The 140,318-nt window shown below is 40.2% G+C and overlaps 9 protein-coding genes and 11 non-coding genes across 38 annotated transcripts; 14 read left to right on the top strand and 6 right to left on the bottom strand.

The window, feature by feature from the left end:
- The first annotated feature begins 6,046 nt into the window (after positions 1-6,046).
- trnaq-cug (transfer RNA glutamine (anticodon CUG)) lies at positions 6,047-6,118 on the top strand. Its single transcript has one exon. It is a non-coding gene; the product is annotated as a tRNA-Gln (tRNA).
- Positions 6,119-6,543: 425 nt separating this feature from the next.
- trnal-cag (transfer RNA leucine (anticodon CAG)) lies at positions 6,544-6,626 on the top strand. The gene has a single exon. It is a non-coding gene; the product is annotated as a tRNA-Leu (tRNA).
- A 1,655-nt stretch (positions 6,627-8,281) lies between these two features.
- trnaq-cug (transfer RNA glutamine (anticodon CUG)) lies at positions 8,282-8,353 on the top strand. The gene has a single exon. It is a non-coding gene; the product is annotated as a tRNA-Gln (tRNA).
- Positions 8,354-10,410: 2,057 nt separating this feature from the next.
- On the top strand, positions 10,411-10,482 carry trnaq-cug (transfer RNA glutamine (anticodon CUG)). Its single transcript has one exon. It is a non-coding gene; the product is annotated as a tRNA-Gln (tRNA).
- A 425-nt stretch (positions 10,483-10,907) lies between these two features.
- trnal-cag (transfer RNA leucine (anticodon CAG)) lies at positions 10,908-10,990 on the top strand. The gene has a single exon. It is a non-coding gene; the product is annotated as a tRNA-Leu (tRNA).
- Positions 10,991-12,777: 1,787 nt separating this feature from the next.
- On the top strand, positions 12,778-12,849 carry trnaq-cug (transfer RNA glutamine (anticodon CUG)). Its single transcript has one exon. It is a non-coding gene; the product is annotated as a tRNA-Gln (tRNA).
- Positions 12,850-13,274: 425 nt separating this feature from the next.
- trnal-cag (transfer RNA leucine (anticodon CAG)) lies at positions 13,275-13,357 on the top strand. The gene has a single exon. It is a non-coding gene; the product is annotated as a tRNA-Leu (tRNA).
- A 1,578-nt stretch (positions 13,358-14,935) lies between these two features.
- On the top strand, positions 14,936-15,007 carry trnaq-cug (transfer RNA glutamine (anticodon CUG)). The gene has a single exon. It is a non-coding gene; the product is annotated as a tRNA-Gln (tRNA).
- Positions 15,008-15,432: 425 nt separating this feature from the next.
- trnal-cag (transfer RNA leucine (anticodon CAG)) lies at positions 15,433-15,515 on the top strand. The gene has a single exon. It is a non-coding gene; the product is annotated as a tRNA-Leu (tRNA).
- A 1,999-nt stretch (positions 15,516-17,514) lies between these two features.
- Positions 17,515-17,586, bottom strand: trnaq-cug (transfer RNA glutamine (anticodon CUG)). Its single transcript has one exon. It is a non-coding gene; the product is annotated as a tRNA-Gln (tRNA).
- Positions 17,587-17,719: 133 nt separating this feature from the next.
- Positions 17,720-17,802, top strand: trnal-cag (transfer RNA leucine (anticodon CAG)). The gene has a single exon. It is a non-coding gene; the product is annotated as a tRNA-Leu (tRNA).
- A 624-nt stretch (positions 17,803-18,426) lies between these two features.
- On the bottom strand, positions 18,427-22,241 carry eif2b2 (eukaryotic translation initiation factor 2B, subunit 2 beta). Its single transcript, XM_004541849.5, has 8 exons — positions 21,974-22,241; positions 21,584-21,704; positions 19,558-19,706; positions 19,312-19,475; positions 19,122-19,217; positions 18,906-19,043; positions 18,746-18,812; positions 18,427-18,619 (listed from the first exon to the last, which is right to left on the bottom strand). Exons 1-8 carry the CDS (start codon positions 22,143-22,145, stop codon positions 18,462-18,464), a joined length of 1,065 nt encoding a protein of 354 aa, XP_004541906.1. The 5' UTR covers positions 22,146-22,241; the 3' UTR covers positions 18,427-18,461.
- Positions 22,242-28,011: 5,770 nt separating this feature from the next.
- Positions 28,012-33,483, bottom strand: tmed10 (transmembrane p24 trafficking protein 10). Its single transcript, XM_004541850.6, has 5 exons — positions 33,241-33,483; positions 32,178-32,298; positions 31,183-31,256; positions 29,778-29,904; positions 28,012-29,381 (listed from the first exon to the last, which is right to left on the bottom strand). Exons 1-5 carry the CDS (start codon positions 33,424-33,426, stop codon positions 29,260-29,262), a joined length of 630 nt encoding a protein of 209 aa, XP_004541907.1. The 5' UTR covers positions 33,427-33,483; the 3' UTR covers positions 28,012-29,259.
- Positions 33,484-43,878: 10,395 nt separating this feature from the next.
- On the bottom strand, positions 43,879-46,406 carry fosab (v-fos FBJ murine osteosarcoma viral oncogene homolog Ab). The gene is made up of 4 exons (XM_004541851.5): positions 46,092-46,406; positions 45,438-45,659; positions 45,236-45,343; positions 43,879-45,120 (listed from the first exon to the last, which is right to left on the bottom strand). Exons 1-4 carry the CDS (start codon positions 46,221-46,223, stop codon positions 44,446-44,448), a joined length of 1,137 nt encoding a protein of 378 aa, XP_004541908.1. The 5' UTR covers positions 46,224-46,406; the 3' UTR covers positions 43,879-44,445.
- Positions 46,407-50,194: 3,788 nt separating this feature from the next.
- On the top strand, positions 50,195-53,835 carry si:ch211-153j24.3 (protein c-Fos). Its single transcript, XM_004541852.4, has 4 exons — positions 50,195-50,645; positions 51,189-51,404; positions 51,996-52,103; positions 52,303-53,835. Exons 1-4 carry the CDS (start codon positions 50,517-50,519, stop codon positions 53,023-53,025), a joined length of 1,176 nt encoding a protein of 391 aa, XP_004541909.1. The 5' UTR covers positions 50,195-50,516; the 3' UTR covers positions 53,026-53,835.
- A 9,865-nt stretch (positions 53,836-63,700) lies between these two features.
- Positions 63,701-73,115, top strand: jdp2b (Jun dimerization protein 2b). The gene is made up of 4 exons (XM_004541854.3): positions 63,701-63,848; positions 71,381-71,598; positions 71,914-72,018; positions 72,213-73,115. Exons 2-4 carry the CDS (start codon positions 71,404-71,406, stop codon positions 72,402-72,404), a joined length of 492 nt encoding a protein of 163 aa, XP_004541911.1. The 5' UTR covers positions 63,701-63,848; positions 71,381-71,403; the 3' UTR covers positions 72,405-73,115.
- A 2,814-nt stretch (positions 73,116-75,929) lies between these two features.
- On the top strand, positions 75,930-87,308 carry LOC101464085 (leucine-rich repeat-containing protein 74A). Of its 13 annotated transcripts, none has more exons than XM_076873834.1 (14): positions 75,930-76,296; positions 77,150-77,343; positions 77,425-77,603; positions 77,770-77,877; positions 78,008-78,101; positions 78,208-78,257; positions 78,365-78,446; positions 80,354-80,439; positions 80,525-80,719; positions 80,822-80,917; positions 81,133-81,261; positions 81,424-81,528; positions 81,711-81,769; positions 84,752-87,308. In XM_076873834.1, exons 2-14 carry the CDS (start codon positions 77,172-77,174, stop codon positions 84,771-84,773), a joined length of 1,377 nt encoding a protein of 458 aa, XP_076729949.1. In that variant the 5' UTR covers positions 75,930-76,296; positions 77,150-77,171; the 3' UTR covers positions 84,774-87,308. The 13 variants fall into 13 exon arrangements, with proteins under 13 accessions (XP_076729949.1, XP_004541913.2, XP_012772118.2 ...); XM_004541856.5 differs by having other exon boundaries at positions 81,684-81,769; XM_012916664.4 differs by lacking the exon at positions 84,752-87,308 and adding an exon at positions 82,316-84,531 and having other exon boundaries at positions 75,930-76,229; positions 81,684-81,769.
- On the bottom strand, positions 85,356-93,729 carry LOC101463781 (dihydrolipoyllysine-residue succinyltransferase component of 2-oxoglutarate dehydrogenase complex, mitochondrial). Its single transcript, XM_004541855.6, has 15 exons — positions 93,578-93,729; positions 90,526-90,559; positions 90,202-90,244; positions 89,880-89,944; positions 89,695-89,769; positions 89,517-89,572; positions 89,319-89,427; positions 88,944-89,075; positions 87,756-87,826; positions 87,545-87,642; positions 87,335-87,465; positions 87,166-87,239; positions 86,980-87,063; positions 86,667-86,834; positions 85,356-86,542 (listed from the first exon to the last, which is right to left on the bottom strand). The coding sequence occupies exons 1-15, from the start codon at positions 93,638-93,640 to the stop codon at positions 86,408-86,410; spliced, it is 1,338 nt and encodes a 445-aa protein (XP_004541912.1). The 5' UTR covers positions 93,641-93,729; the 3' UTR covers positions 85,356-86,407.
- A 19-nt stretch (positions 93,730-93,748) lies between these two features.
- On the top strand, positions 93,749-100,518 carry LOC111501237 (uncharacterized). 2 transcript variants are annotated; one of them, XM_023154361.2, is made up of 6 exons: positions 93,749-94,218; positions 94,487-94,638; positions 94,733-95,783; positions 96,309-96,410; positions 96,835-97,029; positions 99,885-100,518. In XM_023154361.2, the coding sequence occupies exons 3-6, from the start codon at positions 94,758-94,760 to the stop codon at positions 100,050-100,052; spliced, it is 1,491 nt and encodes a 496-aa protein (XP_023010129.1). In that variant the 5' UTR covers positions 93,749-94,218; positions 94,487-94,638; positions 94,733-94,757; the 3' UTR covers positions 100,053-100,518. The 2 variants fall into 2 exon arrangements, with proteins under 2 accessions (XP_023010129.1, XP_076729946.1); XM_076873831.1 differs by having other exon boundaries at positions 94,487-95,783.
- ylpm1 (YLP motif containing 1) lies at positions 96,711-126,499 on the bottom strand. Of its 6 annotated transcripts, XM_012916565.2 has the most exons (24): positions 125,645-126,499; positions 124,979-125,206; positions 124,171-124,209; positions 122,876-123,064; positions 121,472-121,796; positions 121,285-121,375; positions 118,436-121,090; positions 118,107-118,230; positions 117,729-117,870; positions 117,559-117,648; positions 116,373-116,541; positions 116,237-116,260; positions 115,930-116,120; positions 115,688-115,839; positions 115,537-115,599; positions 115,216-115,335; positions 114,956-115,132; positions 114,792-114,875; positions 114,587-114,670; positions 114,417-114,491; positions 105,340-105,391; positions 104,023-104,150; positions 103,409-103,592; positions 102,637-102,949 (listed from the first exon to the last, which is right to left on the bottom strand). In XM_012916565.2, exons 1-23 carry the CDS (start codon positions 126,209-126,211, stop codon positions 103,446-103,448), a joined length of 5,916 nt encoding a protein of 1,971 aa, XP_012772019.2. In that variant the 5' UTR covers positions 126,212-126,499; the 3' UTR covers positions 102,637-102,949; positions 103,409-103,445. The 6 variants fall into 6 exon arrangements, with proteins under 6 accessions (XP_004541927.2, XP_012772019.2, XP_004541923.2 ...); XM_004541866.2 differs by having other exon boundaries at positions 121,285-121,796; XM_012916562.2 differs by lacking the exon at positions 116,237-116,260 and having other exon boundaries at positions 121,285-121,796.
- Between the last annotated feature and the right edge of the window lie 13,819 nt (positions 126,500-140,318).

Raw genomic sequence — 140,318 nt, 5'->3', positions numbered from 1 at the left:
AAATACTGGCAACACCATTAACCGAATCCAAGTTCAGACATTGTGTGCTTACAAGTGAGTTCAGAGGTCACTGAATTAAATAAGCTATAAGGCTGCAGAGCCATAGGTGCGCTTGCATCATTATCATTTATTTTGGCACTTTGTAATACAGCTGCCAACTTGTGGTTTGATTTCTCTCCATTTACCATTAAATTAATTTGAATTCAGGATGCGCAGAAGACAAATCATACTTTAAGATCCTTTCATTTAATGAGGACCTTTGAGGCACTTTGGAGGAAAGAACAAACAATAATTCCCTTTCTTACATCATAAATATTTAGCATTTTAAGTGCTACAAGCTATATCATAGAGTATCTTTCATTCATTATGTCATTATCCGTTACTTATCCAGGTGAAAAGACTGATTGAGATTTAAATCTCATTTCCAAGAGAGAGCCGGCCAACCTAACATACCCTCTTGCATAATGATTATAGGAGGAGATATCTTCCCAAGGTGTGAGCTGTAGCATGTTTAGACTTGAAGTGTTCCTTTTTTCCATTTAAAAGATCACAAGGTCACAAGCATTACCTGTATTAAATACACTAAATCAAACACAGTGATAAATACTTAAATGTCATCTACACGTGTGTATATAAGTGCAGAGCATTTATGCATCCCCTTAAGGTTATAAAACACCCCAGAAATCACCTTAGTGTTAAAACAAGACACATGTATTAACTTGAGAGCATTACAGAGAATCTATGCACATGTTATTAGTCTTACATCTTCATTTTGTCTGCACGTGTATGCCGATAATCGCATTTAATGGATGCACGCTGTTTAGAGGCTTGTGAACAGTCCAGCTATGTTTCCTCTCTCCCTTCTTCCACCAGCCTCTCTGGACCATTACAGGCTGTAATTGTTATTTAATGGATTAAACATTCATCCTCTCTGCGCAAAGTCCGCAGAGAGCATCACCATGTTCACACAGCTAAACATGCCTCATCAGACACACACACACGCACACACACGCACACGCACACACACACACACACACACCACCACCACCACCACAGCAACACTCATTTGACAGCAGTGTTTGTGCTTAAAATTCAATTACCCACTTATTGATAGCTCTCTGGGGTGCAAAGGAAGTGGACAACATGGTGCTGGTGGAAGTGTGGATGATTTCCCAGGAGGCCTCAAGCTCCTCTGCACATCTCCAGCTGGATCTATTTCATGGCTTTACTCATCAGCGGCAGAAGCAGATGGAGCATAAGCAGCAGTCATACACCTGCACACACCAGCGCACGCAGACACAGAGACTGGGGCTGTAACACTCACACACACATACATACACACACACACAGTGGAAACACAAGTCATTTATTACAGTCCATTCTAACAGTGAAAACATGATAAGACATTTGCTGAATTTTCAGGAGAGAACAAAACAAAACAAATTCTTCATAAAGATTAATTAAGTATATAAACAGTCATTTCATGTCTTTGACACCATATAAATCCACACAATTTTAATCTGGATTAAATTAGTGTTAGTTTATGTGTTAGTTCATTTAGTTTATCCTCGTCCTGTGTAAAAGAAATAATTTATTTCCCTAAATTTATGATTTTGCATGAGGACACTCATCCATTCCTTTTTGCTTCTGGTCTTGCACACTGATTGTCTTTCTTTTTTTTCTGCTGGCAATATTCTTGTAATTCTTTTTAACATAGTCTTTGTGACAGCATACAGGTAAAACACAAATATTTTTCAGCATTACTAGTAGCTCCCATCAACTGTGTCTGAAGCCATGCCAGTATTTGACATGCTGATTTTATTTTTTCCACCTCTGCTTTTCCAACTGGGACAAATTAAAAAAGCGTTGTTTTTACAGTACTATTCCAAATTCTTGAATCCCTCCTCATGTCCAAAATTGAAAAGTTGCCTTTTGCCCTGTTCTCTGTCAAGATGATCCACACTGCTCCAATGGCGTTGAGGCTGAGAGACTGTGGAGCCAAATCCATGAGTAAAGTGCTCAGTTGTGTGTTTTTTCTATCCAGGTATGCTTTTACTACAATCAATGTGTGTTTGGGATCATTGCCATCCTGAAAAATGACATGGAAATCAGACACTTTCCAGATGGCATTACGTGGTCAATCAAACTCTGACAGTACTTTTCTGCATTTATAATTCCATCAGTTGTGGAGATCCCCAACACCAGTGGCTCAAACTGTCACTTTGCATGGTATTTACAGAAATACACAGGCAGTGTGTAGTCTAACAGCACAAAACCTAAAATAAGGATAAATAACAATCAAACAGTTATTTAACAGACCTGACGCCACTCATTTTCAGTTCAGTTCTTGTATAATTTAGCATACCTCATCCTTTCACCCTTATTTCCTTTCCTTAAGAATGGCTTCTTGACAGCCACCCTTCCACTGAGGCCATTGCTGATGAGACTTCAGTGAACAGTAGATGATCAACTGAAGGTCCAGATGTGGTTCTCAAGTCTTGTGTCAGGTTAGGTGGATTTTGTGTGTGCAGAACACTGGTTCTTCTCTTGAGTTATGGACCTTTTTTTGTACCTTAATGATTCATAGATGAGAGCTAACAAATAAAAAAAAACATATATCTGACATGCATTGAAAATAAGTAAAAAAGCAGCCAATGGCCAAACAAAGACCTTCACAAGTCCTGTAGAACTACTACTCAAAACAACTTTTTAAAAAAATACGAGAAAATCCGGCTCCTTGGAAGAAAAATTCAAATAAAGGCACTTTACTGTGTGTCTAACACATCAGCCCTCAGTGCCACAGGTAGTGCACCACAGGTTAGCCACGCGTCTCAGAGTCCCCAGAGGCCAGAGGGGGCCCCACACAGACGCTCTTGTTGCTGCTGGCCTCATTCCCCGCTAATTACAGCACTCATCTCTGCTCTCCCATGAGACGCCACAACACTGATGACAACACAGGGAAGGTTCTGCATCACCAGCAGCTGAGGCTGCCGACTGCACATCAATACCCAAGGGGGCAAAAGGAGTAACGATGGTGTGATTGCATGTTGGGGGGTTTGTGGTTAGAGTTATGCAGGGCCAGTTTTGCTGCTACTATCAGTCTGGCACATCCTAAACTGATTTATTAACTGCAACTTTATTGTGTTAATCTGTTGCAATTCAGCTCTGATTTAGAAAAACACATGAAACCTAAAACTACAAACTTACAACATGTGGTGTTCCGTCAGAGACACTACACCACATGATCTAGCATGAGTACAAGTCTGAGTAGAAAACAAAGATGAATCTTGTTGTCCTTTGGTGCCACCTTGTCAGACTACAGCTTGCACGTCCCTGAAGATGACTCTTGATCGATGAGCTCCAAAGATACTGTACCTCTCAGTGTGATTGTTCATTAGCAGGACACAGGGATCTAATGGCCAGCACACTTCTGGCAGTCATAAATCTTCAGACTCCACCCAGGTTTGCTCCCCTGTCTCATCAAGGCCCGTGAAGAATGGAGTCAGTGTGATAAAAAGGAGTGTGGGATTTATATTTTCCCTCTACCGCCTCCTCCACGCACCGAGATGAGCTAACAGGCACAGAGAAATGACAAGTGGGGCTTGACAAGACACCCCCGTGAATGTGATGATGCCGCTAGATGTGTTTTAGATGCTGATGAGCCTGCTGGACAAAAAGAGCATTTTAATGTCTCTTTTCTGTTTATTATACATTATACTTAAGAGTGTTTTGAACCCAAGCAGAACAGCTGAGATGAAAGTGGGGTTTACAGGGCCCTAAAACCAAAGCAACTAAATGGGGTTTGACCGTCAAAGTGACACATTTGTTTTTCTTACTGTGACTTGCCAAACGTCTTACAAGAAAACACTTATGTGTGGTAGACAGAAATACATTCCGAGTGGCTGGTTTGTAGTGGAATGAGAGCAGGTGTATTGACAGGTGAAAGTCAAGTGAATGGAAAACTGGGTACTGCCGAACAGGTGAGGAAATACGGGGCTTGAAATTGTTTAAACTTAGAAAGATTTCCTTGTAGTCTTTCTAATGTGTGGCCTTAATGTGACCTTGACTGTGCCTCTGAAAGCATGTTGCCTCATTTATTACATCCTTGTCCTAGTATGCTGTGTATACAGTGATTGCTCTGAAATACAGCTTCACATTTGTGAGTACAAGAGGTTCTGGTGTTCCTTGGCCTTTTCCTTTATCATAACATTTATCATTAACTAATCAGTGAATGCATATTTTGGAAAAGTTGCTCCAAAGCTGCAAAAATGAGGAAAATGAGATCAGATATGCTCATTGGTTAACATCTTTCCTAAAATGCACTTTCCTAATTAGTCTTAAAATACTTTTTGACAGTTGGATGATGTCATAGTCTGACCAATTTGTGTGGGGCGGTGGAGAGTGAATACATTGCTGCTGCGTCCAATTCACTCTGACCTTTTTTTATTCTGCAGTTCCATGTCATGAAATTTAGGTCAGAGAACAATGCACGCTCTCTGTTAGAACTAGTGGGGTGCCAAAACCCTAGCTACTCCCCTCTGACCCTCATCCCAAGCTTTCACATTCATCCACTTTCCACACAACGTTTCACTTCACAGACTGGAAGATGTATAAAAAAAAACAAAGGTATTTTTATCTGGAAAGATGTTCTATCTAGATCTATCTATCTATCTATCTATCTATCTATCTATCTACCTGTCTACCTATCTATCTATTTATTTATCTCATCAAATACTGTGTTACAGATTGGCTGATGATGGGCACAGCTCCACAAATGTAACAATTTGTGATTATTATCTAACAGTATTACAAACACTTGTCAATCACTATGTGGTATTAAAGAGCTGTCTGAAATTCAGTTGTACACCACACAAAGTTACAGAGTGGGGTGTCTGAGTGCTGATGTCACCTCAGACATAGTTAAAATCCTTGTTAACGTAGCTGCTTCTCGCCGGGTGCGGTGGCGCGTGCCTGTAATCCAAGCTACCGGAAGGCTGAGGTTGGAGGATCGTTTAAGGTCAGGAGCTCTGAGCTGCAGCAGGCTGTGTCGATTGGGTATCCACACTAAGTTCGGCATCGATATGGTGATCCTGGGGGAGCCCGGGACCACCAGGTCGTCTAAAGAGGGGTGCACCGGCCCAGGTCGGAGACGGAGCAGGTCAAAGCCCCCGTGCTGCTCAGTAGTGGGATGGCGCCTGTGAATAGATGCTGTAGCGCAGCCTGAGCAATACAGCGAGACCCAATCTTTATACACACCATTATACCTGTCTCTACCTCACACAGCAGCCGCGTCAGCCCTTATTTATATTTTTAATTGACGTCAAAAACACTCACAAACCTGCTGCTCTGCTTGTCCTGCACCACCTCCACCTGCAACTAAATCTTCCACCCTAAACACTCCTGCCGCCCAGCAGGTGAAGACAAACTAAATCAATCAATCAATCAATCAATCAATCAATCTCTCTATCTCTCTATCTAATAACTTATTGCATTACAACTTGGCTAATGATGGGCAGGAAGTTTATGTGATGATGTCACACTCACAAACCTGCTGCTCTGCTTGTCCTACACCACCTCCACCTGCAGGACAGCTGCAAATACATCCTCCATCCTAAACACTTCTGATGCCCAGCAGGTGGAGACAAACTCAAACTAGGAAATTCATTCAGGTAACCTTTGGGTTTAATATTTGCATCTTATGATCACAGCTTTGACTGTCATGTAAAAAGGGGTTTTTTTGTTTTAGAAGTGAACTGTGCACAACTTCAGTACAGGCATGAGTCAGGATTTCAGGGTAAAGTAAATGTTTTCTTTACATCATTTCTTTGAGTGTATGGTGAAAGATTGCCAGGGAAGGGACTGTGTTGCATTTTACTGGGATAATTTCTCTATTTTTTTAAATAGATTTTTCATCTTATAATCAACAGTATATAAAACTATATATATATATATATATATATATATATATATATACATATATATTACATATTGGCTGAATACTTTTTGGCAGGTTGCCATGATCAGGCAGTTCACACACTCTCACAGGGGTTCCATGGTGTAATGGTTAGCACTCTGGACTCTGAATCCAGCGATCCGAGTTCAAATCTCGGTGGGACCTGAGTTTTTTTATCCGCTGATTGGGATGTGAAACATTTGAGCGTCTTCTCTGGGACACCAAAACTGTGCTATAATTGTGTTTCCAGTGAGAGGTGTATAAAATCAAGCAGCAAACCTTGACCTCTCCCTTTACAAACACTTGTCAATCACTATGTGGTATTAAAGAGCTGTCTGAAATTCAGTTGTACACCACACAAAGTTACAGAGTGGGGTGTCTGAGTGCTGAGGTGCGCTTGTGCGTAAAAGTCACAGACACTCCCCTGACTCACTAACTGCACAGCTGACTTCAAAGTCAGCACAGAAAGTGGGCGCCACGAGTATGTGTTTCCATGGCTGAACAGCTGCTATATGTGTTATGTGGAGTATAACGTTTGTGTCGTCCCAACTATCTAAAGTTGTAACCTCCACGAAAGTCCCATGTAGTACGTCAGGATGGCCGAGCGGTCTAAGGCGCTGCGTTCAGGTCGCAGTCTCCTCTGGAGGCGTGGGTTCGAATCCCACTTCTGACATTCAAGCTTTGCTCTTCTTCATATTGTCACAACATACACTTGAAATTTGGTTGAACCACGAGGTTTCTCACAACTTGCTTATCACAGTTGTGCACCGTTCATCCCTGAACTGTAGTGGATTTTATAATGATGTACACTGTAAAAACATTCTACATAATTCTAATAAAATTCACTACAGGAAGCTGATTACTGGTGCATCTTTGAATGTGCTCACATTGACACTGATGTGCTAAAAACCTGATTTTGTGAAGTCAAAACTTTCAGCAAGTTGAAACAATCTTTCTTATTGACTCCAATTAGCCTAAAATAAGGACTGGTCCCATCCCATGTCATGGCATGAAAATATGACAGGCTGTCATCAATTCAATCAGATACTTGCGAAAATGGTAAACACTGAGTAAAAATCCTTCAACATTTTTATTGTATTTCTGACAGTGTACACACAAAACAATAATATACAAACACACACGTACACATACGCTGTCCTTCGGCTTATTAAAAAGGCTGTCATGTTTTTGCTTGGTCAAAAAAAAAAAACCCAACAAAAAACAACAACCTGTTATTACTGTGCTGACTTCCTCATTTTGAAATGATTAGGTTTTTTACTTTTACAGCATTTCATCTTGGCTGATGATGGCCACTAACCTGATGAGCTCACATGAATGAAAGTAAAACTTCCTGTGAACGTAGCTGCTTCTCGCTGGGTGCGGTGGCGCGTGCCTGTCATCCAAGTTACTGGGAGGCTGAGGTTGGAGGATCGTTTGAGCACAGGAGCTCTGAGCTGCAGCAGGCTGTGTCGATCGGGTGTCCGCGCTAAGTTCGGCATCGATATGGTGATCCTGGGGGAGCCCGGGACCACCAGGTCGTCTAAAGAGGGGTGCACCGGCCCAGGTCGGAGACGGAGCAGGTCAAAGCCCCCGTGCTGCTCAGTAGTGGGATCGCGCCTGTGAATAGATGCTGTAGCGCAGACTGAGCAATACAGCGAGACCCAATCTTTATATACACCCTTATACCTGTCTCTACCTCACACAGCAACCTCATCAGTCCTTCTTTGTCTTTTTAATTGACGTTAAACACACTCACAAACCTGCTGTTCTGCTTGTCCTACACCACCTCCACCTGCAGGACAGCTGCAAATACATCCTCCATCCTAAACACTTCTGATGCCCAGCAGGTGGAGACAAACTCAAACTAGGAAATTCATTCAGGTAACCTTTGGGTTTAATATTTGCATCTTATGATCACAGCTTTGACTGTCATGTAAAAAGGGGTTTTTTTGTTTTAGAAGTGAACTGTGCACAACTTCAGTACAGGCATGAGTCAGGATTTCAGGGTAAAGTAAATGTTTTCTTTACATCATTTCTTTGAGTGTATGGTGAAAGATTGCCAGGGAAGGGACTGTGTTGCATTTTACTGGGATAATTTCTCTATTTTTTTAAATAGATTTTTCATCTTATAATCAACAGTATATAAAACTATATATATATATATATATATATATATATATATATATATATATATATATACATATATACATATACATATATATATATATATATATATACATATATATATATATATACATATATATTACATATTGGCTGAATACTTTTTGGCAGGTTGCCATGATCAGGCAGTTCACACACTCTCACAGGGGTTCCATGGTGTAATGGTTAGCACTCTGGACTCTGAATCCAGCGATCCGAGTTCAAATCTCGGTGGGACCTGAGTTTTTTTATCCGCTGATTGGGATGTGAAACATTTGAGCGTCTTCTCTGGGACACCAAAACTGTGCTATAATTGTGTTTCCAGTGAGAGGTGTATAAAATCAAGCAGCAAACCTTGACCTCTCCCTTTACAAACACTTGTCAATCACTATGTGGTATTAAAGAGCTGTCTGAAATTCAGTTGTACACCACACAAAGTTACAGAGTGGGGTGTCTGAGTGCTGAGGTGCGCTTGTGCGTAAAAGTCACAGACACTCCCCTGACTCACTAACTGCACAGCTGACTTCAAAGTCAGCACAGAAAGTGGGCGCCACGAGTATGTGTTTCCATGGCTGAACAGCTGCTATATGTGTTATGTGGAGTATAACGTTTGTGTCGTCCCAACTATCTAAAGTTGTAACCTCCACGAAAGTCCCATGTAGTACGTCAGGATGGCCGAGCGGTCTAAGGCCGCAGTCTCCTCTGGAGGCGTGGGTTCGAATCCCACTTCTGACATTCAAGCTTTGCTCTTCTTCATATTGTCACAACATACACTTGAAATTTGGTTGAACCACGAGGTTTCTCACAACTTGCTTATCACAGTTGTGCACCGTTCATCCCTGAACTGTAGTGGATTTTATAATGATGTACACTGTAAAAACATTCTACATAATTCTAATAAAATTCACTACAGGAAGCTGATTACTGGTGCATCTTTGAATGTGCTCACATTGACACTGATGTGCTAAAAACCTGATTTTGTGAAGTCAAAACTTTCAGCAAGTTGAAACAATCTTTCTTATTGACTCCAATTAGCCTAAAATAAGGACTGGTCCCATCCCATGTCATGGCATGAAAATATGACAGGCTGTCATCAATTCAATCAGATACTTGCGAAAATGGTAAACACTGAGTAAAAATCCTTCAACATTTTTATTGTATTTCTGACAGTGTACACACAAAACAATAATATACAAACACACACGTACACATACGCTGTCCTTCGGCTTATTAAAAAGGCTGTCATGTTTTTGCTTGGTCAAAAAAAAAAACCCAACAAAAAACAACAACCTGTTATTACTGTGCTGACTTCCTCATTTTGAAATGATTAGGTTTTTTACTTTTACAGCATTTCATCTTGGCTGATGATGGCCACTAACCTGATGAGCTCACATGAATGAAAGTAAAACTTCCTGTGAACGTAGCTGCTTCTCGCCGGGTGCGGTGGCGCGTGCCTGTCATCCAAGTTACTGGGAGGCTGAGGTTGGAGGATCGTTTGAGCACAGGAGCTCTGAGCTGCAGCAGGCTGTGTCGATCGGGTGTCCGCGCTAAGTTCGGCATCGATATGGTGATCCTGGGGGAGCCCGGGACCACCAGGTCGTCTAAAGAGGGGTGCACCGGCCCAGGTCGGAGACGGAGCAGGTCAAAGCCCCCGTGCTGCTCAGTAGTGGGATCGCGCCTGTGAATAGATGCTGTAGCGCAGACTGAGCAATACAGCGAGACCCAATCTTTATATACACCCTTATACCTGTCTCTACCTCACACAGCAACCTCATCAGTCCTTCTTTGTCTTTTTAATTGACGTTAAACACACTCACAAACCTGCTGCTCTGCTTGTCCTACACCACCTCCACCTGCAGGACAGCTGCAAATACATCCTCCATCCTAAACACTTCTGATGCCCAGCAGGTGGAGACAAACTCAAACTAGGAAATTCATTCAGGTAACCTTTGGGTTTAATATTTGCATCTTATGATCACAGCTTTGACTGTCATGTAAAAAAGGGTTTTTTTGTTTTAGAAGTGAACTGTGCACAACTTCAGTACAGGCATGAGTCAGGATTTCAGGGTAAAGTAAATGTTTTCTTTACATCATTTCTTTGAGTGTATGGTGAAAGATTGCCAGGGAAGGGACTGTGTTGCATTTTACTGGGATAATTTCTCTATTTTTTTAAATAGATTTTTCATCTTATAATCAACAGTATATAAAACTATATATATATATACATATATATTACATATTGGCTGAATACTTTTTGGCAGGTTGCCATGATCAGGCAGTTCACACACTCTCACAGGGGTTCCATGGTGTAATGGTTAGCACTCTGGACTCTGAATCCAGCGATCCGAGTTCAAATCTCGGTGGGACCTGAGTTTTTTTATCCGCTGATTGGGATGTGAAACATTTGAGCGTCTTCTCTGGGACACCAAAACTGTGCTATAATTGTGTTTCCAGTGAGAGGTGTATAAAATCAAGCAGCAAACCTTGACCTCTCCCTTTACAAACACTTGTCAATCACTATGTGGTATTAAAGAGCTGTCTGAAATTCAGTTGTACACCACACAAAGTTACAGAGTGGGGTGTCTGAGTGCTGAGGTGCGCTTGTGCGTAAAAGTCACAGACACTCCCCTGACTCACTAACTGCACAGCTGACTTCAAAGTCAGCACAGAAAGTGGGCGCCACGAGTATGTGTTTCCATGGCTGAACAGCTGCTATATGTGTTATGTGGAGTATAACGTTTGTGTCGTCCCAACTATCTAAAGTTGTAACCTCCACGAAAGTCCCATGTAGTACGTCAGGATGGCCGAGCGGTCTAAGGCGCTGAGTTCAGGTCGCAGTCTCCTCTGGAGGCGTGGGTTCGAATCCCACTTCTGACATTCAAGCTTTGCTCTTCTTCATATTGTCACAACATACACTTGAAATTTGGTTGAACCACGAGGTTTCTCACAACTTGCTTATCACAGTTGTGCACCGTTCATCCCTGAACTGTAGTGGATTTTATAATGATGTACACTGTAAAAACATTCTACATAATTCTAATAAAATTCACTACAGGAAGCTGATTACTGGTGCATCTTTGAATGTGCTCACATTGACACTGATGTGCTAAAAACCTGATTTTGTGAAGTCAAAACTTTCAGCAAGTTGAAACAATCTTTCTTATTGACTCCAATTAGCCTAAAATAAGGACTGGTCCCATCCCATGTCATGGCATGAAAATATGACAGGCTGTCATCAATTCAATCAGATACTTGCGAAAATGGTAAACACTGAGTAAAAATCCTTCAACATTTTTATTGTATTTCTGACAGTGTACACACAAAACAATAATATACAAACACACACGTACACATACGCTGTCCTTCGGCTTATTAAAAAGGCTGTCATGTTTTTGCTTGGTCAAAAAAAAAAAACCCAACAAAAAACAACAACCTGTTATTACTGTGCTGACTTCCTCATTTTGAAATGATTAGGTTTTTTACTTTTACAGCATTTCATCTTGGCTGATGATGGCCACTAACCTGATGAGCTCACATGAATGAAAGTAAAACTTCCTGTGAACGTAGCTGCTTCTCGCCGGGTGCGGTGGCGCGTGCCTGTCATCCAAGTTACTGGGAGGCTGAGGTTGGAGGATCGTTTGAGCACAGGAGCTCTGAGCTGCAGCAGGCTATGTCGATCGGGTGTCCGCGCTAAGTTCGGCATCGATATGGTGATCCTGGGGGAGCCCGGGACCACCAGGTCGTCTAAAGAGGGGTGCCCAGGTCGGAGACGGAGCAGGTCAAAGCCCCCGTGCTGCTCAGTAGTGGGATGGCGCCTGTGAATAGATGCTGTAGCGCAGCCTGAGCAATACAGCGAGACCCAATCTTTATACACACCATTATACCTGTCTCTACCTCACACAGCAGCCTCGTCAGCCCTTATTTATATTTTTAATTGACGTCAAAAACACTCACAAACCTGCTGCTCTGCTTGTCCTGCACCACCTCCACCTGCAACTAAATCTTCCACCCTAAACACTCCTGCCGCCCAGCAGGTGAAGACAAACTAAATCAATCAATCAATCAATCAATCAATCAATCTCTCTATCTCTCTATCTAATAACTTATTGCATTACAACTTGGCTAATGATGGGCAGGAAGTTTATGTGATGATGTCACACTCACAAACCTGCTGCTCTGCTTGTCCTACACCACCTCCACCTGCAGGACAGCTGCAAATACATCCTCCATCCTAAACACTTCTGATGCCCAGCAGGTGGAGACAAACTCAAACTAGGAAATTCATTCAGGTAACCTTTGGGTTTAATATTTGCATCTTATGATCACAGCTTTGACTGTCATGTAAAAAGGGGTTTTTTTGTTTTAGAAGTGAACTGTGCACAACTTCAGTACAGGCATGAGTCAGGATTTCAGGGTAAAGTAAATGTTTTCTTTACATCATTTCTTTGAGTGTATGGTGAAAGATTGCCAGGGAAGGGACTGTGTTGCATTTTACTGGGATAATTTCTCTATTTTTTTAAATAGATTTTTCATCTTATAATCAACAGTATATAAAACTATATATATATATATATATATATATATATATATACATATATATTACATATTGGCTGAATACTTTTTGGCAGGTTGCCATGATCAGGCAGTTCACACACTCTCACAGGGGTTCCATGGTGTAATGGTTAGCACTCTGGACTCTGAATCCAGCGATCCGAGTTCAAATCTCGGTGGGACCTGAGTTTTTTTATCCGCTGATTGGGATGTGAAACATTTGAGCGTCTTCTCTGGGACACCAAAACTGTGCTATAATTGTGTTTCCAGTGAGAGGTGTATAAAATCAAGCAGCAAACCTTGACCTCTCCCTTTACAAACACTTGTCAATCACTATGTGGTATTAAAGAGCTGTCTGAAATTCAGTTGTACACCACACAAAGTTACAGAGTGGGGTGTCTGAGTGCTGAGGTGCGCTTGTGCGTAAAAGTCACAGACACTCCCCTGACTCACTAACTGCACAGCTGACTTCAAAGTCAGCACAGAAAGTGGGCGCCACGAGTATGTGTTTCCATGGCTGAACAGCTGCTATATGTGTTATGTGGAGTATAACGTTTGTGTCGTCCCAACTATCTAAAGTTGTAACCTCCACGAAAGTCCCATGTAGTACGTCAGGATGGCCGAGCGGTCTAAGGCGCTGCGTTCAGGTCGCAGTCTCCTCTGGAGGCGTGGGTTCGAATCCCACTTCTGACATTCAAGCTTTGCTCTTCTTCATATTGTCACAACATACACTTGAAATTTGGTTGAACCACGAGGTTTCTCACAACTTGCTTATCACAGTTGTGCACCGTTCATCCCTGAACTGTAGTGGATTTTATAATGATGTACACTGTAAAAACATTCTACATAATTCTAATAAAATTCACTACAGGAAGCTGATTACTGGTGCACAACTAAATGTGTGCATCTTTGAATGTGCTCACATTGACACTGATGTGCTAAAAACCTGATTTTGTGAAGTCAAAACTTTCAGCAAGTTGAAACAATCTTTCTTATTGACTCCAATTAGCCTAAAATAAGGACTGGTCCCATCCCATGTCATGGCATGAAAATATGACAGGCTGTCATCAATTCAATCAGATACTTGCGAAAATGGTAAACACTGAGTAAAAATCCTTCAACATTTTTATTGTATTTCTGACAGTGTACACACAAAACAATAATATACAAACACACACGTACACATACGCTGTCCTTCGGCTTATTAAAAAGGCTGTCATGTTTTTGCTTGGTCAAAAAAAAAAACCCAACAAAAAACAACAACCTGTTATTACTGTGCTGACTTCCTCATTTTGAAATGATTAGGTTTTTTACTTTTACAGCATTTCATCTTGGCTGATGATGGCCACTAACCTGATGAGCTCACATGAATGAAAGTAAAACTTCCTGTGAACGTAGCTGCTTCTCGCCAGGTGCGGTGGCGCGTGCCTGTCATCCAAGTTACTGGGAGGCTGAGGTTGGAGGATCGTTTGAGCACAGGAGCTCTGAGCTGCAGCAGGCTGTGTCAATCGGGTGTCCGCGCTAAGTTCGGCATCGATATGGTGATCCTGGGGGAGCCCGGGACCACCAGGTCGTCTAAAGAGGGGTGCACCGGCCCAGGTCGGAGACGGAGCAGGTCAAAGCCCCCGTGCTGCTCAGTAGTGGGATCGCGCCTGTGAATAGATGCTGTAGCGCAGACTGAGCAATACAGCGAGACCCAATCTTTATATACACCCTTATACCTGTCTCTACCTCACACAGCAACCTCATCAGTCCTTCTTTGTCTTTTTAATTGACGTTAAACACACTCACAAACCTGCTGATCTGCTTGTCCTACACCACCTCCACCTGCAGGACAGCTGCAAATACATCCTCCATCCTAAACACTTCTGATGCCCAGCAGGTGGAGACAAACTCAAACTAGGAAATTCATTCAGGTAACCTTTGGGTTTAATATTTGCATCTTATGATCACAGCTTTGACTGTCATGTAAAAAAGGGTTTTTTTGTTTTAGAAGTGAACTGTGCACAACTTCAGTACAGGCATGAGTCAGGATTTCAGGGTAAAGTAAATGTTTTCTTTACATCATTTCTTTGAGTGTATGGTGAAAGATTGCCAGGGAAGGGACTGTGTTGCATTTTACTGGGATAATTTCTCTATTTTTTTAAATAGATTTTTCATCTTATAATCAACAGTATATAAAACTATATATATATATACATATATATTACATATTGGCTGAATACTTTTTGGCAGGTTGCCATGATCAGGCAGTTCACACACTCTCACAGGGGTTCCATGGTGTAATGGTTAGCACTCTGGACTCTGAATCCAGCCATCCGAGTTCAAATCTCGGTGGGACCTGAGTTTTTTTATCCGCTGATTGGGATGTGAAACATTTGAGCGTCTTCTCTGGGACACCAAAACTGTGCTATAATTGTGTTTCCAGTGAGAGGTGTATAAAATCAAGCAGCAAACCTTGACCTCTCCCTTTACAAACACTTGTCAATCACTATGTGGTATTAAAGAGCTGTCTGAAATTCAGTTGTACACCACACAAAGTTACAGAGTGGGGTGTCTGAGTGCTGAGGTGCGCTTGTGCGTAAAAGTCACAGACACTCCCCTGACTCACTAACTGCACAGCTGACTTCAAAGTCAGCACAGAAAGTGGGCGCCACGAGTATGTGTTTCCATGGCTGAACAGCTGCTATATGTGTTATGTGGAGTATAACGTTTGTGTCGTCCCAACTATCTAAAGTTGTAACCTCCACGAAAGTCCCATGTAGTACGTCAGGATGGCCGAGCGGTCTAAGGCGCTGCGTTCAGGTCGCAGTCTCCTCTGGAGGCGTGGGTTCGAATCCCACTTCTGACATTCAAGCTTTGCTCTTCTTCATATTGTCACAACATACACTTGAAATTTGGTTGAACCACGAGGTTTCTCACAACTTGCTTATCACAGTTGTGCACCGTTCATCCCTGAACTGTAGTGGATTTTATAATGATGTACACTGTAAAAACATTCTACATAATTCTAATAAAATTCACTACAGGAAGCTGATTACTGGTGCATCTTTGAATGTGCTCACATTGACACTGATGTGCTAAAAACCTGATTTTGTGAAGTCAAAACTTTCAGCAAGTTGAAACAATCTTTCTTATTGACTCCAATTAGCCTAAAATAAGGACTGGTCCCATCCCATGTCATGGCATGAAAATATGACAGGCTGTCATCAATTCAATCAGATACTTGCGAAAATGGTAAACACTGAGTAAAAATCCTTCAACATTTTTATTGTATTTCTGACAGTGTACACACAAAACAATAATATACAAACACACACGTACACATACGCTGTCCTTCGGCTTATTAAAAAGGCTGTCATGTTTTTGCTTGGTCAAAAAAGCAAAGCAAAGCAGTTTTTGTGCTTTTAGTTTTGCAAACTCAGTGAGTGGTTTTGCTATAAGTCTGAATAGTTTTAGAGATTGTGCTACAGGAATCACAGTTAGGGTTTAAGCATTCAGAAAAAACTGTAAAAAGACAAAGAAGGACTGATGAGGTTGCTGTGTGAGGTAGAGACAGGTATAAGGATGTGTATAAAGATTGGGTCTCGCTGTATTGCTCAGGCTGCGCTACAGCATCTATTCACAGGTGCGATCCCACTACTGAGCGACACGGGGGCTTTGACCTGCTCCGTCTCCGACCTGGGCCGGTGAACCCCTCCTTAGGTGACCTGGTGGTCCCGGGCTCCCCCAGGATCACCATATCGATGCCGAACTTAGTGCGGACACCCGATCGACATAGCCTGCTGCAGCTCAGAGCTCCTGTGCTCAAACGATCCTCCAACCTCAGCCTCCCGGTAGCTTGGATTACAGGTATGCGCCACCGCACCCGGCGACAAGCAGCTACGTTAACAGGGCTTTTAACCATGTCTGAGGTGACATCATGACACTAACCTGCTGCCCATCATTAGCAAAGTTGTAATGATGGGCAGCAAAGATGAGGAATGAATGGTGCACAATTGTTATATGCAAGTTTTTAGAAAGCTCGTGGTTAACCCAAGAGCATTTTGTCACAATATCAAGAAGAGTAAAGCGTCAATGTCGGAAGTGGGATTCAAAACCACACCTCCAAAGGAGACTGCAACCTGAACGCAGCACCTTAGACCGCTCGGCCATTCTGCCATTGCAGTGTCAGTTTGGTGGAGGTTACCACTGATACTTTGGAAGAAACAAACATTATCCTTCTCATAACACATATAGCAGCTGTTCAGCCATGGAAACGTAGTGCCAATAATCTACAATGTCATCCATACTGATCATTTGGCTGAATACTTTTATGCAGGTTGCCATGACCTGACAGTTCGCAAGATTTTGCATAGGTTCCATGGTGTAATGGTTAGCACTCTAGACTTTGAATCCAGCGATCAGAGTTCAAGTCTCGGTGGGACTGTTTTTTTGAGAGGTGAAACCATACTGCATGTCAGGTAATGATAACTTGTGCAGGTTTTTGGTCGCCAAGCGTTCAGGTCGCAGTCTCCTCTGGAGGCTTTTGTTCGAATATAGCAGCTGTTCAGCCATGTAAACACATACTACGAAGCTCGTGGCGCCCACTTTCTGTGCTGACTTTGAGGTCGGAAGAGGTTTGGAGCTGTGCGGTTAGAGAGTCAGCAGCGTGTTTGTGACTTTTACTCTGTAACTTTGTGTGGTGTGCAACTGAATTTCAGACAGCTCTTTAGTACTACTCTTTAGTGATTGACAAGTGTTTTGTAAAGGCAGACGTCATAGTTAGCTGCTTGATTTTATACGGCGTTCACTGAAAACACAATTCATACAGAAATTCAAAGTGCCGGAGAAGACACCTCCCAAATATCAGGTCCCACCGAGATTTGAACTCGGATGGCTGGATTCAGAGTCCAGAGTGCTAACCATTACACCATGGAACCCCTGTTGCAGCAATCATACTGTCAGGTCGTGACAACCTTCCAAAAAGTATTCAATCATACTTTTTGCCAGGTTGTAATGCCATCTATTACTGAATGAAATTGTATATTGTATTTTAAAATAATTACTTAGTATGTCAGGATGGCCGAGCGGTCTAAGGCGCTGCGTTCAGGTCGCAGTCTCCCCTGGAGGCGTGGGTTCGAATCCCACTTCTGACAGCGAAATTTTTCCATGATCTGTCAGACCTTCAGGTTGCTGTTTGTAGTCTCCCCCCCCCCCCCCCCCCCCCCACACACACAAAAAGAAATCACTTTACTACTGAAATTATGAACATGTGTTAATTCCAAATATACCTTAGTTGTGTGCTTGTAATCTCTCTACACTTTTGTAATCATCAACACTGTGAAGTCCTGAATAATTTGAAAAAAATTCACCAGAGGGAGAGGATTACCATTGTTCCACTCTCACCTCTCTTTGGAGACGTTCACACTGAGACTATTGTGATGAAATCTGACTTTCTCCAAGTCTTATTCTTCTTATCACCATCAGAAATACTCACAAACCTGCTGCTCTGCATGTCCTACACCACCTCCACCTGGACAACAGTTGCAACTACAGTCTGCTGTTCATCAGGATCATGTGACTCTGTTTCCACATCTTAGTTTGAATCCATTGTTCCATTAAAGGGAAGTCAGTGTTATTCATTATGATATGATGAGCGTTTATCTGTACTGGTGTTACACAATAACCTCAGCTGTTCTTAACAGCTCTCTCTTTATTGTAAGGGACTTCAGGTACAAAAAATGAAACCACATCAAAAGAGACACAAACTACACTGCAAAATCATTCATTTCTATTTATTTGTTAAATACACCGATTAAAGTTCATGGTCCTCTGGGTGGTAAAGTTCACTCATCAGTCTGTAGATGTATGACGGTGCGTGTCCTCCGATGTTGGAGATGAACAGTGTGATGAGCTCGGGCGGGACATAGTCAAACACAGGACAGTGCACATTCACCTTTGAGAGAATCTCACCTGAAATATAAACAGAAAAATGTGAGTTATTTTAAAAAAAACCTGACAAAGAGGATATGTCCAAATCTGAAAAGGATTTTCCAAAGGTGGGCACGTGGTTGAGGTCAGTTTTGTTGCAAATGTTACCTTCAGTGAATGGGAGCACCTCATGTGGGGAGACAAACTTATGGAAGGTATCCTCTTCATTTGGAAACTGAAATATGACATATCATGTTCACAGAAGTATGAGTTTAATCATTTATGGGGGTTGAAAGGAGATAACTTGGACTTTGGAGTAATCTCTTACCTGAGGTGAGAGCTTGAACATGGGAGCACAAACAATCAGAGGTGTGGAGTGATGCTTAGCTGCAAGGGCCAGTGTGTGTGTCCCGTTGATGGCCCTCAGGCCTCCATTTGCTAGAACTGTCTGTGTTCCAATGATGACCTGCAAAAAGATCATGACACAAGTTCACCTGCATGCTCTAACATGACTGCGCTAACGTCTCCTTAAAACGTTAAGTACCTTATTAACTCGAGACATGACTGCAAATATGGCAGCATCTGTGATCACAGTTGTTTCGATGCCAGCCTTTGAGAGGTTTGTAGCCATTTCGTGCCCCTGTAGAGAGGTGAAAAAATAAGATTAGGAACTGTGTTTTCTATCTAAAGTTAGACATTTAATATTTCCTTTATGACTGATGTAGATGAGCTACCTGGCAGAAAGGAGCACACTCTGCCACAATGACGTGAAACTTGCGTTTGCGTGCAGCATCTTTGAGGAAAGCCTCCACGGTGCGCGAGCGGCCGATCGTCATGATGACCTCATTAGAGTGGATGTGCTCCAGGGCCTGCATGGCAATGTTGTCGGTCGTTCCCTCTGAAAAACAGAATGATGGGCACCAAGAATTGGAGTGATTTAAAATACAAACTGACGCTATCTTGGTAATAACGCAACTTACCCAGTTCAGTGAGTAGCTCATTGATGGCCTCAATGACGTTGGATTTGAGGAGAGCAAAAGGTTGCCTGAAGTTCTCCTCGCTGAGTCCCCCAGAGGTCAGCAACTTGTGGAGGGATTCCTGGTCTGCTTCTTCACTGCTGCCCCGAGATCTGAAAGAAAAACACAGTTAAGCACAAATCTCACCAAAAACACAAAGTATTTCAGCCGTCTGTAGCTTAAGTATTTCTAAGCAACATACTCTCATCCTTTAATATATGGTACGATTGTACTTGCTTTTCATGGCTGCCTATTGATTCAACTTCAACTGTTAGGTCAAATGGTTTTCTGGGACAGAAGAAAAAACTTGAAACTGCAGCTCATTAGTTTGTTTTCAATTTGAGGGCAGCAACACATCTCAAATAGGTTGGGACAGCGACATGTTTGTAAATAGTTTGTAAACATCTGGGAAATGAAGAGAAAAGCTGCTGGAGGATGCTGGAGGATTCTAGCTGTTCGATAGTCCTGGGTTTTCTTTGTCACATTTACTTTACTTCAACACGCATAAAATGTTTCCAGATAGTCAAAGGTCTGGACTGCAGGAAGGGAAGCTCAGAGCTGAAGCACCTCTACTTAGGGCTGTTCGATATAACGATATATATCGGATGACGATATAAAAACATTTATCGTTTCATTTTATGCTATCGTTTGTTTCGTGGTGTCGCAAAATAAACTCTTTACAGCAATATTTTTTCATAGTTTTGATGGTCACTGTAGTGGCTATATTAATTTCTTAAAGTTCTCTCTTTCTCTTATATTTTATATAACCACACTACAGACGGACAAGCGCCTGCTTTTATGCGTTGTGGTTAGCAACAACGACGGTAACAGCATCGCGTGTCCGCTTGTTTATGTTCCACATAAACCTTTCACAATAAAGCTCAAGATCCTGTTGAGACTTTTCAAAATAAACAGAATCACGTGAAAGAGCAGATTATTTACGGATGAGAAGTAAAAAAGAGCCGCCTGGTGCTAAAAAATAAACCTTAGACTCAAACGTTAGAACAGGCTGTTTCCCGTGGCACACTGTGTAATAAATACTCACAAAGAAAACGGCAGCCGTTACAACTTATGTCTAAAAATGTATAGTTTCATACATCGGTTAAAACACTCGACTCCAGCTACATGACGCGCAGCTGGAAACACTTGCCGCAAGTCGAGCTGCCCGAGATTCACAGAATTTACAAAAATGTTACATTTTTGTGATTTATATCGTTATCGGGATGATAGAATTCTTATATCGGGATATGAGATTTTGGTCATATCGCACAGCCCTACCTCTACTACAGAGCCATGCTGCTGTACAAGATGCAGTTTACCAATATCTGAATGGGAACATATGTTACTCTAAAACCTGTAAATAGTTTTCAGCACTGATGATGCATAGAAGAGTTTTCCACTTTGACTCACTTCATTTGGTTTCTTCTTTACATGGTATAGCTTTAACATACACTTGTGGATGAACACAGGTGAACACAAACAATAATTTCTTTAAGTGCTCTTGATCCCATGCAGTGAATTTCCATGACAGAATCATGTCTGTTTTAAATGCAGTGCCATATGAGGGCCTGAATATAACAGGCATCCAGTCCTGTTTTTCAGTCTGGTCCCTTGCGCACAGAGTCTTCTCGAGTTTCTCAAAATCTTTTCATGATGCGATATTCAAAGTGTTCACATTTTTACGTTGAGGAACATTATTCTGAAATTCATCAACAATTTATGGAGGGCTTTTGCAGACTGGTGAACCTCTGCTGATCTTTACTTTACTTTGCCTCTTTAAGATGCTCTTTTATACCCAGTCATGTTAATTCCCTGTTCCCAGTTCACCTAATTGGTTTTAAAATGTTCCTCCAGCTGTTTACTTTTAGTACTGCTTACTTTTCCAGCTTTTTGTTCTCCTCATCCGAACTTTTTTGGGACACGTTGCTATCAAATTAAAAAGGACCAAATGGTTTTTTTTTTTGAAAATGGTAGGTTTTGGCGTCCTCACCTGGCATATTCCTCTCTGATGATCTTCAGCACCCGTCTGATCATGTTACCCACTGTGGTCTCTGAGGGCTGAGCTGCTGTCATCCTCCTCCCGTCTTTGCGGATTATTTCCATCAGATCACCTGAAATCGAGAAGATGTTTGCAAAAGACCAAAATCTTGGGATAGAATATTTTTTGTGTATGATTTTACATCAGCAACCATTTTTTCTACATGTTCAACATTTTACATATGTATATTCTGTATTGTTTAGATGTAAGGAAAGCTAAAGAAAGCTTATTTGTCATGTACTACAGCGTTATACCAGATTTAAAAACAAAGCCTGTTTGACTACAATGGCAGCTGTCGCTGCAGTTAACTTCACTGTGTCGACAACAAACAGCATTCAGCACCTGCACTGCTCCACCGAGCCTGGGCTGTAATTTTGCGGAGCAGGGCTGTCGTTTCTCGGGCTGTCTCCGCAGAGCCCCGGAGAGGTCCTGCCCCGGTCCCCCCGCGCTTCAGGTCGGACAGGAACGCCTCGACCCTCTCGGTTAGGTCTGTTTCTTTGTATGGGCCCGGCATAGCTGTTTTAAAAAGCTGTCACTGTAACACTTGAGTCACTCAATAGTTCCACCATGCCAGTGTTTTGACGAGGAAGCACTTCAGGAGTACATCCGGGTGGCTGTGGGCTCGCCGTCATCTGATTGGTCTGCCGCTTCACGTGCGTTACAGTAGAGTGGGTCGAAATTACAACAATTTCCCATTTCTACAGTAAAATGACAGTCTGAAAGTGAAATGTAAAACAACGATATATTATTATTATTATTATTATTATTATTATTATTATTATTATATCGTAAAAAATATCGGGTTATTATCTCAAAACCCGGACTTAATAACTTGAACATATATGCTATTTGATCAATTTTTAGTTATTTTCTCAGAAGATTGAGTACATAAGCTGAAATTTTGAGACAATAACTCCAACTTTGGACTTATAGACGAAAAGTTTTTAATTTTAGTTTTCCTAGTGGCAGAAATTAGATTCCATAATAAAAGTCTTGCTTGCTATTTATGAAAATATGCTCTGTATACATTGGAGATAAAACAAGCTTCAGCTAAAGCATACACCTTTCTGGTCAATGCTTTGTGCTATTTCCATTTAATTTAATTCTTTGTTGACAAATATTCCTTTTTATGGCCATTTTGGGCCGTAGATGCTGGATGAAAACCAAGAGAGGCTGAAAGAAGTGTATTTTTAAGAGAAATGGAAAACAGCGCAAGAAAGATTAATTATAGTAATATTAATAGTTACTATCATAGCAATAAAAAATAGTAGATATTTATCGTCTATGTATCGTTAAAACATTTAAATTGAGAAATTAGTGAACGGGCTGGCTGCTCGTTTGGTTTCAAATTTTATAGAAAACATATGTATATTTACACAAAGTTGACAGTTTATTAGATCTAGTCCACTCCTGGTTAATTTATACATACTGTAAAAAATGCAACAAAATAATTTTAATAAATTATATACAATTAAATAAAATATAAATAAGACACAAACACAAAGACACAAACACATCACAAGAGGCTTTTCTTCTTCCTGTCATTGTCAGACTCATTGAAAGTGATCACGCTGCACTGTTGAAAACATATATTTCCTAAAGAAGTGTTTCCCAACCTTTTGGAGCCATGGCACATATTTAACATTAGAAAAATCACGCGGCACACCACCAAACAAAAATGTCACAAAAGGCATATTGATCATTTCCCCCCGCGCACCAGGCATAGAGGAACTGGCTCGGTTTGTCCCCAGTATACCTTTTTTTGCTTTTTCTGATCACTACTCATGCTACGGCCTTCGTCTGGGTCGCAATTTTCTCCAGGACCCAGGTCAGATTTACCACTTTTTCTTTTCAAATATTTATCTATTGCTATTACGCGCTGCGTTGTCTCACTGACAATGTAATTTCCTCCACGTCATATTCTATTTTACTGGCAGTTGGCAACCCATTAAATTAGAGCAGATAGTTGTACTGCCCTCTAGTGGAAGAGAATGTAATTGTTCTGCTAGTTACTCACGTCGATCGCTTAGTGCACTAATCTGGTGGAACCAGATAATCTTCCACGGTACTCCTGATCATTTCTCGGTCACAGTGGTTGGAAAACACAGTCCTAAAGAGTAGGATTTTACATGTGTTTCAGTATGATGCTTGAAGCCAAAAGAAATCATCTCCCTTTAAAAAAAAACAACTTTTTGTATCCTTGTCAGCTGTTTAATAGGGGGTTATATTCTCAAGCAGCCCTTGGTTACTTGAGGCTGAGGCTGAGTGGAAGTTTGGCCTTGATATTACAGTTTTTTCTGAATGCTTAAACCCTAACTGTGATTCCTGTAGCACAATCTCTAAAACTATTCAGACTTATAGCAAAACCACTCACTGAGTTTGCAAAACTAAAAGCACAAAAACTGCTTTGCACTCAGTTTGCAATTTTGTAACACACACTTTGCAAAACTGTAGGCACAATTCACTGCACAACACTCAATTACCAAATTTCCAACACACTTCTAGCAAAAGTATACACATGTATGGCTATCATTAACACTAATTTGCCAACTGTCTGGCACACTTTCACATGTGAAAACTTTTTTAGATAATTAGTTCACTTTGCAATCAGCCTAAGCACTATAATACAGGTAAGCTGTGTGTGCAGAGTACAATGGAGGGAGCAGAAAGAGTGAGAAGTAGAGGAGGCCGAGGAAGAGGACGTGGAGGTGAAGAAGTAGGATGAAGAGGACGACAAGGACAAGGAGGAGCAAGAGGAAGATGAGGAGGGAGGAGAGGAAGATGAGGAGGGGGGAGAGGAAGGGTAGGAAGAGTAAGAAATAGAATTGCTGATGACATCAGAGCTACAATAGTGGACCATGTAATCAACCGTGGAATGACCCTGAGGGTAGCTGGCCAACAGGTCCACCCTATCTCGAGCCGCTACACTGTAGCAAGTACCATAAGGACATCTTGAAATGAGAATCGGTTAGTACAGTCACTTCACACAAAGATTTGTAGCACTGCCATATGCCAATGAGAAACACACCAATACCATTGATGTAAAAATACTGAAATTGTTACTTTACAGAATTGCTAGATGACCAGATGCTGGGGGCAGAGGAAGCATGTTCACTGCAGACCAAGTAACCCATATAGTCATTATGGCGATTGCAAATAATCCTATACTTGGAAATAAACACTTGTGTTTGTTTTGATGTGTTTGAATAAACACCAGTACTTATGGATCTATGACAGAAGTATGAGCTCAAACTGACATAGCCTACCTTGTGCACAGAGAAAGCAAAAGCCAGATGTGTTTTGTATTCATACCATCAGTGTGCAGTTGGCGCATTGTGTGCTTAGTAGATGATGGCTTGTGTGTACTGTTTGATACGGAAACACCATTTTTACGAAGGTGTGAAGAGTTAATCTAGCTGTGTTTGCTTTTGCAAGAGAACTACAATGTTTTGATTATTGGGTGACAGGTTTTCTTATTTGTGTGAAGAGTTTTGCAAAATTAGCCAATAGTTACAAAAAATGTGCTTAAGCAATCAGAAAAAACTGTAAGCCATTGAAATACTGCTGACTTTTCTTGGATTTCTACTAACTATAAGTTTCTGAGAATATGTCGGGACTGTTGCTTTATGCAGGGGGATTATTAACAGACTTAAAAACTCCTTTGTCCCACACGCCATCAAACTGTTTAACTCCTCTCTGGAGGGGAGAGGGAGGGGAAACAGGAGGACAAAGGAGGGGGGAACAACTAAGCTGTAGTGCCTCTTCACCTCACTGTACAATACCTTGTGCAATACTTTTTGTAAATAGTCAACAGTGCAATAGACTCAATACTTGAAATGTGCAATTCACTTGTATTTTTATTTTTTATTCCTATTTATTCTATTTATCCCCTTTGCATATTTTATTTATATTTGTTTCTGTATTTATATATGTGTGTGTGTGTGTGTGTGTGTGTGTGTGTGTGTGTGTGTGTGTGTGTGTGTGTGTGTATATATATATATATAACAATTCTGTAACTGTAACTTCGGTCGTTGCTGTGCTTTTTTTGGAAATCGAATTTCCCAGAGGAACCCACCCGAGGGATTAATAAAGTTCTATCTTATAACAAAGCAATAATAGAGCGCAGTCCCATGATATTCCATCACCTTGAAATTAATGTTGAGGTTATTGTCTGTCACAATCATATGATTTTGTATTGAGCCTGGTGGATTGTGATTATGGTGCAGGTATCCTGTGGCACTGATCTGGGAGTCTGAATAATTGATAGCAACTATAAGTGGAATCTCTAACTAAAGTACACCCTGGCGTCTCTGTATTATCCTCCAGTAACAGTCGTGACTGTCAGCCTTCCTCTTTCAGACACAAGTATTTTATTTGGATGCATATAAGACATTATAAAGTATTGCCTCACAAAACACAAAGATAAGAACACAGTTGCTCACTTTTCATCTTTTGATGGCATCTGCCTCTTCTCACTGCAGAGGTTCAATCTATTGGAAATTGTTTGGATCGAAGCATCTTCCACATGAGGTTAATGGCTCCATCATCTCTTCAGATACGCTGTGTTGCATGCATCCTAGCTGTGTTTAGATGGTTATCATCTTCTGGACAGTTTGATCACTCGCCTCTGTCAGTGCGCCCCAGGGCAGCTGTGGCTACAATGTAGCTTGCCATCGCCAGTGTGTGAATGTGTGTGTGAATGGGTGAATGACTGAATGTAGTGTGAAGCGCTTTGGGGGTCCTTAGTGACTAGAAAAGCGCTATACAAATGCAGGCCATTTACCATTTAATTGGTCATTAGTGATCATTATTCACGTGCTTTAAGGCATGCAAAAAGAAAATTTATTGGTCGTTACTGTGATCAACAGAAAGAGTTGTTCTAAAAAGTAAGATTAATAGGTTAGTGAGGCAGGTTCTCTAGCCAACCTAGATAACTGCTGTTATGGTGATGGGATGTTTGGATTTCTGGTTTAAAATCATTAGTGTGACAGGAAATTTGAATGTCATCAGGCTGTGACACAGAGGACACCTGTTTTTCTGCTTGGTTTTAATTTGTTAGCAACACTGTTTTTCCACTAGATTTTAGTCTATTTCTAGATTGTTTGTTACTAAAATTATTTCATTGATTTTTTTCCACTTTGATCTGGCAAAAAATACATTTAAAAGGTGACTTCCACATCTAAATATTAGGCTACTGGAAAGCATCAAGTCACTTTAACATGATGGCTTCATGTTAGAAACTGTAGCACTCAGCAGATTCAATAACAGTCATAAACAAACATAAACACACTTCACTAGCACACCCTTTTGCCTTCAGAACTGCTTTAATTCTTTGTGGCAAAGATTCAACAAGATGCTGCCAAAGAAACATCCCCAACTTCATTACATCATCACTACCATCCTGAACCAGTGATACGAGGCATCCGGAATCCAAGTTTTCATGTTCCTTAGTCCAAATCTTCTTTTGTCCAATTCTGGTGAGCCTGCGTGAACTTTAGCCTCAGTTTCCTGTTGTTAGCAGACAGGAAATACACCTGGTGTGGTCTTCTCCTGCTGCAGCCCATCTTCCCAAACTTCTGTATGTTGTCCATTCATAGACGCTGTTCTGAATACCTTGGGTGTGACAAGTGTTTTTGAGCTATTATTTGCTTTCAATCAACCAACAGTAACAGAAGAATGACAGTCTAACTGAAGTGACAGTTGCCATTGTAGTCAAACAGGCTTTGTTTTTAAAACCGCTATAAAGCATTAGTACATGTGAAATACGAGCAGAAATTGCTCTTTAGCCTTCTTTACAGCTAAACAATACAGAACATGCATATGTAACATGTTGGAAACGTGGAAAGGCAAAAATAAATAAATGGAGGTTTCCGATGTATTTAAAACGGTAAAAACACAATAAAAACATGACTAAAAATGATTAAAACAATCTGGTCATTCTCTGACCTCTTGCATCAATGATGGAGTTTCACCCAACTTGCGAGAACTGCTGCTCACTGGATATTTTCCTTTTTTTTTTTAACCCATACTCTGGAAACCCCAGAGATGGTTGTGTGGAGAAAATTCAAGTGGACAAGCAGTTTCTGATATACTCAGACGAGCCCATCTGGCACCAGCAAACAGGCCACATTCAAAGCCACGCAAATCACCTTTCTTCGCCATTCTGATGCTCAGCTTGACCTTGAGCAGGTTGTCTTGACCATGTCTACATGTCTAAATGCACTGAGCTGCTGCCATGTGATTGATTAGATGCATGCACTACTTGGCAGTTGGGCAGGGGTACATAACAAATCAGCCAATGAGAGCACATGCACTCTACATGCGTCTCCTACTTTTCAAAAATGCCTAAATAGGCAATTCAAAGGACAAAACAAAAATAATGTAAATCCATCCAATAGTTTATTGAATAAAAGCCCAACACAAATTTACAAAATTTAATCAGTCAACATAAAAATCAGTGACTGCGCACAACGTTCACTGTTAAAAATGTACCCCATGACAGATGCTTTAAATTATCCCCATCAAAAACAATCTGCAACCACCCCGAGCCAAAACAATTCTGCTGGAAAGAAGCATGTTGGATGGATCTGCACATACTGTAGTTGGGAACTGATATTTGTGAAATTTCAGAAGAATAATTAGCTCTACCAGTGTCAAGAAGAAGGGCCTGTGACTGAAAATGCTTGGACAGCTTTACATTTCAACACCTCTGTCCATTGCACTCTGACAGGAGAAGCTTTCACAAATATATATATGTAGATATATATAAACTGTATAATAGAAATCAGGAGGGTGTTTTTACTCATAACCATATACATAGGATGTTACAAATTCCTTCCTAGGAACAAGGTTTTTGGTTCCTTGCTTCATTTGATAGGTGATGTTAATGTTCCGAAACAAAAATCTATGCAAGAGCCCATAGAAATGACCTAATTTACAACTAAGAATATTACTGACAACTCACAACCCCCAAAAAGAAAAAGAAAATTACCAGTTGAAAGAACTAAGTGGTAATTACAATATGAAAAAAAAAAAAACAGTTAAATTTAGCTACCAGACATGTATGCAAATTAAGTGACAAAACACAGAAGTTCAGTGGTTGCCAATTGTCTCATCAAAGTAACAACAAACTGTGTTTTCAAAGAACCTTCACTCAATAAAAGGGCACCAAGGATCTAGTTTACTTGGCATGGCAAAGAATGAGTGTATAAACAGGAGGGCAAAAGACATTCGCTCATGGCACATCCATTCAAACTGAGCTCAAAATCAAACATTGCTGTTCAACGAACGCTCGAAGTTCTTATTCAGTGAGCTGCAACATTCGAAACAGTGCAGACAGAAATGTCAACCACAGAGACGGACATCTCCCATGTCTTACAGTGCATTTCTCCCTACAGCGCTTTTCATGTTTCCAACCACTAAATAAGCAGGTGATATTTTTTTTATTTTTACTTTTATTTTTCCCCAGAAGAAAACCTTGGTACTCTCTCTCTCAGCCTTGAAAACTAGATTTTGAGCCCCCACTTGCTGTTGTTTGCTGAAGCTAGTCCAAGGAGGGTGGATGTTTGGATGTGTTGGCTGACCGTCAGGCAGCGTCCCGCGAGGTAAGGAGCTGGGAGCGGGTCGCTCTACTCAATCAGCTTCTTAGCCTTGAAGAAACGCCTCAAGTAGAAGACCTGCCATGTGGCCAGCCCAATCAGACAGCACATGGAGAATATGCTGAAGTACAGCACGCGTGTGTTGGTGGATTCTGTAGACAGATGACCGAAAAAAGGGTAGCCGTGTTATAGGACAGTGATGCAATACTCCTTGTTCATCACTGAAGTAACCACTACAAGCAGACAACTTTACTCTGACGTCTTTAGCTACTTCCTAAGAAAACAATAACAAAGGAACATTTGCAGCAGATGGCTGCTCCAGCCCGACAATGCTTCTGCTAGAGGTTTCTTTATGCTAAATCTGAGTTTTCCCTTCCCACAGTCACCAAGTCCAAGTTTATAAGGAGTTGTGTGACTTTTGGGATTGTTGGATTTTTAACTTAAAATACACTCCTTGAGGTGACAGCTGCAATTTGCCACTATATAAATAAAATTAAACTGAATTCAGTGAGAGAGCTACTGAATAGCTATGTGCTGGGTTGTATTACCATTGGTGTCCCGCATCTCCTCTTCTCTTTTTTTCATGTAAGCAAAGTCGTTCACGATGGACTCCGAGAGGTCTTCCAGGCGCCTGAGCTCAACCTCAAGAGGCTTCAATTTCTCCACCTTGGCAATCTGGACAAAAGAAAATGATCAGAGGGAAATGGCAGAGAAGGTTGTACAACAGCTTGAGAAGAAGGGTTATTAAATAATTTGTCCAGCAGGTGTCAGTCTAGTGTCGTGTGTATGCCAAAGCATTCCTGTTTACACAGGTTCATGAGAATCTGCCATTCGAACTCTGGTGTGAACAATTGCACCTGAGAAAAGCCTGGGTGTGGTTGGCCTTGTTCCGCAACCACAACCAACCACAGCGTGTTATGATATCAATGCACGACGTGTACCAACTCAACTAGCGTCAGAAAGTTTCTTGGTTATGTGGTAGCTCCTGGTTTGTTTTTTTTGTGCATGACTTGATGTAAGCCACTAGAACAAATTCTCATCAGTCCAAGAAAGGCCTGGAAAACTGCCCGAAACAGGTTTGAATGTTTCTACTTAATTTCTCTATGCATCCTTTAGTCGTGTGAAACAAAAATAAATAAAGTAAAATATATATTTATTTATTTTTCAGGCCCACTCAGCCATTAGGACCTTGGATGTAAAAAACCCGTGAGCTGCCAAATGATCAAAAACACAGCACACTACAGCCGGCTCTACCAAGCACACATTCTCAAGTATTCTGCAACAGTGAGGAATTCTTCCAGTGTTTTTAACTACACCCCCCACTGAACAGCTTGCAAATTTGTTCAATAAGTAACATGTCCATCTATGTAGGTGAATACATGGTGGGTGGAGCTGAAATTGCAGCTACCCACAAACAGGAATGCCCACTTGGAAGTCTCGGCGAACATCCATCAACACGCAAAGAACAGCATGTAATGTTTGTGCGCTGCGTGTGGGTGGGGAGGGAGGACTGATCATCAGCTCACAGCTCTTTATCACGCCTAAATTTCTAAAGTGTTGCCTAAGGCAGTCACAGTTAGTGGTAATACATTTTCGGGAAAGGAACCCAAGTACTGTGACGATACACACGTCCCTATACAAGAAAAATTGAATGATGTGAAGCCAGAGAACCTCCCGCACACATTACCAAAGCACCCTGAGGTCAACACTGTCCTTCAACAAAAGACAACTACAGCAGTACTTCCAGGAAAAAAGACAAGTTTTAAAAAAGGAGGCTCTGAGGTCACAACTGCCAGATTATGCTTCCGTAACATTTGATTAACATGAGACTAAACCTATATGTAACAGTGAAGATATTGTAGGCTGCTTCAAGAAAACCTACTGACCTGATCTCCAAGACACCATGTGCATCATCTATATGAAAACAAACAAACATTTCAGACTGATTCTGACCTCTTCGTAGTTTTTGGCCTCAACACCGTGCTTCATGTCCAGATTGACCAGCTGGTCAGGCACTCTTCCAGTTCCTGATTAAAAGAGCAAAAAACTTTAATCATCATATTCAATTTCACTGAAACATTTAAAATGAGCATCATTTATATAATTTATCCTTTCTAGCACTTTTTTTTTTTTTTTTTACCAAGCTTCACAAAGTGCTGTAAAAGAATACTCTTTTACAGCACTTTGTGAAGCTTGAACTAAAAATCACTAACTTACACACCAGGAAAGACAAGCATTGTAAAACTTTAACAGTCACAGTGCAAATAGGAATCAATACATAAAACGTATAGATAATTGATGTATTTGTAGCGATGCCCTGATTTTGAAACATTGGCTTGATGTGATGATGATAATTTTGGCCTTTCTTATTTCTTCCCCCTATCTGAAATGTAGAAATCCCCATACAGGGCTCGCAAAATCGCTAGCCCGACATCCCGGAGCTAGCGATATCTCCGGTCGGGCGACCAAAATCTATCTCAACCCGCCCGTCGGGTTATCATATAGCCCGACGGGCGGGGCTGAGATAGATTTTGGTCGCCCGACCAGAGATATCGCTAGCTCCGGGATGTCGGGCTAGCGATTTTGCGAGCCCTGCCATATAGTAAAGAATCAATAAATGTAGTCTTTCAGTTGTACATTATGTCATGTTGAACATTTAGCACTAGTTGTTGTCACCAGCCACCTTATAGGCCAACAGTGGCTGGAATATCACTTGCATTCATTTATTTTATTAATCATTTTCATTAATTACACTTTTCAGTTTCATGACCATCTATCGATATAACCCAAAATCACTGCAAAATCTACTAAAACTAATAAGTAATAGCGGATGAAGACAGCGGGTTAAATGGTTAATCAGAAGATTTGACAGTGACTAAGGCATAAAACCAAGTGTGTGTGAACAGCAGCAGCTGTCCATAACACACATGGGGGGTTGGCATGCTTACCCATGGGTGATTTGCTCTCGAAGCAAACCTCAAACATGTCATAGTCCTCTGTGGTGAATGCAAACTTTCCTTTTGAAGCATCTTCCTTGGAGTAAAGAGTGTGGCCAGAGGAGTCTGTGATCTGCAAAGATACACAAAAGCAATAAACAACAGTCAAGAGCCAAAGAAACAGCAGAATATTAACTGAAATATTTAAATCAATACTGAATTACTTTGCTCTTTAATGTGGGAATTTTAAATCATTGACCAGTATTATCACTAATAATGGTATTTTTATGACACCAACATGAGGATTTCAGACACTTCAACTATGTCGTTTTCTAGATAGTTATAGGCTGAGATTGTGATGATGGTTGCTTGTCATCCTTACATGTGTCTGAAAATGCAAGGCTGCAACACCCCACGCAAGCCATTAAACTGCCAGCTGTTAGAACATGAGGGGAGTAAAAAAAACAAAATAACTTCGTGAGGACGCAGTGCAATCTGTAACAGTATAAATATCGGTCATTTTCTTTGATGTGAGGAAAATCTTTTAAGATCTTCATTTAAATAATACACAAACCATCACTGACGTGTTGGAAGCTAATGTGCTAATATGGCTAAGCTGTGCTTGGCAGCTGAATGGACCCTAAGACTGACGTGTAACAGCAGCAGAGCCCAGACGAAGTCACCGGCAGGGTCGTTTCTCCAATGTTTTAATATAAATACGTGCACTGTGTGTTACAGCGAGTGCTCACTAGTGTCAAGGTATCTTAACTAATTTTTTTAAAAGTAAATTACCCCTCAAATTAACCTGAACGGGAGTGTTAGCGAGCACTGACTGTAGCCAGCTGGCTAATTAGCTTCTAAAACCAGGAAGCCGAGGTTTTCTGGGCCTGGGCTAGCTACAATGCTAACAACAGTAGACATTTTCGCAGCAGAAATTACTCGATTTAACATATATAGCCACGAGAGTCACTTGTAAGCGATGCATCGGGTCATTAAAAACCAGATTGAAGCCATTTCGGCCCCGACAACAAACTTGGTAATGGTGAGGGTAGCTAGCCAGCAGGTCTGCGCTCACCTTCAGATTAGTTTTCGTGTTCGCCTGCTCGCTTATGTCATACTCCCCCGTGACTAGCACGTCTTTGTGGATCTCCTCCCGTAAACACTTTCTGGTGTTGACCGGTAAAAAGAAGGAAATTGATAATACCGATTCAATAAGAACCGGTAAGAGCAGTAGCGCAGCGACTCGAGCCATGGCTACCATCAACCGACCAACCAGACCGTGCCAGCCAACCAGCTTAACACCGACTTCCAACTCACACTACCGGCCTCCCTTAGCACTCCAGCGCCGCCGCTGGCCTGGACGTGGAACTCCAACTGCAGATCCTGTGTCCATGAAGTTCGGGTGAGGTCCAAGTGTTTTATTTTTTGTTCATTTTAGTTTATCTTAGTCCCTTTACAGTCATTTTATTATATTATATCCAGGCTTGCCAACTGGTTAAGAGCAATATTCATGGAATTAAGAATAAAGCATATAAAAATATAAACACTTTGTCCAGGCAATTGTCTTCTCTGTGTACTTCCTCTTTTCGTCCTGCCTCGCAGCAGCGCATGTTTAAAACCTTTTGTCCAGCATATCTATTATATCTAAAACTAAAGATATTTGTATAGAACCTGGTATTTGCCAATCACAAACCCTGTTTTTTTTTCTTCTTTTTTCATAATTTGGGGTTATTATCAGAATCAGAATCAGAATGGGTTTATTGCCAGATGTTGAGGTTTACAACATTAGGAAATTGCTGCGGTGCTTCAGTGCAAACAATAAGAATTAAAGTGCTATGTAGAAAGAAAGATATGTGCATGAGATATACATGAGATATATACATGAGAGTAAGAATTATGAGTGCTACGTAGAAAGATATATACATGAGTGCAGGTGGTGATCAGTGCCAGACATGAAATGATGCAGTGACACAGCGTAGGGTCATGTGTTAGTGGCGGGGACAGTCATGTGGTTATTGTTCATGTGTCCAACAGCAGAGGGGAAGAAACTGTTCTTGTGGCGAGAGGTTCTGGTGCGAATGGACCGGAGCCTCCTGCCTGAGGGGAGCAGGTCAAACAGACTGTGTCCAGGGTGAGAAGGGTCAGCTGAGATCTGGGCTGCACGCCGCAGTGTCCTGGAGGTGTACAGGTCCTGCAGAGATGGGAGTCTGCAGCCAATCACCTTCTCAGCAGAGCGCACAACACGCTGCAGTCTCTGTTTGTCCCTGATAGTGGCTCCAGCGTACCACACGGTGATGGAGGAGGTGAGGATGGACTCGATGATTGCAGTGTAGAATTGCATCATCGTCCGTGTTGGCAGGTTGAATTTCTTCAGCTGCCTCAGGAAGTACATCCTCTGCTGGGCTTTCTTAATGACGGAGGTGATGGTGGGCTCCCACTTCAGGTCCTGGGTGATGGTGGTACCCAGGAAGCGGAATGAGTCCACTGAGGTGATGGGGGTGTCAGTCAGGATGATGGGGGGGAGTGGGGCTGTGTGCTTCCTGAAGTCCACAATAATCTCCACTGTCTTCTGGGCATTCAGCACCAGGTTGTTGTGGCTGCACCAAGACACCAGACGTTCAACCTCCCTCCTGTAGGCAGACTCGTCCCCGTCCGAGATGAGCCCAATGACGGTGGTGTCATCTGCGAACTTGATTAGCTTGACAGACTGGTGGGTGGAGGTGCAGCAGTTGGTGTACAGGGAGAAGAGCAGAGGAGAAAGAACACAGCCCTGAGGGGAGCCGGTGCTGATGGTCCGGGAGTCCAAGACATTCTTTCCCAGCCTCACATGCTGCTTCCTGTCCGTCAGGAAGTCAGTGATCCACCGGCAGATGGGATCAGGCACATTCATCTGGGAAAGCTTGCCTCGGAGATGGTCTGGAAGGATGGTGTTGAAGGCAGAGCTGAAGTCCACAAACAGGATCCTGGCGTAGGTTCCTGGGGAGTCCAGATGCTGCAGGATGAAGTGTAGGGCCATGTTGATGGCGTCGTCTACAGACCTGTTGGCTCTATATGCAAACTGCAGGGGGTCCAGGAGGGGGGCCGTGAGGGTCTTGAGATGGGAGAGAACTAGGCGCTCAAATGACTTCATGACCACAGATGTCAGAGCCACGGGTCTGTAGTCATTTAGTCCAGTGATCCTAGGTTTCTTGGGGACAGGGATTATGGTAGAGGACTTGAAGCAGGCAGGCACATGACATGCCTGCAGTGAGGAGTTGAAGATGCCAGAAAACACTGGGGCCAGCTCGTTTGCACAGTGTCTGAGGGTGGCAGGAGACACATCGTCTGGGCCGGGAGCTTTCCGAGCATTCAGATTCTTAAACTGCTTCCTCACATCTGCTTCATGAATATGAAGAGTTGTGGTGGGAGGAGGTGGTGTGAAATCCTCTTTTGTGTGGGGTGAGGGGGCGGGTGTTGCAGGTGAACAGTTTGAAGGTGGTGATGGCTCTATGGAGGGGGGAGAGGTGGGGGAATGAGTGTCCAAAGTGCCTCTATTGTTGGGGTCGTTGGAGGTGTGAAGGCTGCCTGATGGCTCGTCAAAACGACAGTAGAAGTCGTTGAGGGTGTTGGCCAAGAGCAAGTCGTCAGTGGAGTGGGGGGTTTTAGGCTTGTAGTTTGTAATATTCCTAAAACCTTTCCACACAGAGGCCGAGTCATTCTCTGAGATCTGCTGCTGCATCTTCTCAGAGTGCTGATGTTTGGCAATGTCCACTTCCTTAGTGAACCTGTACTTGGCCTCTCTGTAGCAGTCCCTGTCTCCGCTTCTGAACGCCTTACTCTTTTCCAGCCACAGCTTTTTGAGTTTAGGGGTAAACCAGGGTTTGTCATTGTTATAACTCACCCTGGTGCGTGATGGACCAGTATCTGAACATACTGAACTTTATAACTTGACATTTTAAGTTTTATGTTAATTTTCTTGATGTTTTGAGTTAGTGAGTTGAAATTTTGATTTATGGGTGGCAAAAAATGTTTTTCTAAGAAATATTTTTTGTTTTGTTTTGATTGGAGTGGCGGAGTAAGCTTTAAATTACATTTTTAAAGTAGCTGAAACAGTTTTGCACCTATTTTTAGTCTTTTGTTAAGTTATGGTTTACTTTTATAACTTTGGTGCAAAGAGAAGGATGCATTTGCAGTAGGCATGACATTGCAGATCTGGTTTGCACTCAGGCAATTAAAATACTTACAAGGACTCTACCTTGACAGAAACTACCAGAAGAATCACAGCAAGACTTTTCTATGACTAAACTGTTGTAAAAATAACTGCTCAGGTCACAAAGAGCCCTTACCACAAAGCAATTAACACCTAAGAAATCTGCTAGTGTATCATCTACAAAGGGAGGGACTGGTACATGCATATGTGAAAAACTCCAAATTGGTGTAAAGGCAGCGATCAATGACAGGTGGCATGGACACCAAACAGACAGCAGCTGCAACAGAAGAGGAATCAAAATTTTGGCCAGTGAAAGCTGAAGGAGGATTTCTTCATCCTTTGATCATGTGTAAGCTAATCCTGACTGCCTTCTGTACCACTCACTGGGCAGGCAGGGGAGCACTTTCTATATTCTATTTAGTGAAGCCCTCAACTACAGAATCTTTTCTACTTCATATAATAACGCTCCACATCGTCATTACATGAAGTAGAAAAGTAGATTCTCCAGCAGAGAGTCAACTGTTCTCCATTTCCACCCTGTACTGTCACAATATTCAACTCTCTGCACACAATAAGCCACTTTGTTGCATTGTCCAGTACATTTTACACACAGTTACGCTGAAACATCAGATATTTGCATTTCACAAACCAAATATAATCAACCCCACAGATAAAGAAGAGGGAAAGATAAGGAAACACTTGGAGGGGGGGAATTAATGATAAGCATGGGGAAATTTACAAGATATACTCAAAATGGTAAATGAGCTTTAGTGCTTTGGTGTGACAAGCACATATTGTATGTTAAAGGACTAAATCATACTGTATATAAGTGTGTCACAATGTGTCAGAGGAATGACTACAACTCTTGAGTTATTTGCTAAATGTTTTCCTAAATTAATCACAACTCCAACTGCTCAGAGCTTTACTTTTTGTGTATATTGGTCATAAACGGAGCATTTAAGTGAAGTGCGTAATTTCTTCTTGGAGCATACTGTATCAGGTTGCAGGGGTTTTCCTGGCTAAAACCAGTTCTTTCTCACTAAAACTGGAGCTCAGACTTTTGTACTGTTTGTCAAGTTCACGCAGATCAATTGAAAAAAAGAAAGAGAAAAAAAAAACTAACCACGTAGCAAACCATGTTATTTGCTAGATATTGTCATTTAAAATTTTCATGTAGGCACCAACAGAGTTCAGTTCAGTTACTGACGACAGTTACAGAGACGTGAGAGGTTCAAAGCAGACAGCAACCTAGTCAGCGTTCACCTTTCAGTCAAACTTTACTGTGCGCCTGCTGTGAAAACATAAAAAATTGTAAAGAAAAAAAAGGGAACTTATTATTTACTTGTTATTTAGTGGAATACTAACAATAAAAACATGTACATGTCGAATATTTATTGGTTTATTTTCTTCGTATTTTTGTGTCTAACAGGTTAAGGCTGTTGTTAGTAAAACGATGAAATTTATACCCTTCTTCTTTCCACTTGTCACATTTTGCAGAGCCATTCAGTGGGTTACAACAGAACCTTTGGTGGTCTGGTTCTGGTCTTCAGGACCTGCCTTAACATGATGATTATATAAATTGTATAAAGCAACCACACAGGCAGGGGCAGATCTACTGTGGTGGCATGTGCCATCCTAAAATAATCCCTTGCCATCCCTAGTGCAACCATAGTTTTGCATATGACAGTGTTGTTTATAGCATGAACACTTTTACCCTAGCTACAGTTAACATTGAATATAAATTCTAAAACTTAATATATTGCAAAATGTTACCCTTGCATTAAAAATGTGTTACCCATAGTGTTGAGCTGGCTTTATTTCCTGTTGTCAGTAGTGTTTGACAGTACAGATTTCTGACCTTATGTGTAAATTCAAGCATGTAACAAAAAAGTGCCAAAGAGAAGTTAGACTTGCATTTCTAACTGATCCACCTAATGTTGTGTAGCTTTCAGGAGTTTATACTTATTGAGCTACATGCTTATTTATTATGTTGGCTGTACAGTACATAAGATCGAACTGAAATGTTTAATGATTTGGGATAAAGCCAATAAGAAAGTTATAGACTTTGTTATTGTTATTGTTTATATGAAACGTGTATACTTATTGCATTTGATGTATTTTCACCATTTATATATAATGCATATTACAGAATGTAACTACTGTATGTGTCTAAAGAAATGGCTTTGCTTTTGCCACCCCCTCTGATTTCCATGCCACCCTCATGCCACCCTAAGAAAATTTCTCTAGCTCTGCCCCAGCCACACAGGTCTTGTTAAAAGAGATACCTTAGCTTGAAAAACCAAAACAATTTCTGTACCGGGCTGTTAACATGTTTACTGTAATAGCAGAACAGCTTACTCCTACTTATGACAGGAAAATCTACCTGGTTTCTTTTCTTTTCTTTTTAAGCCTTTTGGAAGGATCTGTAGGAAATGTTCTTCAAGCTTTCCAGTGTGTTTTAACTAAAGACTGCATATGAGACGGAAATGACCGCTGTGACACAGGCGTGTTTCCAAGATTGTTTAAGAACCGTGGCACAGAGGTACAAATAAGTCAGAATATTTCATCAGAAGTAAAAGCATTGTAGAAAACTGGTGTAGAAAACATGATTTTTAGGCTCTCACGAATGCCTGTATCCAATTTATTAACTTAAACATAATCTTGCACTGGATAAAATTGTTTCAAAGTGGAAAAAAGTATTTAGACTTTTCATTTAAGTAAAAGCAAACTAAACGTTAAAATCCTAATCAAGTAGCTTAATAGTTCACAGGTTCATTGTTTAAATTTGAAAGCTTTAAGCTAGTTACTTAAAGCTTTAAAGTAACTAAAGTAAGTGTACTCATTATGTGGAATGGCACCTTTAGAATTATATATCTACTGATTTGGGGGATTATAAAATTAACAGTAATGTTATCTAATGCCCTCATTTTAGGGGGCACAAATCATTTGTAGGGGGGCATCAGTTGGAGCTGGTGCCATCCGATGCCCCCCCGGAGAACACACCCCTGCTCTGACATTAGTATCATCACTATGCTATCATCTAGTGAGATAGCTAGCTAAATATACATATATTTTTTAAAGGTTTATTCTTATTCATCTTTATAACAGGTATTCTTAATGTATCATCAGATTTTTACACATTGCTTTTTCATTTCTGCTTATTTATTTATTTATTTATTTATTTATTTTTTAGGCCCCTTTATTTATTTAAATTCCATTTTTCTGCTTAACTGAGCTATTCTCCTTTACTGAAGTCATTTTTACACATTCTTTTTAATTCCTTGGCTGCTGTACCACTGGCATTTCCCTAGTTTTGGGATGAATCAACTATATTTTATCTGGCCATTAAGTTTAAATTACTTTGCTGAACAAAGTGCAATTTTTTACCCCTGCCCCGGTAGTGGTCTTGTGTGGGATGGAGTGTTTACATCAGGTGTATTGTTCGCTCTGTAGAGTGCTCCAACTCCAAAAAAGGAGTTTCCTGGGTACGGAGACAAGGTGACCTTGCACAATAAGCTAAATATATCATTATAAAGATCATCACTATTCACACTATTCATTTATTCAAGCATCCTATCACAATATAAGATATGCAGAGCCCAGAGCTGTAGCTGCAGTTCACAGAGCAATGAATAACAGTCATTAGGACAAAAATTGTTCTGGACTTTTATGATTCTCAAAAGGATGTGACCTGAATGGCTGCCTCTGTCTCCCTGTTAGCCCTCTGTTCAACTAACACCACTTAGTAGACTGGTGGTCAGTTTCCTATTAAGACTGGAAATATGGGATGTGCAGTAAACAACAAGAACCCCGCACTTTAACTCACACAGCAGCAGCTGTATTTACAAAAATAACTCTCAACTTTCCTTTGAGGGAGCTATCATTTTCAGAAAATCCTTGTGTTAGTGTTTTGCAGACCAGAGAATATTTTTAACCTGGGCCCCCTAGTGGGTCAGAGAGGCTACATATCTGAGACTAATGTTAGTGGCAGAGCGTGGGAAGGCTTGTGCAAACAAGCCAGTTCAAGGTGGAGAGAAGCACAATAGATCGATCAGGGACTTTAACTCCTTTCACTGAATAAATAGCAGTCTTATAGTTAGAAGTCTTTTAACCCCCCACAATCTGCTTATTGATATCTAAATATTGTCACTAAAATCCCTTTATCATTACAGTTACTAATAATCCAGATCTATCCTGTAATCGCTGGATCTAGATTATGAAAAAGACATATTACGTTCAGTGTTGGCTTGGGTCTTTTTGAAAATCCCAAACGCTATTATTTTTCTGTCAGCAGCTCAGGGATTACCCAATTATATATGATAGAGCTGTCCAGTTTCCAGGGAAACATCCTAGTTACTGATCCCATGAGACAAGAAGAGGACACGCTGCTGAGTGGGGAGTCTGGCAGCAGGTGAACAGTAATTATTGGATAGAGAAATCCCTCCAGTTTTGTATCTTATTGCGTCAAAACCTCTAAGAATAGCAAGTCACACACACTCCTCTGTGCCGCAGAGGAGCTTAGGCTACAAATGAAATTCACAAAACTTTACATCCAACAATAATGAGTAGCCTGTATTTGAACTAGTTTCAGCTGTTCTTGAAGTGTGAAAGTCATGCTTGTTCAGAAAAAAAAATTATTTGCTTCTGTTTGTTAATTCCAACCCTTTCTGGGCACATTTATTTATTGATTGTGAATTAAACATTTCAAGGAGTAGGATGAGAGCTTCTTTTGAAATCTTACACCTGATTGACTGTAACCGTTTTGTCACCTCTGGGCACGGTTCCAAAATTTCATTTAATTTGACTCCAAAGAACAGACACTTCCTTAAAGAACAAGCCTGCTGACGCAAATGCACACACCCTTTAACTAGCTGTTGTTATTTTATGAGTTATGCTCCTTATCACTTCTAAATACTGAGAAGACACATTCACACAGCAGTAATTCATCATAAAAAAAAGGGCCTCAGGCAAACTCACAATAACTCAGACAAAGAGTTGTTTCAGGGCAAAATTGGATAAAACTGGGTGTGCTTAACATTGATTACTATAAGTGTTATTCTGAGTCAGCTCTTGCTCTGTTACTTAGCCATGACTGGCAGACTGATGTTTTGTAGTTTGTTAAAAGCTTTCACATCCCTTCTCAGCAGCAGAAAGCTATCAGGGGGATGGCTTTCTGTGAATACAAAGCCAAGCCAAGCTGAGCTGTTGTCAGTGTGGCACGTAGGCGAACTCAGCTGTTTCATCATCACTGTGCTCACAATTACACCAAGGCAGGGATCTCTGTCTGTCTCCCTCCCTGCAATCCTCTCATCCTCATCATTGTCTCCCTTCCTCCTCCTTCTCCTCCTCCTCTTCTCTTTCTACCAGGCGTATGCTGCCTGGTTCCTCCCCTGGGTTGCAGCACCGACGCAGGTTGGCGTCACAGTGGTCTAATTTTACTGCTGTTGATGCTGATGTTAAAAGAAGCAATAGGCACCTGCTATTTCTGCAGCTACCCCATCTCCCCGAGCCCGCAAAAGGGGTATTAATAAACAGAGTTATTAGATGCTGCATGGTCGCACACGGAAGCTTTATTGAGGAAAAGAGGGGGGGGGGGGGGGTACTGCTGAAGAGTAAAGGAAAACAGATACTGAGAAATAGGCTGTTATGCAACGGCACTGCAAGGACAAAGCAAGAAACCCTATAAAAGCCAATCTCATAAAGAACACCATATTTTGCTACTTCAGTGCTTTGAGCGATATTAAACTTGTTCCTCATTTGAAAGCAGGCCCTGAAACCAGGAAGCAGAGCAGCAACAACTGCTGACATCTTGTGTGGCTTTACAAAAAAAAGGGTGTGACCACACTGGAAGGCCTCCAACGTCAGAGCTGGTTGGTTATTGTGCGACAGTAGTCTTCCACCAAGCATGTCTTTTACACAGACACACCACGCATTTCCTGTGTGAAGCCATTAGGCAACCTGCCTTTTGATGATTCTGCACATGATGAAATAGTGGTACAAGGGGAAATGAGCAAATGAGGTGAGAGAATGACATGCAGACAAGATGAGAAGGCTGGGAGAGGTCTGATGACACAGTGAGGAGCAATAAAAGCAGAATAATTAATCTGCAGAGATGCCAATGGAAAAAACACACACACAAAACACACCACCGAGATTTATCTGAAATAATCAATGATTACTGCATAAGTGATGCATTTATTGCCTTCATGGTCTCCTGCGTAACAAGAGGCAATAGATGCCCCCACCCCCAGACCTTCAGTTTTAATTCATACTGCATACACAAATTATGGGGGTAAGGATTGGGGGAGATTATACTAGATTATATGAAAATTTCATTTCTAGATCTTCCACATCAGGTGACCTTTTTAACTAACAAATGGCATTTGGATGTCATGCTGTCACTTCAGCATCCATGTTGGCACAGATGTGCTTCAACAAGATCCACATTTAGCATACAGTCACAGCATAAAAATAAACCCTTATCGCTCATGCAGAAGTTCATTTAATAGGTCGACAATGCTGTCTGTGCCTTTATGAATTATTTCTGAGGACTCCTCTTTTTCCTTTTTTTTTCCTTCCTCGAATTATGCTGTAACTCGCACGTCTTTTGTTCTGTGGGAGGTGATGTTTTGGCTAATCGGGGACCTTCTGATGCACGAGAATTAATTAAACCATCGTATATTGTGGCTGAAAACGTCACTTTCAGATCCTACTGCGAGTTCCCTTGCACAACTACAGATCGCGTGCGTATGTCTGTGTCTGCGTGTGTGCGCGCGCGCACGGTTGGACGTGAGAAACGTGTCGCATCGGTTACGAAAGCAGTGTGCAGCAAGCCTTTTTCATCTTTTTATCACAGATGTCGGTGATTAAATCGGCTCTCCCTGAGACCGGCAGAGGGGAAAAAGCCGAAAGAAGAGAGCGTATATCTGTTTTAGCGGGGGGGGGAAGCGCTGACCGAGCTGCCCGGTTACTTTCTGTTGGCAGGCGGCAGCGAGCAGCAGACTCCTCGCAGAGCCCTATATTTGGGCACGGAAGTCCAAACGTCATCGCGCACGGCTTACGATTAAAAAAATGGAAAGAACGCACTGACGTAAGAGCCACTGACATAGTTAACCCTGGCAACAGGCGGAACAATAAATAGAGCAAGTGGAGGTACAGGGAAAAAAAGATGGCTATGCCTTATATAAGCTAATTTTAGCATTATTTTAATAATTTTTGAAAGCATTTTACTGGAAATGCTTTTAATTTACTACTCCTGAGAATATTCCCCTCTTTTTCTCTTCTCTTTCATCTTTTCTAAAATTATTTTTCCTTTGCCTCTCTTCCCCTAAACACGGCGGGAGGTTTCTTCCTGTTAAAAAGAGTTTTTCCTTCCCGCTGTCGCAAAGTGCTTGCCCCATGAGGTGACTGATGAATACACCTGACTTGAACTGAATAAATATGTAAATACATATGTGTGTGTGTGTGTGTGTGTGTGTGTGGATATCGTGAGAGGAAAGCAACACACCCAGCCAGCACAGATGATTGAATTGAAATATCACTATCTTTTTATTTACATATTTTACAAACAACATTCTTCTTTACTATCTCTTTCTCTATTCCTCTATGTGTAAAAAAATAAATTTAATAAATTAAAAGGACTAATGTTTTCACAGAAAACTTTGGATAGACCACTCAGACCATGGTTAAGACAATGCACGTGTTTCTTTTTTGTTTGTTTTTTTTCTTTTTAAAATTTCACAAACAATTCACATGTTAACTCTCACATTCCATTAACCAGAAAACAAACTGGATCAATAATAACTATTGCTCTGAACATATCGATAAACAACAAGTTATGTTATCTAGCACCATATAAATCATATACGAACTCATATAACGACTAGATGGTATTAGTTGAAACATGCGGGGAGGGTTTTTTTTGTTTTTGTTTTTTAAACTTGCTACATTGGTGTTATAGGCAAGTATAGATAAAGGCAGATAAAAATCATAAATAATTTAATATAAGTCTGTTCCATAGCCCTGTGATCGGCACATCTACGTAAGAAAGTGTGCTTTGATCGGAAGAATCATTGTTTCTTGTACAGTCTTTTAGAGGGCCAGCAGGGTGGGTGAGCTGAGGGAGTCGGAGGACTGCTCATTGCTGCTGCTTCCTCTCCTGTGGGCGACGCCACAGGTGGGGACGGTCTCTGCCTCTGGGAAGGTGAATACAAATGAAGACGTGTAGGTAGTGCAGGCTGGGGTGCAGGTTACTACAGGTGTGCACAGGGGCTCGAAGTCATTGGTATTAGCTGAGGTGTGAAGAGCCTCCCACTCCTGACCCGTGTAGAGGGAGCTGGACAGGTCGACCTCTGGCACAGACCGTGCCGTCTCCATCTCCGTCTTTGCCAGGAGATCCAGAGACTCCTCCAGGACAGAGGACTCCAGGTCTGACATCTTGACTGTGCTGCTAGAGACGGTGGCTGTGGAGAGGGTGGCGCTGGCGCTGGAGAATATGGAGTTGGAGGTTGAGGTGAAGGTCGACTGGCTGGAAGCGATAGCGGGTGTATGAGAGACGGTGATCTGTGGCTGGGTGGACACTGCAATGGAGTGGCAGGAGTGGGTAGGAGAGAGGGAGGTCAGGGGGAAGTCTGTGCCCAGCTCAGAGGGGATTTTGCAAATGGGCTGGTGGGCAGCCAGAATGAACTCAAGCCTCTCCTTCTCCTTCAGCAAGTTGGCGATATCATTCTGCAGGTTGGATTTCTGGTCTTCCAGGATATCAGTTTCCTGTAAGAGAGAGAAATGGAGGAAGTTGCATCAGCTTGGCTGTTGGATAGCTCTGCTATAGCTCTGACAATAAACATGTTTCAATGAGTGATGGTAAATCTGATGGGATACTTACAGCTTGCAGAGTGTCTGTAAGCTCTCGCCTCCTGTTGCGGCATTTTGCTGCTGCCTGCTTATTCCTCTCTCTGCGAATCCTTCTCTTCTCCTCTTCCTCAGGTGTCATCTGCACATGATAGAAGGTAAAAGTTAGGACCCCTGCTCTTTAATAATCTTAGTCTATATATATACATAACACTTCATGAATGAATGATAATTACCTGTTCCACTTTGCCTCTCTTGTTGTGAGCCCTGGACATTGCAGATTTCATGACTGCTCTTGAGTATGCAGGGCTAGGACTGGAGGTGTAAGGGTGAGCTCCGTGGGAAGGGGCCACTGAGGAGACCACAGGCTGGACCATCCACTGAAGATCTGGGCTTGTGGAAATGGCTGTGACTGTGGGGATGAAGGAGGCACTTGATGCTGTCAGGTCTGTGAAATCCTGGAGGAAATGAAGTAAAAAAGGAGATCGTCAGGACATTTGGTACATTATCAGGAGGGGTGGCAGCATTGCAAGATGTCTATGAATGAAGCACGGAGGGTCTATAAAAAGCTGGATGGTTTAAAAATATCCTTATGATGTCAGCTATGACGTTACATTCTCTCTATGGAGTTTCCAGGTGGATGAATGAAGCTTGCCTTGCACTGTGTGGTGCGCAGGTCAGAGTTATTTTTTAATATATATATTTAAAAACTCAATGGGTGCTTTTCTTAATTTCCAGCCAGCCTTTTTCATTATTAACATTATTATTATTTGAAAACATCAAATTTAAGCTTTGTCAGTTTAATTTAGTAAACATTCAAATCTCCAACAGGTTCTTTCTGAGCTGAAATAGCGTGTTGTAAAGATTTAACAATGTTTAAGCGGACATACCTGAGACTGGGGAGATCCCATGCTGGAGTAAGATCCCGCTGGTGACGGGTAATATCCCAAAGTGTCCACGGACGGGGAAGCGGTGCTGCAGCGAGAGGAAGAGTCGCAATCCGCGTTGAAATTGAACATCATCGTTCCTTTTTTTCGAAAAAAAATTTAAGCAAATAAGAAGATCCGGACAAACTCTACTAAGGACGAATGTAAACTTGAGGTCAGGATAGTCCTTTAGTGGGTTTGCGAGAAAACTCTTCAAGCGCTGCTCCCGATCAGTTCTCTTTAGTCGCTGTTCTGCTACTCAAAGTTAGACTGCCAACTCTCCGAGCTGGGCCTTTTTTATAGTGTGCCTGCTGACGTAGAGAGGGGTGTGCCGTTCACCCGACACCAGGAAGGAAAAAAACACCAAAACACTGACTTAACAACGCCGTAATAACACCGACTTTTCCTCGCGCTCCATTTAAATTCAATACACTTTGTTTGCACGAGTCACGAATGAGTCATTTACAGGTGATAAGTGACTATTTAAAATGTTTATTTCTAAAACTCGTCTTCAAGAAATGGAATATTCCGGAGCGGGATCCCCGATACGTAGGTATCCATATATGGTGCATCCTGTGAAGGAGGCGGGGCCTGATGGGAAATACACCTTGAGAGTGGCGGACAGCGGCATGACGTTATGTAAAACAACAAACACAGACGCTGTTGTGAAAACTTGAAGAACTGAGATAACAGTGAGGAAAAGTGCGTCCTACACAGCAGGGACACAATTAAACATGTAAATGTGTCTGTGCTGAACAAAACGTACCAAACAAACACATTAAAAAATAAAAATCTGTTTCTGTTTTTTTAACCCCCTCCCCCAGCCGTGCGCCTCCTTTTTTATTTGTATTTTTGAAATATAGAAACTCAATTTTATCGTGCAAACTTGTAGTTAAGCACTTTGTGATATTCACCTTGAAAGGTGGTATATAAATAACATGTTATTTAAGTACTCGCTAACTTCACTCACTGACTCACTTATCGACTATTTTTAAAGTGTTTAATTTGATCAATTGTTACACATTTAATGCAAGACAATTCATACAATCACAGGAGGCCCATGTTTGTATGTGTAGGTAGGTCACAAAGTACAAAGAATAATTTGAATAAAGATAAGAATAAGCGAGAAAACGGTGGGTAATTGATTTTCACTTGATTCTGTGGTCTGTCTGTTAAACCGACTTTTAATTTACTTATATACTTAATTTTATCCATGTATTTTTCTTATTTAATCCCATGCGTTTATATCCAGTAAGTTACAATGGAATTGTTTCATAGAATTGTCTAAAATATCTCTACATAAACGTTACATGTCAGGACATGGGTGACATGTTCTCCACCCTCAGGTACTATTTGTACTTTTCGCCTGCAATCCAGAACAGGGCGTGTTTAGCTGCAGAGCGAGCTGATAACTGGTTTTCTGTGTGTACGTTTCCTCGACGACAGTTTACATTTCTCAAAGGAGGGGACGGGGAGGGGTGGCAGTTAATTGTAAAGGTCTTCCCCAAAGCCACTAGCAGAGGGAATCCTCAAGATTTACGTAAGAAGCTATGAAACGAATTCATGAAATGCAGGCTTAACGGTGAGCCAACATTGCGACTGCATTTGCTGTTTAATAACTGTTCATTCTCTGACATCAGCACTTTTTTTTATTATCGTGTTGACTTGAGAAGTAGGTCTGTGGAACAGGCATCGTGACTTTCGTGCAATATTACCAAAGTCAGCAACATTTTGCTGGTGGTTTTGTTCATGGTTTATTCTTAATAAAGGCGATACATTCATGCACATAAAAAAACACGAGCAAAGCATTTTATGAGTTTTATGAAACACAATTCATACTTTTCTTCTTCTTTTTTTCTCTCTCTCGTGAGTCTTCCGGGAATTCCCTTCTTTAACCAAACAAGCACAAAACAAGCGCCATAAGTGCTCTCGTCCCATTAAACAAACCATAAAGACTAAACAAAGGTGTCATTGTGTCAAAAGACCCTAATTCAGGCTATAGGATTTTGCGCTTTCTTTCCCGCGCCAGTGTTTTGTTGAACATTCCTGGTTGTCATAGCGACGCCCAGCCCCTTTCGCGTCAGTGACGTCCATTTAGTTTTTATTTTTTCATAGCAAAGAAGATCGTGTGTAATCATGAGGAGGAGCCACATCAACAGAGAAACACCAAACCGACTTTTTCGGCATCGCCTGTGGAGACGGAACGTGCACACGAACACGTCAGGGGCCGTTCCCGGAAACGACGTCGGAGTGAGAGCTCTGAGTGTTTTCAAGTCTCTGACAGTCCTCCCCTTTCCTCGGTGTCTGCGGGTCAACGGAATGGAACGGGACACCAAACAAGCCGTTTACCTTGAGCGGTGTTTGAGTTCTGTTTGAGTGGTTGGCATGAAGGTTGCTGACCTGCACTGTTTGAGTGACCTGGTTTTTGCTAGTGTTATTTCGTGTTGGAATGATAATTTAATCGAAATAAAATTATAATAATAACAATAAGAAGAAGAAGAAGAAAGAAAGAAAGAAAGAAAGAAAGAAAGAAAGAAAGAAAGAAAGAAAGAAAGAAAGAAAGAAATGCAATTTCTAAAAGAAAAAATATTTTTTTATATTGCTGCTTTTGAAAGTATTTAAACTCTCCGGTTATCTAATAGCTGAAGTTATTTATTTTTTATCGCTGCTCTTTGGCTCCTCAAAGGAGAACAGTTCACTAAAATGACCGTGAACTTGGATGCCAGTGGATCTAAAAATAAACTCCACAGTCTTTGCGCATTCACGCTCAAGTTGCTTTGAAGAAGACAACTGTTAGAGATGTGCTGAGAGGTGAGTATTGTTCGACCTTTGAACTTCGTTTTGTCCCAGGCCGCTCAAGCCGACCACCAATAGTGATGTGCCGGTAAATAGGGCCCAAGGTGGGGGGGTTGCCACTGCCGGGAAGTACCCGGGAGCACAGAGCAAACAGGGGGGGAGCCTCTCACTCTATCCAGCGCTTATCCCTTTCACTTGGGTGGATTCGTGAGGTCACATGAAACCTAAATATAGCCCAATCCAGCCCGCAAGTTCTTGTTATGGGAGCAGAATTAGGTTATGCGGGAACATCAATTAAAGCCCGGGCTTTAATTGGTGCCGATAAACTGCATTACAGTCTGTGAGAAAGTAAGTCACGTTGCTCCTGTCTAGAAATTATATCAGTCACTGGCCTTCTTGAATTCTCCGATTCCCTCGTGAGTGTGTTTTGCACATCTGCGGCTGCACCTAATTGCCACCCTTATATGGAAAGGTGGGTCAAATCCTTCGCATCCTCAAACTAACGCCTGTGCGGGCATTCTTGGCGCAGCTGATGACGCTGATATCAGGTACAACATAGGGTCAGTCTCTGAGAGCTTGTTTTACTTTCTTTTTGCGGCAGTGAGTGAGTGGGCCACACACAGCCCGGCAGCGTCCGTCTGCGCGCTATCCTTGTGCCACAGCACGCCCCCCCTCTCCCCCCCTCTCCTCCCGGAAATACCATATATGGCTCGACCGGTCCATCGGCGATTGGCTGCTTGGCTTCAGCGACAGTTCTGTTGCTGGAGCTCTATTCATATGTAGAGACAGGTGAAAGGCAATGTGATACGTGAATGACACTTAATTTTGACGGCTTATAAATAATCAGACAGTGTGCTGGAAGCTTTGTGAAAGAATTAAATTAATGCCGGATTTTATTTTGTGTCTATAAATAGAAGTTGGAACATTAGTGCATAATCATTGTTCTAATGTGGACAGTTTGGAGGAGAAAGAATCGGGGAAGCACCACACTGGCTATTTTAAAACCATTTATTAATGAAGCCTATTACACTGCCTCCACTTTCCTTCTAATGCATTGAGAGCTCGTGTTACCGTGAAAGCCCAGAAGCATTAAACAAAGGGTAAATGTCGAGAACATCTGAGGGCATGACGGGAACATATAGCCTGTGATGCAGATGCTGCATACATGAAGTGACGTAGTTCATTCATGGCGGTGGGCACCTTTTGGAGGGAGGGGTGCCACTTTCTATGTGCACACTTTTTAAAAAAAACCATTTGAGTTCTGATAATAAGCTGAAATGAAACAATGGGTTAGTGTTGATTTTTACGCACTTCAGTGATTTGATTGTTGAACTGTAAAAAACCCCATCTGCTAACCCCTTTCTCCAGTCACTTCTCCCTCGGTGAAATGGTTCGGTCTCACCACACAGATTTCATTCATAAAATTCCAGCTCACTATAAAAGGCGGGCCTCTCCACTATGTGCACAGTTATGAACCTGGCAAATGGAATATAGGCGTCCGGGACATCCGTTTTCTGTCTAGCACAGACTGACTGTTCAGTCTCTTATGCGGTGATTTAATTTTATTTTGAATTTTTATTTTTTAATGAAACCATGCATCCAGACTCCAGCACTGAGTTCGACTTATCGTCCAGCTGTAGCACAGCATCGCCTGGCGGGGACACCCCTGGGTGCAGTCAGCATCCTCCTGATTCGCTTTCATCATCAGTGGACAGCACCAAGGTAGAGCCGGATCTCATCATTACACACACAAAAACCTGATCACAAAGCGTAATCTTGTGTTTGACGCATGCGGGTGATAGAACTGCATTCCTCAAATTCTTCACATTTTTATGAAGTCCTTTTCATGCACTGCATTTCCCCTAGCAGGATTACTATCCCGTGTTGGAAAAATGACTAGAAAAACATGCGTATCTCTGTAGAAAATCCCTAAAAAATACCCCAACAAACAAACAAGCAAAAACAGCGCAATGATATTATTATTTAAATAAAACTGTTTGTACTGCTGTCTGCTTCACAGTCTTCGTTGCACCCTTTTTTTTTTTAATCTATCATAAAAACTGATGAGGATGCGAGGCTGGTTCTGAGGTGTTTACAGAGAGCAGATTTTTTTTGTCTTCTTTGACATTCCTTGGACAAATGATTGATGTAACATTTAAACATTGCTAAAGGTCAGCCAATAACGTGGTCACCCATTCGTCAGATACGCTAAATTAGTATTTTACTGCATGCATATGCATGTCTGTCTGGTGTGGGTTTTTCCAGGATACTGAGACCAGTGCAGCAGCCTCCTTTGTTCCGACTGTGACTGCAATCTCAACATCGCCAGAACTAAAGTGGATTGTGCAGCCTACAGTCATCACATCTGCCTCTCCGTCGCCCTGCCGTGCAAAGCCCAAAACTCATGCAGCGACCCAGTCGTCTTCCCGGCCAGGTGCAAACAAGGCGAGAGCCAGCAACAGGAAAGGGCCGAAAGAACAGGTAAAGAGAAGAGAGGGGTGGGCGGTGATGCTGATGTGTCAATCAACCACCAGTCAATCAATCAGTCAGTACAGCGAGCAAAAGAGCACTCTGCCCCGATCCTCACACCATCCCCAACCACCTCGTTTCCACTCATTAAGCTTAATGTGAAAACTGAGATATCGCGATATTTTAGCGGGACGGGACGCAATTAACTGCTTTTTTTCTTTCCCTGTCGTGGGGAAATAAAGTGTTAGCGGATTGATCTGAATATTTTGCTGCGGGGAGTCAGTCATAAGCCGATTTGATCATGTTTAATTGGTGCAGAGCGGTTACTTTGGCGGGGGTAACGAGCTCAGCCTTGTTTATGTGCGGGATAGGAAATTGCATGCAATGCGCGTTCACGTGACTGGCTAGACCGTGCCAGTGGTGCAGCATTTTAACGCCTGAACTGAGAACCTTCACCGACCACATCAGCATTCACTGCATAGGAGATTTTCTCTCTCTCTCTCACTTTGGCACAAGAAACGGTGTTTAAGAGCCAACTGCCGACATGGCAAGACCTAGTGGGATGAGCGTTTAAATTAATGGGCTATTTCTGATTGATTTTAGCCTTCCAAAGAGGAGGAGGAAAGGAGGAGGATCAGGAGGGAGAGGAACAAAATTGCGGCAGCCAAGTGTCGTAACAGGCGGAGGGAGCTGATAGAGACCCTTCAAGCTGTAAGTAATGCTTTGTTAAATCATTATAGAGGATTCATTCTCACAGAATACTTTGCATTCTTCCAAAGATGAATAATGTCTCAGTTCACAACAGCGAAGCAGAGCGGTAGAGCCACATAGGTTTTTTTTGTTTTGTTTAGGGTTTTTTTTGTGCTTTGCTCATGCTCTTTTCTTTTCTCTTTCTCCCTCTTTCCCTCAGGAAACTGATACTTTAGAAGAAGAAAAGTCCACCCTGGAGACAGAGATTGCCAACCTGCTAAAGGAGAAAGAGAGACTAGAGCATGTCTTAGCTTCTCACCAACCGTCCTGCAAACTCTCCTCAGATGATGACGGCAATGGTGATGATGATGAGGGGGATGATAAGGAAGATGATGTTGACACAATGCTGCAGGATCCACCGGACTCCCCGCAGCTGCTTTCCATGTTAGAGAATGGAAAAACCCCAGAGAGCAGCACAGCTGGAGAAGCCCATATTGGTCAAGACATGAGCAGTGTCCCTTGCATCCCTGCTGCAGCCATCTTGGGAAACTCCAACATCCTTTTGTGTTCCAGCGCAGAAGAGGAGGCTCTGGAGGAACTGAAAGGAGATGACTTGGATGACTTGGTGCCCAGCATACAGATGGAAGTGACGCCCGAGACGGCCGCATCTGTCCCTGACATACTACAGAGTACTGACCTGAGTGGGCCCTTCTGCCTCTCAGACTGGGAAACCCTGTACAAGTCCGTGGCAAGCGACCTTGAGTCTCTGAGCACCCCAGTCATGTCTTCCAGTCCCACTTGTAGCAATTACCGCACAGTGTTTTCCTTCAATCACTCCGAGATTGATTCCCTGGCTGACGGTTCCGAGTGCCTCAAAGGCAGCCTCGGTGCATCCGAGTTAATGAAAGATAGTCTTAACTCGCCCACACTCCTGGCCTTGTGAATGCAAAGAAGTTATGCAACAATACTGTATTCTAACCAGCCAGCAAGCTCCAGTCGCTCTCAAATAACCTTTTGTAGTGTGAGTTTCGATGTCGTGCATATACCTGAAAATCAGAGATTGTGTAGACGCAGTGTTTTTCTGTGACTGTAAACACGGTTGAGTTCTTCCATGCTGTTGCTGCAGTTGTCTGAGATGAGACCTTGTGCTAGTAAAATGCATGCAAATACAAGTCATCTGTAATCCAAGAAGAGATGGTATTGTGCTGTTAAAAAAAAAAAGCTCTGCGTGTGGTCTGAAACGAGATCCTGCTGAGTAGCTTAATATATGTGTAACACTGTTTTTGACAAAGCTGTGTTGTAACAAGTGAATTATAGAAGGATACTAATATGTAAGTGTAACATCTTGCTGTAAGGTGCCCCCCCTCCCCCCGCCTCCAGACCTGAACTGACATTTCCTTTTACATTTGTTTTCCATGAAAAACAAGATCATGCCATGTATTTTATTGAGATGTATTTTATGACATAGTTTATTTTTTTACTTATGAAAATATAGAGATGCAAAAAAATCAACAACAAACAAACAAAATCAGAAACAAAAGAAAACTAGAAACTAGATATTGATAAAATATGCTGGAAATAAAATACCACAACTGCAATTAATGCTGTGCTGCTGTTGTTATTGATTTAGGAGCATTTATATGAATAGATAGTCGGCACCACAGCCTTGCTTAGTTGGTGACTTTACATGAAGTTCCTCAGCAGATGAAGAAACCATGAGATGCCTTAGAAATGTGGTGGGAGGGGGACGAAGAACAGCTGAACACCTTCAATGCAAACTTCATCTGTAATAAAACTGCTTTAAACCCAGTTTAAATATGAATCTGACCTACCAAACACTCACTAAAACGTCAGAAGAAGAAAAATCCTAAATTTAAGGGTGGTATTAATGATGTTCTCGTCTCAGTATCAATCCATAAAGACGGCATTGCGCCTATTTCTGGCTTCGGGATTACATAAAGGAGACGCGTCGTGGACGGAGACGTGTTTGAATTGAGTGGGAAGCAGCGCAAACAGCAGGTTAATTATTTATTCACAGCCTTCTCTCTGCTCCACTATTGTCACGGCCAAGGGAATCCGAGCGCACACACGGCAGCGCAATGCGTGCTGTGCGTGACGTCAGCACGCGATTGCCGTTTCGTTTCAGTTCCTTTGACCATATTTGGGTAGTTGCAGTTGTTTTGTATCCATAGCAACGGGTGTTAAATTTCGGAGCTGGAGAAGAAACAATCCAGAGGAGAGCGCGAGCCTCATTAAAGACCAAGTTTCTCATCAATTAAGGAGCGGGTGGTCACGTGACTGACGATAAGCGGTGCAGTCGGTAATTTAGAGGTGCTGAGGCATTTCTCGGAACAGCAAACGAAGGGTTTAATGAGGGATAAACCTGCTGGGGTTTGTCCTTCAAGGAGGAGATAGTGTTTCAAGCTTGCAGTAAGCATGTTCATCCCAGAGGATTACTTTTTATCCTTTTTTACTCATAACACAAAGTCCTTTGCAACAAAGCACACGGCTTGCATGTCATGCCTTAACAGTGAACGGTGCAGTTCTTCTTTTCATCAGTAGGGGTGGCTACAGCGAGAGCAACAGCAGAGCAGAGAACTTGTCATGTAATGAGGGCTGCAGGGCTTTCACTTCCCCCTTTGAATACCTCAGTTGTTACGTTTGCACAAACAGACCTAACCAAATCGAGTTGTTCATCTTTAGAAGTTATCAGTGATACTTAGGAAAGCATGCGATCTGCCTGATATATAAAAATTATCCTTTATTTAAGTCCTCTTACTGTAATCAACATAGCTCAGTTTTAGTGTATCTGCTAGGGTATTTGTGGACTTGAAGGGACTCGGTTTACAGCATGCATATTTGGTTGACTGGTAAATCTAAGCAGGCCACAGGTGTGGATGTGAGAGTGCAGCACATCTCAAAAGTATTCGCGGTGCTTCACTTGTTTCACATTTTGTCATGTTGCAGCCTTATTTAAAATGGATCCAATTCATTTTTCACCTCAAAATTCTACTCTCGATATTCGCTTGAAATTCTCGCAAATTTATTAAAAATAAATGTACAGAAGTATTCACAGCCTTTGCCATAACACTTAAAATTGTGCTCAGGTGCCCCCTGTTTCCACCAATGATCTTTTAGATGTTTCTACACCGTGATTGGAGTCCACATGTGGTAAATTCAGTTGATTGGACATGCTTTGGAAAGGTACGTGCTTGTCTATATAAGGTCCTCCTACAGCTGAAAATGAATGTCAGAGCACAAATGAAGCCGTGAAGTCCAAGGAATTGTCTGTACACCTCCGAGACAAGATTATACCAAGGCACAGATCTGGGGAAGAGTACAGAAAAACTTCTGCAGCAATGAAGCAAAGGCTGTTAATATTTGTATACACGTTATATTTTTGTCTTCTGTTGTTAATAAATTAATAAATTATGGGGTGTAGTGTAGAATTTTGAGGTGAAAAAATAATTGCATCCACTTTGGAAAAAGGCCGTAACAGGACAAAATGTGGAACAAGTGAAGCACTGTCAATACATTCCAGTTGCACTGTATACGAGACTTAGACAAATGTAGACAAAGTCCACATATTGGCACTGTGAAACTGACTGACATGGCATTAAGGATGAGTTATTTTATTTTTAAGATATTTTCTGAATGTTTATTTGCAACAGTGATGCATTTAAGCACAAACACTGCAATAAACTGAGGTCATTTCTCAAGAAATAATGTACATTTCAAGCTTTGCCTTGAATATGGACATGCCTGATCTGCTGCTGATGAATTGTTTGTGGCTGGTTCCGCTTTTTTAATGGTGCATAAACCAGTCTAATTCATTTGGAAGTGCCAGCAACATTCACCTTTGCAGATATTAGACAAAACTTCAGTTCAGTGTTTCTGAGGGTCCTGTGTGCTTTTCTTCACCATTTATCTCACGACTAAACTTCTTGTTCTTCTTTTTATATATCAACTGTGTGCGTGTGATGTCCTGGCGCATGGCTATTTCAGAGCGCTGACGGATGGGCCCGTCAACAGCTCTGATGCTTCGTGACTCACTCACTCCGTCCACTCCACTTGTTCCATCAAACTATGTGTGTCCAGCAGCGTGATGCTTCTCACCTCCCGAAGCCTGTTTCACAGTTGTACCATATCAGAGAGCCAGAGTTGTTCACGACCAAACTTTGTGTGTGAAATGTGAGCGGTAGGAGTTTTTATTTTAAGAGTGGGATTGAGGCCAGGGATTGCTAAGTGAAAGAAGTGGTTTTTTTGCTCTCTAACTTGAGCTAAGAAAAAGTAGCAACGTCATCAGAATGAGAAGTGGTGACGCTGCAAGCATTAAAATATGTTTGCAACAACAACAGTTTTTTTAAGCATCAAATGCAAGCACAGAAATGAGCCCTTTCATTGTTATATGTTGTTTATTGGATATTTATTACTGATGCATCATGTAGCATACTGTATGTTGTACAAGCAGCAATCTTGGGAGCTTGGACAGAAAGACTTCTTTAAGTTTCTTGAATACATTTTTACATTTGATGGGGTGAGACAGTAGTTTCACCCGAAACCTCTGCTGATAACGAACCACGCCTTTTTTACACTTTGGTTCATGTGATAAGGCACATGATTAATAGTGAGTCAAAGAGCAACTTAAAGGACTGTCCGTCTTTTGGGTTTAGAACCGATGAAGCCTCTTAAATAAGAGGTGAAACATCTTTAAGAAACTTGAAGAAGTGCAGTTGCTTTCTATCCAAGCTCCTTAGACTACCATGACCTGGATGAGCACTTAAACAGACATTAGCAGTAGTATTATAACACTTAATCTGATCAAAGGTGCCTATTTATCTGCAGCATATTCATAAACCCATAATATATTTTATAAACTGCTTGATTTTGTGTAAAATCTCAGTCTATACAGCAGCCACAATGATCACATTAGAGACATTTAAATGTAGCATAAAATCCAACCCCCTTAATTCATGCATCCAAATCATTGAATTCAGGGGTTTCAATCACTTCCATGGCCACATGTGTTTAAAATCAAGCACTCAGGCATGCAGACTGCTTCTACAAACATTTGTCTAAGAATGGGTCGGTCTTAGGAGGTCAGTGAATTCCAGTGTGGTGCCGTGATAGGATGCCACCTGTGCACCAAGTCTAATTGTGAAATTTCCTCACTACTGAATATTCCATAGTCAACTGTTAGTGTTATTATAACAAAGTGGAAGCAATTGGAAATGACGGCAAGTGGAAAGTTTGGTAGAGGGGGGGGATTATGTTGTGTTTTTATTCTTTTTAGAAGTTGCACTTGACCCTTAACTAAGGGGTCAACTCTTCAGCATACCAAGAAATTTTAGACAACTTCATGGTCCTAGCTTTATGAGTTTGGGAAAGTCTCCTTCCTGTTCCAATATGACTGTGCACCAGTGCACAAAGCAAGGTCCATAAAGACATAGATGATCAAGTCTGGTGTTGAAAAACTTGACTGGCATGCACATTCAGCCCAACTTTGGGATGAGCTAGAACAGAGATGTTAGCCAGGCCTTCCTGTCCAACATCAGTGTCTGACCTCACAAATGCACTTCCCATAAGAATAGTCAAAAATTCCCATAAACACTCCTAAACCTTGTGGTAAGCCTTCCCAGAAGAGTTGAAGCTGTTATAGCTGCAAAGGGTGGGTTGACATCATATTAAAGCCTTTTAATTAAGAATGGGATGTTCCTCAAGTTCATATGCGTGCTTCTCCCGTTGGAGAAGAGGTGGGCGTGTTCAGGCAGATTCAGTCTCCTCTTGCATCACCTGTAAATGCGAGAAAAGCTTAATCCTTAAGCTCAAGTTCAATAACCTTACCGTCAAACACGTAATCTTAAACTGTCCCTATATCTAGGTGGCAAGCATAAACAAAAAACTCCCACCTGAGTGTACAGCTAAATATATTATTCACACCTCTGCCTTACTCTGACTTGTTTGAGTGTTTCCTGTGTAAAAGAGCCTGCAGGCATGTGGTTTGTTTTTAATATACTGCATTTGGGATTTGATAATAATCAAATGTTTGCATGTTAACAGCTTTATAAAGACTTAATCCAACATCTGTGCACATTTTTCAGCTCAGCTGCAGGCTGGTTAGCTGCTACTTTCCACTTATATTGCTTAGACAAAGTCTCCACTTTCAAATCTTTTCTTTTAAAGATTTGAACAGATTTGTGGAAGCCTTGTTTTTTTTTATGTGGCCATGTGGTATTTATATATGTTTCTGTGTGTCTGTGTTTATAGTTGAACTTAAATGAATTGAGCGAAACATGAAGAAGCTCGAAGGCTTTCAGGTTGGACTTATTTCCAGCGATATCAGCCCCCTGTAGTATGTCTCACATCGCTTGCCTCGGTTCCAGATTTCCATCTTTCTGTCATTCATCACGTTGCTCAACGTTTCCAGCTCTGTTATCTCACATACCTTCTTACCAATCTGTTTCCTGCTTGCCGTCATATTCCCGAGGAAGTGCTATATTTGCAGGGATAAATCAATGTCATGTGCTTTTTGGGAAAGGTTAGGTCACCTGATATGGGTAACGCTGCCAACAATGGTGCTGGTACGTGCGTGAACTCACCATCTCCTTCCAACTGCAAGATGGCACTTTCAGTATTACATCAGAAAGATGCTGATTCAGGAGTTTATGTTGAAATGGCTGACCTGTTCTTTTCTTGAGTACCAAACGAATAAGTTGCCACACATACAAAAATTTGGATTGTTACAGGAAGGGAAAAATGTGCTTCTTGTAGGATTTGATGCAGCATGATATGGGAGGAAGAGTAGTGTTATGATAGATGAGTCTGTTGTGAAAGAGAGATGAAGTGTGTAGTTGGCTTGATTTCTGTGAATGGAGTCTGCTAAAGCACCACATGTAAGCATTTCTGTGTGTTACACCTGCTGCTGCATTGTAAATGCTTCAGCTAGTGTACTCCTAAATGTTGGCATGTCGCCACAAGAGTCAAAGTATGAACAATGTGACGCTCGCTGAATAAACTGTGACAAAACAAGAATTTCCATTTGCTCCGGTGCTGTCAGAAAATGGGAAATGTCACTCTGTAGTAACACAGTATTTCCAAAGGCTGGCAAAACTCAGGACATCTGTGATAAAGTTTTAAATAACCTGAGCTGTCGTGTGAGTCTTCGCACAATTAATAGACACGTTATGATTTAGTCTACAACTGTCTGAGATTCTTGGGAAAGAAGAAGAAAGGAAGGAAGGAAATCAAATGGAGTAGTGTTAAAAATAACATTTAGTGTCTGCAGCGTGGAGGTTAATGAGTCAGATTTTGTGTCTGGAGGTGTCTGGTTCACTGGGTATTTCCCAAAGATGTGCTGTTGGATAATATTACAGCAAAACATTTAACCTACGGAATTTATTCAGGCCAAGGGTTTGGAAAAGATAAAGAAGTGTGACTGAACTTGTTTATCAATTTTAGAATGTGATGAAGACTTGGAAATGTACCAAATGATTAGAAAGACAGAAAAAATAAATAAAAATGTTTACTTGCTTTTGGCAAAAAATATTTGGTTTTGCTTTACCTTGACTTCTGACACCCACGTATTATGAACTCTGCACGAGTTTGGCAGAGCAGCAAAACCACAAACTCCACTCACTCTCCATTAATCAGGGTGGCAGCTGCTCAAAAGTGCACCCGAGCTCGTGCTTTAATGCAAAGCAGGATTGCAGCAGACAAATAATAAAGCTCTTTATAGGCAGGCGTTGAGGTACGATTGCAAAGGTTTAAACAGGAAAGTAGCTTTAGAAACTTTGTGGTTTACACATCCTGAGACAGACCTGGATTTTCTTTACCAGCACCCTTTTTGGTCATTCCTGTGCACTGTTACACACTCACTAAAGATCTTTTTCCTTTAACTAACGTGCTCTACACACTTGCCTGTATACCACGCTGTGTTATTTTCTTAGTTTCATTATCAAGGCTCATTGTTTTCGTGAGTAACGGCTCTGTCTTCGAATGTCAAATGTGCACCATGTGTGTTCATGTAGTGAGTGACATTTCTGGCTGCCTCCCTGCAGGCACAAAGGAACCCGGCTGAAAGCCTACACCTGCAAAGGGAGTGCTACCTCTGTTTTAACCACAGACGTCCAGGACCCTCGTGTTTTATAATAATCCGTCTGGTCATGGACTCAGTTCTGCTTTATTAACTCCACATGTCTCCCCTAAAAATTTGTCATCTGCGTTAAGAGCGACTCTGACGCACAGTCGGCCCCGACCTGCCATCAGATGCGAGGCATAAATCACAGCAGAGAACCAAATTAGAATCTAAAAAAAGGAACAGAGCGGGGCATTTTGGTGAGCCTCCAATAACTCAGCCGCTTTTTATAGGTCGAACAGTTGAGCTGGCATCGTGCAAAACCAAAACTGAGCCTAAGCTGATGTTGAAGATAAAAACATGACACGCAATAAGAGACAATGAGGACGGCTTGGTGTGTTAAGATAAGGTGCTTTTAAAGCAGTTTGAAGATTTACCAGAAAACAATAGCAGTGTTTGGGGGTGACAGCGCTGTTTACATCCATTTTCAAATTGTGGCACAACTTCTCAGCTGTATCTGCAATATATAAAAGGAGATGCATAACTCAACACTGCTATAAAGTGAAAGAGGGCAAAAAGCAACTCCTTGTAGTGGCAACAGTTTGTTTGTAGCCTTTTAAAACGATAACTGCACGTCCCTATAAGTAGAAATGTCCAGTTACATGTAGTTTCTGTTGCCCACAGTAGAGGGAAGCATTAGGATGAGGCTTTCAGAACTTTCTGGAACCACCTTTAGAAATATTTCAGCACAATTTTGTTCACGATTGTTCACAGGAATGAATAAAGAAAACAAAAATGGTCTTTCAGGGTAGCTATTGTGCAAATACCCTGCAGGACCGACTGTATTATTTGTGCAACAAACTTCCTTAACCACATTTTTTTTTACCTTCGTGTTGAACTTTTCTAAGAAAAGGTATGCTGCAGCTGCAGCTGTACCTTTGAGAGCCAAAAGGGTAAAGGGTGAAAAACAAGGTGAAAGAAGTGCAGTGAAACTGTGGTGCCAACTCTCCAAAAAACACCTTCAGATGTAGTTTTGTTTATGACACAACAAGGAAACTAAAGTAGAAACTTGACAACTGAAAAGCAAGTCGTCAGATTAAATTGAAAACAACAGGAATTACCTTAAATATCCCCTGAATTATACTGCTGTACTATAGTTTTTCCCTTAAAAAACATAAATCCCCTAAAAATATGTATGTGTCCTCTGTAAGTAGTGTACTTTATTGAATAGGTAGATCATACGCAATACAGGCTTCAAGTTTCCATATGACAGAGCCTAAAGAAGCCTATTTACAAACTAAAAGTGAAGTCAGAGATTCTGCTCATTAACATGCACGTTAAAATCAGATATGAGGTTGGCACAAACTTTCCACTTTCATTCTCCACAGCAAACATGAGATCTTAGTTTTCAGTGGAAGAGTTCAAAAACATTTAATCTCCAGATGTTCAATTGAGACTTTTTTTTGTTTGGTTCTTTGTTTGTAGGCTGCAGAACTCCAATGTCAGCATTCCCTTTGTGAGGCTATGCTCAGACTAGGTTTTTCCAGGGATTTGCATAAAAATATTTTTAAATCTATGCTCAGTCAATTCTTAACACTTCTGCAAAAACACTGCAGGCTTATGTGATCTACTCAGCAGTAATATCACTTTAATAAAGATATTAGTACATGCAAGCAGTGTATATGCGCCACGTAAGAATGCCCAGGTTAAATAAGTGCTCCCACAAGATTAGAAAGATTACTTTAATTACTACGTTTAAGTTTTTTCCTTCCTCTTTCTTGTGAATACTAGTTAATGCTCATATTTTTTGTAGTCATTTTTATTTTCATTCATCAAGTGCAATCATATAATCTAAGAGATACGAAACAGGAAGGAAAGGCTGAGGTATGTCAAATTACACAAGACTGAGAATCAGTGGCAATACGTCTTATGGACTGATAAATCCAAATTTGACGTCTTTGGATCAAATCATTGTTGACGTGTGTTGAAGAGGTCAGGAGAGAGGTGCAACAGTGAGCGTCTACAGCCATCTATAAATCACAGGGCAGGTCTGTCAGTCAAAAGTTCAGACTGTGCTGAATAAAATATGAATATTGTGTTTCACTCTTGTTAGAATTGCACAAACTCAATTTCAGTTTTTGCCTTTTAAAGTGCATTTCCATTTATATTTGTGTGTTTCAATAAAACAGTGCACATATGTGCTGTTTTCCCAGAAAAATATAAAGAAATGGGAGCTCCTTCAAGATTTTTGCACAGTAGTTTATATCTTATTTATATTCAAATGAAAAACAACAGAAGGAAAGGGGAATGTTAGAGGCCTTAATGGTCACAAATCAATACATTTTCATATGCACTAAACTGGTAAGTCATAATTAAACCATGCATGAATTGCTTTCATATCTTTGGGCCTCTAAAAATGTCTTAAATCAGGGATGTCAAACTGATTTTACATTGTGGGCCACATACTTTGATCTTAAGTGGGCCAGACTAGTGAAACTCACGTTCTGTCAGAGTAAACACAAATTGAATCTAAAGATCTTAGAACGGAAGAAGCTTCTCGGATGAGAGGTGAAACCTCTTCAAGAAACTTGAAGAAGGCCAATCAAGTTTCTTAGATTACCATGACCTGGATGACTGAGAACCTTCACAGACATGCAAATGGAATCCTTAAGATATCCTAATATGAGAAAAACAAGTGTGATTTTAACAGCAGGTTACAGTTTTCTACCTGAAAAAGAAATGCTCCTGCAGTACATCTGTCAGCACAACTATATGGACTTAAAATATAAGAAATAAATGAAAGATAGAAGGTTCTGTAATTTGACCAGACTGCCCTGTAATTATATAAAAATGTGTTGTTGTTTTTTTGTTAATTTCCAAAAAAAAGCAGATGGTGCTATAAAAATCTAACTTTACCTTTTAATTGTATTATTCTATTATTATATCTAGTAATTATATTGCTTAATTACTCAGGCCAGTCTGAATGGCCATGGGTGGGGTCGTTATTAATGGGAAAAGCTGTAAAACGTACTAAAATAAAGTTAAAAGTCCGAAGTTTGTGATCTCTTTCACGTTGTTCAAAGCCATCCAGTAGGCGGGACTGAAGTCTTTGCACAGGCAGTCTCTGCCCCCTTGGGCCTTATGTTTGACAACCCCTGTCTTAATTTAACAATGACTATGAAAATCTTTTTGTGTGTGACTTGTTAGCGCTGCACGTACTGATATAGTTGATAAAAACTGTCACATTGCAACATAACCTTTTTATTAAAGGCTATAAATAACTTACTACTTAGACTGGTAGTCTATATTTTTGTTGTTGGCAGTGCCAAACACCCGCAGCTAAGATGAGTGCGGTGTGTTTACAGTCACAATTTTATTTATTGACTCGTTTATTGCCGTGGCAGACGTGTATTTACCCGGGAGTGCGTATCTCTTTCTCTCCGTGTGTCCCCCGGGCTGAAACTTTCCTCTCCGCAGTCTGTGTATGTTTTCTTGTTGCTATGGGCGGGGCCTCAGTCGTCCTCCTATTTTCATCCATGCTTACGTCTGACGCAGCAGTTCCGCATTCCTGAGCGAGTTCAGTACTTAAACGGGCTGATGCAACGACCTCACTTAGTCCCAAAACCCCACATCCGACTCCTGACTCCCACACGGTCCTCCTAATACTGCGGATTTTTTTGGACCTACAACAGGTAAGTGTGTTAGCGAAGCGTCGAGATATGTGCTGCCGTTGCCTCCTAGTCTTTGTTTCTGTGTTCGTATTTAGCTAAAATGCCAGGCTTCGTGTTTTTGCATTTTTCTCACACTTTTTTTACTACGTTGTAGACATTTACCACAGTGCATTTTTTCCTCGGTATGTATTACAAATTCCCGTGATCATTTATGTACGTATTCCTATATTAAAACCTACTGTCACTCAGCTGCTCGAGAAAGTCCTAGTTTCCTTACAGTTTTAAAGTTTTCCGTGCTCCTACCGCAGAAGTCAATTTGTTGCGTCCGCAACCATTAAGCCCGTTGTTGTTACAACTGTTGTAGCAACTGTCGCTTTATAGCTCGTTATTTACAGCCTCGTTAGCTAAATTATAGCCCGCTTGTGTCAGGGTGTATTTTCATCTCGGGATTCTTCCTTTCTGTGTTGCTAAACTCAAGCGTCGGTTAGCTTTCTGAAGACAGTTATGCAACGGCTTACACTCATTGAGAGTTTCAAAGTTAACCGCTAGCTACGCTAGCCTGTTACAGCGAGCTACATGGCTCTGCAAGGCTGTACCCTTTCACTTTCAGCAAACATGTGTCTGAAAAGTTTTTGTACAGTCATTCTGTGCATTGGCGTTAATATCGGACTCTTAGTCCAGTCCAGCTTCTCCATGCAAAAATTTTGCAGGGAGCTGTAAGATAAGACGTGCAGGTCAGGTCTGCAGAATTAACACCCATTATTTATTTTATTCCTGTTTGGTTTGTCAGCCCCAAAGTTATTACATTATAATAACATAAAACAGAAACAAAACGGGGGAAACGAGAGAAAAGGTGTTTTTTTTTTGTCGGATCCTTAAAAACTGTCTTTAACATGACATTTTAACAACAAAATAAGGGGTCCATTGGAGATTGTAAAACTTTCCAAACAAAGTTGCATCAATTTAAGACAAATCTAGATGCGATTTATCAGAGATGCTCTCTTGAGAAGAAAATATCTTGGTGCTGTTAGCTCACCGTGAAATATAAGTAATGCAAATGAAGTGTGAGATTTCTTTGGGAGCATGGGAGTACAGCCAAGAATGTGTGTTCCTATTGGCTTACATTTGTAGTCTTTGCTTTGGCCCCCAAATGCTTGAGTATAGTTTTCTGGGAGCTGAGAGGAAACTCTGTTTGTGTGTAGGGGGGTGGGGGTTGTGTGTGTGTGTGTGCACGCGCGTGGTGCTTAGATGTATATTTGCATATCAGATAAACATACTCCAACCCTTGACTTTTTTTTTTTTTTACTACAGCGACTGTTTGTTTTCCTCTTGCTGATGGTGTGAGCTACTGAAAAACACGCCCTTATCAACTTCTTCTAAAAAGATTTACTGTATATGTAACTGTATCCAGGCCAGCTTATCTGCCCTTGTTGACCTCAAGGTTAGAGGCCAATCGTGGAATTGGAAAAATGATTGGTAGGGGATGGTTGTCACTTGCAAGTTCATAGGTTCAGCTTTTTCCTATATGGAGGTGCATACCGTTCAGCGGGTGCAGCGTACAGCTATATGCCACGCAGGGGAAACTATTCGTGTGTGCTCTTTATATACTGTATGCTTCCTTTGTGTCTGTGTCTGTGTTTGTGTGGGTCTAAGTGAATGAGCATGTTGCAGAGGGTTTAAATGCCCCAGCGCCTGCCTGGGCACATCCGTAGGATGGTTTCTGCATAAATGGAACGCTGCAGTGGATTAATGGGGAAGGGCTGGCGAGCCGACAGGCAGCGCGGGGCCGACGGGGCTGTGAGGCTGGACGTGGGCGCACAGTTTATTTTAAGTAAAAATGCCTTCCAGTGTGTCTCTGGAGAGCTAGAATTGCCAAGCTGCACCTCAGTACACTCAATAGACAGCAGACGCATTGCAGGCGAGCGAGCCAACTATGCAACAGCCAGGCTCAGTGGTGCTAATACTAAAATGCTGGGGGAGCAGCCATTCACTGCTATGGGTATCACATTATCAGTATCACATTGTAGTCCCCCATAAGCCTTTCCACATGGTTTGTAAAAACCTTTTTGCCAAGGAGACTAGATGCAAACTGTGGAAGCAAACAGCCACATGTCCAAAGGTGTTACTGAGAGAAACACTGGTGTTTCTTATAAAAGGACCCTTTAGAAAAAAAAAAGATTAATGGAACCCTTTGTGTTAAATGTGGAGCTAAACATAAACCTTTTAGCTTCTAGTCTTTGAGAGGAATAAAAGCACTGAACGGCTTGTTTGATCGCTCCAGTGTCTGCACTGTACAAGTGTATGCTTGACATGAGGCGGATGAGGAAACACTAGAGGACAAAGTATGAAACCTCATTAAAGTGACAACCACAAGTTACATAAGAACTGAGATTGTTTCAACAGGCAGCATTAAATCTAATTTTCTGGACTTGGTTGGCCAATATCATGTTGTCAGAGATTGCACAGGACTTGTCTTGGATTTGTCATAGATGTGAAATCCATACGTTTAAAAAGGCTTTTGCCAGCATTTTGCATTTTGACTCCTTTAATCCGTGTCTGAGCCAAGCCTAAGCTTTGTGCCATGCACAGTCTAATCTTGACTTACAGCATGGAGGAAAAATAGTAACGTTATAATAACTCGACCAGGACCACCCAGATGCAGAATATAGATGTGCGACTGTTTGAATGGCACGAAGCAGACCAAGCAGGAACACAGCCAAAGATCACATACTAATGTTTGAATGATGGCAGCCACAGCCTGCATGCTTTGTGCATATCTGCAGGTGTTTAGTGTTTGGATTTGCCTGGAAAAAATGTCGTTCTCAGGTCAAAGTCTGCAATAAAATGCAGCAGTTAAATGGGCTTCTCTTGTGTAATTTCAACAAAAGATAAGCTCTGCATGTGCTGCACTCCATCCCACTCACTCCAAACTGTAAAGGAAAAGTATTGCTATTACTAGCTGTGGACTGAATTGCTTTGGGAGTATTAAGTCAATTCCATAAGAGGAATTTCTGGTAAAGTTAATTTTGTCTCGGCAGCTATTTAACCCACAAGAATACCCCCCCCAAAAAAAGAAAAAAAATCACTTCCACTCATCTTCCATCAGACCAGCACCTATTAATCCCATGTCTGCGTCTTGTCCTGTCCCTCCAATGAAAATATAATGAGGGCTTGGAGGAATGTTGACACTGTATATTTGGACTGTCCTGTTCTTGAGGAAAGCTGGTGCCAAATTCCCTGGTTTCCTCAGAGGATTGCGAAAGGCTGTAACTCAACACACAGCCTGACTGAGTGCAGACGGTAATGATGATCTCCTAGACCTTGGCCGGAGATTGAGAGTGTTCCTTGGCCACAGCCTCTATGCTCATTGCTCATTTTCAGGGCTCATGTTGAGTTTGGAGCTGTAGAAGCACTTTTGCAAGGTGTGCACTGGTGTGTGTGGCCCGTGCAACGACTTAATAATCCAAAATTAGACTCTAATAGTGTGCTGACAAATGGTGGCAAAATGGCATCAAGGGAAGCATGCATGTCTTTCCCGTAATGCAAGCAGTTTTGACTTCTGTTTTCAGTTGCCATAGTGGTTGCAGTATTATGTACAGGTAATGAGTAGCCTATGAAAACCCCTGTATCCTTGCTCTGACCATCTCAGGCAGTCTTTAAAAAGAATGAGGATAACGGGGCCTCCAGTCATGCTGCTGGTCTATAAGAGCCTGAATTCTTTGGTACTTCTAATTGCTTTCAGGAAATGGACACATTTGGCCTAGCAAAAGACGTGAGCACGCACACACCTTCAGCTAACTCGCATGCAGTTAGATTGGCTCTGGGCTAATGCCAGAACCTATATTTCATAGCTAATACGTGATGTTTCCGTTCACCGCCCTTGGCTTCAGCTCACGTCCCCTCAGTGAGCTAGCGGTGCCCACACTGCTGCTGGTGTTGTGTAGGTATCTTTGTCCGAGGCTGCAGTGGACCTAAAAGCTGTGGCACTGGCTTTTCTGCTCGACTGCAAAAGCACAGTAAGGCCGTTGCATCATCAAACGCTGACCACTAATCTTTGGCTGCAGGCTGCTGCTGACAGAAGAAAAGGAGAAAAGTACCCTCTTTTTTGAAAAATGTAAAATTCACTTTGACTCATGCTTTTATGTATAATTACACCCCACAAGACATGCATCAGCAAACTTTCCCTGTGTTGTACAGATGAAGCTTCTGTGAGGTTTCATGTCTTAAGGCTTGAATGGGTGTTGAATTTGCAAACGGGGATTTTTTTTAGACACTTGTGTGGCAGACGGAACAGATTAAACACAACAAACTTTCTACTCAACTCAACTTAAAAGTCATGTTTAACTCAGAACCGAGACACATTGAGTGCCTGTTATGTGTTAGAGTTTACAGTGGAGCTTAATTGCGTGGAATGGTGTATAACTCAACTTTCACGTCTCCTACTGATAGTCATCTTCTTTTATGCATCATTTCACCTTTGTCCTAGAGGCTGCTGGCAAAAACTGTCTCTGCACACTTTTGATTTGTGTGATCTCATGTTGTGCAGTCAAATGTGAGATTTATTTAAGCTTATATAATCAGCGCCTGTGTATGTCTATATAAGAGCTGACTTCAACTGCATGTTTCAACACGCCGTACTGAGGAATGGGGGATTTTCCTTGTAACGTATCTAACAGTGCAGAGTTAGGTTACACTAGGGTGTGTTGAGCCAGTCCAATCGACATAAAATAAGATTATACTTGAATTAACATATTTTCTTCAATGTCAGCTTCCCTTGAAAAATTGTTTGTCCAGGTTGGAGCCTAATTTGAGTCTGTAAACCAATCCTCACTGTCTGGCCAACTTTGATATTAGACTCTATTTTGGCTCTAAGAGCAGTTTGCTCAGTAATTCCTAAAAGAAGCTTCAGTTCTTGTGGCTTTCCTCTCAATCCGGAATTTAGTTTGGATCCCGTCTTTTGAATTCCATTAAAGTTATTGATCAGCAACTAGCTGTGCAGCGCTACTATTGTCTGTATTTCCTTGTTCTTACACACTCTTTCTTTAGAACGAGTTGGCTTTGGCACCCTCCACTCCACTACAACACTCCTGTGAGTTTCAGAGAGGAGGAATTTTGTCTGAGGGTTTTTTTTTCTTAAACCAGGGCTGTCTTGTTCCTTTCCTCTCCAGCAAAAACAACAGGCTGCTGCCAAGTGCAGTGTAAATGGGAGTATACATAGGGCGAGAGAGAGGGGGCAGTTGGGATTTAAGTAATAAAATGCCTCATGAGGGACTGGCTCCACACATCAACTTGTCCTTGGGTTTAATACATAATGCAGACTTCTGAAAAATCAAAAGAATTAGCAAGATTAGCTTATTTTTACTGTGCGTGCACTGCATCTTTAGTTTAAATGTGATCTGAAGTTTTAGCTTAACAAATTTATGGTTATAGGGCTGTTTTAGACCTGACCTCTGCACTACACTTGATGCAGATGGTTAAATGAATGAATTCTAGTGCAAATTAGACAGACAAAATAATTTGATTTATTTAGTTCATATATATCTCAGAGGTTCATATTGATTGCTGGATTCGGTCTCCGCCATGCACGACAGTAAACTCTAGTGAGCCTGTAAAAACACTTTGGGACCAGCCCATGCATAGGGTGGAGTACGTTAGAATAGAGTTACATAACCCTGCTTTTTTCATTACCTCTTCCATGGCCTTTGTAATACAGAAAGTCTTTCAGCCCAGCGAAAAAGGGGTAGCAATGAAAGAAAAACTTTAACTACTTTAACTTTAAATACAGTCAGCCTGTCAGCTAGTTACCCACCAGCAAAGTTAGCTGTTTTTGTAGCACTTCACAATACACGTCTTTGTTGGTTTGGTGTGAGAGGTGCTTTGTTCAGTTGGTGCCTAACCTGTGGAGGTTCGGCTACGGCTGAATGCCGAAGAAGCAAATGTGAATTAAACTGTTAACGCCAAAGTTGCATTGATACCATCTGATACCATTTGCAAGTTTGGCTGTTGAGCCTATGTTTTGTCAGTGTACCCAAAGAAGTTGAAGTATCAGGTGTGCAGGAATTTAGTCAAATAGATTAGATCTACTTGTAATTCCCTCTGAAAAGGTGAAATAGTCTGCCAGTGTTTTGCTTACAATTGCCATTTTTTGGGTGCCTTTATTTTCTGCTCGAATGCGGAACAGTAAGAGTAAAGTCAGTGGGTCTCAGTTTGCCTCTCCTCAGAGATCGCAGGGATGGACAGAGTAGAGTCGGTTCATGTTACACTGTTCTCATCTGGAGCATTTGTTTTTTATTTGGCCATCAGAAGTTTTCCAACTCTCTGCCTTACAGTAATTAGAGAGACGTCTTAATTCTCCAGCCACTTCCTTTATGCCTGCGTGAATGCTGCTTTTTCTCCTCTGTCCTTCATTCCTGCCTGATTACATTAAAAAGTACTGTGGTCAAACCCTCCAAAATACCCCAAATTGTTGGAAGAGGGGTGGTGATGGAATGCATGAGTGTTACCCAGCTCTGTTTTGGCACAAATGCTTTTCATAACTTTTAAAACATTTTCATGAGGAAACAAAACAAAAAAAAATGAACAGAGATCAAAACTTCTTTGTAAATTATCTGACGGTAAAAGACGATAGTTAAGATAAGATGGATCTGTGTTTTAGATCAAAAAGCTTCAAAAGCTTTTTGAAAAGTTTTATTCGTTGCTTCCTTTTGCATGTGAAGCTACAGCAATGAGTATGTCGCTGCTTACACTGTCTGTGTGTGTGTGTGTGTGTGTGTGTGTGTGTGTGTGTGTGTGTGTGTGTGTGAGTGTGTTTGGGTTTTTGTGTTTTCTTTTCTTCACCTGCTGCCTACTGAAAAGATAACACAGCTGTCAACACAATCATTTTGAAATCATTCTTAGAAACAGCAGCCAGTATTTACAAAGATATTTGATGATGAAGACAAAAAATGGTGAAAAACGAGTGTGTGTCAAAGGCAAGCTGTATAACATCATAATAAGACAAAAGATGCTGTCAGATGGCTGCAGTATAATAAGTATAAATGTTTATGTTATCATAACGGAGTCAGAAAAGGGGGGGGGGAATCCAAAGAAAAATGCATGCACCCATGACATGGTTTTTGGTATGAATAAAACCGTAGCTATCAGTACAGATGCAGGGATAGATCAGATATAAGGTAGTGGGCTGGAAGACTTTAAAAAATTAAGTTAGTATTTATAATCAATATTTCTTTTCCTTTGTGAAAGTGAGCAGAAATTGATAACAAAGCATTATGATTAAATAGAAAAAATATTAGTATTGGCACCATGAAGTCTTAAAAAAATTTGTTTTAATTAATTTCATTATTTCTTCTTTTAGAAATAAAGATTTACAGACTCAAGTATTTAAAATAGGTGTGTGCACTATGCTTCTCTCTGTGGTGGAGAAAAAAAAGCTGAATTTTCACTGTCAGCGAGTTGTTTTTAGGCTTGACTCTCATCCTAATCATCCCCCTCTTCCTCTTTTCTCTTTTCCTTCCTCTCTTTACCCCCTCGCCTCTTCCCCTCCCCTCCCACAGCGGCGGTGGTGGCCGGGTTGGACATGATGCCGGGACAGATACCTGACCCTTCGCTGGCGGCGGGCTCCCTTCCCAGTCTGGGCCCACTGGCGGGCATCTCGGCCACCACGCTCACCGATCAACTCAAGCTGGCTGACTTCCGCCAGCTGGGCACCATGCTGTCTCCGCTGCACTTCCTGGGCAGGCTGGGGAAACGGCCGTTGGCCATCAAGACAGAGGTGAGGAGGAAGAGAAAAGAGGAAACAGAGTGTGTGAAACGTGAATGTCATGGGAGTATTAGCCAATCAAGTCAGGCTTTATCGTTTTATCATTAAGAGTCATTTTTGTCTGTCACCCAAGTATGGTCACAAAAACAGAAGACATGGTAGCAGCCAAAGTGTCAAACTCATGGCTTCAAATCAGTAAGCCAAGGGGTAACCTCAGGGTGGCTGTGTCCACTTTTTTGTACAACCTGTGATTGAAATGGAAAAATAAGAACAGTAAAATGTAAAAACCTCTTCTGTTTTAATATTAATGATACTTTGTATTTGCAGATGGATGAAGATGAAGAAAGGAGGAAACGAAGACGAGAGAAAAACAAAGTTGCTGCAGCACGATGCCGAAACAAAAAGAAGGAACGGACTGACTTCCTTCAAAGGGTGAGTTCATGATTCAGCACTGCACGCTGAAGAGCAGAACAAAATCATTTTTCATGATCTCAAACCACTTATTCATGTTTGTGGTTAGATTAGTTTTTGTCCTCAAATTTCAATATCAACTCATTAAGCGTAAGATTGTCCTCTGTGAGGTGTTTTTTTCCAGTAGTATGTACTAATTGAATGCCTTTGTCCAGGAATCGGAACGTCTGGAAATGGTGAACTCGGAGCTGAAAGCCCAGATCGAGGAGCTCCGTCTGGAGAGGCAGCAGCTAATGGTGATGCTCAATCTCCACCGGCCGACATGCATCGTGAGGACCGACAGCGTCAAAACACCTGAGAGTGAGGCCAACCCACTGCTGGAGCAGCTGTCCTCTGAAACCAAGTGAAAAAAGAGAAACCAGGGAAGTTCCTGAAGCCCAAACTAGCACCACCGTGGCTGCCGTTTATATGTTAACATAACTGGCAATACATTTCTAAAGAAGCACTTGAGCTCCAAGCTGGAGACTTTTGGAGACTTTGTCCAAAGATCTGAGGTTGTGGGGCTTCCTCAGTACTGCTACACGAGCTGGCTCTGTCCATTGGAAGACTGGAAATACCCAGGTTCATCTCCACATTAAGTGTTGTTGTTGATACCCGCTGTGCCTCGTTGTTACTTCAACCATCTCTACAAAAAAGGGACCAATGGAAACAGTAGAGTATGACTGGAAACAGCGCTGAGGAAACACACTAATATCACTATGGTGCTCTGTTACAAAAGCCCTGCGTAGATTGTGTGGCATTGTTTCAGTTCCGTGTTCTGCAGTTTTCCTAATGTATGCTAGCTGAAATATACAGGTGTAGAGTTATTAGGATAAAATACTCATTACAGATACACCAAATGGAGTAGAGGTTTTTTGTTTTTTTTTCAATGTTTATTTCTATACCCTGCCTCGACGATGGCAGTTACCGGTTGATCCGATTTGTGGTGACGCTGGCGTCATGAAAAGCACATATACACAAAATGTTTACACCCTTATTTTTTGGACTTGTTGTCTGTCCATTATTGTACTTGTTTTATACTGCTTTCTATACATAAACATATATGAAATGCTTGTGAATCACTTGATGTGATTTGTCTTTCAGTCTTTGCAGTCTGTCATGTTGCGCTGTCAAACAGCTGTGAAAAGGAGTAGAGGCTCCTCAGCTGAGCAGTATTTCAGTGTCTGTTCTGCATCTCTCTTTATGTATAAACTGATATCCTGAATAGATTAAATTTTATTTTCTAACTACAAGAAAGACCTTTTATGTTTTCCTTCCATTACGTTACACCTGTAAAAATGCAATATTGCAATATACTGAAGTTGAATTTGCACCAGCCGGTCATGACACTAGAATTACAGAATACCAAATGTTGTGCAATCACGTTTTCTTCAGCGCTATTCTTCAGTATATTGCCAAAGTCAGGGCTTTACTTTTGTTTGCACAACTCTGAAAAGGTCACTCATGCTTTTATTTCTTCGAGCCTTGATTAACATAGATCCCTTTGTTCACTGCTCACCGCGAGAAATGACAGACGGCACAGAACTAACCCGACAGCAGACGCCCCAGTACCTGCTGACGATCACTGGCTGCCTCTTCATTGTAGAATTTATCCTAGTACTTTATTACTGTTTACAAGTCTGGTGTTTATTGGAACATGTATTTTATTAGTATATTTATTAGAACGGACTCTTTTTTTTTTTTTTTTTTTTTTTTTTTGTGAATATGATACCTCACAAACACTTGGAAGACATTTCTTTAAATTTAGCACAAATATGCAATTGAGCTCAAGGATGAGCTAATTAGATTTTCATGGTCAGAGAGGAAAGGACACTGTTAGGGCTGGGCCATATTATACCGTTCACGGTAATACCGGTATAATGTTAGGCAACGATAGGAAAATGAAATATCGCGATAGAATGGGAGTAAAACGCGCATGCGCAGTGCCTTTGTTTTCATACGCACATGGCCGATTGTTGAGTGAAACAGATGAACCAGAATTGGTTTGTAAAAATGGTGCAACTTCCGTGATGTGGAACTGGTTTGGTGTTTGTCCGTCAGATACACAACAAAGCACATTTTTTTGCAGAACATGCAAGCGGCCGTTGTTATTGTCATATTTGTCGGACTAAGATGCTCTTAAATCTGGGAGTAATCTGGGTCCTAAACTCCGTATACTTTAGGTCAAACAACACTGCAGCATCACTTAGAGTTAAAAACTGTCTAAATTCTTTCATCTTTAATAAAACGATCAGCATTGCTGCTTTACCAGGTGTAACTATAAAGTTTAACTTCCAGGCATCCATGAAAACAAAAGTTATTACATTTAACGGAGTTAGAAGTTAGCAGGAAGCTAGCGGAAGTTAGCTCGCTAGTTTCGCTAGTTACCTAAGCATGATATAGCATGTTCTGACTGAGAGATTTCTGAAAAAATTCAAACGTACAGCTCTGCTATCACTTCCAACATAAATGAAGACAGGAAACTAAACAGCAGTGACGTTTGTAGGGTTACTGAAGTTGGGCTAGCTGGTATATAATGATGTGCTACGTGATCGCTAGCGACACAGCTATGTTAGCATAACATAAACAGTGAAGCTGGAGGACGAACACTAACACTTTTCCACTTATAAAAGTTAACGTGAAGGTTCTTCATGGTTAGAGACAAATGCAATCGCATGGCAGGGTGCTGTAAACGGACCAAACTTCAGTCAGGAGAACAACTGAGATAATCCATCCACAATACGAGGTTAGTCATTAATATACTGCAACAACATGGGAATAGAGCAGCTGCCAGAGAATTCAACATTAATGAATCAATGGTACAGAAGTGGAGGAAGCAAGAAGAATGAGTTTAATAAAGTTTGATTTATCTGACTGCTTTGTTTCGCTTAATGTGCCTTATAATCCCGTGCACCTTATGGTCCGAAAAATGCGTACTGCACACTGCAGTTTAATGTTGCAAAGCACCTCTTTTTAACTTCAGTGGATATTATACATGGTTATGCTCAGGATATGTCAGCCCATTTCTACTGGAAATGCCTTTTGGTTAAACTTTCAGCAAGGAATTTGCATTTGCACTGTTACATTTTTATAAAGCTTTAATGTACATAAAAACCAGCTTCTTGTTTAAGTGAAAATAAATGGAAGGTTGTCTTTTTGCGCTAGTAATGTTGTGGAGTTGTATTTTGTCTCGCATCAATTATATCGTCGGTTATATTGTTATCACAAATTTTCAAATATATATCGTGATAAATATTTTTGGCCATATCGCCCTGCTCTAGACACTGTGACATATTGCCTTGAGAAAATGTTGACTTCAACTAAAGAACGAACTGACTAGTAAAGAAGTGAAATCATGAATGGGCTTCTCTAGCTTCTCTAGCTCTTGCTGGGACACATAATCTCTCACTTAGATTTCTGAGATGCCAAAAAGCAGATTTAGTTACAGCTTTAATGTGGTCAATGAAACTAATCCTTATCCACGGTTACACAGAGATTTATCGCATGAGTTCTTTAGCGCACAAGAGTCCACAGTCAAATATCAGTCACTCTAACCTCATGACGATAACATTTTACACAGGATAAAAAGGATACACAGGATACCCACATGCGTGTCTACTATAAACAAAATCAAATCAAAGCTCTGTGAGAACATTAGAGTCAAATACGTGGTGATCCTTTCCTACAGCCTTTGCACTTAAGTGTTAACAATTAGTAATAAGAAGCAAAAACACGTCGACGTCGCAATGTGCCGCATGTTTTAAAAAAGGGTGCGGGAGATTATTGCAATAAAAGAACAACTCATATTTGTGGTTATATTTTACCCCATTTGGTAGAATTGGTAGTCTGACTGTATAAAGGAGTGCTTTATACAGTCATTGGTCTCTCCCACGTTACAACCACATCCGGTCTCATCTCGATAGGGATTACGGTGAACAGCGCCATCTAGTGCTTATCTATATAAACGAATCAAAGTCTTCACTATTACCATACTTTAAACCATTATTAATTGATATAGGGTACTTTTCTTTCTTTCTTTCTTTTTTTTAAGATGGAAATGGCCGTTTCCAGTGTGCTTCATTTGTTTTTATCGATAATTTTCCGGCCGCCCTCGGATCTTTCATAACTTTCCTTCTCCTGATCAGCCGTTGGATCATCTTCTTAACACTAGAAAACGACAAATTTTTTCCCAGGTAGACGGATTATTCCTCTGCTATGAACAATAATAAAGGTCTGACAAATAGGATTTTATATAAAAAAGTAAGTATTTGTTTTAATTCCGAATAAAACAGTGTTTCCCCTCTTCTGCTGATCTAACTGTTAACTGCTTGATAAAATGCAGTAGTAGCTAGGTAGCTAGTTAGCTGGCAGCTCTTCTTCTACCTCACTGTTAAATAAATGCGCTGTAAAGTAAGTCATGTTAAGTTCAGTAGATCTTTAAACTTCATGTAAAACTATCCGTGTGTTGTTTCTGCAGGTTTCTCTATCAGGTTCACATTGCTCATGGAAGTAGTGCATAGCCAGGGGCGTTTCCAGGATTTTTAAATGTTGGGGAAGACAGGAAGTCTGAATATTTAAGCTGATGGAAATACCAGGAGTGGGTTTTTCATGCAAAGATATTTCAAGATTAAGTTCAGTTTTCACTGATGATTGTTGTCTAAAGATTGCCCACAGCCCAGTGTGCTCTCTGCTACTGTGGATAGTGGTGGTAGACTCGGTAGCTTTAATCGTGCCCCATTTTTATATATTTTTGAAGGGGTGCCACACATAACCTTTCTGACAGTTGTCAATATCTGTACATGTTTAGACTTTCATCTCACTTTGTCGGTCGAGTCTGGGTACTTTGCATAGTTGATCACATTTTCTTCTTTTATTGTAGGGCAGTTAAATAGAACTCATCTGAATATTGTAAATCATGCACATCCCTAATAAATTCAGTGTAAAGACTTTCATGTGCAGCTCTTTGCACTCATATAGATGCTAAAGCCTAGAAAGTGGCAGTGCACAGGAGTTTACAAAAATTACACAATGTTGCTTAAACAGTCTAATAGCCTGCAGCAGTGAATCCTACCTGTCTGCTCCTCTTATGTTGTCTTCCAAACATACACTTGAGGTTGTCAGGATCTTGTGCCGTGATGAATAACATCCATGAAGACAGTGTGGATTTTCAGTCCAATTCACAAGAGGAAAAGCAGCAGCTCTCTGTTCAGTCAGTCCTGTCCAGAGGATCCCAGGAGGAAATCAAGTTCACTAAGGGCCAAGCAGGGCACAGTGATGATGAATGCAGTACTGACCTGGAAGACGATAGTATGTTCATGGAGCAAAACAATTCCGTAATAGTAGATGTGTTTTTTATTTACCCGTCACGTCTTCTTATTTTCATTTCAGTTTTCACCTCCAGCAGGAGATTGAATTTGTCCCCATCAGACGTGTATCTAAAGGCCTGCAAGCAGACAGGAGCCGTTCCTGTTTCCTACATCCTCTGCCACTTGGATGATGCTATTCTAGACCTGAATTACTATGGGCTGGGACCTCTGGGGGCCAAAGCTCTGGCTATCCTTCTGAAAGTAATCCTTTTTTCTAGCTATTCATGCAATCCCCAAATTAAGATGGTGTAGGTCATGCTGGATCAAGTTCTGGTCATGTAATGAGTCTGTAACATATTTCAAATGAGTTTGTACTTTTTAAACAATATTGTATCATTTTTTATTAATTTATTTTTTAATGTTTTAGAGTCACGGTGTAGTCACCCACCTCGAGTTGAAAGGGAACTCACTTCAGGCTGAAGGGACACAGTATCTGATGGCGATGCTTTTTGAAAACATCAGCATTCAGAGTCTAGTAACGACTTTAAAAATATCACATTCAAAACTACAGTTTTGTGTAGATGTAATCCTCTTGCTGTATGTGCAAGAGAAATGGCCTTAATGTTATTTAAAAAACAAAAATCTCAATCTTGTCTTTTCTTCAGAATCTTTCTGACAACAAGCTGGGCCTTAAAGGAGCAGAGGTTATCTCCAAAATGCTGTCAGACAATCGTAAGCTCAAATCCATCAACCTCTCAGGTGCTCAGCCAAGTCTTAAGCTATGCTGACATGAACTTCTGTCTATCACTGTAATACAGCAGCGAAATGAAGAAGGTAATTCTCTCATTTCCCTTTGTTCTCTTAGAAAATGACTTTAGTGACGCTGCAGCTAAATGCTTGGCAGAAGCATTAAAGGTGAGTGCAGACTGCCGAATGCCACATAATGAATTACACATGTCTATATGTGTCACGTCTATATATGCTTTAAGCTGCAATTCAGAATTTTGTTTCCTATCTAACAGAATGATTTTGTGGTCAAAGAGCTTGACCTCAGTTACAACTGCATCTGCGATGCAGGAGGAGAAGACTTGGGTGTCATGTTAGGTACAGATCATCTCTATTTCTGTTCACATTCGATCCTTCAAATTAATGCAAAGCTTTACTTTTATTTTTTGTAAATTAGAAATTCTAATGATGAAGCAGCTTTTGACAATTTTGGAATAGCATCTGGGCTTTAAGCGTTAGGGTAGAAACAAGCTATCCTCACTTTGGAACATCCAGCTGTAAATTTCTCTCTCTCTGCATTGGCTCCCTGTTAAGTCTAGAATTTAAAATTGTTTTCCTTACAAACAGCATTTTGAATAATCAGGCCGTATTAGGACAATATGGACCGTGTAGTACAGCGGTCCCCAACCCCCGGGCCTCGGACCGGTACCGGTCCGTGAGTCGTTTGGTACCGGGCCGCGAGAGTTGAGGCTCAGGTGTGAAATGTATAGTTTTCAGGGTTTTTATCAGTTTTCAGCGTTATTTTGTTGTCGTTTTTATCGTTTACTTGGTTTTCCTTGGGCTTTTCAGGTGTGTTATGAATAAATGTTCTTTTTTTCAGTACCAGTACTAGTTTTATTTTGTTGTATTTATCCGCGACAACCTTAAAGGCCGGTCCATGAAAATATTGTTGGGCATAAACCGGTCCGTGGCGCAAAAAAGGTTGGGGACCGCTGGTGTAGTACCATATTGTCCTAATAGAGAACTTCACTCTTCACTCTCTGGTGTTTCTCTACTTTTAAGATTTGACTTTTTGATGAAGTTTATAGTTAGGGCTGAATCAGGTGACTCAGAAGGATCCCTTAGTTACTTGTTATAGGCACAAACTGCTGTGTGACTTCCTGTGATCCACTGAGCATTTCCTCTCCGCTCACCTTGTCAGCACTCAGCATGTCATTAGATTCGGCCTTCTCTCTCTGCGAGTTGTGCTCTCTCTCCCATCACCCACAATCAGTTGCCACTGATGGCTACCCCCTCCCTGTTTCCGTGAAGATAGGAAGTACCTTGAGGCAATTTTGCACCGTATAAATAAACCTTCATGTGGGAGGACACCTCTGTAGTGATAACAAAGAATATTATAGATCATGCAATGAGAGTCAGGGAAAGAAAGTTGCTAAAAAGCTGAGGATTATAGCTTCTTATTAGTAGATATACTGTGAAGGCTGTTTGAGCATTATTGTTCTTGTTGTTGAGTTTCCTTCCATTATGAAATATAGTCAGTGTGCCCTTATGATATTATACTATATCATTGTAGTAGTTTAAGTATTTTAGAGAAAAAGATAAATTCTGCTGCACGGCATTGATTCTCAAAGTGGGTGTTGTAGCCTCCTGGTGGGCTGTGGAAGTATTGCAGGTGGTTCATTTTGTGATTTTAACTACCGGTAAAAAGTCACATTATATATTTACATACATTACATACATTTCCATACATACAGCTACTATTTAAATAAGAAATAGAACTGAAACAAAAAAAAGGGGATTTTAAAATAACACATTTTTTAATTTTCTGACTGTTTTTGGTCTTGAACTCGAACTTGAATTTATATCTCGTCAGCAGTAGGGAAGAAATAAAACTGAAGCAATGGCTGTCTGGTAGTAGAAGTAAAGCCAGCAGAGCAAATTAGCAGGCAATCAAAATGCATCAACAAAACATAAAGAACTAAATACTATATACTTCATCTTATTCCGTGTGATGATCAGATGTACTTTGGTTGGGCAGCATTTGATTTTCAGCAGTTTGAAGTCCTGGATTGGCTGCTGTACAGACTTTCTAAACTAAAGTAATTATGAAAACAAACAAGCAGGCCTATAAAAGAGAAATGTGACCCACTGATATATTACTTAATAGTAAAGTATTAAGTATTCCTAAAGTATTTCTTGAACTTGAGAAAATTTTACATGTAGCTTGTAGATTAGTCTCAAATGTATTGTGACTTTGTAAAAATGTGTATTTCACTTCCTTGTAGCAGAGAACATCGGTATTGAAGTCCTAAATCTGAGCTGGAATCACTTTCTTATACGTGGCAATGCGGCTCTGATTGCTGGTCTAAAGGTGACTAAAATGACACACTCGAGCAAAGAGTTCAGTTTTGTTAACTCTCGTTGCTGACCTTCTCTCCCCCCTTTTCTTTCCTCAGGTAAACGCAACACTGAAGCAACTCCAGCTGTCGAACAGTGGATTTGGCCGTCCAGAGGTACAGCTGATGGCTGAAGTGCTGCAACAAAATGACACACTTGTGCTGCTGGACCTCAGCATTAACTGTGTGGACGATGAAGCTGTAAGGCTGCTCTGCCAGGGCCTGGCCACCAACGAAACCCTCGAGGTTCTCAAAGTGAGTAAAAGACTCCTGCAGCAATACTTCATTGTAACGATTTTAACGTCATTGCACCCTATGAATTTGAGATCATGTTTGGTCTTTGCGTGTGCGTTTCAGCTCTCTCGCAACCCCATAACAAAAATCGGAGCCGCCACGCTGCTCAGAACGGTTAAAAACAACATGAAATCAGCACTGGAGGAGATCGATATTTCTGTAAGTGCCGCGAAAGAATATAAGCTGAGGTGTAAATAAAAGTAGTATCTGTTTTAATTTACAGTCTGTTTTTGGTTAATGACGCATTTGTTGTAATTTTGCCTCTGTACACCACCGCAGTGGAGTACATTTTTGTACACAAGCCCCCAAAAGTAATTAGATACACAATCACAATATTATATGATCATAATATGTCTGTGACTGTGTGAGTGCAGAGTGTGCTTGTCTGTGAGACCTTTGTGGAGCTGCTGGAAGAAACCCGCGTGACCCGCCCTGCTCTGCGGTTCCAGTATTATATTCTGCCCTCCGTCACCAAGAACTTATTGGCACTTGGGATCTTTAAGGTACATTGTCAAGAAGGCTGAGAAAACTGGTGATGGGAAAAGATGGGAAAATCAATAAAATCATTTCTGCTTTTTCAGTTCATACTTCAGAAGTCTTAGCAGCCTCTTTAACATGCTTTCAACTGTAAAACAAGATCTCTCTCTATATGTTTTTTTCCGTAGAAGTTCTTTGAAGAGCAAAATAAGAGCATCATGGATTTCTTCCAGGCTCTGGACAAAGAGGGAACCATGAAAGTCTCCACCTCTGCCTTCAGGAAGGCTGTAAAGGTCAGGCTAACGGTTTGTCATGCTGCAGTGATAATGTAATAATGCACCTCATGAGCAACGATAGCAAATCTATGACAGAATGTTAACTTAGTAAGTTGTAGCTCCCACTCTTGCGTGAATGAGCGATTGGGAAATTGAACTTGTCACACATGCAGGAAGCTAACATACCTCTGGATCAACAGCAGCTTGGCTGGTTGGTCAGGAAGTTTGACAAGAACTGCACGGCAACCATAGTGTACAGGTTAGTCTGCAAACACACAAACAGCAGCACATGATGACCCCTGATGATGTCTTTAACAAATGCAGTTCATTTATTCTAGTTTGCCTGGGTTTTTGAAAACCTGGACAGCACTGAGGTTAAATAAAAAAAGTTTATTTTCTTGTTCTTTTCATTTAGAAATCCAAGTTTGACAGAATCATCTTAACTTGGGCTTTTTTACCCCGCAGTATTTTCAATAATATTTTTATTGTCTTCATTTGAACACAGAGTTCAGTGAGGTTGTTTTTTATGTGTGGATGATAGACTGTATATAAATGATGGACGTAGGCACTGTGCTGTCATTGGTTAGTGATGTCCCATTGTGAAATCTCAAACTAAGCTGCTTTGCATCCTGTTTCATCCATACATCCATTTTAAAAACAGTCTGGGGTGTGAAGTAAGCCTTTAAATGTAATCAGGGGTGTTTCAAGTTAAACACTTACTAACTGAGAAATATCTTCAGAACGTCGTCTGTCAGCCATGAATATAATGTCAGGTTCTCTTTAAACTGTGTCTCTATTTTTGCAGTCAGCTGACTGAGCTGTCATAGACGTGGAGACACAGTATCACTAACAGGAAGATTTGGGAGGGCTGTTGACATCTTTAAATAAATGTTGTTGGAGTTTATACTTGATTTTCTCCTTAATATGCAGTAGTTCCTTCATTGATTTCTAGTATAACTTTCAACTAAAAGCACAGTTTCGCAATTTTTTCACAGTTTTAGCTAAATCCAAATCGGTCCACTTCAGTGTGTACACTTGAACCTGTGACATCAACCAGCTGCACTAACCTCAGTGCTGTGAGCTGTGGCTCGGCCGGCGGGGTCCTCTGCCTCATTCTCTCCATCCAAAATAATCTTCTGGTATGACAACAGAACAAGAGGAGGAAGAAGAAAAGAGCTGGGGTCCATATCAAAGGACAGAGGCGACACAAAGAATAGGGCCAGATGCGAGCCAGTTGTTTCACCACATTCGTTAGCTTTGAATGAAATGGCCCGCAAAGGAAACGGTACACTTATGAATATGCATGCAGAGCATTACTTATGCAGGCCCTGCCGAATGGGATTACTATTATTATTAAGAGTGTGCAGAATTGAATTGTCTCAAGGTGCGATATCGAGCAGCGCTATCGGTTTCTGCCAGGTGGCTCCAGATGCAGCTACAGAGGAGACAATGACACAACGCACGGTCTCATCTGCGTCGGCTTTTTGTGTCACAATTAAACGGCTTTTTGTGATACAACTATGGGTGATCAGAAGATGCGTCACCCTTTAAACTGACAGTTTAATTATCATTATTCTTTTGAATATTTTATCAGAGATTTAGCTTTGTTTTGAAACCTTTAAGTGAAAGGAGCCCCAGTTATTAGTTTTTTAACAGGCATGTGTTACAAAGAAACTTGGAGTAACAGTTCCATAGATTTGTCTACGAGATGAGCTACAGGTGTCAGCAAACCACCGTCTGTTTTGGTTGGTGCTTCTTTCACTCTTTCTGGATCTTCCTAAACATGAATGTTGACCTCTATGTCAACACCTGGGCTTTATTGTCAATGCTGCTGAAACAGGTTTTGTAGAATCCAGATCCAGACTGAATCCAATTTTGAGCCCATCTGTATGCTTCAGTATGCAAACTATAGGGACTAAAGTACTGGGCCACACCTCTTCGTCTTTGAATTTAAGGGGGGTTTCAGTCCTTTTCCACATGAAATCAAGCACCCAGCCTTGCAGTCTACGTTTGCAAACCTGTGTGAAAGAACGGGTCGTTCTAAAGAGCTCACTGAATCCAAGTGTGGTGTTGTAACGGGATGCCCTTGTCAGTTTGTGAAATTTCTTCCTTCCTAGATATTTCACCATCAACTATAAGCGGTATTATTGCAAAGTGAAAGCATTTAGGAACAAGTGCAACAAAGGCATGAAGTGTATTAGAAGGTAGGAGACAGTAGCAAAGGCAGGAATGTGGACCTGAGAGTAAGGGATCAGCTGTGGAGGTCCCTGGAGGGAGCAGCAGAAAGGAAAGAGTAGATTTTTCATGCATTAGTGTGAGGTTGCTTAAAAAAAACCTAGAAAAAAGTCACAAAAATCATAAACTGTATTAACAAACAGTTTACCTGCATCTGGTGTTTGGCAGCTGGATTGTTCCAAGCAACATGAAGAACTTGCCACAGGTCTTTTGTGGGCTTCAGGCTTTCACTCCTTTTTACAGGACACTGTCTTCTTGTTCTAACTGATTCTGGCTCAGTTTGGCTTTTCTGTCATGCTCATTGATGCTAAATGAATTTGGGACCAATCAGAGGTTTCGCCAATAAGACTGGAGGATGAACTGAAAAAAAAAAAAACTAAACTGAACTAAACATCTTAAGTGCTTCAATTTTTTATGCAGTACTGCTCCCAAAAAACCTGTACATAGAGTGTACTCAGCTTTTTAAATCAGCTGTCCAGTAATGGACACATTTCTCTTAATGTACTTTTTCAGCTGGACTAAAATATAATTCTTTATATAACAGTATTGCCACAATGAGCTTGTTTTGAAAGCGAGAAAAAAAATAACAGAATAATTTAGGTAAATTATCTCTCTGATGTGGCTTAATCAAAACAAACAGCTAGCTGCCAATTTCTAATGGGCCATCTTTCATCTGAATGGACACAAAGACTTGAAACCCACGTCTTATTGAGCAGTCCCATTGGAAATTCACAGATTTGGCCAAATTTTGAAGACGAAACATAAAACCTGCCAACAGGCCCTTCAGATATCTATGCACCCACTGGCATACGCTGCCAATTATCATGATCTCAAAAGCGCTAATGGAATCTTGAGCGGTAATAAAAGTAAATAATTAAATTAAAGGAGCTCTTGTATCATTGTTTGCTGTATTCAGGCCCATTAGAACCTCCAGTATTCTCATGGTAATGTAATGTTTTGGTTTTTTGTGCCCGCGTAATGAATTCTGTGTTTTTCCTCCAAACAGTGTTGTTCAGACATTTGTGTAGGTGCTGGCAGAGAAACAAAGACGTACATTAGGACCCATTGTGCCCTGTGATTATTAAAGTAAACAGAAATACTGAAGAGGTATCATACACAGCTGCAAACACTTGAGCCTGTTTTTGTGAAGTGGGAGAACGGGCCAAGCAACCCTCAAGACTTTGTCAGAGATGATCCCATTATTTGGAGCTTCTCAAGAGCTGAGCGGCAGGCTGGCTAATGAGGCTTTGAAGATCCACCGCTGGCACACAACTCACATGCGGCAGAGAATTCGGGGAGCGAAACAGAATCTGGCACGAGATAAAATGTTTTAGCCAAGATCGGCCGCAAAGACGTCCATTACCTCGGCGCTCTGCTTTTATTTTGCCGGCATTGCTTTTCCAAGACCTTTTAAAAAGAGACAAAGACTTTCCAGGAGATGAATGTGAATGTGTAATGTCCAGTTCATCTGCAAAAAGACAAGGGTTTTTTTGAAAGATCAGGAGTAAAGTTGGGATAATTCACTAGACTTCTTCAGAGACTTCTTGAAAATAGCATGAGGAGAATAGAACACCTATGTATCAACATGAAGAAGAAAAGTGTGAGACAAGTTTCAGTACATATAAATCAAGAGATTTAATGTTTGAAATTGTTTCTTTAAATAAGTAGAAGCATTTCATATACGAGACTGGACAATGAAAATGAATGTTCCAGCATAAAAACCTGCAAATTGTGCACTTTGAACTTTACTTCGAACATATTTTTCATAAAGTAACAAATTGTGTGCATCTAGGTAAAAAAGCATGAGGTTTTTGTTATGTACAGTTTCTGCTGAACAAAAATGAAATGTTCGTTTGTTTTACTAAATAACTGATAACAGTTGGATCAGCGCATGTAACCTTGACAACAGTGAGCGAGGCAAGTTTATACTAGATCGCTATATACAACACAGGACAGGCAGGAATATGATTAAACCAAGTCAAACAGAGAGTTGATGTGGACTTAAAGGCATGGCACTGCTGTACACACAAGTTCCATACAAAGACCTGGTTTCCTGGTTACTGACTCATTTTCTCCAGGCTGTTGCCGGTTACAGTGTCTAACCAAAGCAATCTGTGAAACCTGTGTTAACATCAACATCTTGAACTAATCTGAATTATCCCTGTTCGGCCCTACTGTGGAAAAAGTGGCGCAAGAGCACTAATTAACAAGCGGGGGGGAAATGTTATGCAAGCAGCTGCTGTCTGGAAAAGCCATTCTGTTTTATGATTATACAACTGTGATGAGAGTGAGTTTGCATACCGCTTCATTCATCCGAAGGCTTCATAACGCATCTTTAGACAGGCTTATGTGGAGTTAAAGCCAGAGTTTTGTCTTGTTTTTGAAGTTATTTCCATTTGATTAATTCAAACGTCGTAAAAGAATTACTGATCAAAGTAGCAAACTTTTAGTTTCATCAATTTAGGCAACTTGACAGATACGTTACAGGTAATGTCATGCATTTAAGTGCAATGAGCATTGGAACACAACCCCGGTACGCCCCTGTAGTATCAACACTTGTAAAAAACAATAGTGGTACAGGCTATTTTGTGCGTTTTCTGTGATGTGGAGTTCATTTTTATGCAGCCGAGTATCTTTAAATAAGAATTTAGTGGCGGAAACGTCACATTCCCAGGAGCAGGACTCTTGGATCTTCCACCACCGCTTTGATCTTGCGTAAAAAGGTGACGGCTTCTCTGCCGTCAATGAGTCGGTGATCGTACGTCAATGCCACGTACATCATGGGCCGGATCTCAACCTGCCAAAGCAGACAGTAGTTAGTAGTCTTAAAAATATTATATATGAAAAACTGTATACTGATTCTAGGATTATAATTTAAAGAAAGAAGAGCTCTGTATTTCATCAGTTAACACAATTCTCACCTTGCCATTGACGGCCACAGGTCTGTCAAAGATGCCATGCATGCCCAGGATGGCAGACTGCGGTGGGTTAATGATGGGCGTGCCAAACATGGAGCCAAACACGCCACCGTTGCTGATGGTGAAAGTGCCTCCGTCCATATCCTCGACAGCGAGCTCGTTTTTACGAGCCTGAGGAACAAAACGCAAAGGAATTACTCATTTATTCAGGGGTGCACAGGAACAACAAATATCTGAAAGACTGCTTTTCCCAGTGAGATGAAATGGTTCAAAACGAAATGATTCTAGGACGTCTGTGCTGTCTCTCATCATTTACCTTTTCTCCCAGAGCATTAATGGCTTTCTCAATGTCAGCGAAGTTCATGGTCTCAACATTCCGGATCACAGGTACAACAAGCCCCTAAAAGTCAAACCTGGTTAATGTCTGATCCATGTTACCTGGAGCAAAAATTGAAGGAGTCAAGAGATCTAACAGCAGTTTACAGAGACTCAAATCTCATACCTTTGGAGTGGCCACGGCAACGCTAATATCTACATAATCTCTGTAGACGATCTCTTTGGTTATGTCATCAATAACTGCAAAAGCATTTTGTAAAATAACAAAAAGAAGTTTTAATCAGTAAAGTTGGCCGCTTGAGTGTGTGAGAGTGGAGATGTTTGTGTGTTCTTACCAGCGTTGACGGCTGGTTGGTCGATCAGAGCGTGTGCAGCAGCCTTAACAAACGCCGACATAAAACCCAGTTTGGTGTCGTGCTTCTTTAAGAAGGCGTCCTTGTGGAGTTTTCTCAGCTCGTGAATGTTGCTGAAATTTTGAACATTGGAGAAAAAGATGGAAATCGGGAGCCTTAGGTACAGCTCAAAAAATCTGGACTGATGCTCACCTCATGTCTACCTCATTGAAGGTAGTCAGCATGGCGCAGGTGTTCTGAGCCTCCTTCAGCCTCTGAGCGATCCTCAGCCTCATGCGGTTCATCTTCACCTGGACACGGGAAACAACGGTCGTCGTTATGCTGCTGTATTTTGAGGCCAAATTATTACAGACGTTGACGTAACAGAGGAATATATGAAATGTTGTGTCAACGAGTGTGTTACCCTGCTTTCTCCTCTCACTCCTGGAGCTGCTGTGGGGGCTGGAGCTGCAACAGTGGGTTTGACAGCAGAAACTAAGTAAAAACATAAAGACATATTAATAATTAAACAAAAATCATTCATTGATTAATACATAGCTCTTGTAAAACAAAGGTGTGAGAGCCAACATGAATTGATTGTAACTAGTGCTGTCAATAGATTTAAAAAAATTAACTAGATAATCGTACAATTTTCTGTAATTAATCGCATTTACTTGATCAATAGCCTGGTTGCAATTACATTTTTTCAACTTTATATTTAAGCTTGTAACTGACATTCATGCAATATAATGAAGTAAATGCAGAAAGACACAAAGAATGTGTGCTTAAATTCAAAGAGAATTGGAATAGTTTTCTTCAGTCTTTTAGCACAGGTTCTCTCCTGTGAAATACACCTTTTAAAACAAACCTATATGCTAATATATATTAGTGCTGTCAAACAATTAAGATGTTTAATCAGATTCATTACACAGGGTTACTGTGGATTCATTTTGATTAATCATGATTAAATATCATTCATTTTTATTCTATATTAATCGCATTTCATTTTGCATGAGCAAACAGACTCGAGAAAAAAGGGAAAATATACACACTTAACATGTTTATTGAACATCTTGAACATTAATGTTAACAAAAAACTCTCTCTGTCACTCTTGGGGAGTCACTTCAAGTCCTTAAAACGAGGAACAAAAGCTCTGTAAAGCACGTGTTCTCAATTATGTTAATACGTCTGCAGTTTGTCGCAACTTGACAATTGTGTCAGTCAATATGTCCGAGGTAGACTTACTGAGCCCCCGATGCTGCGTGAGTGATTTGTCGCAAGCTGGGTGACGTGTTAGAAGCCCAATGTGCGTTTATAATCTTCCATATTGAGTTGACTGGTTCAGCTGCCCGTCACCACCAGATCTACTGCCCATTTGCGCATGTGCGAAGGTAACTCTACTTGGACAACCTGCCCAAAATGCGTTGACAGAAACATTTGAGGGATTTTCAGTCATTCTGCACTCCAGATGCGTTAAAAATTTTAATCGTGTTGACCGTGATGGCGGATTAACTTGTGTTAACGTGTTAATTTTGACAGCACTAATTGTAACCTAAAAAGATGCAGAGGTACACATGAGTACACAGTCAGCAACTACATAAAACTACACACCAGGCTTGGGTTGGGCGGGCTGTGGTGGTGGTGCTGGAGGAGTGGCAGCTGGGGCTGCAGGTGGAGGAGAGGTTTCGGCTGCTGGAGGTGGTGCATCTGTAGCTTGGGAGGGGGCAGCTTTGGCAGCAACAGCTGAGAAGAAAGAAGTAGAGAAGGACAAATACAGTATAGGTGCAATGATTGCCATATTATATTTTGCTTCCAATTTCCATAACATTAAAAATCCGATTTTTTTCTCATCCGTAGGACATTCACAGCAAAATTTGCAACACACATGTTTTAAACACCAAATAGAACTAATATTACATGTTCTGTCTTTGATTTTTCCCATGTATTGTAAACTGGGCTCAAGTTACTGAAAATAAACAGGCAAACCTCCTTTCCGGAGTTTAAAGAGAGGCGTTCCTCCTTCTACCTTCCCTCCGTCAGGCACCAGTAACTCCTCGATGACACCGGCTGCAGGAGCGGGGACTTGCACCGAGGTCTGGAAGCACAAGACAAAGAAATCTGTCGTAATTTTAACAACACCCCCACCCTCCAAAAATAGACCGTCTCACGTTTCCTCTGTCACACCTTGTCAGTCTCGATTTCGCAAACCACTTCATCCTCTGACACGGAGTCGCCCACAGCTGGAAATGAATCGATAAAAACAATCAATCCGAAAGCATGCATCGCATGTGTTGAACATTTACCACCAATATTCGGCTTATTCTCACGGTCAGTCATTTGTGGCATATTTATACACACCAACCTTTCTCCCACCTCACATCCCCCTCTGTAACTGATTCTGCAAATGCAGGAGTTTTGACTGTGACCACTTCATCCCCTGTGGAAAAAAAAACAAGCAAATGCAAAAACATTTTGCAGTCAGTTAAATGCAGAACAGATACAAAGCATGATGCTGACATTGGTTAAAGACATAGATGTGATACATACTGTGGTGAGCAGATGTCTTAAAGTATCTTATTTGGTAGATATTGGCTGATGATGGAAAATCACATCTAAATGTCAAGAAGAAGGGATTTATTTTGATTGGAAAAAACAAAAAAAATACATAGATAAAAGCATGTATTAAGGGATTCAGTGTGTGGTATTATTTATCACCCGGCTGATCTATTTTTGATTAGGTCTAGCTCACATTAAGTGTTAAATGACGGCGTTAAAAAGCACATGCAGCACTGTCACACTTAAAGATCAAATATTTCGATTCATTCTGTACAGCGGACGACATTTTTGTGTACATGAGAAACAAACTTACGGCTGAGGTTTCCTGTAAACGATCTGGCTGCAGATGGTGTGGCCTTGAGGGGAACAAACAAAAGACACGGAAAGAAAATCAGCACAAACTGCCGCTGCTTTTCCTCATGCTCTAACATAAGATATGAGTGGAGCTTTCTGAAAGCTGCAGTTAACCACTTGTGGGCTCCTCAGGCATCTTCGCCATTCAGCCAGCATTACTTATTCTGCTTCAGACAACCCGCTAATTGAGCATGGTTATTCATGAGAGACCGGATAAAAAGAGTGGCCCGAAATCCAGGCTCTAAAATCCACCTGAACGCTCCGTCCACTCAAGCATGCTTACCTGATGTTTTCTGTCGGACCAGCACATCACTGAGCTGTAAAGATATGAAAAAAAGAATTAGATTAATTAGAGCAGCTGTAACTAGGAATTATTTTCATCCTCTAATAAACTGCAGACTGTTTTGCTTCATTTCGATTTAAATTTTTTTTTTTTTTTTTTTTTTTTACAGAGGCTGTGCTTTTTTTTTTTTTTTTGACCAGAAGATATAACTTCGCAGTTATCCACCCACTCACTGTCCCATCCATCCACTTATTCGATTAAGGGTGTAGAGAAAATTTAAATCTTGCTTCATTTTCAGTGAATTACTTGATCAGGTGTTGCTATTTTACAATGTGTTAATCACCTTTTACGTTTTCATTTATTTAAATGAAATAACGACATTTGGTCTCTCTGTATCGATACAATATTGCCAATAAAAAACATCTACTGCGCTGTAATGATTGATTCTCTTTCATTCTTTCTTCTCTCCCTTTTCACTTTTCCCCAGTGGAAGATAAACAGTCTGAAAATCCTTCATACTTTTAAATTTCAGCTATAGCCACAAGATTTTTCCAGTGCTGACAACACAGGCTTCTGTAAGGCCACTCCGCTGCAGCCTGATATAAGTCGTCTGTGTATTTTAGAGGAGAGGTATGTCTAATTATGACTGCTTTTACAGTAATGTTTGTCTGGCGGTGTCACTTGTGCCCCAGAGCTAAACTTGCTTACTCTGGGCTTGCCGGAGCAGGGTGGAGTTGTCAGAAAGTACTATTCAAAGTACTCGGAGCACGCAGCCAAGTGTTAACAGCTTGATAAACCACTGGCTCATCCTGCGTTACCGCTCTTTGTGTCCCCAAGCGTTTTTCCAGTAAAAATAATATATGGAATTAAAAAATACAGATCTTTTACGTGATTACACACCCTGCTTAACTGAATGCAATAAAGTATTCTGATTCTGAAATTAATATTTGTATTTGAAATGGCACAGATTTTATGCAACCAGCACTAGAAGTACACCAGCTTGTTTTGTGTCTTCCTGCTCTTGAATAGGGCTGCCACGATTAGTCGACTAGTCACGATTACGTCGACTATCAAAATTGTCGACGACTGATTTAATAGTCGACGCGTCGTTTGAAGCTTTGTAAGATCCCAAAAGACGCAGGAATAAGTAGTAGTATTTAAGAGTGTAACAACGGACTGAAACAGAAAATGGCACCATTGCATGTTCAAGGATGCCAGCTGCCGTTAAACTCCGAAGAAGAAGAAGCAGTGTCCCAGAATTCATAGCGCGGCCCTGCTCAATTTTCAACAATGGCGGCAGCTAGTTAGTTTTAATATTACTCTTATTATTCTTTCTGGGTCACAAAATAAACGTTCAACATATTTTCAGGCGAGAATGTAGCTGTGTAAGCCTCAAATATCTGCTCAGTTTATCAAGACACCACATATTTTCAAAAGCGCTCCGACGTTTTCGGAGACGTCTGTTACCCACTAGCTCGATAGCTAGCAGGGGGCTAGGTCACTAGAGCCGGTGAGAGCACATACCTTAAACTTAAAGCTGTAAGCTAATGATAGTTATATAAGAGCAGATGCTGCTGGTGCAATAAGCTGTATGTTTTACATCCAATTGATGCACGATCTGATAAGTCGACTAATCGCAAAAATAATCGGTGACTAGTCGACTATTAAAATAATTGTTTGTGGCAGCCCTACTCTTGAACCACCTCACTAATGAAATTTGAAGGTACAGTCAGTTTTTCTAGGTTATTAAATGGTAAATAAAATATTGTACTCATAAATATACAGTGACTAGTGTGTAATTACGTCTTCCAAGAAATGAATCCCTTGTCATAAATGTAGAATGAATGCAATAAAAACACATGCCTTGCCATTTTATCCACAGTGGACGAGATAAACGTCACTGTTCCACCTTCTAGTGTTTTATATACATGGCTAGAGGCTAGCCACATACATAATAAACCGATTTGTACACCATAGTACAAAAACAGAATTCAGTTGACTGCAATCTACTGACATCTAGTGTTGAAATTTCCCACACTGTACCTTTAACTATAACTTAGATTGACTAATTAAAACAACAATTCATCAGAGCCCTACTTGTAAGCGTGGGATGTACCGATTGTGAAATTCTGGCCTCACGTGTATTTTTAAATTAATCATTTGGCAAATTTTTGTTTATTTGTTTTGTTTATTCTGTTACTGTGTTTATTACCTCATGAACTAAACTGCCCTAATGTCATCTTTAGACACAAAAATGTTGTAACACAACAAATAAAACATTTGTTAGTGCCAACTGCAGGGAAACTTATTTTCCCATAGCCCGCTATCATTTAAAAAAAGTCAATGAGAGCCTAAAAATCTGTGCATTCCTATTATAAAAATCCAGCTGATGTGTGTGCAGTATTAAAAAAATAAGCATGCAGCACAACTGTGTCATCGCAAAGCCACCAACATGACTTAAAGAGGAGTCCACACTTCTTCTTTTTTTTTGAGGCTTCAGGGAAAATGCCAGCCTTTAATCTGCACTCCAAGTAACTGATAACCAACACAGCTCAACCAGGAGCTGTGTTGATAGCCAAGATAACCATTATCAGCACAGCTCTGCAGACTGAACTCACTGACAACACACTCATGAGAAGTACAGTTCAACTCTGAGGAGACAGTACCATCCAGCTCATATTTCAGCACATGCATCTGCACGCACTGCTGGACTTGTGAAGGAAAAGCCATGCTATCTGTTACACACACGTCGGACACGGGCTATTTCTACACACAAACATCATCCTATTTCAGACTGTGCCTGTCACATATAGCAGTGTACAGCAACTGCTGGGCTTTCAAAACTACCAAGAAACAAAACAGTTAGCGGGACAGTGAACGGGTGGGTGTGCGGGACCTCTTCACAAACTTGTGCTGCCTCTCAGTCAGTGTGCCTGCAGGTCTGTCCCTGGTGACGAGGCCCTGCGTTTACGAGCTAACAAGCTAGCCATGTTGTAACTCCTCGAAGCGCTTTTAAAACACAGACTCGTTTGGCTATTTCTTCCCAGCCTACCTGACGAGCCGCTGACAGGGAGCGGCACAGCGTCCGGTAAACACGCAGAGATCGCGATAACATAGCGTGGCCGGGGAGTGTCTGCCTGGTCCTGACAGCGGTTGAAGCGGCTGTACGGAAGCCCGGCAGAGCTCTAAGAATGGGAGGAACCACTGCGGCTGGACTGGAGGGGTCCACCGTAGCGGGCGGTGGGAGCAGACTGGATATTACTCACACTCCGGTCATAGTTCGCCTCACCATGAACTTTAATCCTTTAAATATTGTCATTAAAATTAAATAAATTTAGCTTTTCTTATTATAACATAATGAAAATAATTTATTTAACAGGACTGTACCATGTCTGCATACTATACTAAAACAACTTATAATTGATAACACATCATGCAGACCACGGTGTTAGAAAAACAAGAAAACAGACACAATGAATGAATACACTCATAAAGAAGTAACAATTTATTCATTACTAGCCTTCAAAGATTCATATGTTTATTAACAATGCGGTAGGTTACGGGGACGGGATAGGCTGACATGTTAGAACACACCTCCTGCTTTCTGGAGCGCTCTCTGCTGTACCACTACAAATAACCGAGTTTCCTCCTCCAGGACCCAGACCTGCACCCTTCCTCTGAGCTGTAAGACAGGTAAGTTTTATATTGCATATCGAGTAAAAAGGATGCCATGTTGATGATACTTTAATATCTGTTTGTATTTTTACTTATTTAGTTTGATTTCAATTAAATAGACACTTTTTAAAAATGAGGTAACCTGCAACCTAAAAAGGGATATCATGTATATGTGAGAAAGATGTCTCCACTAGCTGTACCAAGTTCTCTTTCCTGCTATTACTTGCATGCATTTTATTATTCATAAGTGGGTTTTTTTTTACTTTTGTCTTTTTAACCCTACCAGAATGAATCAGAGTGTTTGGAGCAAAGCCATGTATTCCTCCAGCAACATCTGCCTGGATGGCTGTGCTGCAGAACATCTCTCCTCTTTTCAGCCTGACCTCATGCCATCAAACTCAGATTCGTCAGGCGTTTCATTGACCTTACACAGAGAAGGTGAGAACATGAAAACACTACCAGATAGTGCTCATTATAGCAGTGCAGTTGCTGGTTTGATGTATTCCAGTCAACTGGATCTTACTTCATCCAGAGGCAGCACCAGTGGATCTTTATTCATGGGAAGACACCCGTCTCCCGCACCCACTTCTTATGGTCACCATGACTGGAACCTGAACAGAGGCCATCAAGCAAAGCGTGCGAGAGTAGAAAATATAATCAAAGGTATGACCAGCCCTACTCATATGTACGACACAGAAGTGAAAACGAAGGAGCGTAAAGAGACTGACTGCACGCACAATGACGAAAAGATCCAAGAAGCACTTTTCCTTCAGAAACGCATGGAAAGCACGGCTCAAAGCCAGGTAACAAGAAAGCAGCTGGAGAGCCAGCATCAGCACCCCAGGCAGCTCAGAACAAAGGTTACTCACCTGGATGGAGTGAGAGAAGCCCATGATTCCATCAAAACATCTGGTGATGCGTTTACAGATTTGTACAGTGAGTTTGAGAGCAGTTCGAGTCTAAAATATCAAGGATGGAAGAAGGTTAAATTGATGAACTACTTCCAATCCAAACCGGCCAGAATAAGGCTAATGGCAGATGTTCTAAAGTACGAGTTGTCCAGAGTTGTCAGCAAGAGCGTTGACTCCATTTTCAAAAGTGTGCCGCTTTTACAGACATCGCCATATGAAGTGGAAAATGTAGAGACTGGTACGCCTCTTCAGCCATCGGTGAGCAGTGATGATGATAAGTTGAGACTTCCATGTTGTGGGACTCCAGAGGTGCAAACCCCAGATGTTCAAACAGAAGCTCTGTCTCTGGTTGTGCAAAAACACGAACTGGAAAGATCCAGGTTACCAGCTCACCACCGTCCAAAATCTCCAAATTTCCTCATCGTTGACTCTGCCCTGCAGGAATCTCAAGCATCAGAGAAGAATCACCGTGCTCTCAAGAGCCTACAGGACAGTTACTCAGAAGAAGGCTGGAAGTCAGTTAAAGTGAGATCAAAGGTCAATTCCAGATCTGTGAGAAGCCCACAGACTCACGCTGTGTCTGCAGATCCGGTGATTTTGGAAAGCACTGGTCTCCTTCATGTGAAGACAGAGTCTGATAGCCTGGTGAAAAGCAACCTGTACATGCTGAATGTATCCTTTCTAATTTCTTGTGTTAACCTGTGGCTTTAAGTAGCACTTAGCAGTGACAGAACACCTCCAATATATCTGAATACTGTAGCATCTCACGCAGATGTCTTTAAAGTCTTTACTGTAAGTACTATAAGTCTCATTTAAATACTTTCTATCAAGCAGAAACACATCAATTTAATTTGGGGTTCAGTATGTTAAAAAGGACACTGAGGCATGTGGACTTGATGAGCCAGGGATTGAACCACTGGCCTTCCAATCGGTAGGTGACCCTGTTTTTAATACCTCTTTTAAACACTTTGTGACTTTTGTGGTTTTGTCCTAAAAGGCACTTACAAATAAACTTTATTTACTTAGTAAATGATCTGCTGGACCTCCTGATTCCCAGCCACCCCTTTTAAAGAAAAAGACAATAAACCTACCCATTGTGGAATCAACATTTTCATCGTATATTGGCTATAAATGAATCAGTTTTGGAGAGAAAATATCTTGTTTTTGCGTTTCGTCCTTAACGCTGGTGAATTTTAGGAGGGTCTGACCACAAACCATCTGAAGAAAGCAAAGCTTATGTTTTTCTACACTCGCTACCCGAGTTCACTTGTGCTGAAGATGTGTTTCCATGATGTACAGGTGAGAGATGGCTTGCAAGTTGGATTCTTGCACATGTCGTGTTATCGTCCTTCTCACAGAGTAGAAAACATGTTACATGTGCTGCATTTACAGATTTATACAATTTCTTTCATTTTGCATTTGAGCAACAGCGATGCTACTTTCCATTTTGGGAGAAAAGTCTCAACCTGAAAACATACAAAGAGTCCTCTGTAACCTTTGGATTTATTATTACATCGTTTTCAGCATCATAATCCACAAACCAAAGACATCATCATATAATTCACAGTGTGTTAAAAAAAAAAACAGAAGACAGTTAAATAGCTTCATGGGTGATTTTATTTGCTTCACATATTGTAGTGTGCACTGTAAAACATACAAATCAGAAAACAACAACGTTCATTGTCACATTTGACAAGCTCACTTACCTTTCTTTCCTCCTCAGTTCACGCGCTCCATCACCTCTCAGCTCATCAAGTGGTTCAGTAACTTCAGGGAGTTTTACTACATCCAGATGGAGAAGTTTGCTCGACACGCTCTCATCGAAGGAGTGGCAGACGTAAGGGGTCTGACTGTGGGGAGAGAATCAGAACTTTTCAGGGCTCTCAACAGGCACTACAACAAAGCCAGCGACTTCCAGGTGAGGAACAACTGAGGACTTGTTTTACTCTAACACACTGATTGCTTCCTAAAAGCGAGTCGTGAGGTGTCACTCAGGTATTCCTTAATTTATAGCCTCATTTTTGACCATGCATCATCTTTATTTTAGAAACACTGTACTGTGTCCACTGTATCTGCAGCTCCTCTTTTTTATGTCGCCGTATCGGTTTCAGAAAAAGTAATAAAGGAATAGAGCTTACCAAGATTCATTACATTATTATGACTAATATTGTGTAGATGTTACGTAATTCTCATTCTTTCTTTTTTAACCCCTTAAAGCCTGGTGTTTCATATTTAATACATGAGATTTTTTTATTTGCTAAAAATACAAAATAAAAAGCTTTTCTAAGTATTAAATTGGAAAACAAATAAATAAAAATATTAAAAGCAAATACAAAACAAATTAAAACTCAAAAATATACGCAAATTAATATTTAAATTCAGTTTAAAAAAAAATAAATAATAGATTCGTTAAATACCCCAGAATTTTGTAAAAAATAAAAAATAAAAAATTTCTGGCAATTATTTAATCGTTCAGGCTTTGAAGGGTTGAGTAAAATGTTTATTTAACCTTTCCAAAATGTGAACTTTACCTGAAAATGGTACAAATTGTGTGAAACTGCAGCAAATACGCAATAATTAGAAACAACCAAACAAAAAAAAAACCCAAGAAGCATGTTTCAAAGTAAGAATTTTCTCTACAGTCTGATTTAACCCCCATGTGGAGAGGTCTTTTTCACCTATGTATAGTACAAATATAGTGTTTTTTCCTTTATTGAACAGTTGACTGCAGTGAAACAGGATAAGAGAGTAAGATGTTAAGCGTTATGTTTCACCCAGTTAATGTTAAGTTTGCAAAACTGTAAACAACCTAATAATTTGTAACTACTGATGAAGAGAAAGCAGAAATTGACCTATTCTGATCTTATGGTTTCTCTCAGACGGTCACGATGATTATTTTTCTAATTCATAATGTGCCCATGTTGAGCTGTTAATGCACAGAGATCATAAAAGGTCAAATGACACAAATTATTTCATAGAGTTCATATAAAGAAAGGTTTAATATGTTATATTGATGTGAGTGTTGCACTTCGATGAAGCAGCTGTGACAAGCTTTACTGAAGAAAAAATAAGTCAGGGCACTTAGTAATATATTAAATAAAGATTTGCTTTGAAAATGCACATTTATTAATACAGAGTAAATGTCAGCACTGTGAACAGAGCTGATCAGTACAATGGACTAAAACGTCCTGATGATGACTGTTTGTACTGAGAAGCTTAAATCACTGGTAATTAAATAGCAGATTGTAGTCATTTATATGTGCTCAGTATGACTTAAACCATTAAAAACAGTGATGAGTTTTAATGAAGCAACATGATTTCCCACTTCTGCAAATAAAAACAACCATTATTTTTCTTTATTGTCCAACTTTTAAATCAAAACACATTACCGTGTAGATCTTAAAGGCTGAGACAATTTCAGCATGATTTGATAGAAATCAGAATCAGCCTAATAAAATCTACACCTTCATGTGATTACCAGAGTTGTTAGGCTTAGTGGAATTGTTGAAAATGTTTAGTTATTGTTTGTTTCAATGTTACCAAACAAACATATACTAAAATACAAATACTAAAAACTAAGAACTTTCATCTATGTTTTTTATTCATTAGTTTTCCAGGAACTGAAATTGTTTTAAGCTTTAACACGAGTATTCCTCTAATTTCCAAATGAGTAACAGAGAAATTAAACCTATAAATTGTGCTTTGAGTGGGAGAAGACAAAGACAGCACGGCAAGCATAAGAGGAGCTACAAGTATGTCAAACAGATTGGTTAAGAAAAGGAAAAAAATGATTCGTCATTAGACATACTTGTGCTAGCTGTGCAACTGGACTGAGTAAACCTGTAAAACTAATAACTGCCATTCGAATAGGGAGGTTTTTTTTATGCACAATGAAATTTTGTATAATTTAGCACAGTCCATATATGGTTAACACTAATTACACAGCAAGTATTGCAATTCCATCTCACATATTAGTGTCAGCTGTTAGTGACATAAAGTACATCAGCTAGAAAAAGAAAAACTGATGTTATACATACGTCCTAAACCTGTTCATTAAATCCACCAATAGAACTTATTGAGTGTTGTTGCTAATAAATACATTTCTTTAAACTCTGGACATGTTGTTCAAATACTCTTGGCGTCACAAATATATTCTCATGAGTTTGTGCAAAATAAGATTTTAATCTTTGTGCATATGTTTTAAATGTTAAAAAAAATATCCATACCAAACCCCACCGTTATTATAATCACTTATATTCTCGCTGTACTCATTTGAAATTTCACCAGATTTAACAATTGCATATCTTTAAATAACATAACATTGCTTATCAGGTCCATTTTGGAAAATTTGTGTATGCACTTTTATTTTGTTACATGACAGTAGTTTAAAACACTTAAAGGTTCACATTGCAAAATAAGAAAAGCTGATTACAGCACAGGTAGTTGTATACTCATTGGTTCAGTTTCCCAAACATAGATTAATCCTGATCCCAGACCATAAACCTTAGTTTGGGACAAGGCTGAATCAGTGTCAGGGAAACTTGCTAAAATAATATTTGTTCTTGATCATTTCACTTCCTTTAATTTTGTTCTCAGTCTCTGTGCTAAGACCTGATTTGTTACTTACCTGAATTTTCTCGGTTAGAGTCACATCTAAAATATAGTGCCATATACAATTCACACTATCTGTCGACGACAGACTGAACAGAATGGCAGCAAAGGACTGATATTCCCTCTCTCCCCCATTAAAGAAATTCTTGTGTGGATTCACAGGTGCCCGACAGATTCCTGGAAGTTGCTGAGATTACACTGAGAGAGTTTTACGTTGCCATTTCAATGGGCAAAGATCGTGATCCATCCTGGAAGAAGGCAATCTACAAGGTGATCTGTAAACTGGACACTGATGTACCAGCTGAATTCAAAAGTCATCACTCTGTATAAGAACCAGGAGACGACATGATCATGTGCCACAGTGACCGGTCACAATGTGGACTTACTCATTTCTTCATGGGGAAAAAAAAAAATACTTTTTTAAAATTATTATTATTAAATTAAAAACAAAGATTGGCCATCTGAAAAGTAATGTAGATTCTGCCATACTGATGGCAGTGGGGTGTATATATATCTGTCAATCGTTTTTGTTTCATCATTGGCTGGATAGATGCATGTATTTTGCTATATTATATAGCAACAATACATATTTTACATGATTAAAAATATTTTATTGTTGACACGACGAGTCACAGATCACAATTTGTTTTCTGTAAAAAGCACAAAATAAATTCCAAACCAGGAATTTACAAAATCTTTAATATTGATGGAACAGAACTTATTACTGTACATACAAACAAAATGACAAAAATATATAGAACACAAACCATTTCAATTCTACAATTACAATGTCAGTGAACCAGTTAAAGTATTAATAAAGGATTAATACAAAAAGGAATCGTTTCTTGCTTTCTTCCATACTTACCACCTGGATCCATCCATTCATTTACCACATGGCACACTTCAACCAATGGTCCAAAGCCAATTTAATCCTTCATCAGAAGTGATTTGTCTGTTTGTAACCGTCGATCCTTGTTGTGTCCTTCAGTTACTCCAGTAACAATGTCGGTAATCCAGATTAAATTTATTGTAAAAAAATAAAAAATAAAATCCTGATGTGCTTGATTTCAACAGCAAACAGGGGCCAAAAAAAAACAACAAAATAGTTTGGGAAACTATACATTTCACACTAAGAAGCCATTTTACTAGGTACAACTGTTCAACTGCTTATTATTGCAAATATCTAATCAGCTAATTGCCATGTAGAAATGGTCAAACCTGCTGAAGTCAAAAATGTGAGTGAGAAAAAGTGGGATTTTAAATGTGGCATGTTTGTTGATGCCAATTGGGCTGGTCTGAGTACTACAGAAACTGCTGATCTACTGGGGTTTTTAACACATAACCATCACTAGGGTTTATGACGTAACCCCAAATAACCATGTGTCAAAACCAAGGAATGCAGAAAAACATCTCTGAGCACACAACACATTGAACCTTGAAGCAGAATGGCTACAGCAGCAGAAGACCACATCGGGTGGCACTTCTTAAAGTCAATAAAAGGAAACTGATGCTACATAGGCTCACCTAAATTGGAAAGGAGAAGACCAATGAGTCCAATAAGCCTTGATTTCTGGTGCGACATTGGGATGGTAGAGTCAGAAGTTGGAGCTTGACAATTTGTTTTCCATGACAACAGAGTACCGTCTGATGTGCGTACGATCATTATACAAATTCGGTTGAACGCCATTTGTATGCAACACGGAATGCCACAACAAAGGTGGACATCAAGACAATGGTACACCTGCAGTCAGTCTGTGGCTTTTCGTTAGACTCTGAGTGTCATTTCTGTGTAGCCATTTCCATCGTTGCTGGATTTCAAAAATGGTGGGTTTGATTTTCGTGAAGGAGTTTCTCTCATGACTTATCAAGTGACGTCCCTGTCTAGCCAATCAGTGGCATGCAGCGTGTTGATGTCACATTTTCAGATCGCTTGGAACCCCAGTTGAGTAGGTACTAAAAAAGTACCTGATACCAGGTACTATGACCTAATGGCAAACCCTAAAAAAATAAATAAAAATGTTGAGTTGTTCTGAGTAGGTACTTATGGAAAAGGGCTATTAGAACTAAATGAGCACTATTCATATGCCAGACATACCTGAGTACTGTTACTGACCTTGTCCTTCCCTTTATGACCAAAGTGTACCCATTGTGTGTTGGTGGCTAATGCACCATGTAAACAGCTCAAAGCATCTCACACTGGTTATGGAACATGACACGTTTACTATACTAAAATGACCTCCACATTCACCAGATCTCAATCAAATAGAGCACCTTCAGAATGGGAGTGGTAGAACGGGAGACTCCACTATGGATGTGCAGCTGAAAAAATGTGCACGAACTGAAGGCAAATTGAAGCCCAACCAAGTACTAGTAATAGGGATGAGGTGGCCAGTGAGGGTATAGTAATCAAAATGTGGTACAGGCAACATCTTATTTTGACTTTGAGTGCAAAAAAATAATATTAGAATTGTTTGTTTTGTTTTTCTAATAATTAAAAAAGAAAAAAGAAAAAACCCCAACAAAAAACAGTAACAGAAATTTTTTAAAAACGGGACATCTAAGAACCCCAAACCCAGAGTGGACTGATTTTTCCCTTACAAAATGTTCTTCCATATTTTGACAATTTGGGTTTGTTTGGTTTTTTTGTTTGTTTCAGGGTTAGGGATGCACTGTAAACCATTTCAACAGATGCTGCCAACAGTCCAATTTCAAACTGGTCATCATCTATTTCTAAAGATGTTGTAAAGACACTGGGTAAAGCAATCCAAAGTGTTAAAGCTTTTGTGTGAGAAAATGCCATGTGAAAATAAAAGTAGGTCAACTGATCTACATGGTAATTTCTAACAAAATACAATTTTATACAAAATATGTAGATCATAAAACCCACCTGATAAATTCAGTAAGACTCAGAAAGTTTAGATTGTGTTTTTTATTGTCCCTTTTAAAACTATGGATGGACCAAGAAACATTGCTACAGGTATACAGTACATGAATTAGGAAGAGTATAAAACAGCAAAAGAACCCAAACATAAGAATAATGATAGGATGCAAGACTAGACGTATCAGAGAATTATAAACTACATATTGATTTGATTTATATCCAGAGAAATAAAAGCCTCTAATATATGTAATAATGAATGTAATAAGAAACAGATAACAGCTGGTGAAATCACCCTGATCAAAATTTCATCGCCAGTAAGCTTCAGCAGTTTTCACATTCTGGGCACCTGCAGAAAGAAAAGCATGATATTGGTAATTTCACGGTTAAATTTCACTCAAGTTTATTTGTTTTATGTGACAATAAGGACTGCATTAAAACAATGAAATTTCATGTATTTTATGGCATTCTGTTAACTACTGTTAAATACAGAAGATAATAGTGTTACCTGCATTCTCATATAAGTCATTCTTAATCTGTATGCTCCCGATCAAACTCAATAAGATTACTTTGGAAATGGTAAGTCGAATCTTTTTCGGGAAAATGGCTGGCTGATTGACCAAATGTTTCTCTCAGTATATTTTCCAATATTACTGATACAAAAGACGTTCCCTCAAACTTCTCATTTGAGTCATTAAACATTCTGATTAAAATATTTTAAATTGTAGAATATTATGACTTAATAGCCACAAACATCATCTACAATTTTTCTAACAACCTGAACAATATGAATAGGAAAAATACGAACCTTTCACTGAAACCAAAAAAAGTGTAAGATTATCTTCTTAGAAATACTTGGTACGGTTGAGAGCTCTTTGTGCCAGCTGGCCACTCTCGTCTGTTATTTTCTCCCAGTCCGTTTGACCCACCACGAAACCGATAGCACGCTTTCGATCTGCATCCTTTTGCTCTTCAAGATCAGCCCATCGAACCTTTGGAAAACAAACAAAACAAACAAAAAAACCAGGGAGAAACCCAGGATATCATGTTATGAACAAGAAATGGGTAAATGATTTCAGATAATTCAGTAACATCTTTGAACATTCAGTATCATAGAAACTACTAGGGACACACCAACTGTGAAATAAATGCTAAAAATAATTCAGTTTTCTGTTATATTTCTTTTTTAATTAATAGTGAACTGACGTTCACTGTTTAAATGCATGTTTAAACATGTAGCCAGCTCACACCTGACATAAATATACATATCAGCCTCTGATATTGATAAAGGTCATATTTGCTGATTTGCTAGCTGTTGTATCAATGCATTCTTAGAAATGGTAAGGAAAAAACAACCTTGAACTTTTGGTTTTTCCTCACTAACAAACAAATGCACTCATAGATGGTCAGGTCAAATTTTACCCTCTTCTTTCCAGGTTCGGACATGCGTGTGGCATAGTCATCTGGCAGCTGTAGGTAGTCTTCGAGGCCTGCCATATGTTCGCCTTCACGCTTCCTCTTCCCGCCACTCCCCAGACCATCCAACTTGTCTGTTTAAATTGAAGATTACCGTTCAGTTTACCTCTACTCCCCCATAAAAACAACATAAAACCTCAACAAGGTATCACTCATTTATCAAAAAATAAAATAAAATTATGAGACAACTAGTAACATCTGTTTTATCATTGCTCCATAAAACGATGATCCAGGACCTGATCTTTTTTATACAAAGAATTAGTCTATAATGTGTCTTTTTAACTTAAAGAGAAATGAGGTCTTTATTTAAAATTTAACCTTTTTTTTTTTTTTTTTTTTTTTTTAAATTTACAGTCACAATAGAAACAACTTAAGGCGCTTTCCTGGTGTTCTTACAGAAACTGCAGCCCATGTCTCATTCAGTAACTGACTGTTTCCTGTTGACATGCTAACAACATAAATAGCGGTTTGTACTAGATCTGATCAGCCTGGAGGTACTGTGCTGTTATTGATTATAACACCATAAGCCTCATCTAACAAAACACCTGCTCAACTAAATGAAGAACAGCTGTACAAGTCCTATCAAATCATTTTTCTCTCTCTATAAGCATAATTCATAAACTGGTTTATGGTTTACAGTGTACTCTAATGTACTAACAGGCGCAAAAGATCCCCAGTTCAATGCTGGGAGGAGACTCAAATCCCTTTGGGAGATTAAACAAATTAAACATTAGGTAGCTACTCACTGTGGTGACCCCTCATCAATAAAGGAGCAGCCAAAAGAAGCTTTGACTCAAACTTTTTCTGAATAAATCCCTTCAGAGCACCAAAATTGTACGCTCCTAAAGAATTATATGTAGATATAAAGCTAAAACACCTGTTTAACCCCCCCCCCCCCCAAAAGATTTTTAAAATATTTTTTTTATTTGCTGTATCCCCTATATGCAGTTTTAATAATGATGAGGTTTGGCTGTTGGTTGGTCTTTAGTGGGATATAGAAACCAGTTGAAACTATTATTGCTTTTCATCAGCAACAAAGCATTAGACCAGTAACTTGACCAAGTCCACCAGTGACTCAATCAAAATGCAAAAGAATCGCATCAATCAAACAAAGTTCACAATAGGAACAGAAAAAAGAACACAAAACATACACACACGACTTCACAGATCTCGCTACATGACACTTAAAACACATTTTAATGATGCAGAAGGCTCTATATGACAAAGGCAAGACTGGATCATCATTAAAAAATAAATACCTACCAAGTTTTGCCTCTGATGTGTCCATCTCCCATTTGCTTTTTGGAATGTAGCCCTATATTACATAAAGAAACACTGCAATGGTTAAACATCAGGGTGATACAGGGGGAAAAGGGAAGGGTGGAGAAAGTGGGGAAAGGGGTTGGCTGAAAAGACAGGAAACTGGTTTATCAGAGGTTATAAGACACAAAAACAAGCACAACTGTAGGGTGAAACTTGGTACAATACTTGGTAAAGACATACAGTAACTACTAACAATGGCATGCACAGAGTTTAATTTAATTTGATTGCAAGGTGAGACGTGTTCACACTGAGTCTTTTGTTTTCTGTTACCGGCTTAAAAATGGACAACTGTGCTCTGCTTTGGTGAACACAAACTTCATTTAACAACAGTCAGAGCGCTACTGAATCTAGAGAGAGAAGTTTGCTAATGATCATGTGATTGGAACACATTTCACATGTAATTTTTTCAAATCAATTCAATTCCACACACACTGATAAACCTATAACTAAATTTACAAAGAACAAAGGTTCTTGATTCTTAGATTGCAGTAGTACTACTTGTGAAAAGGCTTTAGTGTGTAGAGATCTTTCGTTACCAAACATGAAATCATCATGAATGAGGTTCCCTGCTGTAACATCACTGTGTAGTTAGCTGGCCTTTAAAGCAAAATAAACAAATAAAAAAAAAAAAAAACATTAAAATAAAAAGGATATTTGGTTAGCAACAGCAAATTGCTCGAACTCCACTATTTAATTATTAATTTCAGGATTGTTTGTTAATCTCTGAAGGAGTCATTTCTGTTAGACTGAACAATAGCGCTTATAATGTTAGTATATCACCTAAAAGAGACTGAGAGAGCATCTTTTTACTGCTTAACTTTATAGATGACAAGAGGTAAATTATTTAATATAAGGCATCGGGAACTTGTTCAGATCATCTTCTCTAGCATGAGATTGTGAACTATGTTTGCCATTTCACTAAAAAAATGTAATGTCTGAATTTTGAGGGTCCTGAGATCATGAGGCGCATATTTAATGCATGCTTTGTCATTTTAACTGATTGCATTGCTTTTATTACTATATCAACCGTTTTGAAGGTCCTTTACTTTTAAGCAATTTATTATCCTTTATTTATCCAGGTGAAAGTCTCATTGAGATTTAAATTCCATTTCAAGAGAGAACTGGCCATCATGGCAGCAAAAGTTACAACAAATACAACAATAAAAACATGCGTTTTTAACCTTGACCAACCATACGTATTATAAAAAGATAAAGCATCAGAATTAGTTCACATGTTGTGAATACTGCGTTTAATGATTGTACAAGGTGTTTTTTAAGTGGTTTTTCTATTTTCAAAAACATAAAATGTCAAATCCATTATATAAGTGTGGAAATCACCCTGCAAATGAGTATGATAAAATCTGACTGTTTAATTCCACATGGCATATGCATGACAACATTGGCATGTAGGAATTTAACATGTGTTATTTATTGAAGACACTTGGTTGCTGGCTTGTTTGGATTTCTTTATCAGAATTCACCTCTGCAAAACTTCAACAACATCAACAAATGTGTTAAAACTTATGTGTGTAACTATTTAACTGCAAAGTTACAGGGACCAAAATAACACCAGCACTCTGGTGCAGTTTTTTTCTCCCACAGAAAATACTGCTTGAAAACATCAGGCTTTTCTTTTATGACTTTTCTACGTCAACAGGGAAACATTTGCATAACGCCAACAAACTGAACTCAATTCTGCTCAATATCAATTTCATCTCTTTGTAATGTTATTGGTGATGCCTTCCGCAACAGTTCCATGGGCTCCATAGGATACTTTTAAGGATTTTACCAAACATACAGATTTTGTTTTCTGTGAAAATTAATCAAAAACACCAAAAACATGTTATATGCGATTGATTACCAACATCCTCAAGTATATTCACCTACGAGATCAAGTTTTCGATCACTGCAGACTTGTACAAATCCTTATCTTTTATTTATTTTGCTGCATTACCCTGTGAAAGGCCCAAGTGCCGTGGGTTTTTTGGAAAAGTTAAAATGCAACTGGCACACTGATGGCTTTAGGATTAGTATCATTTTAGAGGAACCTCTTTTTAATTGAAGATTTTTTTTAACATATCCCCATCATCTCAAATATCACAAAAAAAAAGAAAAACGTGACAAAATATACATATTCCTTTTGTTTTAAATGTGAACGTATTCCTTGTTCGACGATTAAATTAGATAAAATATTTTTTTAAAAGAAAAGAAAATAGCTCAGGTATTTGTCTTCATTTGATATGATGGCATTTGAACATGTCAGCTTTCTGCAGGGTTTTAAGATAATTTGGCCTTTGCCCAAAAGACAATCATCAGTTTTACAAAGTGATTTTTTTCCCTTTACATTTCTGGTTAAAGTTGACGTTTAACAAATAGTAAATAAGAGGGAAATACACAAACCTCTGTTGCTCAACCTAACATAGGCACATTGCATTAACCATTTTAGGGTCAATTTGAGCTTATATGCAGTTACCCCAAAAAGCCTATTTGTGAAATACAAAAGACCCTGGGGCTCGATGTCTTAAGGCAGGGGTCGGCAACCCACAGCTCTTTAGTCTTTATTTTGCGGCTCCGGGTGGTTTGGGAAATTAAATTAGAAGTATTTAGCTCAAGTGTATTTTATTTGTGTTTAGTTCTTTTTTTTAACTTGTACCGGTAGTTCTAAATTGGAAGATTATTGTGATTTTGAAATATAAAAATAAAATTATATCTTATTATTTTTTTCATTGCTCAAAATAAGCGTCACACTCGCGGAAGCCGGACCCCGGGTAGCTGGATCTTCAGATCCATATTATGTCGGCAGCTGTTCTCCTCCGTGAACTATGTTAAAAACAAACACCGCTCACGCCCCACAGATGACAGCTCACAGTCCTGTGTAAAGATGAAAGCCCCGATTTGCAGGCGCTGTGCGCAGAGGTTCGGGACCAGAAGTCCCATTGTAAACATATCGCGGCAGACTCGATGATGTTTACATGAACATGCTTTTCAGCATCTCTTTATTGACCACTTTTCACCACGGTTGCTGTACGCATACAGCCGGCTGTAGCTTTTCAGCTCACAGCCCGACAACACAACAGCAGAGAGAGCACAGACTTTAAGGCGGCGAGGCGTGATTGCGGGTGCAGCTCAGGTGCGTCCGACTCCCATGCAGCGGCACTGCAGACCACGCCCCGCCACACACATTAACCAGGTAAAATACATATTTAGGCAGAATTTTGCAAATATCTATTTATTTTTTTTTTAGCAGCATAGTGCTTTTTTTCCCCAATTATTTTTTAAAAGTCAGGTCAAGGCTCCAAAAGCCCAAAGGAGATATAAAGGTGGTGGCTCACAACAGTTTTTGTTTGCTACATGGATCATTTTAATTCAGCTGGGTGTCTCTCCTTTTGTTATATTTCTTTTAAGAGTTCAAAATGTGTTAATTACATAAATAAAATTAAATTTTCTCTGTAGCACTTCATGGATTTCACAAGCAACACACCTTAGTTGCTCTGTGGATACTTTTAAAAAGCAGTTAAAAACTTTTCTTTTCAAACAAGCCTTTTGTTGATCTACGTATTTTATATTCTTTACATTATTTACATTTGATCTTTTACATTGTGTATAATGTCTATTGATTGTATTGTTTATTTTAATATTTGTGTACAGCGCTTTGTGACTGCCTGTCTGTGAAAAGCGCTTAATAAATAAACTTTACTTACTTACTTTAGTTGTTCACACAAAGCATAAAGGTAAAAAAAACAATTTATACAGTGTTATCTTCATTTTAGATTTCAAAAAGTATTTGCGGCTCCCAGCCTTTTCTTTTGCGTGGAAACCGGGTCCAAGTGGCTCTTTGGGTGTTAAAGGTTGCAGACCCCTGTCTTAAGGGATGTCAATGTTTTCTTCTTGTTTTTTTGTTTTTTTTAAGGCACACTTGCTCACATCTGTTTTTCACAGTACCTCCACAAGAGACCAATCCAACAAGAGACAGCTTGGAAATCCAAACGTAATTCCAAACTGGACTTGAGGTTGCCCTCAATTCTAGGAATAAACTGACAACAGACGGATGAACAGGAGAAAAAATGAGCACTCAAGTTAACTGTAGCAGCTACAGTTAACTTGATGATGGCCCAAGTATCTCCAGTGACTGGAGATACACATGATAAAAAAGCGTCATCAGTGAATCACAAGTAAAAAGCACTTTTGGAGTACAAGAATGAGATTAAGAACATCCATCCATTCTCTTATGCTTATCCTTTTTTCACCAACTATAGCTTTAAATACACATTAGCCTAATATTAGTTGTTGCGTGATGATCTGATGTCCTGGTTTTACTTATATAATTGACAGTGGCAGATATTCTTCTGTAAATGATGTCTTTCATAATAACAATGCTTTGCAGCTGTTGTATAATGGTTGTGTACTTTGGGTATGCTTGATATCAGAACACTGTTGGCTTTGCCAAAGTGTGAGTCATTGCAGGTAAGGTGTGGGCTTTGTGTGGAAGCTTATCAAATATTGTGTACATCTGGCTTTCCTATGAGCCAGTACCCAGCCTCTATAATGTGTGTAGAGTACATTTTATCTATGTTTTGTTAGATGACTATCCTTTCATAGCAAATTGTATTTGTATGATTGAAACTGGATTTTTATGGCTTATTTTAAGGAAAACTACATTTCAAATACCATTTATACAAAGAAGTTTTTTGGTGCTCAGGGTGGTAGCCACACTTCACACATAAATCCTAAAAGCTCCCCCAACTTGGACTAAATTCTATCAAGAGGACCACTGTCATCTGCATCTCAAGATGCTTGAAAAAAAGAACAAGAGGGGGGAAAAAATACAGTAAAACACTCGCATATGGCATCTGTAATCTCACCTCAAAGTCAGGATCCTGTTATATTAAAAGATAAAATTAAGAGACAATTTTTCCCCTCATCCACTCTGCTCTAGAATTCTTACTATTACTGTTTGAATTGTCTTTAAATCACAAGTTACAACACCATACAAAAACAGAGTTTGTCACAGGTTGAATTAATGAGTCTGTTAAACTGTTGATTGGGCTACAATCCAAAACTGAAGTTAGCTGGTTGCTTCCAGCTTTTTAAAGCAGTCTTTGACCTTTTCTTCTTAGATACCAGCAGCAGGATAAATCCCACCGGGGTTTCCAAACAAGAAAGCTTATGTTTTTGCACAACTGTAGTAACTTCATTATCTATTTATAATAAATTATATTTAACATGGAGACTAGATGTGTCAGAATTTTGTATACTTCACTTTAGACAGGTGAGCTGTCACACATAGTTTGATATCTGAGAAGTCTGTTAAATTTGATTAAATACTTTCCCATAGCTACATCTTCTGTACTAACATCGCAATATATAATTTAAGAATAAAATCTAAATAAAAAAATGTTAGTTGTACATAGCACATAATGTACCAACAACACTGAGCAGAATGAAGTGTAAAGTGCAGAAAAGCTAAAATGTGCACATAGGGTCTCAGGAGGTTAAGTAAAAACAATTTAAAATGTTTTGTTTATTTCAAATTAACTCTGAAGTTTAGATGTCTCACATCCAAGCATTTATCAACAAAAATGTAAAGAACTTAATTTTACAGTGACAGCTCTGATAATAAAACAAACATGGCGGCCCTTCAAAGTGACCCAATTTGATTCAATGTCAGAGCAGTTTGAGACCTGCAGTTTACATGGACTGTTAATCTTAGTTTGACAAGACAGCAATAAAAGATAACACAGGTTTTGTGTGGGACTGCAGGACTGAAGTGGTCAAAACAGCCTTACACATTAGTGTTTTTTTCTGTTTGTCCTATGACAGACTGCACATTTCTGCACAATCCATATTTTTATCTTTTAATCTCATAAATAATAGACCATACTCAGATAAATCAATGACCTGGTGGTTTAAGTATCAAACAATATTTAAATAAATAAGAACAAAAATAACTGAATATAAATAATATTTCGTAAAATGACATAGTCCTATATAACATTGGATTTTTTAACTTGCTGCATACATGCTAGCATTACAACAACTGCAATAGTGTCCGTTACTTTAATATTTTAGAATTTAAGGGATATTTAGAATTTCTTTTTTTCTTTATTCATGAAGTTATTTACATAAATTAAAATCATCTCAGTATCAATAAAATGAAGCCATATGCAAAAAAAAAAAAATCTGTCAAGTTTATAATTATGACATATGCACACAAAGGAGAAAACACCTGCATAAAAATGGTCTGCACTGGAAATTTTTCAGTATGTAATCACAATACATATGAACTAATATTAACAATTCAGCAGGATAAATCTCTCATAATTCATTTCATAAAACTACTAAAAGCCATAAAAAGTACAAAAAGGGTAAATAATAAAACAAAAACCACTAAACAAAAGATTTGAAAAAGTAGTTTGGAATGAAATAATCCCCCTAAGCCTGCTAACTGCTCTAACACCACACATGTTAACTGTCTCAGTTAACAACATGGGACAGGAGCTCATCTTTATATTATAATGGAAGAAATTAAAAAAAAAAATTATTAAGATACTTTTATGTAATTATTAATATTGACTGTTTTTAGTGTTGTTGAATGAGCTATTTCCTACTCCAAGCAGGATAGGTTTAGTTGGGAACTTTATCATGCCATTTAAAATATATTTAACTAAAGTCAGTGTTTTTACCCAAGACTGCCTGTGCTACTTCAGAAAAACCAGCATGAGAGAATACACTTGCAGTCCGGACCCAAATCCAGACCTATTACTAAGCTGATGGACTGTTTCTATTTTACTCTGTGTAGCTTTTCTTGTATTTAAGTTAAGGCTATTTTAAGATGCACATTCTCTTCCTTTGTCTTTATAGCAGTCAGTTTATGCGCACAGAAAAACAGACGTGTGCTTTCTAATTCATCCCAGGTGATGCTACTTAGTCAAGCAAACTGTGTGTGTGTGTGTGTGTGTGTGTGTGTGTGTGTGTGTGTGTGTGTGTGAAAACAGAAAACTAAGCAAGGAGACGAGATGCATAAGTCTGAAGAAGTAAGTCAGAGTACTAGACTGAGAAAAGAGGGGTTGAAGCTGAGAAGCGAAATGTAGTCAAATGTAGGAAAAATGAAGAAAACAGGAAAAGCAACTATAATTTTTTCAAAAGCTCTATTTTTTACATTTATGACTGTAAACCTTATTTTACTTGAAATGAGAAAAGAACATTTTACTATTATTATTATTACCATTTTATTACTAAAACTCCCTCCAGTTCATTGTGAAAATTAATATGATGTTTAATATAATAAACATATATAAACATTGTTGATTTGTACTTTATGTTATATTTAAAGAGATTTTCTCAAGTGGACCTCCTTAAACTTTAATTAAATACCTCTGCACTATATGGACAAAAGAATTAGACCAAAACTTACTGAATAATACTATGGCTTGTTTTTCTTTCTCTCTCAGTGAGGGAAAACTTAATGCTGTTTCTTACCAAGCTATTTTGGACAATTCTGTCCTTCCATCTTTGTGGGAATAGTTAGGAGGAATGCCCTTTTCTGTTTCACCATGAGCATGCCCAGGAATGCTCTCGTGAAACATCAGTGCTCAACCTCACAAATGCTCTTCCAGAAGAGTGGAAGCTGTTACAGATCCAAAGGGAAGACAAATTTTGCATGGAATGCCATAAAATCAGCAGCAGGTCTAATATATATAGGTGGCCCAATATTTTTGTCACTATAGATTAGATTAGATAAAACTTGATTAATCCCTCGAGTGGGTTCCTCGAGGAAATTCAGTTATTAATTTATTTAAGATTAAATAAAACTTTATTAACCATCAAATATAGTGTATGTTTTAAGAACGTGTTGCTCCCGGGATGTTTTGCGAATATTAGAAAAAAACAGAAACAAAACATAATAGTTTTAATTTAATAAATTGAGAGTTTAACTTGAAACTGGTTTACTGAATTTTTATTCATGAGTTCATAAACCTTTTCCCAGCAGTCCAATGTGGGAACAAGCCACTGAATTTGATACTGTATGAAACACGTTTGGAAACTTTTAGACGTTGGTATTTTATGTGGTACAGCTTTAAAGGCTTCATCAAACAGTGAAGAGAAAGTTTCATTTTACCATTCTAGATAGAAGAAGAAAAAAAAAAGTCCATCACTCAAATTTGCCCGGGTTAGAAAATCTTTACAGCTGTGTTACCTCCTTTTAAAATATAACTCAACTGCACTGCATTTCAACAGGCACTGTTGACCTCGGGTGCAAAATTTGGCAGAAAAATTTATGTCAATTCTTTCTTGAAAAACTTTCAACTTTGTAGTAACGGCATACAAAATAAAAGCGGGTGGTAAAGAGTAAAAACATTTTGCACAATGAGAAATTTTTTATAGGGTTGTGTTACGTGTGATTTGTCTAGATAAAAGTGTGCCTTAAAAATAAAAGGAAACCAAAACTGAGCAACTGGTTTTGGTCTCACCAGAATCATGACACTGAAGTGAGACAGTTTCTCATGAGGTAGCAACCATTTAAAGCCATTTTTTAATCCCTGACATTGAGTTGAGAATGAAAATTATTTTGAACTAAGTCAGTCATGGACACCTGAGCAAATGCTAGAAAAACTAAAAAGAAAACCATGACACTAAAGGGGTACTTTCCTCCTTTAGTTAATGGACTGCTCCAGCTATACATATCATATATATGTTTCGGTCTTGGTACTATTTTCCCTGCTCTTGTTTGAGCTTCACTGTAAATTTTCTAATTGCTACATAAACACAAAAGAGCACGAGCCTAATTATTTTGAATGAACCTGACCGTTTCCATGAATTTCACATGTTTTGCTTTTCATTTGAGACATAAAACTCACCTTGCTGAAACAAGAAGTGGTGAGATAACACTAATGACTTGTGTAAAAATTACTGGATAAGCCAGATGGGAAAAAAAAATAGTGGAAGATGGGAAAAAAAAATAGTGGATATGAATCTAAGAACCACGCATTTATGAAGTGAAACTTTTCATGTCCTACCAGATCACTCTCTTCTTCCTCTTCTCTCTTGGGTTCCTTGGGCTCGTCATCAGGGTTGAAATCTTCCATTTCAACCTAAAAAAAAATACAACAAGCACATGTTGGTTTATCTTAATTAGTAACAAAGAAGTGTAATTTTCTGATTTTTTTTCAAGACTGAAAAAATTCACCTCCTCTATAGCAGCATCCTGCAGCAGGGACCGGACATCCAAGCGCACCATGTGACGTGGTGAAGGCTCCCAGTTATTAGACATCTGTATACAGAATGTATCATTGAGAAGTGAACGCTGCATCTATACGTTTAGTAAACGTTACCCTTTTTGCAGTCCAAACAAATATCTCTGTATTTGAGATCAGCTAAGTGATCTTATAGACCTTCATTATATCCTTAAGCGTGCGCCCATGGACATTCCGCTTTGCACAAGTCTGAGTGTCTGCAGTGATTTCAGCCAAATACACCTTGAAATGAGAGAAACAAATCCTTTTTAGCACAGGGCAGACATGAGTGTTTTTCTGGCTCTCTCATTAATATAACTCACCTCAAAGCCTTTAGTTTTAGCTGCACTCCAGAACTGATCAAAATGTTTAACCCTGTCATTAATAGTGTCTAAAATAATGAAAGGAAAAAAGCCATCATCCAAGGTTTTCTTAAACGTTTTAAGCATGCTGCTCCGGTAAGTATCCTCCATCTCCAGCTCATACTCGTACTCCATAGCCTGCAAGACAGGTTTTTCTGCATTACATCGTGCATGTATTTTTCTTTACTGCATGTTCAATGTAATTCATCTGTCAGACTTACCTTTTTTTTTACCCTCTTCCCAGTGTCTGGGTCCTTCTCAACTTTCTCAACCTCTGTCATGAAATAATCATCTAAAACAAGAACTCGGGGAGGTGCACCGCCACATTCAACCTCTTTGTCCTTAACATTGTCCACAAGACAGAAAAGAGTATTTAAGATTTTGTGTCGTTTACAAAAGAGCATTTATTATGTTGAAACCTAATGACACATAAAGACAGTCTATAAGTAAAGGTTCTACTGTTTGTGCACTTATTATAAAAGTTCATTTAGCTTACAATCAAATTACATAACCCTATAATTTGCTAGAAGGACTCGACTCACCCGTATGAGCTTTGCAACATGGGTTTTTCCGCTTCCTGGAAGCCCCCTCATGATTATGACAATCTGTTAAAATAGAGAACTTCAATGAGTGCTGCTCATTTAAAGAGTGGGGTATTGATGCATGAATTAAGATCGCAGTGATAGCTGGTACCCTTTCAGGGCGAGACAATCTGCCAGGTAGTTTAAGGATATCGTCGATATTCTTGATTTCCGGCTTCTTCTCAACACGTGGGGGAGGTTGTGGAGGTGGGACTGGTGGTGCAGTGGGGGGCCCTCTGTCATCTGGATAACTTCTTCTGTCCACTATAGGATAAAAAAAAATCTTAAGCTTAGATTTTCTTATTTGATATTTACTTTACCAATTTACCCTGAGTTACCTCATGTTCAACTTACTGTAAGGTGATGGGCTATGGCTGTAACGTTCAGGCCCAGTACGCTCAAGTATAGCACGCTCATATGGAGGTCTATCATAACCTGGCCTCCCATAATGTTCATCTGGATCACGGCTGCCACTACGGTCCCTATCTCGAACATCCCGGTCCCTCTCCCTGTATCCGGAGCGTAGAGAAGATGCCAGTGGAGATCTACAGAGAATGGGGGCATAATAAGTTTCATTTCATCAACAGAACTTCATATTTCAGACTAGCACAAAGGCACAGTGAAGACTTATCACAGTGTATGACACAATGTCATATAGTACCTTTCATCATTCATGGCCTGAGTGCTTGAATCAAAAATACAGACAAATAAAAAACAATATTATATATATAAAGAAGCAGCACACTACTCCATAGGTAGGGAAAAATGCTGTCAGTAACGGTGAAGAAGCTTCTTACCTGTCATCTCTTTCTCTCAGGGGGTAGCGCTCCCTGTCAAATCTTTCTCTTTCATATTCTGGCTTCTCTCTGTATAATTCCCTCTCTCTGCTGTACTCCCGGCGGTCCATGTAAGGGTCTGATCGTCTTTCGTAATATGAGTCTCTGCCGTAAGGATCTCTGAGTGGTTCTATGAGAATCAAGTAGTTAATAACCATGTATTAGAAAATATAAAATAAAATCCTGCATATATATATGCAGGACTTTAGTTAACTTCTCTATTGATGCATGACACGTGTATGGCAGCCAGCTGACTTGTTTCTACTATTGTTTGTGCATAAAACATGATAATTTTACAAAACATTATATTTCAAATCATTTGAATAAAATCACAGGCTCTGGCTGGTGTTTAGCTACACATTTTAGATGGTCGGATCACTGCTTCCATTGTGTCCATGATCATTTACTCTAGAGGAGGGTGTAAAGCAGGGGTCCCCAATCCCAGTCCACGAGGGCTGGTGTCCCTGCAGGTTTTAGATCTCACTCTGGGTCAACACACCTGAATCACATGATTAGTTCATTACCAGGCCTCTGGAGAACTTCAAGACATGGTGAGAAGGTAATTTATCCATTTAAATCAGCTGTGATGGATCAAGGCCACATCTAAAACCTGCAGGGACACCGGCCCTCGTGGACTGGGATTGGGGACCCCTGGTGTAAAACTTTGTGAAAGGAGTGTAATATGAGTCAAAGAGACAGAGAAGCTCACTTCTGTCCAATGACAGCAATACTGGACATACCAAACATTTCTGTTGGTAAGTGGATTTAATGCTGTTAACAAATCAGACACTGACAATGTGAGAATCGAATCAACCTGTTTTTGTTTTTTTAGAGGGAAAGCCTGATTTTTAGGACACGCAAGCCTAACATTAGCTGGCATAATGTTTGCTTGAAATCAGCTTTTGTTGTTTAGCATGCACCAAAGCTTATGCCTATGGTGGAAGTGAGAAATAAATCATCATTTTGTATGTTTTTCTCAGAATTGTTTTGCTGCTGAATTTTTTTGTGTTTCAGTCACACAGGATTAGTGGATCCTGATTGGTGACCCATCCTTCCAGCAATTCTCTGTGATCCCATGTTGGGACAACAGGAAAATTAAGACTATTGAGTAAATCGCCCAACCTCACATTATACAACTGAAACCTACCCTTTTCATAGCCCCGGTCCGATGGCACTGGGTCAGGCCTCAACACAATCCTCTCACCATAAGAGATCCGCTCAACCGTGGTTCCAGGCTCTAAAATATCAAGTGCACATCAGCATAAATCCAAAACATCATTTGGAAACAAAAAAAAAGGTACTACAAGCTGCTCATACCATGACCATGACCATAATCAACCGTCTTTGGAATAACCGGCACTGCAGGTGCAGGGAATGACGGCTGATAATGTGTGGCAGTAGATTTTATATCGCGAGGCACAGATTCAGCTGCAGTTGTCTGAGTTGTTGCAGTCATACCCTGGGAACATACTTGATATTAGAATGATCTAACAGTAAAACTAAAAGAAAATGGAGGAAAAAAATTCTATGTATTGTATTGTATTTTATGAGAAAAGAGAAAACATGGAAAAAATATCTAAATAGATGAAAACAAAACAGACGGGATTTGAATCGACATAATCAATTATCTTGGTCTTTTTACATCAATGTAGTCACACCAAGCAGACTAAAATAATAAAGTTGATTTTTATTTACCTTCAGAGCATTCCTGACTTCTGGTGGAATCTCTAATCCAAGAAGACCAGCAGGCAAATCTGGCAGAACATCAGTTTGTGCAGGCTTGGATTCACTACCAGAGGTTTTACCCTCCTGCAATTCCCTGTGGACCCAAAAGGAATTACTAAGTTAAAACAGATGATTTAACCATAAATTAAAACAGAAATGAATGTGTGAAATTATGGAGTTTCAACAAAAAACCAAAGAAAATACATTTTTTTCAATCTATGAAAATAAAATAATTGTAAATCACATGGATAGATGCTAGTTTTTGTTTGCCTAATCAATGGTAAATGTTTAGAAATTACCTTATTAGTTTAAGCTCTTGAGCAGCTTTCAAGATGATCTCATGTTGGCGTTGGGAAAGGGCAAGTACATTTGCTCCACTGGCTGCTTCAACTGAACTCTCAGGCAGGTTTGTGACAGGTGCAGCTGTAGGTGGAGGTATATGCAAAGGAATTTCTTCTCTTTGTTCCTCATAGCGAGGTCTACGATCTTCATAGTCTATTGGATACCCTCTCTCTGGCAGTGGAGGACGTCTGGAAGGCCTCTCCCAGTCTGAAGGAGGTGGGTAAGATGTTTCATCCTTCCGGTAAGGTGGCTCATCCCTGTATTCACGAATTCTGAGTTCTCCTCTCCCCCGCTCAAGTTCATCATATTGATATGGGTGACCTCTTTCTCTTTCCTCTTGCCAGTGGGGTTCTCTGAATGGCTCTGATGGTGCCTTGCGGGGGGGATAGTCCCTCTCTGAGAGAGCATGCTCTCTGTCCCACTCAGACTCGTGATACCTGGCATCACGACGACAGTCATCAGGATGATAGTCTGGTGGTGGCCGACAGCGATACCCATCTTCCCCATGATCATAATCTACGGCATAACCCTCTTTATAACCTTCTTCATAATCCTCATGTGTTGGACCTGGCGGCCACATACCTCTTCCTATTCCCCGACCCATAGGTCTCCTCCTCAGTCCTTCCCTATCTAGTATCTCATGTGGAGGTGGTGGAGGACCTCTGCCAGGTGGTGGCTGCCAATCTAATTCTCCTTCCGTTCCCTCATCGTATATTGGCTCCTCCAAATGATCTATCATTTCATGAGGTGGCGGTGGCACACGACGCCTGCCTCGTCCTACGTCAGGATGCATCGCATGGCTAGGGGGTTCATGTCCATGGTACATGGGATGCATTGATGGATCCATATTGGAATCATCAGATTCCATTCCGTGGCCTAATGGCTCGTGATCTATTGGCCCATGTGGTGGGAAATGGGGGCGGCCTCGTCCTTGAAGCATGAAACCAGGGTGACCACGTGGGGGACGACCCCGACCAGGAGGAAATGGAGGTCTCATGCCTCTCATTGGTGGTCTCCTTTCAATCCAGTAAGGGTCTTCATCCTCTAAGTACTCATTTGATTCAGCTTCTTCCCAGTGTCTGTCCACTGGTTCTTCCTTTCCCATAGGTGGTCCTCCTCTTCCCATGGGTAATCCTCTTCCCATAGGTGGACCTCCTCTGGCCATGGGTGGACCTCCTCTGGCCATGGGTGGTCCACCTCTACTCATTGGTGGTCCACCTCTGCCCATTGGTGGCCCTCCCCTAACCATTGGTGGCCCTCCCCTAACCATTGGTGGCCCTCCCCTACCCATTGGTGGTCCTCCCCTACCCATTGGTGGTCCTCCTCGACCCATAGGAGGACCTCCCCGACCCATAGGGGGTCCACCTCTTCCCATGGGAGGACCACCTCTTCCCATGGGAGGACCACCTCTTCCCATAGGAGGACCACCTCTAGGCATTGGGGGCCTTCCTCTCATCATTGGAGGCCTACCTCTCCCCATGTGGGGTCCTCCTATTGGCTCTTGATAGTACTCTTCCTCTGTGAAGTGATGTTCTTCTGGCATCCACATTTCTTCTGGGGGCATTTCTGATTCCTCACCACCAAACTGTTCATGTGAAGGATCTTGCCAATAGTAGTTTTCTTGTTCTTCTTGCATACCCACATTTTCTTCAGGGGGCATGTAATCATAAGGCATTTCCCCCATCTCTTCCCCAATTGGTACAGTGTTTTGTCCCTTAAACTCTCCACTGCTCCTCTGCCCACGTCCTCGTCCGCGCACCTGGCTAGGCACTGGGGGCTGGCCTCGTCCCCGACCAGGGGGAGGTTTTGGAGGATCTAGTTTTGACTGCTTTTGTGGCTCTGGTTGGATTCCTGAGGACTTTGGAATCTGTGGTGGTTTGCTGTTTCCCAGTGGTCCATCTGGTTTTTGCGAATTTTGTGTTGTAGTGTTTGATGTAACAGCAGAACTAGTATTTACAGGGGGCTTACTGTTAACAGGTTCAGATTTCTCACCTTTGTCCAAAGTAACACTGCTATTTGAATCCTCAGGTTTTGTATCTGTTTGTAATGTCTGAGGAATTGGTTCACTTTGGACAAAAAAACCCTCAGTTGAAAGTAAGTTGTCATCTGTCATATCTTCAGAAGCGCTCTTATCAACCAATTTCAATTTATCTTTTTCATTTTCAGATAGCGGCTTATCAGACGATTTTTCTGGAGTCTTAGAATCTGGAGTTGGAGGTTGCGGAGTGACTGGTTCCACCTTAGGCAGCATTCCTTGCTGCTGTTTTTCTTGAAGGTTTGGTGGACATTCAAGACGAGGTGAAGGGCCAGTGAGCCTTGTGGAATCAAACCTAGGTGGCTGCCCAAATCGAGGTTGATCAAATCTGGCCGGTCCATCAAACCGTTGCCGTTGTTGATCGAATCTAGGTGGACCATCAAAACGATGCCTTGGTTGGTCAAATCGAGGGGGACCATCAAAACGGTTAGGTGGTTGGTCAAACCTTGGAGGACCATCAAAGCGTTGTTGTGGGTGGTCAAATCTTGGAGGCCCATCAAATCGCTGTTGCGGTTGGTCAAACCTTGGGGGTCCATCAAATCGCTGATGTGGTTGTTCAAATCTGGGGTTGTTTACCCTGGGAAATATAACAAAATAAAAACAAAAATTGAAATAAAAATAAAAAAAACACCCCATTTAAAGAAAACAATAATTACAATTAAATATGAAGCAATTTTATATAAAGATGTGCTTTTAAAAGATAAATATAACCAAATGTATAACTGAGCAAAACATAGTAACACATAGTAATAAAAGACAATTACAACTTACTGTGGACCCCTGACATTGTTGAAACTTGGTGGCTGAACAACTGGGGGAACTGGGGGTTGGACTCCTATGCCACTAGGGGCACTTCCTCGAACTGAGGGCACAGCAGGTGATTCTGAATGTGTTACAAAACCAGTAGGCTGTGGACCTTGAAGTCTTGGACCAACAGTAACAGGGGTCTGCTGCATACCTGGGTTTACTGACTGCTGCAAAGGCGTGTCTTGTACAGGGTACTGGCCATACTGTCCCATCATTCCACTATTATATTGGCTTGACGCAAACGGTACCATGGCAGTGAGAGTAGCCACTCTTTCTTGAAGGTGGGCATTTGTTGCATTCATCTGTTCCTTCCACTGTTTCCACTGATGCCCATAATCCTGCAGTTGGTCTTTATGAGGATAGCTCTGGAATTGCTCATACCACAGGGTGAAGGAGTGATTCCAGTCTTGGAATAGAGGTGTGAACTGTTGCTGTTGCATTTCGTAGTGCCTCAGCTGCAATTCTGCAGACATTGACTGCAAAAGAGAATTTTGGTGATTATTTATTGCTTAATTTTACATGCAGATAGGATAAGTATTTAGAAAAACACATTTGAGTTTGTACCCAAATTGAATGAAGGGTTTAGGGCTTTGCTTTTTAATAGGAAATACATTCTTTTTAGGAACCAACATAACTGGGTTAATGATTCAAAAGATATTTTATGGACAGAATTGAGCTATTCTTTAATTCTAAACTAATTAAGAAGGTAAAAGGTTGGTGTGAAAGCACAACACAATATCTAACAAACTATTAATGAAAACAGATCATCCTTAGGCTGCAAATATAAAACAAATCCCATGTGATATGCAGAAAGCATTAGTAGCAAGTTTTTAAGCTGCTCTGCAAGTCAACAAGGCCTGGAGATTTACTACAGACAACAGAAGTGGATGATAACACATGAGCTTTTCCGTGGTGAAGACAAAAAACAAACTATCCCCAAAAAACAGCCAAGTGTAGCACAAACTGCAACAGGTAAACATATAATTTTACAAGTCACCAAGAAAAGACTTTATAACTGTAAATACAGAAGGTTTAACACCAGGCGCAAACTATTCATCAGCCTTAAAATGGAGAATGGCTGAACCTGCCAAAAAACAAAAAGCCAGACAGAATACAGAATAATCAGCAGAAAGCACAAAGAAAGCTGGGACCAGCTCATGATTCAAAGCATAACACCACCTATCAAACACAGTCGAAGCAATATGATACATGGGCATGCTTCACTATATGTTTAGGGATGATGTGAATCCCATTGACTTCAGACATGTATAAGGATATGCTGTGCACTCATATTAAGCCAACTGTAACAAAGCTGTTGCACCCCAAGAGTTTTCCCACAATACCATCTCTAGAGTTTAAAGAGAATGGTCCAAAAGTGCATAGGAGGAATCATGGAAGCTGTGTCACTGCTTAAATATTTCCAGATGCAACTGTACATACAGTTATAAGAAAGTAATTACAACTGTACATAAGTTATAACAAAGTAATTACTCAGACATTACACATGAAACTGAAAACTTATTGGCCATCAAGATGCCATTGGCCATTTACCTACCTGTAGGTTTGCAGGCTGTTGAATGAGGCGTTGGTATTGCTCCAGAATCTGCTGAAGCTTCTCATGTTGTTGCATGAGAGCCTGATATTGTAAACCGGCTCTCTGCTGTTGAACTTGTTGCCAGTGTGCTGCTGCAGCCTGTAACTGCTGAAGGCGAGCAGCTTCCTCTGGGTCTTTTGGTACTTCAGGCTTTAAACAGAAACAAGAAAAAATTATAGCACAGTATATCACTGTAAATCACAATTTTTCTTTAAAAAAAAAGTGTATGCAGTTTGTAATGAAAGGAAGGAAATTACTTTACGATGAATCCAAGACACTATTGAGAACAAAAACATTTTTAGGTAAGAGTGCCTTAAAATACTGCTCATATTGCTGAAATATTGGACATGGGATGAGTACTATAACTGGGAAAGAGCCATTACAAACACTATTACAATTACAATGGGAAGGATGAATGAAAGTGGTTGATTCCTGCACACTTAAGCCACTTAATTCATATTATGGCAGTTAACACAAACAATGGGATAAAATACACTGACCCGCTACTTCATTAGGTATGCCTGTTTACCTGGTTGTTAACGCAAATTTCTAATTAGCAACTAAATGGCAGCAAATATGTATTTCAGTATGAGGTCATGGTCCAGACGACCTGCTGAAATTTGAACTGAGCATCAGAGTGGGGAAGAAAGGTGATTTAAGTGACTCTAAATCATGCATTTTCAATAATTTTCTTTTTTCTAGGGTTTGCAGTGAATGGTCCAAAAAAAAGAAATTATCTAGTAAGGGATAATTTTCTTCGAGGTGCCTTGTTGATGCCAGAGGACAGAGGATAATGGTCTGATTGCTTCAAGCCAATAAGAAGGGAACAGTAACTTAAATAACTACTTGTTCTTCCAAGATATGCAGATGAGCATCTCTGAATGCACAACACTTTTAGGCAGATACACTATAGAAGCAAAAGACATGACAACAAGTTCACTGTACTCAAATGACCTCACCGCTCACCAAATCTCAATCCAATAAAGTACCTTTAGGATGTGGTAGAATGGGAAATTCCCAACAATGATGTACAGCCACCAAATCTGCAGCATCTGTACGATCCCATCATGTCTATATGGACCAATATGTCAAAGGAATGTTTCCAGGAATTTGTTCAATCTATCCCATGATAAATTAAGGTCGTTCTGAAGGAAAAGGTGGGCCCAAACCAGTACTAAAAAGGTGTACCTAATGAAGTATCCAGTGAGTTTATCGAGGAACACTACAATAATGGCAGAATGGGTAGTGTGACTTACTGTGTCTGTAAATGTAGGTGGTTTTCCTACATTTTCACTCTGTAAATTTATGTAAACAATATAAACAGTGTTTAGATTCAGGAACAAACTAATTTCTCTTAATACTGGTTGTGGTGTGTTCTTAGAGGCTATTGAATAAAACACTGGTAATGTTAACACTATGCAACTTGCTTAAATTCCCAGGCAAACGGACAAACATTTTATCTGTGACTGCTTCTTGAATAGTTGCTGGTAGAGGTAAAGCCTTCATTAATAATTTGCAAAAATAAATAAATAAATAAATGATCTCAGATATCCACAGAATTCGGTGCAGCCCAGGAAATTTTAATTGTCCATTACAGCATTCAAATGCATTATTATTTTATTATTATTCATATATTTAGTTTGACAAACCTATAATATAAACTTTGAGCACACACCAACGTTTAATTCACAGAGAGCAAGCCATGCTGTTAAAATGTATTTTAAGACTTATGCAACATTTTAATAGTACGTTGTATCGCAAATTATTTTAAAAAATTATCAAATTAGGAAACTATTTATGTGTTAATTCTTATATATTATCCACAATGCAAGTCAAATTTTTAACTGGAAGCCTTGACATGCTAGCCTCAAGCAGAAATCCGGATAATCCTACAGAGATGTGTGGGTTAAGCTCACTTTTAGAGTTCAGCTCTATTGAAAACCGATATCACTTACAAATTCCAACAGATTTTGCACTGCTTTCATTGTAGCAAACTAATAAGATATTAATGTGCAAATTGATGGCGTTCACTGTTTATGCATCCAATGGTGTAGGAATTCTTACCCTTACTTCCTCAGGTAGTGGTGGCGGTGTTGGAGGTTCCTCTTTAGGTGGCGGGGGTGGTGGTGTGCTTTTTGGTGGTTCTAATGGAGGGGGCGGAGGAGCTGTTTTGCCTGGGGGTGGTGGCAGGGGAAAAGAGCTATCTCCATCTTTCTGATTCTGTTTGGCTCTCTCTTGCTTCAGTTTCTGCAGATTCTGAAGATGCTGTTTGTACCAGAGCTGCTGCTGCTCCTTGCAGAAACAATTACAAGAAGATCTGTTCAGCCATTTTCACACAATAATCTTGGACAATTACAGGAGAAGTCGAGTCATACTTAGAAACAAAAACAAAGGAGTAGGATTTCTTTATGCTGTACCTTCTTAAATTAAGAAGGCTAGGAAGTTAAGAATATGTCACACTTCTCTTAAATTTATACTTCAGATTAAAAAGCTCAGGATATTTACTTGGTGGTATTATTAAGAATCAGGTGGCTTAACAGTAAAATATCAAATTAGGGTCCAAGCTTCCCTAGCTGAAAATTACATTTTAAAAATAATAATATATTGTACTCTTCACTAGCTTGGGTTGAACGGTGTTTTCCTGTTAAATAGTGCAATGTACCTTCATATGTCTTTGTTATTTACTAATTTCATGTATATTATTAGTAATTCAACACTAAAAGCCATTACCTGCAACGGTAAGGATTTCTCGTCTTCTGCCGTGGGGGCCTCCTTGGGTTTGGGAGGACTGCTGTTCTCTGGTGGCTTTGATGGCTGCGGCTCTGGAGGGGGAGGCACAGGCTGGGTATCGGTGGGATGCGGTTGCGGAGGAAGTGGAGGAGGCTGCTGGTGACCCTGTTTGGGAGCAGGGGGTACTCTCGTCGCTGAAGTCTCTTCTGGTTTAAAGTAGGACTGAGCGCCAGCGCCGCTGTCTACATGTGCAGGTCCTTCTGGACGCCACGACGACCCCATGTACCCACCAGCGTGTGCAACGCCGTATGCAGGAGCAGCAGTACTGGCATTGTTGCCGTGTTGTAATACAGACTGGAGCTGTTTCTGGTGGAGCATCTGCAGCTGCTGCATCTGCTGGAGGTGCTGCTCCTGCAAGCTGGAAAACAACGAGCCGCTGGAAGAGGCCTCGAAACCGCCGAATCCGGGAGCCTGGCCAGTGTGGCTGCCAGCCAGTGGCTTACGGGGCCCAGCACCTCCATAGTTTTGGGACTGAGGTGCACCGTAATTTCCCCAGGTAGGATACATCGTTAAAAACAAAGCAGCACACGGCCTTTGTGGAGGCACATACAGCCTAGCTCGGAGCGGCTTCCAAAGCTAACAGCTAACGTCGACCTACGTTTTTTAAACAAAACGACGGCTACATTCTAATTTCCCCACTGAGCATCAACACATTAAATAAAGATATCAACACAGATTAACAGCTATCCGTTGTAGGATATGATGTAACGCTGTGAAACTATATTAGAAAAATGTTCATACGGTTTTGCAGTTGAGCGACCGACATTAGACGGCACACTGCTGATGACGGAAACACATCACACATTAGATGATGACATCCGGTCAAGCGCTGAACGTTTAATAGCGATATATTTTTTAAGTTATCTGCAGTATATACATTTTTAACTTAATAATACATTACATTTTTTGTCTTTTGTTTGATCTGTAAAATAGTTTTTTTTGTTTTTTATTGTTGTTAGCGTCTGCTTCTTTTTTCTGATCATTATTGTTGTTGTTGTTGTTGTCGTTTTCGTTGTTGTTATGATCTATAATAATGATTATATATTATCTGTATCAGTGTTGCCCATCAGTAATCAAAAGGTCTTTAGTCAAAGCATCTGTTTTAATTGTTGATATCTACCTAATCAAGCATTTGTACCATAATAGAGAAACAAGTTATTATTATGGATGCAAAACACTCAATTAAATACATAAATAAATAAATGAAAGGCGTCTGCTTTGTTTCTGATCACTTGCTGAGTTTTCATGCCATCTCGGAACAAATACGTTGCTGTTTTTGTCCTATTACCACAAGAGGGAGACATTTACAAGCACATTCCCGCGTCGTCCCCCCCCCCCCCCCCCCCCCCAATAAATAAACAAACAAACAAAACAAAATAACATACAAAAGTACAAACAAATTATTATTATTATCATCATTATTATTATTACTGGAAAAAATTGAGCACTTAACGATTTTGGACTGAAAGGTCACACAATGCAAATTGCAAAAGCCATCACTAATTAGAAATATAAACCAACAAGAAATATTCACAGAAATGTTTTATTACATTGTACTGAGTAAAAAATTCTATATGAGATGATATGAAAATACTTTTTTTATTATCAATATTATTCTGCAATGTGAGTTCCATCCATCCATCCATCCATCCATCTACCCATGTGTGTGTCCACAGACTGTATGTACAGTCTATGAGTGTTTTCATATAGTTCCGTAAGTTTTATCCATTGACTGAGAAACCAACTGTGGGAGTTCAGGCTGTGTTTGAAGTGGGTTTAGCAGCGTACAGGATGAGATCTGTGGTGGGTAAAGGACCAGTGACTTTAGGTTGCCCTTGAGGTCTGATACACATAAGAGTGTTTTTTTCTTAAGATCACCAGTAAATCTGTATTAATTTTGACCAGAACCACTTAAAAATAATCGTTAAAGCGGATTAATCAAGCTGGTCCTGTTTAATGTCTCCCGTTAATTAGTTTGTCAGCAGTGTTTTAATATCGCCTAATGACTTCATATTTCACTGATGACATTCAAGGGGTGTTAAAAGAGGGGAAATGGCCCATTCAGGATTCAGTTCTTTCACTTAAGACGCCCTCGATGAATAAGACAAGGTCACGGAGGCCTAGCCTTTAGGGAGAGATACATTATCAGGGGATGGGGGTGGGAGAAATCCCATAGAGGAAGTTCTCTCCCCTCTAAAACAGCATGACGGGCACAATGTGATACAGTTCTGTCTTAGGACAATACACCGCACAGAGGATTCATGATAGAGCTTAGGGCAGCCACACTGTATTGGATGGCAGAATAACCCCACAGTACACAATAATGGTGACACTAGGGACCAATGCTTTTGGATAGGAGAAACGTTTGACGCTTATTGTCATATATATTTTTATGGTGCGTTGAAAGCTGGGTTGAAACTATAACATTTAAATATTTATCGACTTTTAGACATGTAAAGAAAAACACCAGTGAAGAAGTTAGCCCCTTTTCGATCTTCATCAGCAGTTTAGAAAGCTTTCTAAGCAAGAACAAAGAAATCAGAAATCGTAAAGTTGTAGCTCACAGTATTGAGGACACGGCATTTTCTCTGAGATGAAAATCCTATGTTAAACAAAATGCTCAATGGAGGCTAATGGATCCCAAACAAGTCCATGCACTGCTTCCAAAATGCTTTGTTTGACAAATCAATTTTCCCATAACCCGGTGAGGAGAAAAGTGATGTGGATTGATCGTCCCCCCTGACTTTGTTTCCAGAATATTGTTTGATGGCTGGATAGATTAATTGGTATGACATTTGAAAGCCTTCTCTTGACTGTCAGCATCCGAGCCTCGATATGCCGATCGAACCTCTGTCTAATTGTCTCCTCTATAATACCTCAATTCACAAATTAGAGACGGTGCCTCTATAAACTATTCCCCATGTAAGGCCCAAACAACATCACACTGCTCAATCAAACACTGGTTTGAATAGGAGCGATGCTGTGGACTGATAAGATAGAGTGCATTAAAGGGCATCACCTAAACCGCTGTGCCAGCACATCTTTCCCTCGGCACGGAAGATCCGAAATATACAAGTCAGATCCCAGCAGCAAGTAAACAGACTCTGGACTCAACAGTCTGTCAAAGCTCACACTATCTAAATCTTTATTAATATCCTCATTTAAATTAGGACTATTAAAGAACAGAATAAAAGGGTAAATCATGTACATCACTGACCTTGTAGTGTAAGCATGTAGTTCTCTGATTTGCTTTGTAAGCGCATGGCCATGTTTTTGTGAGGTAAAGGTCAGAATTTTAACCTTTACAGCTGACCCATGTCCATTCATATGACACTAAAGTAATTAAGTAATAAATATACCAAGGGTGTCAAACTCTTAAGAAGTTTAACTACATGCTGAATCCTTCACATGTCTTAGTAAAAGAAATAATAAGTGTAATTTGAACAGCATGTCTCAGTTTTTCCACATGATAAAGAAATGCTGCTGGACTTAATGGAAGAAATCTGTCAGCATAACTATTTGGGCTTAGAAAATTACAGTCAAATTTTCTGGTAGCTCATTGAGCAGACTGTCCTGTAATTGTTAAAGAAAGTTTCTGCAATTTGTTTATTTTCTTGATTCATTTTGTTTTCTTTTTACAGAGGACTCACCATAAAACTTAAATTCTATTGTAGATAGTTATTTAAATGTTTGTCTATTACTTAGATACTGTGGTGTAGTATGAATGGGCTGTAGAGCTCATGAAAATACAGTAAAAAAAAATCAAAAGTCTATGCCTTCCTTTACATTTTCCAAAGCAGTACGTGGGTCTTATTGGAGTTTTTTGTGGGCCAATTATGGGACCCGGATGAATAGTTTGACAGCCCTGATATAAACAAATAAATGACAAAAAGGTTCCTGCTTTTTCACTATTTACTGTTGAAATCTGTTTTGTTTTGTTTTGCAAAGAATGTTTTCTGTAATTTTATACACATTTATTTATTTGTGCTTCCAAATTTCTTTCATTTACAACTTAGAGATCTTGTAGAAAAACTAAAATGTACCATCGAAATTGTACTTCTTATTCTTATATTAAGTTATCTCAGGGAGTTGAATGTCTGTAGAGTGACAGAAAGGGAAGTTTCATTGGTCTGGCCCACTTAAGATCAAATAGGTTGCACGTGGCCCATGATGTAAAGTGAGTTTGACCTTCCTGGTGTAAATAATGAAACCGCGTTTGATGAATTCCAGTTGTCCACTGTCCCATTGTCCCACTGTCATTATGGTATTAATGGTTAGAAGATAGTTTTTTTTCATGTGAAAATGTTAAATTAAACATCAGATAATATGGTTTTGTGCAATCTTCTGTTGCTTTTACAGTGTGGAAGTAAAGAAGAAAATATACACTATATAGTGGGTTTTTTTTGGGGGGGGGGGGGGGGGGGACTTACACTGACTTTTGGGATGTTATGAAGTGTTTTTGGATTTCACAAAACAGTGTGACTGTCTGTTCCCATAACAATGTAAAATACTGAATCTGGCCAAATGCAGGTTACTTGATTGGCAGTTGTACATGCAGTCTTTACCATTTTCCTGATACATTTTCCTTAATGATTAATTATGTGAATAAGTAAACCTTTAAATTTAAACATTTCAATTGCATTTAATTCAGAAATATTGCTTCATGTTTATCAGTGCCAAGACTATTTTTTTATTGCATCTGCAAATGCTTATATAGTTGTGATAGGCTAATATCAGCAGATAATAATGTGTTGGCCTGACTTTAGTATACAGTAATGGCAATTTTTACAGTAATCCTGACTTATACTAATTAACAAGGCATTATAACAGCATCATTTACATTAGTTACCACATATACAGCAGTTAAAGTTAGAAGCACAAAGTCTGAATCTGTTATTTTCCACCCACTATAATCTCTGATACTTTTGTGTTTACAGACTGTGCCTCCCCCTCCAGAGCTGCAGCCATCAAAGCTACCGCAGAACAGCGGTCCTCCCAAAAAAAAAAAGGAGACAGGCTGGTTTACAGTCCTAAAAGCACCAATAGTCTGTTAGTTCTCTGAGGGAAAGCAACATGTTTCATTAAATCAGATCTGTCGTTGGTGGGATGCCTGCCCACGACATTTTATCACCTTTTATTTATCATTCAGAATGACTAATTGTCTTGACTCCAATTTTATGGGCTGGGCTCCTCACAGAGCAAGCTGCTCAGACGCCCTCCTCCCTTCAGCACCTTGCTCCTCCCTATCACCCCAACACACCCACTTGCCTTTGAAAAAGTGTAATTGAATGAGTTTACGTCGTCAAATTGATTAATCATATTAATTTGTACTTATTAGTGGGATGGTTGAAAGCGATGACAATTAGATTAATGAAATTAGTTAATTCTTCCTACCCACGCCACACTCCCAACTATGAAGAAAGGGGGGAAAAAGGCATACAAAGGGAGACTGTTATGACAAAATTGGCAATCAAGATTTGGCTGCTAATTGAATGTCTGGTTTTTTATTAATGATGAGCTTTATAAGAAGACCTTGAGAAGAGAATATTAATTGATTAATCAAAGTCCTCCAAATTATGCGGGGAGTATACAAAGCAGAGGTCTGACGAAGCCCCCACCACCACCATCACCACCACGTTACATTTAGAAGAATGTCCGGTAGTTAGTTTCACAGGAACATAGACCTGTTTGATAAACTGTTCACTGACGTCTGAGTTTCTAGCTGCTGCTTACATTTGTTCATGTAATTTGCTTTTAATCTATTTGCTTAAATAATTCAAAGTGATTAAAACCTGATTTTGCATCCATATTAAGCGTATATTTTCCATCATCAGCCCACTGGTTTAAAGACAGAAGTCTTTATTTTTGCATTGCAATACAAGGGGAACCTCCCCACACTTTACTGTAAAGCATTACAGTTGCCTGATCACAGATCATTTGCAGGGAGCCACATGTCCCAGCAGGACCGCAGCCAGACATTCATCATACCTGTTTGCCTGTGCTGGAAAAACAAAATATATGTAAATATAAGTAAATGGAGTGTGAGATCCCTCAAGCCGATAGAGTGCTTTGAATTTCATTAAGCAACAAGCTGTCCGCCTGTTATAAACGATACCGGTGAAAAAGAAGTGATTGTTGGATATGATAAAGGTGAAATGCAATAGTTTATGCCACCATGAATCTGATTGTAACGCTCACACTATTAGAAAGGCTGATAAGAGCATTTATGACTATTTGCTTTGTGTCAAAAAGGGAAGTGGGCTGTTTGATTAATACAAGCAGCTGGCTGCTTCCAGGTCCTGCAAGAATGCGTTGTTGCATATAACTTACAGAGGCAGTAATGGGCTGGTTTATATACTAAAATGTGACCTGCCACACATGTGAGATAAGCAGAATTATGACTAGCACATTGTGCATTTACAAAGTGCTATGCTTGATATGCATTCTGTATAAATGTGGGTGAGTAATGTCTTTGTTTTCACTAAAGAAATATGTGCTTAAATGACAAGATGCTATCTGCTAATGTGGTCTGTATAAAAGTGCAGGAATGGTTGCTTTTTACATTTAAAAAACATATAAATCTTGCTCACACTTATGCAGCCAGAATGGATTGCACCAAGTTTTCAGCCATTCAATCAACATATCGGGGCACTTAGCTTTAGCTTATATCCTCAGATAGTAAAGGAGGCTGTGTGAATTCATAATTGAAATAATAAAGTTTGTGTGGCTTAGCAGACCCCCACTGGAGGTTTATCGGCTCACATAACGCACCCACCCACACACACACACATTATTTCCTAGATATTTAATTACACTCTGGGTTAAAATTGTACAAAAAGATGAATAGTTCCTCTAAAGGGCTCAGATCTGTTATTAAGTCTAATGTTGTTCAATCTAACAGAAAGACAATAAATCTACATGGCTGAGAATCTGAACCTGAGGAGACATCAGCATTTTTATTTGATCCCTTGTTCATCCTCAGCGGTAGCAGGAAGTAATCTACCAATCGACCACTCAAATATCTGCATATTTCATGATCCTGATGTCCCACTGAGAAGATCTAAAATCTGTCCTGAAAGTACAGACGACAGCCATCAATGCTAGACTTGATCAAATGCTACTGCACTAGTCAGAGGCCATCAGTGGTCAAGGCACCCTCGTTGGCAGGATCTATTGTCTCTGTTTACACAGTCCATCCTCTTTAAACTGTGCTATCGATCTTGGCCTAGGTCATGGGTTTGGCATCAGGGTAGCGAGGAGGTGGAGAGGTTGGATGGAGGAAGGGTGTACGTGGGAGAGTAAGGACAGAGAAGGGAAGAAGAGAATAAGGACACAGAGGAAGACGCTTCCCCAGGGTGTTTCTTGTGCCAATTTCCTCTTATTTAGCATTTGACCCTGGTCTTGGCTTTACAACTCAATGCAGCAGCCTCATGTTCAGCATATAGTCAATGCATGCCAATACTTTAAATGAAGGCTTGCCACTGCTTGCAACAAAACCTTAAAAGTACTCTAAACTGAAAAAATGTTTTTCATCTGAGGCTGGAGGTGTGGGGATGTCTTTTCTTCCCAGGTCAATATTTGAGCGAAGGTGATGAAATTCAGCCATTCTTATTTTTCACAATAAGGCAGGGGTTTTGCATCTACAAATGTGTTATTTAGTTACAAGATTTTATTGGTGAGGTCTGTTGCTGTTTTACTCCACACTCCAGTCCATTAGCAGCATTGCTGCCAGAGCAGGGCCGATAAACCATCTGGCCAGGCTCCTGAAAGAGATAGCAGCATCTTAATGGAGTGAAAAGGTAAAAGCAATTAATGTCACATTAGCACATCACTAATAAGGCCTGACCCTCAGTATGCTGCAGAGGTAATAATTGGTTTGTTCACAGTGGGCCTAACAACCGTGTTGAAGCTGATGCTGAGTCTTGAAAAAGAATTCCACAAACCAATCACTTTCAGCACACTTGATGGACTGGTTCTTATATAGCGCTTTGGTACTTGTTAACACTTTATAATACAACCCATGACTAAGGCTGTGATTCCCCTGTAAAAACATGGAGTACTAATGTATTTTATTTGAAATGTGCAATCGATCAATAGGAACATTCTCTCTGGTGTCTGGGAACGATCTAAATCAGACTTATCGTCTCTTAATGACTCTGCATAAGGCTGTTATTTCACTCTCTGGGTGGTGGCTACATTTTGCACCCTGTGTGTTATTAAACAAGACAATTGCTTCGGCCAAGACTGCTTTCTCTGTTTACATATTCAGGTAAATACACTGTCGCATAATTACAATGTAATTATATTTACAGACAAATACTTAAAGCTAGGCACACTAGAATATGGGGGTAACAAGTCGGGTTGTTACACGAAACAAATAAATAGTAGTAATACTAATGTTAAGAACTGCATCTGTAATTTTAAGTACTGCATAATTTCCTGGTAAATAAGTGGAAAGACAGATAATATTTCCTCATCTTATACTGTAAGCATGCTTTACTTTCTGGGGCGAGGGCCATATGATGAAATATTATGAAAATTGTAAAAAGGCAAGCTTAACCCACTCCATAATATAACCCGTTGTCCAAAAAGTACAGTGTACTTACAATGTAAGATGGGGAAATATTGTTTGTTTTTCAACTAAATTACTAGGAAATTTGTTACGCTGTACCTAAAATTACACTCAATATAACTGGTGTCTCCTTTCCTGTAAAATAACTGGAGGTAAGGCTATGGCACACCATAATATGGTGTATTTGTGATGTAAGATTTTAAAATATTGTTTGTTTTTCCAGTAAATTGCCAGGGAAAAATGTAGCTCTTACTTACATATTACTTAAACTTAATTCATAGTATAATTATTTCTTTATTGCCTGGCTTGTTACCCACGTAACAAGTGTACCTACCTAATGTATTTTTATATAAATACAATTATGTTGTAAAATCAAATAAAATGTGCCAATATTTCATTTAATTACAGGGGGATTACACCCTTAGTCTTTGGCCATATTTCAAACTGTTACCTTCTACTCGAGCTTTCAAAGCACGCTATACAACATGCCTCATTCACACCAGGACTTTTTCCTATTTCCAGGTCTTATCTATCTAAAATTCAGAAGCAACTCAAGGTTCATCATCTTGCCCAAGTACACTTTGGCATGCAGACTGGAGTACCCAGGGATCGAAACCCCAACCATATGATTAATAGATGTCGTAGTGGACCTCCTAAGCCACAGCCAACAATGTACTGGTGCTGATATTTACAATATGAACAGCAGCGACTGAGTTTTTGGTTACGCAATGGCCTGTCTGACTTCTAATGAGTATTAATGTCTCATGGAGTTTTATCTTGGGTTTAACTAAAATAGATGTAGGTCCTCTGGTTGTTTGTTGTTGTGCCACAACAGTATCTCGCCATATGGAACATTAATCTGCACTGAAACTTTATTCCAGTGAAAAAGACAAAATAAATAAATCAAAATCAAAAATCAGCATCCAAAGTTTCATGCAGAAACAACGTGCAGAAACAAAATTGTGAAATTTACAACAGACACTGGTCTGTCCTCTTTAACAAATTGTATATAACAAACTATAATCCCACGCATTGTTGCCATGACCTCCCCCACTTTCAGCTCCTGCCTTTGAACCATAATTCAGACTTCACGCGGCGGTGGCAGCCGGCCTCATCTCTAGAGCTTTCCCCAAACAAAACATGTCCTTTCTGGCTTGAATGGGATTGGGAGGGTTTAAGATTTGGCTTAATTGTTGTCTTTTCCGGTGTTTAATTATAAAAACACCAAAGCACTGTCATTGCTGCCGTCTAATTCCACCATGTTCCGCTAATTATGCTGTGTTAATGTAGGCTTTTCTGTTACAGCGTCACACTCATTAACTTAGCGGTGACACTGCCCTTAATTGGATAAGAGGCCATTTAACTCACTTCTCTTTGATTAAAATGATCGCCTGCTTTGAAACATCAACCCAGAGAGCATGAAACAGCAGCTTCCCTCGTAAAAGACTTTGAAAAGTTTGACATCTGTCAAATCTCTGAATATAACTCCTCATTAGAAAATGCTTTCACTGGAATTGCACATACCTGCAAAGTAAAATGGCCCCACGCTGCGCATGGGGTGTCACTTGCTGCAGAGCATGTGATTGTTGCAGATCCAACCACTGCTCACAGGTTTAATAAGGATCAGTCTAGAAAGAGAAGCTCTGCAAACCTCCAAAATGTCAGACACTGCGGTATCATCACTCACAGCAAATGGGCTTCTTCCTCCAATTTCCACCTTTGTTTCTTTTTTGTTGTGATCCCCTGGGATCTTGTGCATAGCAGTAATGCTCTGAACTGTCCTGATGTAGAATATAAGACAAGAGGAGCAACAAGCTGATCTGGATTTCTTCTCTTGGAGCAGTTTTATAGAAGCACACTAAATGCATGTAGAATTCAACATACGTTACTTTAACATTAACTGACAACAAGTCAGCTTTCTGCTGCTGGCTGCCATGTTTAAGCAGCTCACAGTTAATATCAAGCAGACCTCCATTTAACTTTAGGCCCGGTAAAGACAAAAAGCAGGATGAGAGCGGCGTTGCTTTCCAATCTTCCGTACCCCTGTTCCCATACCCACACATGCCCTCAATTACCCTATGAGCACCGCATGTGCAACATCATTAATAAGATCCACTAATAATGGTGGCGAGCTCCATTGGCCGTGAGTGAGATTTGACTAATTACTGTAATTGTATTGGAGTCATGCTCATTAAATATGAAAATTGTGTTCTGTGAAATGAATGGGGTTTCATGATCACTCTTGTATGGACAGGCGAGAAATAAATTAGAGAACCGGTTCCCGCTGCACAATTAACCACAGTGCAGACAGCTACCTGCCACACCCCCCGGTCTGGTAATAGAATGTGTATGTGAGACTGTGTGTAATGCGTGGATATTTACCATTACTTGTTGCTAAGATTCTTTTTAATACAGGCAATATGCATGACCTGCTTCCTTATGAAACGAGGAGACGTTAATAATTCACAGAGCATATAATTGCAATTATAATGTTTTTCTCAGAGACGTTTCTCAGATGGATGATAATTTATGTTTTTTTTTTTGTCATTTGATTTGATATTAGCTTTTATCAAGTGCATTCCCTTTTCTGGTATATTTATGCTATATAAATGTTAAACATGACACCTCCACAGAATAATTTGCTGAGAATTTTATAAATATAAAAAATATCATGCTGTAATTATGCTCTCAACACATGGAGACCATTATCACCAACTAAGCAGGCACTTTGTGTCCATTTTGAAACACGTAAACCTTGAGAAAAGTAAAAATATGCCCCCCCCCCACAAAATTCAAAATTCTTATAAGGTGTTCTGGGTGCATAAATGCTAAAAACAAGTCATGTTGCTAAGTGGTTGCCAGCTAAAATGATTGTATCAGAATATATCATGGCTAACTGAAGTTTTGTGGATATAAATGAGATGTTACAGCGGTGACAGAAAATGCTAGGATGCTATTATTAGGTGCTGCAGGGAAATAATGCTAAAAACAGGTCATTTTAGCCAGTTTGTTAGGCGGTTGCTGGCCAACATGGTAAAATCATAGCATCTGCTATAGATAAGAACCTGCAAGGGACTACGATGTAGAAAAGGAAATACAATGTTAAAGTTTGAAAAAGATCTTTCCGTTTGCCCTTCAACTTTTCATATGGAAAGTAGGATGTTGTCGATGCTTGTAATGTAGATGTGTTACATTTATGGAGGCCATGGTAGTGTAGCCATAATGTACTTAACATTGCTTGTGTGAATGGCATATTCATATTAATCTGCCCTGCACTTTGTTCTTTCAGTACAAAAACAAAACAAAGAAACAAAAACACCTTTGCAGCTGAAACATTCTAATCTTTGGATGACAAATGAGATTTTACAGTTTATGAAATAATTACTAATAAGCCTCCTTTAAGAAGCAGGGCAGTGGCTGCAGTTTGCATGGAGATGGTTGTTGTACCAGCTCATGTTGAGTGTGGGGAGCTCTCCTAAATCACTCAGATTCTGTTATAAATATCTTTGCATTTTCTATATGTGCTTATTAATACCAACCAGGTTATCTTGTGTGACGCATCATTTCATGCATCTAAAATATATCAACAGTGATTAAACACTGATTGAGGATCTGCTTAATCGGTGTTGGAGTTATGTGTGGGTGCTCTTTCCTTTCACTTGTCCCCTAAAAATTAGAGAACCTGAACCAAACTTTTTTTTAAATCACAGATGTTGTCATATTTATTGGCTGGCCAAGATCAACATGTGCACAAGCATAAACTGCTAAATTCCATCTTACATCAGAAACGTACGACCCATGAGCAATTAGTGAACAACTTCCACTCTGAGCACAACAGCCCTCTCTTCTACTCAGAAAACAGACTGTGCTGGTGACTCTTTACAGTAACTTTATTTCTTTCCACCATCTCTTGGGATTTAAACGGCTGTCAGAACTCCAGATCCTAGATGACGGTACCTGGGAGTGGCTACGTCCCCAGGGAGTGGAGAATTTTTTTCACCCCCCTTGTTTCTGCACGCTCAAGCTGCTTGAGAAATCTTGCAATGCAAATGTGGTGCTTACCTTTACCGCCCAGTAACAAAACTGTGTTACAGTTAGAGGCTTCTGTGAAAGCCCTGATTTTGTCTGAGGAGATATAGAGGTGAGGAGCAGCAGGTAAACAAAGCATAATGTGGAGGTCAAATGCTAATGAGAGCTCCATTTGTTACATCTGGCTCTCCCCAAAGGCAAAGCAACAACGTCAAAGGCACCCAGACATAATAAATCATCCAAATAAATAATAAACTTCAGAGAAGATTCAGAGAAGACATCACGATATTCATTGTGGCTCATGGAATGAATTCACAGCCAAGTCCTGATTTCTCTCATGTGGCCTTATTTAAATTGTCCCATTTTAAGCTGCATGTACTTGAGACAGCATGACGCTTACAGGTCCATTTTCAGGCCTAACACCCTACCATATAATTTCCATCTGCTCACTGGTTAATAGGGTAAGACCAGCGAGAACCACATTATGAATTGTAACTTGCTTTAGCAGAGATAGAGGCCGTGAGAATTGAACAGATGCAGTGCCATGCGGGGCTTGCAGCTGTTGCGAGGCCTTAGAAAACCCACAGCTGTCCCCCTCTCTGTCTGAGTCCTTAAGTAAAAGGAGACTGCGAGACAGATGTGACTGATGAGGCGATGAAAAATCCAAAGAACAGGTGGAGTAACACAGGTAGTACAGTGCACTTGTATAATGTGCATCTAATTCTTTCTGTCTACACTCTCGTCTTTCCTTCATGTCAATCAGTTACTGTGGCTACCCATAGATGGCGCTCAACTCATTTTGAAAAGCACCGGCCTTCCTCAGGGCTGTCCATCACAAAGTGCCACAGACTGCATGGTGTTGGGGATGAGCTGCAGAGAAAGGCACCCTTACCTGTCCTTGAGCCAGGCGAGTGAGCGGGGGGTGGATAAAAAAGAGTAGATTCAGCATGTATGTACAATGTAGCCAGGAGCCATAAATCATGACCTTCTTCAATTTACACAGGGAGCATATTGATGGTTTCCTATCTCCTTCACTCACTTTCACCCAGTTACATTGTCTAAGACAACACCGCTCTGAGTACGTAACTGTGACTGACACTTTACAGCCTATTCTCAGTGGACTCTCACCTCAGTCGATGAATAATCTTCATGAGGCAAAGGAAGGAGTCCGGCTGCCCAGCTGTGGAGCTGAAGCATTTGTCGGTGGTACACGGTTGCACTAAGAGTGTGATTAAAGATTTAATAAAAGACCTAAGCAACAAGACTGGTTGATAAACAGACTACAGTGCGATATTGTCAGTGCCCCTTGGTAAGTACAGACCGCCCTAACAACTTGTGGTGACTTAAGGTGAATACAACAGGGTTTGCAGGATGGAAAGTCACTATAAGGACAGTGGGCCATGGCCTAATTCCCTTCTATATGATAGGTGAAAAAAAGAAGATCTGCAAGTTCATAAGACACATTTTCTGTAGCTTCTTTTACTTTGCTTGCAGTTTTTTTTTTTATCAGTCAAACGTCGGCGAGGAACACCTTCACATAAAACTTCTACACATAAAAAGGTCTGCTGATATACAGTATAGACCAAGTTAATACACAGTTATGATTTGCAGCAATAATATGGAGTGGCGAGTGCAGCTTATGCCAGCATAATAAATAAAAAAATGAAAAAGTGACAAGCCCATTTATCTGTTTAATTCAGTCTTCTGTTGAGACATCTTTTCGCTGGACATCATAGCTGATTTTGTTTAGAGGAATGCTTTGTGGCAGGCTGATTAAACACAGACTTACCCCCACTCCACTCCACCCCACCCCCACCCCGACTCCCATATTGGCTGAAGTTGAAAGCCCAGTAAATGAAATGACTTCCACAGGATTGCACCACAAAGGAAGAGAGTGCGTCAGATGTGCATTCAGCCGGCGTTGTAGCCAACGCAAGGTCAAAAGGGACGGCGTGTAGACAGTTAACCAACTGACAGTCGGGGGGCAGGAGGATGCCGTTACACCCCGAGGCA

The sequence above is a fragment of the Maylandia zebra genome, linkage group LG15 (assembly GCF_041146795.1).
Source record: "Maylandia zebra isolate NMK-2024a linkage group LG15, Mzebra_GT3a, whole genome shotgun sequence".
In the NCBI taxonomy this organism is placed as follows: domain Eukaryota; kingdom Metazoa; phylum Chordata; class Actinopteri; order Cichliformes; family Cichlidae; genus Maylandia; species Maylandia zebra.
The sequence above is the reverse complement of the archived record's forward strand: the minus strand, read 5'-3'. Positions and strand labels throughout refer to the sequence as shown.

What these genes read in the sequence shown, in the direction of transcription:
- eif2b2 (XM_004541849.5), bottom strand. Translation starts at nt 22,145, where the DNA reads ATGCCGGGCCCATACAAAGAAACAGACCTAACCGAGAGGGTCGAGGCG. An exon ending in GGCTCGGTGGAGCAGTGCAG is followed by an intron (nt 21,705 to 21,973) that starts GTGCTGAATGCT and finishes TCTCGATTTCAG; the next exon opens with GTGATCTGATGGAAATAATC. An exon ending in AGTGTGCTCCTTTCTGCCAG is followed by an intron (nt 19,218 to 19,311) that starts GTAGCTCATCTA and finishes ACCTCTCTACAG; the next exon opens with GGGCACGAAATGGCTACAAA.
- tmed10 (XM_004541850.6), bottom strand. Translation starts at nt 33,426, where the DNA reads ATGGTAGCCATGGCTCGAGTCGCTGCGCTACTGCTCTTACCGGTTCTT. An exon ending in ACACGAAAACTAATCTGAAG is followed by an intron (nt 32,299 to 33,240) that starts GTGAGCGCAGAC and finishes GTATCTTTGCAG; the next exon opens with ATCACAGACTCCTCTGGCCA. An exon ending in GGAGATGCGGGACACCAATG is followed by an intron (nt 29,382 to 29,777) that starts GTAATACAACCC and finishes ATCTGTCTACAG; the next exon opens with AATCCACCAACACACGCGTG.
- fosab (XM_004541851.5), bottom strand. Translation starts at nt 46,223, where the DNA reads ATGATGTTCAATTTCAACGCGGATTGCGACTCTTCCTCTCGCTGCAGC. An exon ending in TGGGATCTCCCCAGTCTCAG is followed by an intron (nt 45,660 to 46,091) that starts GTATGTCCGCTT and finishes CATTTCCTCCAG; the next exon opens with GATTTCACAGACCTGACAGC. An exon ending in TTACAGACACTCTGCAAGCT is followed by an intron (nt 45,121 to 45,235) that starts GTAAGTATCCCA and finishes TCTCTCTTACAG; the next exon opens with GAAACTGATATCCTGGAAGA.
- si:ch211-153j24.3 (XM_004541852.4), top strand. Translation starts at nt 50,517, where the DNA reads ATGCATCCAGACTCCAGCACTGAGTTCGACTTATCGTCCAGCTGTAGC. An exon ending in CATCAGTGGACAGCACCAAG is followed by an intron (nt 50,646 to 51,188) that starts GTAGAGCCGGAT and finishes GGGTTTTTCCAG; the next exon opens with GATACTGAGACCAGTGCAGC. An exon ending in TGATAGAGACCCTTCAAGCT is followed by an intron (nt 52,104 to 52,302) that starts GTAAGTAATGCT and finishes TCTTTCCCTCAG; the next exon opens with GAAACTGATACTTTAGAAGA.
- jdp2b (XM_004541854.3), top strand. Translation starts at nt 71,404, where the DNA reads ATGATGCCGGGACAGATACCTGACCCTTCGCTGGCGGCGGGCTCCCTT. An exon ending in CGTTGGCCATCAAGACAGAG is followed by an intron (nt 71,599 to 71,913) that starts GTGAGGAGGAAG and finishes TTGTATTTGCAG; the next exon opens with ATGGATGAAGATGAAGAAAG. An exon ending in GGACTGACTTCCTTCAAAGG is followed by an intron (nt 72,019 to 72,212) that starts GTGAGTTCATGA and finishes GCCTTTGTCCAG; the next exon opens with GAATCGGAACGTCTGGAAAT.
- LOC101464085 (XM_004541856.5), top strand. Translation starts at nt 77,172, where the DNA reads ATGAATAACATCCATGAAGACAGTGTGGATTTTCAGTCCAATTCACAA. An exon ending in TGGAGGAGATCGATATTTCT is followed by an intron (nt 80,918 to 81,132) that starts GTAAGTGCCGCG and finishes GTGTGAGTGCAG; the next exon opens with AGTGTGCTTGTCTGTGAGAC. An exon ending in TGGCACTTGGGATCTTTAAG is followed by an intron (nt 81,262 to 81,423) that starts GTACATTGTCAA and finishes TTTTTTCCGTAG; the next exon opens with AAGTTCTTTGAAGAGCAAAA.
- LOC101463781 (XM_004541855.6), bottom strand. Translation starts at nt 93,640, where the DNA reads ATGTTATCGCGATCTCTGCGTGTTTACCGGACGCTGTGCCGCTCCCTG. An exon ending in GGATGTGAGGTGGGAGAAAG is followed by an intron (nt 89,573 to 89,694) that starts GTTGGTGTGTAT and finishes ATTCATTTCCAG; the next exon opens with CTGTGGGCGACTCCGTGTCA. An exon ending in GAGTGAGAGGAGAAAGCAGG is followed by an intron (nt 87,643 to 87,755) that starts GTAACACACTCG and finishes TCCCGTGTCCAG; the next exon opens with GTGAAGATGAACCGCATGAG.
- LOC111501237 (XM_076873831.1), top strand. Translation starts at nt 94,488, where the DNA reads ATGAATCAGAGTGTTTGGAGCAAAGCCATGTATTCCTCCAGCAACATC. An exon ending in GCAACCTGTACATGCTGAAT is followed by an intron (nt 95,784 to 96,308) that starts GTATCCTTTCTA and finishes GGTGAATTTTAG; the next exon opens with GAGGGTCTGACCACAAACCA. An exon ending in TGTGTTTCCATGATGTACAG is followed by an intron (nt 96,411 to 96,834) that starts GTGAGAGATGGC and finishes TTTCCTCCTCAG; the next exon opens with TTCACGCGCTCCATCACCTC.
- ylpm1 (XM_004541866.2), bottom strand. Translation starts at nt 126,211, where the DNA reads ATGTATCCTACCTGGGGAAATTACGGTGCACCTCAGTCCCAAAACTAT. An exon ending in AACAGCCTGCAAACCTACAG is followed by an intron (nt 121,797 to 122,875) that starts GTAGGTAAATGG and finishes TCTCTTTTGCAG; the next exon opens with TCAATGTCTGCAGAATTGCA. An exon ending in CACATCAGAGGCAAAACTTG is followed by an intron (nt 104,151 to 105,339) that starts GTAGGTATTTAT and finishes CAATTTAAACAG; the next exon opens with ACAAGTTGGATGGTCTGGGG.